At 43.4% G+C, this 121,896-nt stretch overlaps 3 protein-coding genes and 1 non-coding gene across 9 annotated transcripts; 3 read left to right on the top strand and 1 right to left on the bottom strand.

The window, feature by feature from the left end:
• The first annotated feature begins 6,204 nt into the window (after positions 1–6,204).
• On the top strand, positions 6,205–85,820 carry METAP1D (methionyl aminopeptidase type 1D, mitochondrial). 6 transcript variants are annotated; one of them, XM_032637700.1, is made up of 10 exons: positions 6,205–6,267; positions 29,340–29,546; positions 68,222–68,379; positions 70,166–70,315; positions 71,719–71,867; positions 72,423–72,465; positions 75,731–75,894; positions 82,832–82,929; positions 84,228–84,275; positions 85,170–85,820. In XM_032637700.1, the coding sequence occupies exons 2-10, from the start codon at positions 29,534–29,536 to the stop codon at positions 85,433–85,435; spliced, it is 1,089 nt and encodes a 362-aa protein (XP_032493591.1). In that variant the 5' UTR covers positions 6,205–6,267; positions 29,340–29,533; the 3' UTR covers positions 85,436–85,820. The 6 variants fall into 6 exon arrangements, with proteins under 6 accessions (XP_032493591.1, XP_032493588.1, XP_032493589.1 ...); XM_032637702.1 differs by lacking the exons at positions 6,205–6,267; positions 29,340–29,546 and adding an exon at positions 64,858–64,985 and having other exon boundaries at positions 85,170–85,248; positions 85,380–85,816; XM_032637701.1 differs by lacking the exons at positions 6,205–6,267; positions 29,340–29,546 and adding an exon at positions 67,792–67,910 and having other exon boundaries at positions 85,170–85,248; positions 85,380–85,816.
• TRNAV-UAC lies at positions 23,122–23,193 on the top strand. Its single transcript has one exon. It is a non-coding gene; the product is annotated as a tRNA-Val (tRNA).
• Positions 85,821–90,796: 4,976 nt separating the features above from the next.
• DLX1 (distal-less homeobox 1) lies at positions 90,797–93,397 on the top strand. The gene is given in 7 exon segments (XM_032638381.1): positions 90,797–90,850; positions 90,853–91,111; positions 91,781–91,840; positions 91,843–91,987; positions 93,142–93,269; positions 93,272–93,312; positions 93,314–93,397. Coding segments are annotated over 7 exon segments (771 nt in total).
• Positions 93,398–105,680: 12,283 nt separating this feature from the next.
• DLX2 (distal-less homeobox 2) lies at positions 105,681–107,877 on the bottom strand. The gene is given in 4 exon segments (XM_032638024.1): positions 105,681–105,909; positions 105,911–106,285; positions 106,797–106,981; positions 107,475–107,877. Coding segments are annotated over 4 exon segments (999 nt in total). The 3' UTR covers positions 105,681–105,873.
• Positions 107,878–121,896: the final 14,019 nt, after the last annotated feature.

Raw genomic sequence — 121,896 nt, 5'->3', positions numbered from 1 at the left:
ATTTCATGGGGCAAATACACCACTTCTGCTTTAACCCAGCTTCCCTTAGAGCCAGTGCCAAGCAATGAGGTCAGGGAAGCCCTGTCTCTCAAGATAAAACTCAACAGCCACTGTGGAAAATAGTGTGGAAGTTCCTCAAAAAACTAAAAATAGAACTACCATATGATCCAGCAATTCCACTCCTGGATATATATCCGAAGAAAACAAAAACACTAATTTGAAAAGATACATGCACTCCAATGTTCATAGCAGCATTATTTACAATGGCCAAGAAACAACCTAAGTATTCATCAACAGATGAATGGATAAGAAGATGTGGTATACGTACAACAGAATCCTATCAGTCATAAAAAAGAATGAAAGTTTGCCATTTACAACAATGTGGATGGATCGACCTGGAGGGTATATTATAGTTAGTGAAATAAGTCAAACAGAGAAAGACAAATACTGTATGTTATCACTTATATGTGGAATCTAAAAGATAAAAAAAACTAGTGAGTATAACACAAAAGAAACAGACTCACAGATACAGAGAACAAACGAGTGGTTACCAGTGGGGAGAGGGAAGGGGAGAAGGGCAAGAGATAGGCGTAGGGGATTAAGAGGTACAAGCTTCTATGCGTAAGGTAAATAAGCTACAAGGATACATTGTACAACACAGGGAATACAGCCAATATACTATAATAACTATAAATGGAGTATAATCCATAAAAATTTTGAATCATTATGTTGTACACCTGCAATTAATATAATATTGTAAATCAACTATACCTCAATTAAAAAAAAAGATAAAACTCAGATGCATCAGTGAGTGAGGTCTGGGACCACCCTCATCCTCTTCCTTATGGCCTTCCCATCTCTTCCCTCCCTTGGCCCCTGCCACCATTCCAGGTGGCCTGCTGCTCCAACAATGGACAGGCTGTTATGCTGAAGCACTATTTCTGCTTACAAATCTCCCATAATATCTTTCAAGCCAAGAGGTTGGAGCGGCTTTAAATGAGTGTGGGCCATACTGTGCCTGAGGGCAACAACAACTCCCTTGGGACAAAGTTTGGTCTAAGTTAAGTTAAGCTAAGTTCGCCCTATCTGATCCCATTCCACTCTGCTTAATCACAGTGACAGGCTGCTCGGGAGGGTGCAGCATGCTACTTGCTGAGCCCACTTGGATTAGGCCTATAAATGGCTGGAGAGCCACAGAATCTTCAGAATTTCCATGTAGGAGGGGCTCAGGTAGGGAAATCTTGTTAGAAGGGGGTGGAACTTAAAGTTGCATTTGCCTAGGAGTTACACGGCCTAGAAAACGTCATTATACAAATCAAAAATGGGGGGGCAGGAGGGTCACACATGATGCCAGCTTCCCTCCCCTGCCTCCTGGCTTCCTCTTGACACTGCTAGAGACGAAGGAAGCAAGGCACAAACAGCACGGACAGATCCTCTTGCACGTGACACTACTTTTCCTCAAGAAAACATTTTCTCTAAGGTCCCCCTAGATTACCCAGTAACATCTCCATCATTGTCTCAAGTGATTGGTATAGGAAACAACATTCTACCAGCAAGTTGGCTGAGAGCGCCCTAGAAACTTTCTGCCTGAACAGAGAATCATTTGAAGCTGGACCTGACAGCTCCTTGTTATATGTGCAGATTATGTTTATGCAGGACTCCAAGTTCATGGAAAGAATGTTCATTTGACTTAAAAAAAATGTAGAGTAGCCCCCGCTCACCGCAACTTGAGAAAGCCCGCATGCAGCAACAAAGACCCAATGCAGCCAAAAATAAATAAATAAATTTTTTAAAAAGCTTTAAAAAATGTAAATAAATAAAAGTATTTCCTCACACTAAAATTGGAGGGCAGGATGGGAAATATTCCTCTCAAGCCATAGAGTAAACTGCTAAGAAATGATCCTGATATTAAACCAAAAGGCTAATTTTTCTGATTCAGATGACAAAACTGAGAAGCAAGCTCAGAAAGGGAGAATGAAGGCACCTGAGGCTAAATGACAGCCCTACTGAAGCTGTGCAGGTCCCAGGGCACCAGTTTCCCCCAGCAGGCCACAGAACCTGCTTTGTGCCTAGTAGGAAACACCAGTTTTTTCAGTTAGTCTTATGTGTTCATATGTAACAAGCTTCTTCTATAGATATGTAAGCACCTTAGTCTTCATTTTATAGTCTATGTTTTTAAGTATCTTGCATTATAAGTAATCTTCATAAGTACTTAAAAATCTAAACTGTGTAACAAGTTACAGGATGATGTATTACAAAGTAAAATTTATTTTTAAAAGGATTTACTGGGACTTTCCTGGTGGCGCAGTGGTTAAGAATCCACCTGCCAATGCAGGGAACATGGGTTCGAGCCCTGGTCCGGGAAGATCCCACATGCTGCGGAGCAACTAAGGCCATGCGCCGCAACTGCTGAGCCTGCACTCTGGTGACATCGAGCCACAAGTGCTGAGCCCGCGTGCCACAACTGCTGGAGCCTGCATGCCTGGAGACCGTGCTCTGCAACAGGAGAGGCCGCCACAGTGAGAGGCCCGAGCACCGCAACGTGGAGTGGCCCCTGCTCTCTGCAACTAGAGAAAGCCTGTGAGCAGCAACGAAGACCCAACACAGCCAAAAATAAATAAATAAATTTATTAAGGAAAAAAAAGAGATTTACTTCATGTAGCATAATCCCTAGAGCATTTTAAATTGTTAACCTGAATTACAAATTCAGTATCTACATTATAGAAACCAATTTCAATTTTATCACAAACTTATATACAGCTTTTGAAAAACTTATGTAATATAAGTCTAAAATAAACTATCATTAAGTAGAAGAAGGAGGAAAGAAAAAAATGACTTTTTAAAAATGAGAATATCGGAATTTATTTCTGATTTATTTCTTTAATAAAAGAAGATTAGATTTTAAAAGATGCTAATAAGACAATCTTTTAAAAAGCCAAGGTAAATGACCTATAAAGCAATAATTAATCACAATTAATAAAAATATTTTAACATTTAAGAATGAATTTCTGGACACAGAAACTGAAGGTATTAGGAAGTTATACTTTATTTCTTGAACCCTGGTTTTGAAAAATTATTCAGCATTTTTTTTCAAGAAACACAAGTACAAACTATGAATAATGGTGGGAGTTCAAATCAATGAAGTGCCACAACATAATTAACCTTCATTTCACAGATGGGAAGATGGGCAGAAATGGAGTAGAGAAGTGAGTCAGTAGTAGTTACTCAACTAAATGAAAGCAATCTAATGCCCTAACACCCAGGATCACAGATGTTAGAATTGCCACGGATCTTAGATGTCAGGGGTCCAGCCCTTTTTTATACCGTTGATCAGTATGCATATATCTCATAAATTGATGATTTTGGAGGACACATGCTGGCAGTTCTTAATCTTTCTAAGGTCAGAAGGATGTGATGAAAGAACCTAAATCAAGAATCGGTGCACAAGCTATCACCTGTGCAAGTTCATGTCTGCTTCATTTCTAGCTCATCCTGCATATCCACATCCTTGCTGAACTTACTGGAAATTTCCTCACTGGATTCCACTATGGTGGTGCCACCTGAGTTCTCATAGTGTTTCCTTTTCCTTTTCCTTCTAGTTTCAGGGAAATAAATTGTGCATTGGTTTTCCAAGGATTGGCTGAGCTGAATCACATGAACATGTGTTCTATTTCAGATGTGTTTGAAATTGGGCTTAATGCCTTCTGACATTTCTCTAGGGACTTCTAGGTTTCTTTTTTTTTTGCACACTTCTTGAGACTCGGTGTTCTGCTAACTCTCAGGTTCCTTTCCTGCACTCAGATTGTTGGCTTCAGTTACACTGAGGACAGATTAGCACGTTCAAAAACTCTCTCCTTGGAATTGATCTGCGTTTGAAAAACGTGGGGCTTGAAGTCACCTGAAAGAGTACTTTTCATTCTCATCCTTGTATATTTTATCTACCTCAGTGGAAAACATTTTTTCTTTTTATCTTTCAAGGTGACCCAAAAGCATACAAAACTGGGTCTCCAAGAAGTATAGATGTGTCCTCTAATGAACTACCCAAACTCTCGTTTTTCTCTTTCTGACTTACTTCACTTTGTACAACAGACTCTAGGTCCATCCACCTCACTACAAATAACTCAATTTTGTTTCTTTTTATGGCTGAGTAATATTCCATTGTATATATGTGCCACATCTTCTTTATCCATTCATCTGTCGATGGACACTTAGGTTGCTTCCATGTCCTGGCTATTGTAAACAGAGCTGCAATGAACATTGTGGTACATGACTCTTATTGAATTATGGTTTTCTCAGGGTACATACCCAGTGGAGGGATAGTCTGTCATACAGAGTGAAGTAAGTCAGAAAGAGAAAAACAGATACCGTATGCTAACGCATATATATGGAATCTAAAAAACCGGTACTGATGGACCTAGTGGCAGGGCAGGAATAAAGATGCAGACGTAGAGAACAGACTTGAGGACACAGTGGGGAAGGGGAAGCTGGGATGAAGTGAGAGACTAGCATTGACATACATACACTACCAAATGTAAAATAGATGGCTAGTGGGAAGCTGCTGCATAGCACAGGGAGATCAGCTTGATGCTTTGTGATCACCTAGAGGGATGGGATAGAGAGAGTGGGAGGGAGACGCAAGAGGGGATATATGTATACATATAGCTGATGCACTTTGTTGTACAGCAGAAACTAACACAACATTGTAAAGCAATTATACTCCAATAAAGATGTGGGAAAAAAAGTAAAAACATCAGGACTATGTAGTCATTAAAAAGAATGAGCTCTAAGTGTTCTAAGATTTGATGTTCATGAGTGGAAAAGCAAGTTGCAACAGTAAGTGATTCCATTTAAAATCTTTACACATATTTGCCTGTAAAAGGCATGGAGTGACACACACAGTGGCTGACTAAATAGTGGGATTGTGGTGTGTAGAGAGGGTGAGGAAGGGGATTTACCCTTTCTTTAAAAAATCATTTCTGGGGGCTCCCCTGGTGGTGCAGTGGTTGAGAGTCCGCCTGCCGACGCAGGGGACACGGGTTCGTGCCCCGCTCCGGGAAGATCCCACATGCCGCGGGGCGGTTGGGCCTGCGCGTCCGGAGCCTGTGCTCTGCAACGGGAGAGGCCACGGCCGTGAGGGACCCGCGTAGCACCAAAAAAAAAAAAATCATTTCTGAATTGTCTGGGTTTTTCACGGAGTGTGTAGTTAAATTAAATTCTTAAATATTAATTAGCAGACATCATACATGTTCACCAAGAATCCTTATCAATCTTTACTGCATTTGGAGACTGTTACATTCTTGGTTTGACTGGGTCCATGCAGAGTTCAATTCCTTCACCAGACATTCCTTGAATATCAGGTTCTTTGCTGGGTACCAGGCTACCAAGATGATTAATACCTGGTCCATGACAGAATGGAAATATGCCCCAGAATGCAGATAAGAGGAACAGCGAATTTGGTAAAAATTGACACTGTCATCACTAGGAATACATCAGCTCCCTCGCTTGATTCGTAACTGGCCTTCTGTAGCCTTCATCTTTCGGCAGCGCAATTGGCAGACGTCATCCTCTCATTGTTAAAAGTCAAATTTAGGATTAAGACTCCACTTAATACCGCTGAGCTCGAGGTGTCCTTGGGGAAGGAGAAGTCCCCTGACTATACCCACTCTGGTACCCAGAATAGATTTTGCAGCTGCACACAGATCCTGTCTTGTCTGTTGTCTCTGCTGAGTAATGTAGATTCTGGGACAGCAAAGGGGCAGCTGGTGACTTTGAACCAAATTTTACCTTTCAACTGAATCCAGGGAAATAATTTGCAACAAAGAGCAGACGATGCAAAGTGCTATGTTGAACGCTAGATTGTGCTTTATTTTTTCCTCCCAACTTTACGTTTCCATGCACCAAAATGTTGATGCTACAAATATTGGATACCACGCTTACCTGACAGGCTTCTTCCATCCCACCTGGGCGCGGGGTCTCAGAGCGAGCGCGCGAACCGCGGTTGGAGCCCGTCTCTCGCGGCCGGAGCGGGCTCGGCCGGCCGCGAATTCCCCTACTGGCCCCGGTGCCTGAGCCTTTCCGCCGCCTGGGCTCCCGCAGTCAGCTCCCGCCGCGCACGCGCACTCTCCCTCTGGCGGCCTCGGCGCCTCCGGTCTTCGGCACGGCTGCGACTGGACTGCTCCAACGGGCGGGGCGGGGCGAGAGCTCGAGGCCACGTGACCGACGCCAACATGGCGGCGCCCAGCGGCGTCCACCTGTTCGTCCGGAGAGGTAAGCACCTGGAGGACAGTTCCGCGGGGCTTCTCACTGTCGCTCACTGGCTACGCAGTCGGGTTCAAAGGAATACACGTCCGCGATCAGACATCTCGGCGCACACGAATGTGCTTTCAGTTCTGCGGACAGACGCAGACACACGATGACACATTGCCACAGGAACATACCCACAAGTGTTCATTTGTCACTTGTCTAGATCACGTCACTGCGTGGCATCTATTTGCAGTCCCTCCTTGAGATTTATGGGACATTGTCTGAGGTTTTCTTCTCCCACGTCAGTTGTGTGTTTGCTGTAGCAAACTCTTTTATTCCTGAGGCGGAGCAATGAACCTACAGTAACTGAAATGCGCCTCGACCCCCAGTTGCCGCAGAGAAAGCAACTTGTATCCGTTGGCATGATTCAACACGTCTTTTGGGGAACTTGCAAAATGTGATTATTCTCTTCCATTGACTTAAAGTTAAGAAGAGGAGAAATTTTGTCTGGCTAGCTTTCAGTAGGTGTTACTCTTGTGTGAGTGGTGAGATTTTAGTAAATGTGCAAATACTTTTGCAGGTGAATCTTTGTTGGATTTGAACCGGTTTCTGAATCTTTGTTGGAAAGAACTAGGAAGTTGTTTCAAGGATGGGGGAAGAAGGAAATTAAAATATTTTCAAGGACTATTTAGGTTTCAGGCATGTAGGAACAACAGTCCTATGAGGCAAATATTATTTTCACAGTAAATGGCTACCGTTTATTAAGTGCTTTTGAAGTACATGATACTGTGTTAAGCACCTAACATATGCTAGCTACCTTTTAAAACCCAGTGAGTTAGGCATTATTCTCTGCTGATGAGAAAAGTGAGACAAAGAGGTTAAGTAATAAGACTAAGATTGCACAGATTGTAAGAGGCAAAATGGGCATTTGAACATGGCACCGATTTCTTTTCTTTTCTTTTTTTTTTAAGTGCTCATTCCTCTGCCCTGCATGGCATGGTCTCTTCACAGAAATCAGTGTGCAAAGTTCAGATGAGACAGGACAAGTATGATGAACATGTGTGAGAAGTAAAAAGGAAGATGTTTTTAGAGAGGAAGGAGGTTGGTAGGCAGATAGACCTCAGTCTTTCGGTGTAAAATAGTGTTAGTGGAGATGACTAAGGAGCCACAGGAAGATATGAGGTGAGAGATGTGTAAAGGGAAGGTGATGCAGGCAGTATTTTGGACTGGTTGGAAGGGAGAGTGAAGGCCAGTGTGAGAGTACAGCCTTGTGAAAAGAGCACCCATTTACATCTCTTAAGATCTGGGTTCCAATCCAAACTCTGTTTACTAATCAAGTTACTTTTTTTCTGTTTCCTCTTTTGACAAGAAATAATGGCGTTTAGACTTCTTTTTTGTGCACTGCAGGTAATGGTGAAGAGGATCTGGGCAGATAGTCAAGGTAGAGGAGGAGCCAAAACACACACACACACACACACACACGTGTTATATACACACACATATATGTATGCATATGTATATAATCTCTTTGCAGAGTATAGAAATAACATATTCATCTTTTTTTTTTTTTTGCGGTACGCGGGCCTCTCGCTGCTGCGGCCTCTCCCGTTGCGGAGCACAGGCTCCGGACGCGCAGGCTCAGCGGCTATGGCTCACGGGCCCAGCCACTCCGCGGCATGTGGGATCTTCCCGGAGCGGGGCACGAACCTGTGTCCCCTGCATCGGCAGGCGGACTCTCAACCACTGCGCCACCAGGGAAGCTCCATATTCATCTTTTTTGTGACTTATGATTTTGACAAATGGTGGTTCAGACAGTCTTGGAAAAAGCTATTACAGAAATAGCTATAGTAACCCATCCCACTATACCCCACAAGAGGGTTATCTTCTGACTAGAAGAGGGGGATCTTCTGATTAGAAGAGGGAGGGAAAATATGTCATCAGGAAGACATTTAGTGATAGGGAAAGGCCCCTTTATGGGTTATTCATAATTACTTTTATTATGCATTGCAGACAGGTTGTCCTGTACCACCTGCTCTCCACCCCCCAGGGTTGAAAATGAAGGGTAAATTTATGAAGGGTACTCTCTTTTCTCTCTTCCTCCTTTTCACCCTTTTAGATTGATGTAAATTAATCCACTATAAGTCTTTATGTGCCAGGATTTATCGTCAGCATCTATGTGCACCTTTCCCTCTTGGAAAATGGGAAGAAGAGATTTTTTTTTTTTTTTTGGCTGCGTTGGGTCTTCGTTGCTGTGTGTGAGCTTTCTCTAGTTGTGGTGAGCGGGGGCTACTCTTCGTTGTGGTGCGCAGGCTCCTCATTGCAGTGGCTTCTCTTGTTGTGGAGCACGGGCTCTAGGCGCGCGTGCTTCAGTAGTTGTGGCACGCAGGCTCAGTAGTTGTGGCTCGCAGGCTCTAGAGCACAGGGTCTGTAGTTGTGGCGCACAGGCTTAGTTGCTCTGTGGCATGTGGGATCTTTCCGGACCAGGGATCGAACCCATGTCCCCTGCATTGGCAGGCAGATTCTTAACCACTGTGCCACCAGGGAAGTGCCAGAGGAGATTATTTAACCTCTTAAGAAGGGCATAAGGTTTCTCTCATGACTCTCCAGCTTATTGTAGCTTTAATCACAGTACACCCTCTATATAGTAGTTACCTACTTCCTCTCTCCATCCCCACTCCTAACTAGATTGTTAATTCTTGTTGAGCAGGAACCATGTCTTATCTATATGTGTATCTTAATAAGCACAGTACCTGGCTGAAGAGCTTACTGAATTGAGAGGCTGTTAAGACTTGTTCTCTTCTGAGGAATTCCCTGGCGGTCCAGTGGTTAGGACTGGGTGCTTTCACTGCCGAGGGCATGGGTTCAGTCCCTGGTCAGGGAATTAAGATCCCGCTTAAGATCCCGCAAGCCCTGCAGCTTGGCCAAATTTGTTCTCTTCTATCATGGGATGAAGGTACTCCTGGTATTAGCACTGACACTAAATCCCTGATCACGGTGCAAAATCCCTACCCTGTGGCCCCAGGAGCTCTGTCCTTGCTTAATCTCTCACTCCCAGTTCCCACTTTATTAGAATCTTTGTTCCAGCTCTTGAAGCTGGCACGTAAGATCCTTTGCCCAGTGAGTATGGGAAGGAATGGTGAAGGCAAAGAAGGGAACATATTTTCTCTTTTACACTCTTGTTCCTTTTTTGAGCCAGTCTCTCCTGGCTTGCCTCCTGTTTCTCTGATTTTCCCAGACTTCCACTAGGCTCTTCTTCTACTTCTAGATTTTTAAATATTAGTGTTCCCCAGGATTCTGTTCTAAGCCCTCATCCCTGTTTCCTCTCTTGGTTGTCAGCAATCAAATTTACCTACCTCAATGACTGTCAAATCTATACAGTTTTTAAAAATCAACAGAGTATCCCCTGGAACGGAACACCAGGTCTGAATGCCAGCTCTCTGTTAGGTATCTTTTCCTAGATGTCTCACAGGCCCTTTAAGCTCAACAAGTCCAAAATGGAAATGAATATTTTCCTGCACATCTGCTTCTCCGCATATATACTCTGTCTCCAGTAATGGCATCGCCATCCAGGCAGTACCTAAGTGTAAGTATTTAAGGGCTTTTGGTCCCCACCACTGCCTTCAGTGTCTGTGTCCAGTGAGTCAGTAAATCCCATTTCTTGGATGCCTCCAGTTTTCTGCATGGTCTGGGTATAATTCTTTACCATGCCTTGTAACTGGTCTCCACCTCAGTCCACCTTCTTCCCCACAACCAGCTGTCTTTCTAAAATTCAGATCTGATTATGATGCTTCCCTACTAAAAAAACCTCTGGGGACTCTTCATTACTGGGATAGTCTGAATCCCTCAGCATCGAAGGATAGCACCATCTCAGTCTGGCCTCAGTTTACCTTTTCAGCCTTAGGTCCTGCCAGTTTCCTAACCTCATATCTCTGCTAAGGTTCGCCATTGTGTACCTCCTTAATTGCTTTGCCTGCAATGTCTTTTTTCACCCAGCAAACCATTCATCCTTCAAGGCCACACTTAAATGCCATCTCTCCTTTGAAGCTGTATTTGCCTCTGCCCAGGCTAAACTAACCCAGTCTGCTTACATAGCACTCAGGGCATGCCTTTATCACAACGCTTATTACCCTGTATCAGAGTATGCACACTTATCTGAAAAGTATTTGTTTACACCTCCATCTCCCTTGCTAGAATGGGAGCTTCTTAGAGACAAGAATCTTATCTTCTTCATCTCTGTCTTCCCAAAACCTGGCATACAATGTGTATACATAGTAAGTACTCAGTTTCATAACCAAATGAAAGACCTTTCAGACTGCAACCTCCTGTAGGAACATTTGTTCACAAAAGTTATATGGTAGGCCTAAAGAATAATTTATCTCAAAATGTCAGTTTTTGTCATATGACCAGCCTAGTTAGTGACTTTGTTCCCTGCCCCCACCCCCTTTTATAGTCCATCTCCCTCCAAGATTAATTTAAGGCAGTGTTACTTCTGTATACCTTTTTGGGCAACTGTGAGAATTCCAGGTAATGTGAATTGTGAGTCAGACTTACTGGAGATAATTAGAAAAAAGAGGTTGGGAGGGGGAAGGGAAGAAATCTAAAAGAGAAATGCTTAAGGCTTAAGCAGTGTAGTCATGGGAGAGATGAAGGAAGCTGATGGAAGTAAACCCTTGGACCTAATCACTATCCTGCTGTCCTTCCACAATCCATGTGGAGGGAACTGATGCCAGTGAGAGGAGAGGGGGCAGATTGTGGGCAAGTCCAGCAGAAAGTCTAAGAAAGGCACAGTTGGTGGGTGTGTGAAATAGTTTGGCTTTTCCAGAGGGCTGTGTGGCAATGTGTATCAAGGTGTAAGGTATACATACTTTTTACCTAACAATTCTGCTTTTAGGAATTTATCCTGCGAGAACAATAAGATGAGTGTACAAAGTTGGATAAATAAGAATGTTACTTTATAATGATGGTAACTGGGAAATATTCACCATAATCTGAAATGTCCATTGGTAAGAGAATGACTAAATAAATTATAGTTTATCCATGCAATGGCGTGCTGTGCAGCCATTAAAAAGATGATGTAGATATACTGTAGACTTAAAAAGTCATGGACATGCATAGAGGAGAAAAGGCTGGTATAGAACAGTAAATCCCACTTACATAAAGTTTGTATCTTTGTTTCCTTATATGTATACATGCCCAAAGAAATATCTAGCATGATACTCACCCAAGTGTTCATAGCTCTTATTTCCAGATGGTGAGATTGTACTGATTTTTACTTTCTTTATAATTGATGTGTTTGAATTTTATACATTGAGAAGATAGCATTTTTATTTTCCAAACCTTTTTTTTTTAAACTGTATAAAAGAAAAAACCAACCAAGCAAATACAAAAGATATCAAATGTTTGAATGGGACCAGACCCAAGGGAAAAATTTCTTTTACTGTGCATATTCTCTGCAACAAAGCAAAATGTCTATGTAATTTATAATATAGGAAAGGAACACCTTTAAGATTTCCATGATCAAGGAATGGTAACTGGAAATTACTTATATATACTCATTACTGTAATTTGAGATGCATATAATGCTACTAATATTTTATTATTCTTGTCTTTTTTTAACAAATGTACAAATTTTTACAAGTGCTTTTGTTCATTTGTGACTCTAAGGCCATAGATTCTTCCACTAAGAATTTTCTTATGATAGTGGTTTTTCAAAAATTTAACCTCCAGGTAGGGGAGGGGCTATATTACATAATAAATTAGGTACTTTAAACTTTTGTCAACTGACCTGAGATCCTTACTGTTTTGTATAGCTTCAGTAGGAAAATGTATCCTCAGTTTCATCAAACCAACTTAGAAATCATCTTTTGGGATGCAGGCCATGGATGATTTGGAAAATATCAATACTATTAATAAGGAGCTTCCTGTGACTTAAATTCTATTCATGTTGATAGCTGAGAATGGAGGTGGATTTTTGCTTTATGATTTTTTTTAACAAGTACCTTAATACAAATACAAATAAACTCTGTTATGATATGGCTTGTTACTACATAAATTAAAGCATACTTAACAATCAAATCATGACCCTGAATTCCCTAAAGTCAGACTTGTCCCTCAAGCCATGTGTGCTCTTATGTTTTCCCTCTGCTTGAAATAGCTTTCTGTAACGCATAGTTCCTGTCTCCCATTGAAATTACGAACTTTAATACACACATTGAGGCACGTAGACCCTCAATGATAAATGCTGTGCAGTCATTAACCAAAAAAAAAAAAAAAAAAAGGTGTTGACCTCTATTTGTTGATGTGGAATGATATTCACAACATATATTATTTGGAAAATGCAAGTTATAGAGCAATTTAATATAATCTTATTTTGTGAAATCAAATATTGATATATCCATGTGTGTCAAAGCGTAGAACATACAGAGAGAGAGAGAAAGATAGAGAGAATGGCATTCACCTACATAAATATTCACAGTTTTTATGAAATGTTCACTTTCCCCAAGCATTGGGAATCTTTGAAAATGCAGAGTGGATGCTATGTATCTTTGGGAATTTGGCAAGATGGGAGGAGAATAAGATATATGCAAAGCTTCATTTGAACATTATCTTGTTTTTCAGTTAAAACGGTTTTTTCTTGTAGAGATTGGATTTTCTTTTTTAGCTTTTGAATGTGCAGAATTTCAAGCATACAGAAAAGTGGAGAGAGCAGTACATACCCATCACCTAGTTACAATAGTCATCAATTTATGGCAGCTCTTGTTTCATCTTTACCCCCAGCCACTTCCCCTCCCCAAGCTGGATTATTTTGAAGCACATCTCAGATGCATAATTTCATCTGTAGATTTTTCATTATGTATCTCCAAAAGCCAGGAGCCTTTAAAATTTTCTTCATATATTGCACTTATCAGTTCTAGAATTTACATTTGGTTCTTTTCTTACAGTTTCCATTTCTGTGTTGAGGTTTCCCAGCTGTTTACTCACGTCCATCTTTTCCTTTAAGTACTTGTACGTACATATTTATAACAGCTGTTTTAAAGTGCTTATCTGTTAATCTGTCATCTGGGTGATCTCAGGGTCTTTTTCTGTTTTATTGACTTTTTTTTCTTGACTGTGGATCACATTTTTCTGTGCTTCATATATGTAATTGTATCTTCTTCCCAAGTGGATAATACCTTGTGGAGATTATGCTGTTTCGCCAGGCGTGGTTTTCTTCCTTGGTGGATCTGTTTGTTTTGCTCTTAGTACTAGAGTGTGGCTCTTACTCTAGTGCAGAGTTCAGCAAACTTTTTCTATAAAGGGCCAGATAGTAAATATCTTAAACTTCTGTGGGCCCTATCGTCTCTACTGCAGCCACTCAAGTCTGCTAATATAGTGCAAAGGCAGCATAGACAGTATATAAACAAATGAGCATAGCTATATTCCAATAAAATTTTATTTATAAGAAAGACAGTGAGGCGGGTTTGGCTCACAGGTCTTAATTTGCCCACCTTTGCTCTGCATGTGCGTGGTTCTTATTCCACTGAGAGCCCACTTATTCAGTTCTTATTCCACTGAATGCCTGTGGGGCTCAGTGAGGTCCGTCTACTCGGGTTGGGCTAAGACTTCAACTTCTCCAAGCCCTGCAACCTCTGGAATCTCTATTCAGCTCTCAGCCTTGCACCAGCCGCTGTCTGTTAGGCCTTGTGCCTCTCTGTTTCCCAGAACCCTCAGTACTGCACAAATTCCAGCTGCTTCAGCAGCCAGCCCTCTGCTCTCTGCCTCCCTAAGTAAACAGTGAGGGGCTGTGCTTGGCTTGGGCTCCATCTCCCAAGGCCACATTTGGGGCGGTTTCCCCAGGCAGAACACTGGAGCCAATCTGGGCTCACCTTGTGTACTTATTTACCCTCAAGTTTCACTGTCCTACATTGTTCAGCAGCCAATGCCAAAAAATAGCTCCTTCACGTTTTGTCGAGTTGTCTAGTCATTTAAGGCAGGAAGGAATTCTAGCACCAGTTATGCCAACATGGCTAGAAGAGGATGTCAGGTTTTTTTTTTTATTCAGTAAGTTTATTTTCCCAGGTTTTTTTTCTTGAAATTTATTTGTTGAAGCAACTGACTCGGCATGGAGCTTTCGACATTCTGGATTTTGCTGACTGTATTTCCAGTGGAGTCATTTAAAATGTTCCTCTATTAACTGGCAGTTAGACCCAAGGCCTGACTTGATTTACGTTACACTTTTTATTGTTGTTGTTGTTTTGGGCAAGAATACTTCCTAGAGTATTGCTTTATGTGATGTTATTGATCATTACTTGGCTCCATTAGCTCATTAAGACTTTGCAAAATGGTAATATTTTAATTCAGTCATTCCTTCTGCGTTTATTAGCTAGAAGATATCTACAGAAAAAAACTTTCTCGTCAAGTATTTGATTACCCTGATAGACCTCATCCTGAAAAGTTAAATGTTTGATTTTTTTCTCTGTATTTACCAGATTTTAAAATAACAAGTTTATCCTCCAAAAGTGACCAATGAGTTGTGTTTAGAACTGTGTGGATTTATGTTTAATTGGGTATCTACTTCCTTAATTTTCTGAAAGTATATGAAAGGATCACTCAATGTGGAAATGTAATCCTAAAGCAAGATTGAAAGATTATAGAAAGAAGAGCAAAAGCAATCGACAGAAATAGCATTTAAAAAAATGAATTTAGGGAATTCTTACTATAACAATGTTAAAGCAGGAGGTTATAGAGTAAGAAAGGATTGAACATCCTGCAGTGTTTGTTGCAAGTTGAGTGCCATGGTGTTAGTCCTTCACATTGCAGCAAGAGGTTCAGTTTTGTATCTAGTGAAACATCAGATCTTGTGCTTAGAATAATATGCTTCTTAATATCTAGAGAGTGATTATATATCAGAAAAAGCAACTGGTAAAGATCTGATTTTGGATCCTGTCTCTACAACTTATTATCACATGAATTTAAAAAGTAACGTAATTTTCCACTCAACTTTTCTGTGAACCTAAAGCTGCTCTAAAAACTATGTCTATTAAAAAAAACAACTTAACCTTTCTGAATTTCACTTTCTTCACCTGTTTTCAAAAAAAGAAAGGGTCTAAAATTATCTAAGTTAAATGAAAATTAAGAAATTAAGTGGGAGAACCTGTGAAAGTATCTAGCACAAGAAATGTCCCTTCCCTTTTAACAGATGTTCTCCATTGGTTGAAGCAATTACAAGGAAGCCCAGATTCGGGGAAGGGGATATAGAGTCCCTCTTGATGGGATACGTGTCAATGAATCGAGAATATCTAAGGCTGTTTCTTGAATACAATGGGAAGGAAGAAGATGGACTCCTCAAATACATGCAAAATTTTGTCTATATGGACACTTTCCTGAAGGAAAATATGCGTGACTTTCATTAATTTCTCGAAGTAAGATGATTTGAAAAAACAATAGCATCTCCCTTAGAATATCAATATTCTTTGATACCCCTCCCACTGAGAAGTGGGGTCTCACTTAGTTGCTCCACGGCACATGGGATCTTCCGGACCAGAGCTTGAACCTGTGTCCCCTCCCCTTGAGTCTAGACTGTCTTGTGACTACTTCAACCAAAAGAGAATTGGGGAGGTGATGCTGTGTGACTTTCAAGGCTGTCATAAAAGGAGATGCAGCTTCTGCTTTGTTCACTAGAACAGTCGTGCTGGCAGCTTCAGCTGCCTTGTAAGAAACCCAACTACCCTGGGGCTGCTGTGTTGTGAGGAAGCCAAGCCACTTGAAGAGGTTCTTTGAAAGTTATCCAGTCAGGAGACCTAATCTTTGAGTCATCCCATTGCAGGCACCAGACATGTGAATGAGCCTTCAGATGGTTCCAGCCCACAGCCCTAGAGTCATCCCCAGCCAAGTCTTCTTCTTTACTCAGGGCCTCAGATATCATGCAGCCTCAGACATTCATTTCCAAATTCCCGACCCAAAGAATCCATGAGCATAATAAAATTATTAGTTCTGTTAAAACACTGTTAACTTTTGGGTAACTCGTTACAAAGCAGTATTAACTAGAACACTATGTAATATCTAAGAGCCAGCAGCAATTAATTTTCAGTGGAAAACCTAAAGGACAACTTATAGGTAGTACATGCAGGCAGGCAGTCACAAAATATCTCCCACAAAACTTGGAGTCACCACACACAACAAGTGTGGCTTATCACCAGATATTTATTTATTTATTTAAAAAATTTTGTTCAGACTTCCCTGGTGGTGCAGTGGTTAAGAATCCGCCTGCCAATGCAGGGGACACAGGTTCGAGCCCTGGTCCGGGAAGATCCCACATGCCGCGGAGCAACTAAGCCCATGAGTCACAGCTGTTGATCCTGTGGTTTAGAGCCCGCAAGTCACAACTACTGAGCCTGCATGCCACAACTACTGAACCCGTGTGCCTAGAGCCCGTGCTCCTCAACAAGAGAAGCCACTGCAATGAGAAGCCTGCGCACCACAACAAAGAGTAGCCCTCACTGACCGCAACTAGAGAAAGCCCGTGTGCAGCAACGAAGACCCAACACAGCCAAAAATAAATAAATTAATTAATTAATTTAAAAAATATATATTTTTTTGGCTGCCCACGCTGCTTTTGGGATCTTAGTTCCCTGACCAGGGATTGAACCTGCACCTCAGCAGTGAAAGCATGGAGTCCTACCCACTGGACCGCCAGGGAATTCCCTATCACCAGATATTTATAGTCTAGATGAAGTTTATTAATCGGGAGTCATTTTTACCATAAGTGATATTACTCAGTATCATGGCTGACTTTCCACATTTGCCAGGTTTCCAAAGAGAACAGAGCTAGAAAGTTAACCCAAGGTCAAATGTGTCAATAGAGAACTATCCACTGAGAAAAGCAAAGTAAGAATATTAATATTAGACAGAATAGAATTTAAGGCAAAAAGCATCAAAGAGGACAAAGAGGTTCATGGACCTTTTCTCTTTCTACCCTCACTATCCCCTTAATGATCTCATTAGTCATATGACTCTAATAACCCATTAAGCTGTTGCCTCCCATGTTTATGCCCTCAACCAAGACCTTTCTCCTAAATTCCAGACTCATACATCCATCTGCTTACTTGACATTTCCAAATGTCGAAATCGACATGTGCAAAACTCCAAAACTGGACTTCTAATCTCTTCCCTAAAATTTGCTCCACTCCAAAGACTTCCCTACCTTAGTTGTTGGTAATTTTATCCTGTCAGTTTCTCAGACCATAAACCTTCAGATCAACCCCAATTCCTTTCTTTCTCTCACGTATCCAGTCTGTCAAGAAATCCCATTGAATCTACCTTTTTTAAAAAATAAATTTATTTATTTATTTATTTTTGGCTGTGTTGGGTCTTTGTTGCTGCACACGGGCTTTCTCTAGTTGTGGTGAGCGGGGGCTACTCTTCGTTGCGGTGCGCGGGCTTCTCATTGTCGTAGCTTCTCGTTGCAGAGCAGGGGCTCTAGGCACGCAGGCTTCAGTAGTTGTGGCACGTGGGCTCAGTAGTTGTAGCTCGCGGACTCTAGAGTGCAGGCTCAGTAGTTGTGGTGCACGGGCTTAGTTGCTCTGCGACATGTGGGATCTTCCCGGGCCAGGGCTCCAACCCGTGTCCCTTGCATTGGCAGGCAGATTCTTAACCACTGTGCCACCAGGGAAGCCCCAAAGCTACCTTTAAGATATACCCAGAATGCATTTTTGACACCCCACTGTCACCACCCTGAGTTGAGTCACTATCATATCTTACCTGGATTACTGCAGTAACCACTTACTGGTCTCCCTGCTTCTACCCTTGCCCTCCTATACTGGATTCTCAACACAGCAGCCAGACTGAACTTTTAAAAGTGTTAAGTCAGATCATGTCATTCTTTTGCTGAAAACCTACTTCACTCAGAGTAAAAGCCAAACTCCTCATAATGTCCTGTAAGGCCCTACTCATAGCACTTAACACTTTCTAACACACTGTATGACTTATTTATTTGTCATGTTGTCTGTTGCCTACCTCCCCACATATATAGACTATAAGTTTGGCAAAGAGAAGGATTTTTGTTTGTTTTTTTCCCTGATGTATCCCAAGTACCTAGAACAATGCCTGGCACATAATAAGCACTCAATAAAGATTTTTTGAATGAATGAATGAAAAGTGGCTAGTTAATAGTGATACAATAAAGTTATTAATAATGAATCTTTGAGTCAAATAACATGTTAAAATACATAAAGCAAGAGCTGTTAAAAATAAAAGGAAAAATGGATAAAACCGCAATCGTAATGGGAAACTAGCATGCCTCTAATTTGTCAATTTAAGTAGACATAATAAGGTTATTGGATTTCAGAATGTTATAATTAGTAAATTTGATTTAATATTAAATTTGATACCTTGGATTAGGTTTTTTTTTACAAATATACACAAAATAGGATAAAAGATGGTAAGTTATGCCACTGAAAACCTCAGTAAGTTCTAGAAAGAAAAATTGTATAAACTGCATCCTCTGATCACAAAGCAATAATGCACAAATTAATGGGGAAAGAGGAGATTTGACCCAAGTATTGTGGAAACACAAAAGGAAACTAAATAGTGAGGTATGTACCATTTACACTGTACTGGCCTTGGAATACATAGTTCTTGTCCTGTGAGTTCACAGTCCTTGGTGGAATCAAACATGTAAATCAATTTTGCCACAGAATAAGAAGGATGCACAGATAGAGGTAAGCATATGATGCAATGGGATCATCCCGTAGAGACCGACACGCCTTCACCTTTACAGAGGAGGAGAAGACTAGGCTGAGTCCTCCAGTGCAAGGAGGGCCTGGTCAGATGAAGGAGTCTAGAAACAGAGAGGCCTCTTGTCCAAAGGCAGAGAGAGGGGTGAGAGCCTGTGCAGCCTTCTGGGATCTCGGCTGGTTTAATATGGCAAGCAAGCAGGGTGAGAGCTAGGGAGTAGCCAGTTGGAGATGCTTCTTTTGGCAGTAAAATGTATAGCATTTGGGGACTACCTGAATGGGACAACTGAAGCATGTGTGTGAAAAGGGGTAAAGATACCAGACTCCTGCTCCCTTAGGGATGGAGGAAATGATAGATGTGCATGTAGATAGTTTTTCAGCTGGGAGAGGAGACAGAAAATTGAAGAAGATCCTCGTCCCCCAATTACTTCTGTTTCTTTCTGTACATTTTTGCAGAGATTAGAGATGAAATGAGGTAGGGGGTTGGGAAATAGGAAGAAAAAATGATAAGGGATAATAGAAGGATTGCCCAGCAGTGTTGAGATCCAAGTGAAATTAGAGGCCGTGTATCTGTAGTGACCCCATTCATTGCCACTGTGTGATTTTCTCCAAATGGGCATCATCCTGTGTGTATAAAAGAGTGAAGGTAGATAGTTGGATTGATTGGAATTTTCCAGATGGATGCACTGGAAGGACCAGGGAGGAAGAGAAAAGGGGAGTGGGGGGTTAGCAAGAGGGGGGTTGAATTAATGCATTCTAGAGTCTAGCCTAGGCTGGAAGTTTCCCAAGGTCATGGACCTTGTCTATTTTGTTTGTTTCTGGGCTCATTATTATTACAATGAATAATCTAGAACATAGAAGTAAAAAGGGAAGAGACTGATAGTTTGGTTGGGGGGGGAAAGGAGTTGTCCTAAGACGAGAATTTCCAGCAAGAGCAAAGAACAGGTATAATGGGAATTAGAAGTGAAGAACTGGAAGATTTGGGGGTAGTAGTCTGGAGTTTCACCACGGAGGTGACTTCTGAACTGGGTTAGATGGTTTTTAGTTTAATTGGAGAAAGAAGCCTAATACCTATAACAATGCAAAACAGTATGATAGTGCTCTGGGAAAAAGAGGAAGGAAAGATAATTTGGGGCTGATCACTTCACAGAATTGGGCCTTGAAGGATGAGTAAGGTGGTCAGCAGAGAGGCGGAGGGATGATGGAGGGGCATTCCTAAGGGGGTAAAGCAGGGCAGCGGTGGGGAAACCATGTGAATACAGGAAAAGTCAAGACCTGTTCAGAGGGTTCTGGAATGGAGGATTTGGCTGGAGCTGAGAGTTTGCGTAGAAGAGTTATGAAGAGGAAGATTAATAATACAGGTTAAGGCCAGGTGATGAGAATGTTGAAGGTCGGCTTAGGGTTTATCTTATAGGCAGCAGAGACTGATGAAGGTTTTTGATAAATAAGTGAAATAACCTGCAGCTGGTGGTGCCCTGGATGTATTGAAGAGGGAAAGCTATCGTATCATTTGGGAAATATTGGTGGAAACAAAGTGATGGGGGCCTGAATTAGTGCCTTGTCTGCAGGATGGAAAGGGAGAGATGGATGCAAGAGAAATGATACAGAGAAGGAGGAATCAGGACCTGGTGGTTAGAAAGGGGACCTGAGGAAGGAGAGGAGCTGTCAGAGCAGAAAAGAGGGAGTTGGCAGAAACAGAGAACCTAGTCAGGAAAAGAGGCTCAGGAGGAAATTTGGGGATGACTCAGTAAGGGTCAGTGAAATTGGCCACTTGGAGGTCATAGAGACTTAGACCAAAATTTTAGCAGTGGAAGGAGAGATGAAAAGTGATGGTGGTGGCTGCAGAGAAGTGTGGAGGTTCTTGGTTCTCTTTTTTTTTTTTGCGGTACGCGGGGCTCTCACTACTGTGGTCCCTCCCGCTGTGGAGCACAGGCTCCGGACGCCAGCGGCCATGGCTCACGGGCCCAGCCGCTCCTGCGGCATGTGGGATCTTCCCGCACCGGGGCACGAACCCGGGTCCCCTGCATCGGCAGGCGGACTCCCAACCACTGCGCCACCAGGGAAGCCCGGTTCTCTTTTTAAACAACAACTTCATCAAGATATAATTCACAGACCATGCAATTCACCTATTTAAAGTTTACAATTCAGTGGTAGGTAGTGTATTCAGAGTTGTGCAACCATCACCACCATCAATTTTATATTTTCATCACCCCTGAAAGAAACCTCTTACCCATTAGTAGTCACTCTCCAATCCCCCTATCCTCACCAGCCCTAGGTAACCACTAATCAGCTTTCTGGCTTTATAGATTTCCTATTCTGGACATTTCAAATACGTGTAATCACATAATGTGTGGTCTTCTATGACTGGCTTCTTTCATTTAGGACTGTGTTTTCAAGATTTATTCATGTTGAAGCATGTATCAGTACTTCATCCCTTTTTTAATTGCCAAATAATATTCTACTGAATGGGATATCACATTTTGTTTATCCATTCACCAATTGTTGGACATTTGGGTTATATCCACTTTTTGACTCTTACAAATAATGCTGCTGTGGACATTTGTGTACAAGTTTTGTGTGGACGTACATTTTGGTTTTGACATAGAGGTCCTGGCTATGTTTAGACGCAGAGGGAAGGAAGGCAACTGGTAAGGAACAAGGACCACGGGAAATTCTGGAGAGCAGGGGGCTTCCTGGAGAGAGAGCAGCCCTGAAAGAGGTGAAAAGGAAGAGAAGGAGGAGAAGGGGGAAAATTCCCCTTGGAAGTGGTGAGAGTATCTCTACTTCTACAACAGGAGTGAAGGACGAGTGGGAATTTCTTTTTCTGTGAATGAAAATATATTTTCTGATTATAAAAGTAATACAAGGAAGGCTGTATAAAGAGAGGCTAAGAGTGTGGGTTGTCAAATCAGGCTCCTTAGGTTCGAATCCTGATGCTGCTGCTTACTAGTTGTGGAACCTTGGGCATGTTAACCTATCCAGGCTTCAGTTTCTTCATTTTTAAAATGGAGTTGAGACAAGTACTTACCTTACTAGGCTATTATGAAGATTAAAGAAATGATACCTGTGCAGCTGTATTAGTTACCTCCTGCTGTGTAACAAATTACCCCAAATGACAAACTCTATGTCACAGTTTCTGAGGGGCAGGAATCTGGGTGTAGCTTAGCTGGGGGGCCTATGGCTTAGGAGGTCTCATGAGGTTGTAGTTGAGCTATTGGTGGGAGCTGTAGTCATCCCAGCACTTGACTGGGGCTGGAGGACCCACTGCCAAGCTCACTCACATGGTTCTTGGCCGGCCTCAGTTCCTTGTGAAGGCCACTTTCTTGCCACCTGTGTCTCTCCATTGCACTGCTCACAACATGGCAGCCTGCTTCTTCCAGACTCGTGATCCAAGGACGGTACCAGAGTGCCCACTGTGGCAGAAGCCGCAGTCTTTTATAACCTAATTTCAGAAGTAACATCCCATCCCCCTGCTCCCACAGACCAGTACAGTGTAGCGGACCAGGGTGTGGATGCCAAGAGGCTGGGTCATTGGCGACCACCTTGGCTACCACACAGTTCTTAATAATAAGCCCTTAATAACTACAGTTGGCCCTTGAACCATACGGATTTGACCTGCATGGGTCCACTTATACATGGATTTTTTTTTTGATAGTAAATACTACAATGCTACATGGTCCACAGATACTGAAGGCTGACTATTTATTTGCAGATGTTCTCCTGCGAGGAGGGTCAGCACCCTTAACCCCCGGGTTGTTCAGTGGTCAACTGTATTCATAGTGGAAATATTAAGATATTATAAAAGTGGGGCTTCCCTGGTGGCTCAGTGGTTAAGAACCCCCCTGCCAATGCAGGGGACACAGGTTCGAGCCCTGGTCCAGGAAGATCCCACAGGCCACGAAGCAACTAAGCTTGTAAGCCACAACTACTGAAGCCCACATGCCACAACTACTGAAGCCCACGTGCCTAGAGCCCATGCTCCACAACAAGAGAAGCCACTGCAATGAGAAGCCCACAGACTGTAACGAAGAGCAGCCCTCACTTGCCGCAACTAGAGAAAGCCCGCATGCAGCAACGAAGACCCAACGCAGCCAAAAATAAAAACAAATAAATAAATTTATGTTTTTTAAAAAGATATTATAAAAATGTATATAGAAGAGGGAATTCCCTGGTGGTCCAGTGGTTAGGACGTGGCGTTTACACTGCCGTGGCCTGGGTTCAATCCCTGGTCAGGGAACTAAGATCCCCCAAGCTGAGTGGTGCCACCAAAACAAAAACAAACAAAAAAAAAGTATAAAGAAGAAAGTAAAAGTCACTCACAGTCCACCATTTAGGTAGAATTGGCATTTCTAAAATGACTTTTTCCCTAAGGAGGGCTACTAGTAATAGGACCATGATTTCTAAAAATTCCTTCCACATCTCCGAGAGAAAGCTTATTAATTACTGAAATATTAACTTAGGAAAATGAACATTTGGGATCCTTTTATCTCTCACATTTGGAGTCTGCACATCACACTTGTTTATCCTTCTATTCAGCATTGTGATAATTCTGAATTTGGGGCATCACATACCCTGTCTCTGTCATCAGTAAGATTGTGATTTTCCTATAAGATCAAATAGAAATAGGTCACAGATGAAAAGAACACCCTCACCGGACTCCCTGCCAACTGGCTGGTCCAGCTGAAAACCAGCCCCTCTAAGAATTGATGTTACAAAAACAGCTCCTCTGTTGTCTTCTGTCATTTCTCCCCTACTTTATGCTCCATGAATAGCAGCTGTTCAGGGTATTGCCGAGTGAGCACAGGGGTGCTGCAATCAGAAATGTGAGTGAGCGACACAGCAGGAGAAGGCTGGGGCCGAGGGAGGTGTGTTCTGGTGATACAGTGAGTAAGTGGGAGACATGACAAACAGCCAGACAGCAGTACGATGGCCCACTGGGAAGCATATGAAAGATTATCAATTACCTCGATTAAAAAAAAGAAAGCCCCCAGAAGTCTCTTTCACCAGTAGAGAAAAATCACAGCTGCTGAGGAGAGTCTTGTCAAGTCTCTTAGGTGGATTGGTGCTTTGTGCTAGCTTCTTTTATAAAAGTCAGATTAATTTTCTAATACTGTTTTCTACTTTAATGTTATTGCTTTAATCATTAGACTATCACCAATTCCTTCAGGCAATAGGAAGCGATTGAAGATTTAATGAGATTCATATTGCTTGTCCTTAAATGTTGATGACTTCCTTCATGCATATTAATCATTCCTGACCTTGATCTTAAATTCCTTCCCAGCACAGATTCTCATCAAGCATACCTACTAGATCCCTCAGTGTTCACCAGGCACCTGGTTTGTTTCCAACAGTACATTAACTCTAATGTTCAGTGTACATCAGATTTTTCAGTACCCTTGTCTGATTTGTCTTCTAGTTCTTACTATGATTATAAATCTGGAAAATTTAGGGGGAGAAAAATCAGCAACCCTGAAGAGGGGATTTAGCCTAGTTTAAAAGACTGTTCTGTTCAGCAGACCTTGAACATGCCTTAATTGGTTGTCTAGGTCAGTATGTCCAACTGGCAACTCTCAGACCCCATCCAGGCCACAGAGTGTTTCTGGGTGGCTGAAGTGTGTGTGCTCCGGCTGGCGATCAGCAGGACTCGGCCTTTGTCCCCTGCTTTGGCGGCCCCAGCCTTTAGTTCAGGCCTACCCCCTCCTGCCACAGGGGCCTGGGAAACCCTGGCTGACCACCTGGTCTCCTCATGCCCAGCATCCGTGCATCTGCATCCCCACCCTTGCCCCAATTATCTCCTCAGCCACCTTGGCAGATTTTCTAACCAACAGTCCTTGCCCGAACCAGGACGCAGGAAAGGAGTCGTTGGAGTGTGTGAGAGGAGAGAGGAGAGGGCTGAGGAGTCGGGGGCGGGGGGGGGGGAGATGAAAGTGAGAGCGAAGGGGTGTGGGGGAAAGAGGGAGAAAGGATCACATCAGTTGAAGAGAAAATAAATATGTAAGACCTTGAGGGTGAGGGAGTCTGTATACAAGGAGACAGAACGAGTAGGAAGAACTAGGTAAAGAGGTGAAAGAGCTTGCGTACGGTGATGCTGAGATGAGGACCAAAAGAGGTAAATTTGCGTGTGAAAGAGGCCACCTGTGAGAGAATGGGAAGAGAAAATGGAGAGAGCAAAACAGCTCTGCTCCATAGAACCTGACCAGGCGCATCACTGGGAAACACGGTCTAACAAAGCATTTTTTCAGATTTGTGAATATGTTTTTGTTTTTTGTTTGTTTGTTTGTTTTGCGGTACGCGGGCCTCTCACTATTGTGGCCTCTCCCGTTGCGGAGCACAGGCTCCGGACGCGCAGGCTCAGTGGCCATGGCTCACGGGCCCAGCCGCTCCGCGGCATGTGGGATCTTCCCGGACTGGGGCACGAACCCGTGTCCCCTGCATTGGCAGGCGGACTCTCAACCACTGTGCCACCAGGGAAGCCCGTGAATATGTTTATAACAAAAAAGTATTGTTATAGAAAAGTTAAACCGCAAACAGACCCTTAGAAGATTACATTACATTAAGGTTATTTTAGGATGTCCCAAATGCTTGCTGGCGTGTTGATTGTCTTAAATGTGGCTCATCCCAACCAAGAAGTTGGACAGTATCAATTTTGATGATGTTAAGTGCGTACCATTTTTAAAAAACAAATAAATGGAGTGCTTTTTACATACAAATGGAAGTTTTTCATCTTCTTAAGTAATCATCTGTTGATATCATTTAACTGAATAAGTAGGAAGATATCCATTTTGTGAAGTAGGTTTCTCATATGTAATGATCAAAATCTTTCTCTTTTAAAGATAACTTTTAAAATATAGTCATAAATTTTCATACCTTTTAACTCAATTATTTAATTCCACTTCAACAAGTCTATATTCAGAAAATAACTAGAGATGCTGGCAAAGATTTCATTTTAAGGATGTCTATTATAGTATTAATCATATTAGCGAAGAACTGGAAACTCCCTAAATGTCTAATAAAATAGAGGAATGATTAAATTATGATACATCTGTAAGATGAGAGAGTCTATTATATAGTCACTAAACTACTTCTAATTCATCTCCACACTACACTCAGGTGGCCTTTTAAGTAGCACATTGGATCATTTCACTTCCTCTTAAACCTTTCCTTGGCTTCCCATTGCACTCACCATGAAAATCCTGACCTCCAAGGCTTTGTCTTATCACCCCAACTCTCCAGTCCCTCCATTTCTGTCTACTGGCCTGCTTTTCAGGTACTCTCATTCCCTAAGCCCTTTCCTCCCCAGGACCTTTGCACATGAACTTCTCTTCCCCAGCTGTTGTCTGGTTAAGTCCTGCTTGTTCTTGAGGTCTTAGCTTCATCAAAGGGATTTCCTGACCCTCTTTACCACCCCTGTACTCCACCCCCCAGTATACTCACTCATTGTGACCTAGGCTTCTCTTTCATAATACATACCACATTTTAAAATCATATGTTCATTTGTGTGGTTGTTCTTTTAATGCCCAGGTCCCCTCTGAACTTTGTCATTTTGTTCTCCTTTCTGAGAGAGATCCTCAAGTTTATTCTCTGCCCCTTCTTTTGAAGTTTTCCTTTCTGTTGTCATATTTTTAATCTCCCAGAGTCTGTTTTGTTCCCTTAAAGTTTTGTTTAAAAATAGTATTCTGTTCTTGTTTCATGGTTGCAACATGGTTTCTTGAGTATATTATTAATATACTCACCATGGTTTCTTGAGTACATTATTAATAATTTTCTAGAAATTTTCTTCTCTATATATTGTTTCCTCAGAGGTTTTTGTTTTTGTTTTTTGGTATTTATATTTTATATAAGAGACTTTCTCAGACATCTGGAAATCCATGGTTGCTTGCTTCTGTATAAGAATGGGGGATTTAGGGGCTTCCCTGGTGGCGCAATGGTTGAGAGTCTGCCTGCCGATGCAGGGGACATGGGTTCGTGCCCCAGTCTGGGAAGATCCCACATGCCGCGGAGTGGCTGGGCCTGTGAGCCATGGCCGCTGAGCCTGCGCATCCGGAGCCTGTTCTCTGCAACGGGAGAGGCCACAACAGTGAGAGGCCCACGTACCGCAAAAAAAAAAAAAAAAAAAAGAATGGGGGATTTAAAAATCTGAGTGGGCTTGTGAAAGACTGAGAAACTGTCAGAGACTGTAGAAGACTAAAAAGACTTAACAACTAATTACATTGTGGAATCCTGGATTTGGAGGCTGGCCCAGAAAAAAGGACATTAGTAGAAAAAATGGTGAAATTCGAATAAGATCCATACTTCAGTTCATATTAATCTACTAATACTACTTTCCCGTTTTGGATAGTAAAACTCTGGTTATGTACAATGTTAACGTTAGGGTAAGCTGATTGAAGGATGTGTAGGAACTTTTTGTACCGCTGTTTCCCTTTGTACTATTTTCAAAATAAAAACAAGATAAACTGAGTGGAAGCTCTGAGCAAGGAATGGGGACAAGCTGCTGTGGGTCAGCTCAGCCATGGGGTGACCTGATGGGGCCATTGAATGAGAAAGTGAGAGAGATGATAAGCAAGGAGGAACAGGTTCAAAGCAGCATGGCATAAAGATCGCCCAGGCTTCAGGGAGGAGAATGATTTGGAGGAGGACTTTAGAAACTGAGAGAACAGTAGGGTAGCATTTGTAACCATTTGGGGCAAAAAATGACAGTGGCTTGGACCAGGGTCGTGGGCGTGGAGAGAAGTGGATGGTTTTAGGAGCTGTTGGTGGGGTAGACTCACAGAATGGTTGTTGCTTGGATTTGGGGATGGGGATGATGGAAAAGGATGAGTGGTCAGGGACCCCCTGATTCCCAGGTTCTGGTTTAGGCAGTTGAGTGGATTATGGTACCATTCATAGCGAACACTGGAGGGAGGACAAGGTTTGGAAGAGAATATGATCAATTTAACATGGAGAGTGTTAAGTGTGAAGTGCCCAGAGAGAGCCAAATGGAGATTTCCGGTAAGCGGAGGAGATGAACAGGTCGGGAGAGTTTGGGGAAGGGATCTGGGCTAGAGATGCAGATTTGGAAGTCATGAACATGTGGTGGCTATGTGACGGAACATATGTAAGCTCCCTAGGGGAAGGTAGTAGCTTGAGAAGAAGAGGAGTAAGGACAGAACCCTAAGAAAAACTGATATATAAGGAGTAATCAGGGAAGGGAAGCCTACAAAAGAGGCTGAGGAGTAGCTAGAAAAGTAGGAAGCCTTTATGGGTAATTACCTTTTAGTTAATACTTTAAAGTATCATCAGATTCTGAGGTAAGTTTCCAGATTCAGTATGGTTGACTTCTCTCCTCAGCACCAACCCTGCCTTTCCAAATACCTTCCAGATACCCTCACATAGAGTCCTGCTGCTACTTGACATTCAGTAAATCCAAACTAAGTCGTCCCCAGACCAGAACCAATTTATCCTCTATTCTTTCCCCTTTCTGTTAATGACACCACTGTCATCAGAGTCATCTTTGACTCCTTTCTGCTAATCTGTATGTGTTTAACCAATTATCAGGTTATGTAAATTATACCTCTGCAGTCTCTGGTGTCCATCCCCTTTCTTACATTCCCTAAATTACCAGAGGTTTAATCCCTCGTTACTTTTCATCTGTCCTCTTGTAATAGCCGCTTAACTGTGCAGTATCCTGATTCTCCATTGCAATCCATTCTACCCTTTTAACTTCCCTAAAAAGTAATTTTTTAAAAATTTTATTGAAGTATACTTGACTTACAATGTTGTGTTAATTTCTGCTGTATAGCAAAGTGGCTCAGTTTTATATATATATTCCTTTTCATATATATATTCTTTTTCATATAAGAGTAATTTCTGATATTGGCATTAACCTACTTAAAAACTTTAATAATTTGCTTAATTAAATCTAAACTGAGCTCTTTAAACCTTTCAGAATATAGTCTTATTTTACTCTTCCAAATAAGCGTACTCAATACTTTAGCAAAAACAAAACCACTCGACACTTCATATACTCCGGCCTTTCATAACTCTACACTTCTGTTCATGCTTTACCCTCAGCCTATTATGCTGTTCCTTTGCCCTTCATTTTTGTCAAAAGCCTCTCTGTATATCAAGGGCTACGTCAAGCACCACCTTCTCTATAGAGCCTCTCTTGGTCTTCCCTAATAATTGCCATCTTGCCTGTCTGCCTCCCTTCCTTCCTTTCTTCCACCAATATTGGAACCCTACCAGTTAGGGAAGTTGCAGGAAACTGAAGTCATTCTGGCTATTTCAAGCAGAAGTGCCTTTAACATGGAAACTGGGTGTCCATAATTGTTGGGAGGTTAAAGAAACAGCCTGTTGGCGGAGCGTGCGGGAACAACTTCCAGAACAGCTCCTCCTTTCCTCCAGAACCAGCCCACCAGGTGAGTTAAGCTGCCACCACCTCTAACTGCTTCTGAATACTCACGAAGCTGATGTGGGATGCTAGGATGCTGCTCAGAAAACCCTTACATTTCCCCATCGTGCTCACCAGCAGAAGAAAGAATAGCAGAAGCAGCAAGAATGAGGCCGCCATCACACTCCCCACTTCAGATCTCCCATGAATGTTTCTAACTGGTAAGGTGAAATTCAGATGTAGAACCTTGATGTTGGGGAGTCTGGGACACATAGTTCTCAGCTATTGAGTCTCCACAGTACAGAAGACAACTGAGGAGGAGGTTGGAATGCATGCTGAGACGATCATTTTTTCCACAGACACTTAGTGTGAGCCATGGGCTGTTATATTTGTAATAGTTTTCACACTAACCTTGTCACACCAGTGGATTATCAAGTCTGCTAGGATAGGAGTATGAATAATTCCTCTACCCCCTCCCAGTAAATACACAAGTTTCTATAGAGGGTAAGAACTAAATAACTATTTGCTATATGAGTGAAACTGAGTCATCTTGCCAAGACTAGCATCATTACTTGGATATAAGGGAAAACCTTTTAATATTAACCCAAGACAAGACAAGGGAGTAATTAAAAGGAAGTCTAAAAAACTCCAGAGGAAATTTCAGTTTGTTTATGTACAAAACAGAAGTTTAATTGAGATTCTAGCTACAAATTGCTTCTTTTTTCTAACACTGAAGAGAAGAGAGCCTGTAGATGGTTCTAATGTCATTGAATAAGAAATGTCCTGTGGGGGAGGTGCAATTGCCATTGATGTTTGAAATGAGAAAACTCAGGGTAGTAGATGGAATTGAGTCCTGTAAACTTGTGTCTGCTTATTAAGAACAGAAATAGATGACTTACTGTGATGATTAAAAGAAAAAGAAAAGAAGTAAAACAAAGTTACTAGAAAATAGATGCCTCTGGAAAATAAGGAGGACTTTCATGTCACGGATAACCAAGGTGATCAACTTGACTTCGTGGCTATGGACAGATTTATGAGGATGTAAGGACTCTAATAATAAATTGCAGTCAGGGTTTGAAGGATAACTTATTAAGATACAACAAATAAGATAAATTGTATTAGAAATCTTTTCTTTATCTGAGATAAGAGGCTCACTTAAGAGATACTTCCATAAGTAGTGCAGAGGTAGGACCGTAAAACTAAATAAGGAGTGGTAACTTCAGCTCTGGGTATAACACCATGTGACCTTAGGCAGGTCCCTTAGTTGGCAGCCTGTGGCTTCAGCTGCCATTCCTTTGCTGATTGATCTCTCTGTCTATTCATTCCCCAAAGCTCACTGTCCTCTAGGCTATCCCAGTGGTTCTAACTGTATTGTGCATTTAGAATCACAAGAGTCTTTAATGTCTTCCCACAGTTCTTTAAACTCCTTATTTTAGAACACAAATCTCTTCATATTTTGACCCTGTGTGCATCTCTAATCTTGTGATGGGCACTCTTCCCTCAAGCCATAACACCTATAGATTTTACAAAGGCTACTCTTTGTGTGAAATGCATATACCACGACTATCCTCATCTGGCACTACATTTATGCTCATTCTTTAAAATTCATCTCAAGTACACTTTGATTGATATGCACCATCTCTTTGTTCCAGCAGCATCCTTAGTGTACCTCTAGTGCTGTATTGTAACCATGGGTTAATCGGTCTATCTTTTTTTCCCTTCTAGGCAATAAATTACTTGAGCATAGGGATTCTGAGTAGTAGGTATGGAGAGGGGCCTGGGGATCTGCATGTTCAACAAGCTCCTTGGGGAATTCTGAAGGCTCAGATCTCAGTTGTCTTTTTTTTAACGATATCCTCAGTATCTTTATTTTATTTTATTTTTAAAACATCTTTATTGGAGTATAATTGCTTTACAAGGTTGTTAGTTTCTGCTGTATAACAAAATGAATCAGCTATGCATATACATATATCCCCATATCCCCTCCCTCTTGCGTCTCTCTCCCCCACTCCCTATCCCGCCCCTCTAGGTGGAAACAAAGCACCGAGCTGATCTCCCTGTGCTATGCAGCTGCTTCCCACTAGCCATCTATTTTACATTTGGTAGTGTATATATGTCCATGCCACTCTCCCACTTCGTCCCAGCTTACCCTTCCCCCTCCCCATGTCAGACCTCAGTTTTAATTGGTTTCTAAGATCTATTTCAACTCTGAAATGTCAAGGCTTTTCTTCCTTGCATTTTTAAAAATAAATTTATTTATTTTTAGCTGCACTGGATCTTCGTTGCTGCTCACGGGCTTTCTCTAGCTGCGTTGAGCGGGGGCTACTGTTCGTTGAGGTGCGCAGCCTTCTCATTGCGGTGGCTTCTCTTGTTGTGGAGCACGGGCTCTAGGCACGCGGGCTTCAGTAGTTGCAGCACGCAGACTCGGTAGTTGTGGCGCACAGGCTTAGTTTCTCCGCAGCATGTGGGATCTTCCCAGACCAGGGCTGGAACCCGTGTCCCCTGCACTGGCAGGAGGATTCTTAACCACCGCCACCAGGGAAGCCCTTTTCCTTTCAGTTTAACGAGTGTTGAGGAGGGGAGAAAAAGCTTTTGGGTAGTTGATTAAAGCCAAAAAAAGACTGCCGATGCAGTCCTCTTCCATGCCCACTGTAAGATTGCTTATTATACTGAATGTAGGATAAGGTAGATAAGTAGAAATAAGATAAATTCCCTGATTTCATTTAAGAGTGTTGGCTTAATCTGTTCAACTTTTTATTCATTAATTCTGAGACTGTTGAGGGCTTGCCATGTGTCACTGTTCTAGTCGTTTGTTGCACATCAATGAACAAAACAGACAAAAATCCCTACCCTCAAGGAGCTTGCATTGATAGGCAATAAATAAATATGTTAAGTAAAGCACAGAGTATTTTAGAAGGTGATAAGCAATGTGGAGAAAATGGAACAGGGAGGGAGGACTTTCTTTTACTTTGTCAGTGCTTAGTAATAAGTTACTAGAGAAAATAATTTATTTAATTTGGGCTGTTTAAATAAGCCATACTTTAAAAGGCAGAATTTAACCTGCACCCAGTCAGAACAGAGCTTGGGATTTGCAAAATTCAAGTCTAGTTTCTGTTTATAAAATTGACAATAACTGTCTTTCCCATTATGTTATTATATGTCAGTAGGAGAGAAATAATTTAAGGAATTGCTCCCAAGGAATCCTAGTAAATTATGTGATTTTTTTACCACTACAAAGAAAAAGGAAATAAGGAATTAAGCCACAAAGCAGTAAAAAGAAGTTTGTGTTTTATACTAATCTGCAAGGCTGATTTAATTTTATTATTTAAAAAAAAAAGAAATCCACTTCATTCCAAAGCCTCTTTTCTTATCTCTCCACTTCCCCTTTTTAATTTTTGGTTTGGATTTTCATGTTTAGATAAGAAGTATGGGTCCTTTTAGAATTGATAGGGAAGCCTCATCATATGCATGAGAAGCACAGGACTTTAGCTTTACCTGCCTGGGGCGCTCAGGAGTAGGCTAGTTTTGTGGGGAGAATCATGTATCCATCTTTACTTTCAAATAACTTAATCAAAAGATCAAACATTTCACTGTAAACAGTCTTAAAAGTCAAACTAATGTCACCTGCAGAGGCAGCTAAAAGAATGATGAGTATTGTTTTGCACAGCAGTTGAAACTGTTTTCAAAGTCCTTCCACAGTGAGGTAGAAAATGACTTTTCTCGCACTCCTTAAAAACTAGAACTGTGTGGTAATTCTGATGACTGTCAGTTCCTGTGGGGTGTTTACACAAAGGTACTTTTAAATGAAGAGACATTTTTAGAGCAATTAGAGATGAGGCTAGACAGGGAATAGCCGGCTCAGGGGCCTGGCAGGTCGGGGTTAAGGTTTATTGACAGGACAGGGTCAGGCGTCTGCTCAGCCACCACTGCCCCTCCTACCTGCCCTCCGGATACATCCAAGACCTCAGCCAGCCTGGGCTCCCTGCTGTAAGCCACCCCCCCCCCCCCCCCCCCCCCCCCCCGCACAATGTGGGAAGAGAAAGAAGAAAGGAGGAAGAACAGGCGAAGTTCTGCAGAAACATTACAGTTCAGTCTTGAAATACAAGTTTGAAAATATTTATGTCTATTTTTCTGGCCCAGATGTTGTGTCACTTTAGGAAGAAGAAAATTTAAAACATACAAAGAATTGTCTGTTCTTTCAACTTTGTAGTTTGCAGTTATTGCATCCTGCAGAAAGAAATTGCCTGGCCAAAGTAGTCTTTTAATTTCATTTTTCAGTTTTGAGTTACAGGTTTCTGGCAAGCTCCCTGACCACTACTGTTACCTGGTGGCGCCTATATTTCATCAAATTTAGACGTGCAGACTACCTGGATCCAGGCCCAGATGAACTGTTGGGACTGATAAACATGATCCCACCCTGCCCCCATGCATGCTCCTGCTTTTCCCTTTAAGGGAATCTAAAACTTAGAGTCCTTGGGTCCCCAAGGGAGTTAAAAAAAAATGTGTTCTGGTATTCGGGTAGTCGAGTTTGCGCTGTGGTTTTCTGTGCTGCATCTCTGCTTGCCCAGAGGCTGGTGCACATCCCAGCCGTGCCCCACTTCTCCAGTGTTGGTGATTAATGCAGGGAAAATTTTTTGTTTTTAATAAAAACAAGCAGAGACATCTGTCAGTCAAGGCAGAATTTGTTTGACATCTTGTGATTGCTGCTTACAGAAAGAATGACAGCAGTTGTTAAACAAATAAGAAAAAAACTGCTGTTTATGGGTAGTTTGCAGATATCCTAAGGATATCCTTGTAACATTACTGCCTTCGCTTGTATAAGTAGAAAATAGTAGAATGAACAGAATCATTAATTTTTGAAATCTGGGTTGTATTAGATTTAAAGTAATAATAAAAATGGAAATATTAAGCAAATGTATTATTTTTAGCTGTGTAATATACTAGGGGCTTTTCCTTTCGTTAGAATATATTTCAAACATTTGTTTCTATGATTGCAGGGGGAGTATTAGCATTCAATGTAATTAAACTTAATTGCATTTCCTATATGAATTATTTTTAGTCTCTTTTTAAAATGCATTTATGATTCTTTTCCTCTATACTAGCTATTCCCATACGATTGCCCTGAGAAAAGGTTATAGAAAATTTGTCTATTTGCTTGGAAACGGTCAGAAATCACGAATTAGATTTTAATTTAATTTAGAATTTTTGAAATGAAATTTGGGGATATAATCAAGTGGGAAAAGCATGAAACTCTTCAGGGTCTGAGGTTTTTGTTCTCATGCCATGTTCATGTGATCTAAGAAAAATACTTAATCTCTGTCTGGCCCAAGTTATTCTACTTGGGAAGTGTTACAATAATTTCAGTCCCTGATGATGTGGAAGTATCAGATCACATATTTCCTTAGGTACTGGGTGAGATTGGGGTTTGCTGGGAAGAGCGGAAAAGGAACTTCTGGAATGTTGGAAATAGTCTATATCTTGATAGGTATTTGGTTACACAGGTGTATGCATTTGTCAGAACTCATCAAATGATGTACTTTAAGATTTAAAGATTTGTTCATATCACAGTATGTGTATTTTACCTCAAAATACAAAAAAAAAGGAATTCTAAACACATATTTGGTTAATGTTATACGTGTTGAAATATGGGGGAGAGGGTTTACTGTCTTTGAAACTTACTTTGAAATGCCTCCAAAAGAAAAAAAAAAAGGATGGATATAGAATGTTTAGAAATGTGATAAAGAGCAAATATAGTAAGGAGTTAATTGTAGGATCTAGGTAGTGTGAATATTTACCATAAAATTCTTTGAACATTTTTTTTTTTTTTTTTTTTTTTTGCGGTATGCGGGCCTCTCACTCTTGTGGCCTCTCCCGCTGTGGAGCACAGGCTCCAGACACACAGGCTCAGCGGCCATGGCTCACGAGCCCAGACGCTCCGCGGCATGTGGGATCTTCCCGGACTGGGGCATGAACCCGTGTCCCCTGCCTCGGCAGGCGGACTCTCAGCCACTGCGCCACCAGGGAAGCCCTGAACATTTTTATATGTTTGAAAATGTTCATAAAATGTTGGGGAAAAAGTGAAGGTACTGGTTATTGCTCGTTAAAGGATTTGTATACCTCCCGTTCTACCCCCCGTTCATTCAAAATTAAGCCACTTGGATTAATATCAAAAGGGGGGAGGAGTGTGAATGTGAGCCATTTAGATAAATAGAAAAATGTACCCACCTCATACTCTAGTTACTTTTGAAAGGCCGTTATCAAGCATGGAAGCCAAGAGTGTCTTTACAAACAAGAAGAGCTCTGAGAAACCCACATCATGCCCCCAACCAATGACCTCTCTGGGCAGATAAAAATTGGCCTCCAGACCCCTAACCATGGAAAAGGACATGGCCTCCTGACACATAATCTTCACCACTGGTAAGCAGGTAAACCCCCTGCTGTATACCTTATACTAAGGCCCTATCAAATGAAAATGGGCTTTCGGTTTTCAGCCAAATCTCAGGGATTTGGCCATGAACACCTCTACTTTTATCAGAATGCCAAGCTATCTCTTACATCCTGATAGAGGCCTCTTTTTAAAGATATCTTATATGGGACCTCTGTGATACTTATGTTGTGTGTGTGTTAATCTTGAAGGGCCAAAAGGGTAAATTGGCTCTGGTGAATTTGAACCAAACTTTTAAAAGCTAATGATAATACATTTTTAAATGAGGCCATGTTGCTCAGTTGGTGCTTGAACAGTAAACTGGAAAGTCAAGATTTGAGAGGCTCAAAGATCTCAATTCTTTCAGGGTCTCAAAATGAACTCTGGCCAGTTAATTTATCTCCATTCATTGATCTTCTCACTTGGAAAATGAGAAATGAAACCTGGCACAAAATGCCCGGTCAGGGGTTCTGAAACTTTAGTGTGTGTAAAAATCATTTAGTTTGTTAGAGATTCCAGCTTCCAACACCTGGGTTTTCTGAATCAGTAGGTCTGGGGCAGAGCTCAGAAATCTGCATTTTAATAAATGCCTGGTGTGATACTGATGTAAATATTGGACCACGTGAAAACCAGCATAGGTGTGTTTTGATGGGTACTATGTTAACTGATAGAATCTTGTATTATTTTAGCTTTTTCTTAGGGAGAATTTTACACATACACTAAAGTAGAGAGAATGGTAAAACGAACTTCCATGGACCCATCACCCAGCTTCAACATTCTTAGTTCACTTCTACCCCTATCTACTCCCTATACATTTCATCCACGGATTATTTGCAGAAGCAAATCTTAGACATATCATTACATCCATAAATATTTTAGTAGGGGGATTCTCTGGTGGCGCAGTGGTTGGGAGTGCGCCTGCCGATGCAGGGGACGCGGGTTCGTGCCCCGGTCCAGGAGGATCCCGCATGCCGCGGAGCGGCTGGGCCCATGAGCCATGGCCGCTCAGCCTGCGCGTCCGGAGCCTGTGCTCCGCAGCGGGAGGGGCCACAACAGTGAGAGGCCCGCGTACCGCAAAAAAAAAAAAAAAAAAAAAAAATTTTAGTAGGCAACTCTAAAATGTTAAAATATAAGTACTCTAAAAAATATACCATATTGGGCTTCCCTGGTGGCGCAGTGGTTGAGAGTCCGCCTGCCGATGCAGGGGACACGGGTTCGTGCCCCGGCCTGGGAAGATCCCACATGCCGCGGAGCGACTGGGCCCGTGAGCCATGGCCGCTGAGCCTGCGCGTCCGGAGCCTGTGCTCCGCAACGGGAGAGGCCACAACAGTGAGAGGCCTGCGTACCAAAAAAAAAAAAAAAAAAATATATATATATATATATATATATATATATATATACACCATATTAAACCTTACAAAATTAGAGAATAATTCCCTAGTACCAAATATGTCTGTGTCTAGATTTCCTTGATTCTCTCTTCCCCCCCCCCCCAACAGTTGATTTGTTGGCATCAGGAACCAAACACAGTCTACACATTGCATTTGATTGATGTGTCTCTTTATAATCTTTTAATCTAGAGGTCCCCCTTCCCTGCTTTCTTTCTTTCCCTTGTGGTTTATTTGCTAAAGAAACTAGGCCATTTGTTCTGTAGATTTTCTCAGTCTAGATTTTCTGACTGGATCCCCATGATGTCATTTATCATTTTTCTTTCCCCTGTATTTCCTGTAAATTCCATCACTTCCATCCTGAAGTTTGATCAGATTAAAGTTCAATCTGGGGGCTAAAATGCATCATTGGTCATGTCATATACTTCCATCAGGAGGCACAGGTCTGGTTATCTCTCTTTATGTCATGTTAGCAGCTATTGATGATCATTGCTGAGATCTGTTCTTACGTAGGGAGAGCCCCATATTTTGACTCTCTAAGTATTTCATGGAAGAACCTTCTCCCTCTCATCATGGATATTTCCTTTTCTAAGTTAGGCTTTTAAAGCTTTCACAGCTTTCACAGTGAACCCATAGCTGCCTACTTAGACATTGTGTTTGCTACAAAAAGCAGAAAGGCTTTCTTGCTTTCACATCTTAGTCTCATTTTCACAATATAGTAATCTTTAAAATTTGTCCTAGTGCCTTCAACATTTATTTCAGTTTCTGAGACATATTAAGATGAATGGATGACCACACAATTGAGCAGAAATTTGAGGGCCCTGTAATGAAACCACAGTTGCAGGCAAGGTGACCTGGTATAAGTACAAGTGAGTAAGAGCCTCCAGTTCTGTACCATCATCCCATCCTGAGGGGAAGGCGATGAGATTTTAATACCTATATTTATTTACTTTGTCCTGAAAGCAAACATGAGGTTTCTGGACCAGGGGCAGACAATTATTACTTATAACAGTAACCATATTGGTTCCCTATACCCCAGTTTCCTCCTTGAGAGCAATGTGAAGGGGTCTAAAAGAATGAATTGGATATGCCAAGATCTCTCCAGGAACTGGGAATGAATGGGTTCATTCCTTCATTCAACAAACACATACTGATGGTCGAGTGTATGCAGACACTGAGCCAGCTCTGGAGAGGATGGTAAATACTAGAGTACTCCCAACCTAATGCATAAAACCATATACCTCTGTGCCTAGAATTAGCCATCAAGTCTCATCCTATACTTATAGGTAATCAAATATATATATTTGTACATATGTGTGTGTATTTGATGTTATATATGTATGTGTATACAATTTTATATCTATATAAGCACATGTATGTGTGTATTTGATTTTATATATGTGTGTATATAATTTTATACATATATAGGCACATATATGTGTGTGTTACTTGATTTTCCCCTCTGACTTACATTATAATTTCAAAAATCATTTCCTTAAATCATAGAGTTGCTCATCTTATCTTTAGTTCTTCTCAGCCATTTCTACCTTAGCGATGAGATCCGTATAAACCTAGCCCAGAATCCTGCCAAAGTGTGTTCTTAAGTCTTTGTTCTATCCTGAATTCTGTACCATTTGGAATTAAACCAACTCATTTGAAATGGAAAAAAAAAAATCGTTTTCGGGCTTCCCTGGTGGCGCAGTGGTTGAGAGTCCGCCTGCCAGTGCAGGGGACGTGGGTTTGTGCCCTGGTCCAGGAAGATCCCACATGCCGCGGAGCGGCTGGGCCCGTGGGCCATGGCCGCTGAGCCTGTGCGTCCAGAGCCTGTGCTCCACAATGGGAGAGGCCACAACAGTGAGAGGCCCGAGTACCGCAAAAAAAAAAAAAAAAGAAAAAAGAAATCGTTTTCTTCATTTGTAATTTATCTACAGATGTCATTTGCACTGACGTTTGCGTGAAGTTTTCTCATCTCCAGCTTCTCAGGTAGCAAGTGAATTAGCTATACTTTATACCCACTTTGGAATTTGCTCATGTGACTAGCTTTTTTGAAGAGAAAGTGAAATCCAAATTGGGAAAATCAGACTCTGAGAAGAAAATCCCAGTGCAAAGTACTAAATATTTCCTCAGGCTGAAGAGACCTACAGCAGGACGAGGGACAGACCCAACAGCTGTGGTAGGTGCTGTGGATTAGGTCTGGTGGAGCAGGCACCCTAATAGGGGAGATGCAAAGACACAATTATACAAATGCGGTAACTCCGCAATGGGAAAGTGCTTGGAAGGAAATAAAGTTAAGAGGTAGTGAGTAACGGGGGAGACCACTTTAGAGAGAGCGGTCCCAGAAGGCCTCTCCGATGAAGTGACATTTGAGCTGAGGCCTGAAGGATGTGAATGAGCCAGTGACGTGAGGAGCTAGTGAAAGAGCAGTTGCAGAGATGAGAAAGGACTTAGTATGTCTGAGAACAGAAAGGGGGCCTGGTGGCTGGCTGGCCGTGAGTGACAGGGGGAGTGGAGTGTGAGAGGTAGGCAGAGGCCAGACCACGCCAGGACCATGTCAACTCTGAGAAGCTGGAATTAATGTTCTAAAAGCAGTTAACAAACATTGAAGAATTTTAAGCAGGAAAACTTAGTAATTATCTTCACTTAGGCTTTTTTTCTACACATGTGCAAACCTCTATGTGTGTGTGTGTGTGTGTGTGTGTGTGTGTTTGTGTGTGTTTTGTTTTTTTTTTATTTTTTGGCCACTCCTCGCAGCTTGCAGGATGCGGGGCCTTAGTTCCCCAACCAGGGATCGAACCCATGCCCTCCACTGTGAAAGCGCAGATTCCTAAGCACTGGACTGCCAGTGAATTCCCTATGTGTGTTTCTAATGGTAGCTTGCTGTAGGTGATCTGCAATTTGCTCTTTCATTTACCAATAACATCATGGGCATCTATGAAAGGAAGATTTATAAGGAAAAATAAGTTTGATTTGCTGTGAACGACATGACAAATAGATGTAGATATGTAAGAACTTGAAGCTGTGGCTAAAAATCAGTTTCCTAGGGGTAAAAAGTGGACAGTGCTTGCTTTTAATGTCCATTATAGATACAAATTCACTTCAGTAACTTAAGAACATTAAAGACATATTCTAACTTGATTCTTGATCTTTTCATAAGCTTATCATGATTAGTATATTACTTTAATCATGTATTTATTGTTAAAACAACTTTATAGGCCATTTTTAGTCTTCTAGATACAGCACAGCTTGAACAAAGAAGGAAGATAGAAGAATAAGAATTCAGCAGGAAGTGTATGGTCAAACCATAACAAACTAAGAGAGATGATCAATAAACTCCACAGAGAATGTGTCACCTTGAGAAGTGTGGTTTACTATTGTCAACAATAAATGTACATATTTATTCACTTTTAAAACATATTTAATTTTTGTAAAAATAGACCTAAAAATCCTTAAACTGTAAAAACTCCGGCATCTTTTAGTTCTTGCCCATTTGTAAAATCTAAGCAAAAGCTTAAACAGGAGAAACTGTCTATATTACAGTAAAGCAAAGACAAGGATTATGTTTTGTGGTCTTAGAGTCCCCTGTAGTATGGGCTTTATGCCAAACATTTTCTAAAATAGCAGGTGAATGAAAAAACTATAGGCTACAAAAATAACTGCCTCGAACTCATGAAACCTGACGTAGCTAATTTTTAAGCCTACGTTAAAAAACAAAAAAAACATATTGCAGAGCTGGAAATGAACTAAAGCAGGCAAGAAGTAAGGGGCCTGAGGATGTGTGACACAGCACTGCTATCACATTACAGGAGGGATATCTCGGACAAAACCCCTGTCTGCACTCTTAAACCATGAACCCTGGCCCCAGCCTTCAGCATTTGGAAGTATCTTTCAAATTCAAATCGTTGATATGCTTCTGGTTTTGTAATAAAGTCACAAGCAATAGTTATGCACTCATCAGTTCCCTTTCTGCCTTTTATGGCAAATTGGAGACCCTGGAGCAACATCGATTAGTGAGAAATATTCTGTTTCTTAATAAACTCTTTCATGTAACTTTCTTCTGTACTTAAAAATGGAAATATAGGGACTTCCCTGGTGGTGCAGTGGTTAAGAGTCCACCTGCCAATGCAGGGGACACGGGTTCGATCCCTGGTCCGAGAAGATCCTACGTGCCGCAGAGCAACACTGCCTGTGAGAAGAGTAGCCCCTGCTCGCCGCAACTAGAGAAAGCCCGCGTGCAGCAACGAAGCCCCAACACAGCCAAAAAAAAAAGTAAATATATTTAGCTTCTCCAAACATTTAATTGTATGGGACGCTTTTGCTAAAAGGTATCTTAATTCCACAATTAAACACTCACCGACATGTATGTATGTATGATACCTCAAGAAATCTTCCTGTTGCTTACTTTTAAGAAATTGTTTTATGGAATAAGTACTCAAGATAATTTAGAGATATTTTATTGTAAGTGCTCATCATTTTCAAAAACTGATAATTCAGAAATATTTCACTGGAAAGGGAGACTAAAGACATTTATAGGTTTTTTTCCCCCCAGAGCTTCATGTTTATGAAACAGATTGTTAACAGTGGTGTAACTGAAAACACTGGAAGGGTCCCCTGGCCCCCAAATATCTCCACTCTACAGCCTGTTTGAATCTAAAATTTCCTACAATTAGAATCATTCCTTCGGATTAAGGGAATATCCACACAAAGCCTTTGTTTAATAGGCGTTATCATTCCTGTGTTTTGCTAAGACTGGATTTGAAGGAATGAGTTGGTATGTTTTTAATAGTCTTAGTGAAGAGGTGGAGGGGAGGGTGGGCATTCTTGGTGGGAGAGAAGGGAGACACGCCAGTACCAAAGGCTCCAAAAGAGGGCTTTAGGGTGTGGGAAAGGCAGAGCCCCTACTTCCTAAATATGAAATGACTGCTTATGTGGGCGCTGTATTTAAAACTAATTGTACTGTACTCATCTAAGTTGTAGACTGGGTATAATCAGATGGACCGTGTCATTCATGAACACTTCTGTCTCTTTTGGAGCAGGATGCCACAGGGTGTGCAGAATAACTTGGCACCTTCACTGCCTCCACCGTCTGGGGGGAAAGTCCAGAAAACAGTCTAGTTGAATTCTTAGATGGGTTTTTGGCAAGAACACAAGGTCATTTATACAGCTTGTCTCCCATGTTTTTCACTGAGTGTCTGAAAGAAAAGGGAGAATTTGTGGACCTGATTAAAACAAGGAAGTAACCCAGTGACTTAAAGAGGCACGCTGTGGAATTTGAATCCTAAAATACAGCCCTCCCTGGCTGACTTTTCAGCCATGGGAATAACCAGTTGCTTCATTGTGTGTTTTGTCAAAGTGCCTCAGCCATTTGGCCGGCCTGATGGTTACCTGCTGCCTCTTTTTATAGCCTCTGTGTCCTTTGTTGTTGCCCCCCTGGTCAAACATGTGTAACGGTGCCCTAGGGCACCAAGTGTGCCCTCAGGGAGCTAAGTGCTGCCAGATGTGGGAAGCAAGGGTTGATTCACATGGCCATAATTTCCAATAGCTAATTTTACCTGTTTTCTTTCGGTTTTGGGTTTCTTTCTTAAAGAAAAATCCATTTGGAGTTGGGTCCCCCCCGCTTTAAATTGCAGTCTTGTTACCTCTAATCTTCCAGCTCCACCCCACCCCCCAAATGAAAGTGTGAGAAGAAAAGGATGGAGGAGATATGTGATTTATTAAGCCTGGGTGACTAATGTTTTTACTTTATGATAAAAATTAATAGAATGTTTCTGTTTCACTGGACTCTGACCAGTATTTTTACTTCAAAGTGCAATTAAGTTTCACTGACTCAATCTTTCATATAGAAATTATTTACACAGAAATAGATAATATTTTAGATCAGAATCTTTTAGATAGAAATTTTATCCAATCTCTGATTAAGAACACTGAATTTATTGTTGAGAGCTCTGAGCTTTTAACTAGCTATTCTGAAAACTGGTTAAGTAGAGAGGAAGAATCAAGCCATTAGCTTGATTTCCTGTATGAACTGAACATCAGGATGGCCAAATACGTAGTCTAAAAAAAGAAAGGATTTCTTTATAGAAATATTCCTGCCAACGAATTAAAAAGTACTGATGAAATATTACCACTTGGCAAACCCCTAATGAATTAATGGATCTAGGCACTGACCATCAGTGGCTGCTAACATCACAAAAAGAGAGACATCTGTCAGAGACCTCCCCTTAAATATTCTTGCTAAAAAAATTGAATTTGAATCAAAACAAGTCCCTGGGTTTAATATCAGTCTATAGGAAATATAAGGGACAGAGACACCACTAGATATAACTAGTGAATTCCAGTGTGAGGAAGATGCTAAGGACAAAGAAATGCATTTCTTTAACAAATAAATTACATGGAAGAAAAAATAGAGAGGAATTGATTAAACAGGCATAAGAGATGTCAATCAAATGCAATGTGTAGATCTTCTTTGGATCCTATTTTAACAAATCATTTGTTTAATAAAAAATTGAATTATATATAATTATATATATATATATAATTTTCATATATATGACAAAAGGAGAGTATCTGAAGACTACAAATATTTGATATATTAAGGAATTAATATTAATTTTTTAATATGATAAGGTTATATTGTTAAATCATTAAAGAGTTCTCATCTTTTAGATATACATACTGAAATATTTACAGATATGATATCTGGGATTGGCTTCCAAATAATTCAGTGGGAAGGGAGAATGGTTGTAGATTAAACAAGATCAGCATGAGTGGATAATTGTTAAAGCTAGATGATGGGTACATGGTTCGTAATAGTAATCTGTCTACTTTTGCATATGTTTCTAATTTTCTATTTTTAAAAAAAATTAAAAAAAAATAGGTTTAGGGCCTTCCCTGGTGGTGCAATGGTTAAGAATACACCTGCCAAGGCAGGGGACACAGGTTTGATCCCTGGTCTGGGAAGATCCCACATGCTGTGGAGCAAATAAGCCCGTGTGCCACAACTATTGAGCCTGCGCTCTAGAGCCCGCGAGCCACAACTACTGAAGCTCACACTCCCTAGAGCCCACGTGTCACAACTAATGAGCCCACGTGCCGCAACTACTGAAGCCCTCGCACCTAGAGAGCCTGTGCTCTGCAACAAGAGAAGCTACCGCAGTGAGAAGCCCTCGCACCGCAACAAAGAATAGCCCCCGCTCGCCACAACTGGAGAAAGCCCACGCGCAGCAACGAAGACCCAATGCAGGCAAGAATAAATTTTTTAAAAAAAACTCAAAAAAAAGAAATAGGCTCACGTTTGAAACTCAGATCTGCCACTTGTAACTTTTGTGATCTTGTGCAAATCCCTTAACCCCCTTGAGGCTCAAGGGTTTTTTGCCTGTAAAATACATACAAGAATATCTTCCCAGTTTACCTTACACAAGTTGTTGGACCAAATTAAATAATCTGTATGAAGTTATTTTGTAAATTGCTATAAACATGTCAGCTATTTTATTATTGTTATTATAAAGCTTCTGAAAGGATACAGTTTTCCTGCTAAGAAAGTTTGGTAGGTTTTTCTGCTTCAGCAAGCAGTATAGTTGTCCCATGTACGTTATATCAATTAAAAAGCCCTGGAAAAAAAAAAAAAAAAAAGCCCTGGAATAAGAATATAGTTATATGGCCATCGAAGATATTTATTAACTAGTTTGTAGTAATAGAATAATTATAAGAATTCATTTTAATTTTTTTCAAATACAAATTTCTAATAGCCTGGTCAATTAAATATAATATAGATAACTATGCTATTAATTTTCACTGTGTAATAAGAATTGTGAATTATTTCTGATTTTCTATTTTACTTGATTTTTTAAAATTGCTTGAATTTAACATATTAATATTTTGAATTACTTGCATCATAATATACAGAAACCCGATTGTTAGAATGCTTTCTCATCCTTTTTTTGGTTTATTTTGTTTTCTAGTTCTGGCTTTATCCCTCCCTCCCTCCCCCTCTTCCCTCCTTCCCTCCTTCTTTCCTTTCTTCTTTTCCTGCCTTCTTTCCTCTCTCCCTTCTAGCACTTTATTGTGAAGTATAATATATAGAGAGAAACATGTGTAAAAGGATTGGGCAATTTAACGAGTGATTGTAAAGCAAACACCTGTATTACTACTGTGCCAGTTAACACACACACAAAAAATCAGAATGTTGCCTGTACCTCAGAAGAAGTCTCATTGCCTTTCCCAGTCCAAATCTCTTTCATCTCCCAGGTAATCACAATCTTGACTTTAATAGTATTCACTTTCTTACTTTTGTTTATAGTTTTACCCCCATGTATAGATTCTTTTTTTTTTTTAGTTTAAATATTATTAATTAATTTATTTTGGCTGCATTGGGTCTTCACTGCTGCGCGTGGGCTTTCTCTAGTTGCAGCGAGCAGGGGCTACTCTTCGTTGTGGTGCGCGGGCTTCTCATTGCAGGGGCTTCTTTTGTTGTGGAGCACGGGTTCTAGGCACATGGGCTTCAGTAGTTGTGGCACTCGGGCTCAGTAGTTGTGGCTCTTGGGCTCTAGAGCGCAGGCTCAGTAGTTGTGGCGCACAGGCTTAGTTGCTCTGTGGCATGTGTGATCTTCCTGGACGAGGGCTCGAACCTGTGTCCCCTGCATTGGCAGGCGGATTCTTAACCACACCCCCGCCCATGTATAGATTCTTATAGAGTATGATTCAATTTTGCCTGTTTTTGTACCTTTATATAAATAGAATCACAGATTCTCTTTTTTTCTGGCTTCTTTGACTCGACTTTATGTTTTAAATATTCGTCCATATTATTGTCTGTAGGTGCAGTTCATTTATTTTGGTTGCTGTATAGCCTTCCATTTTATGAATTTATCATAATTTATCCATTCTGTTGTAGATGGGCATTTGGATTAGTTACACTTTTTTTCTATTACAGACGTTCTTGTACATGTCTTTGGGTGCATCTCTGTACCTCTGTATGCATTTTTGTGCGTGTATACCTGGGATTGAACTAGTGACTTCATTCTGTTTTTCATTGTGGTTGTACCAATCGACACATTCTCCAGTAATATTTGAGTGTTTTTGTTGCCCTACATCCTCACCTGTACTTGCATTAAGTTTTTAAATGCTTTCTTTAAAACATTATTAGTAGGACTCCCCTGGTGGTGCAGTGGTTGGGAATCCACCTGCCAATGCAGGGGACATGGTTTCGATCCCTGGTCCGGGAAGATCCCACATGCTGCGGAGCAACTAAACCCATGTGCCACAACTACTGAGCCTGCGCTTTAGAACCCACGAGCCACAACTACTGAGCCTGTGTGCCACAACTACTGAAGCCCATGTGCCCTGAGCCCACGCGCCGCGACTACTGAGCCCACGTGCCACGACTACTGATCCCATGTGCTGCATCTACTGAAGCCTGTGCACTTAGAGTCCATGCTCCCCAACAAGAAAACCCACCGCAATGAGAAGCCCATGCACCGCAATGAAGAGTAGCCCCCGCTCACCGCAACTAGAGAAAGCCCATGCACGGCAATGAAGACCCAATGCAGCCAAAAAAAAAAAAAATTTATTAGTAAAAACAACATGGATAAATAAGTTTACTGTTGTCTGTTACTCATTTGCACTTATAATTTAAAAGTCTGGGTTTTATTTGAGGAGTGTGTGTATGTATGTGTGTAGAGGAGTATTTTACTTTTATTTCTTTTGCCTTGGAAGACTGATCTAAGAAAGTATTGCTACAGTTTATGTGAGAGAATATTTTGCCTATGTTCTTTTCTAGGAGGGTTTTTTTTTTAATTTAATTAATTAATTTATTTATTTTTGGCTGCATTCAGTCTTTGCTGTGCGCAGGCTTTCTCTAGGTGCGGCGAGCGGGGGCTACTCTTCATTGCTGTGCGCGCGCTTCTCATTGCAATGGCTTCTCTTGTTAGGGAGCACAGGCTCTAGGCATGCAGGCTCTGGTAGTTGTGGCACACGGGCTCAGTAGTTGTGGCTCGTGGACTCTAGAGCACAGGCTCTGTAGTTGTGGCACATGGACTTAGTTGCTCCACAGCATGTGGGATTTTCCTGGACCAGGGATCGAAACCGTGTCCCCTGCATTGGCAGGCAGATTCTTAACCACTGCGCCACCAGGGAAGTCCCCATTTATCAGTTCTAATAGTTTTTGTGTGGAGTCTTTAGGGTTTTCTATTTAGAATATCATGTCATCTGCATATAATGACAATTTTACCTCTTCCCTTTCAATTTGGATACCTTTTATTTCTTTTTCTTGTGTGATTGCTGTGGCTAGGACTTCCAGTACAAAGTTAAATAGAAGTGATGAGAGTGGGCATCCTTGTCTTCCTCCAGATTTTAGTGGGAAGGCTTTCAGCTTTTCACCATTAAGCATTATGATGGCTGTGGGTTTGTCATAAATAGCTTTTATTATGTTGAGATATGTTCCCTTTATACTCACTTTGGTCAAAGTTTTTATCATGAATGTGTTGAATTTTATCAAATGCTTCTGCATCTATTGAGATGATCACATAACTTTTCTCTTTTCTTTTGTTGATATGGTATATCACATTGATTGATTTGTATATGTTGAAGCATCCTTGTGAGTGTAGGAGTATTTTAGAGGTACATAAACTGTTTCTGGGCATTAATGTCCACTTGCTAAATTTCTTTTTTTTTTTTTTTTTTTGCGGTTCGCGGGCCTCTCACTGTTATGGCCTCTCCCGTTGCGGAGCACAGCAGGCTCCGGACACGCAGGCCCAGAGGCCATGGCTCACAGGCCCAGCCGCTCCACAGCATGTGGGATCCTCCCGGACCGGGGTACGAACCCATGTCCCCTGCATCGGCAGGCGGACTCTCAACCACTGTGCCACCAGAGAAGCCCCACTTGCTAAATTTCATCTTCCTACCTAACCACTACTGCTCTGGAGACCAGAGGGAAAAAATAATATAGCTTTAAAAAAGGAGAGAGCATTTATGTACCTTTTTCATTCAAAGTGATACTACACCTATAATGAATGATAGCTCAACTTCTTGATTGCTATGTGCCAGGTGCCATAATGATAAATACTTAATACATATGAACTTATTTAATCCTCACAATTTTTAAATTTTTCCCTTTTTATTAACAGAGAAACTGAGGCACAGAATGATTAAGTAACTTGCTGAAGGTTGGCAGCTAGTAAATCTTAGAGCCAGAACTGAAGTTAGACAATCTAGCTCCCCTGGCTCCATCTAAGTTATTATTAACCAGACGTCCTGCCCATATTGGTGAACTCCAGTTAGAGTGACAGTAGTCCCACCGAGCCACCATGTTTCCCCTCAAGGTGGCTGTACTGGGGCTTGAGGTGTTCATTCTGGTGCTAAGGGTCAGGGAAGTGGGGTTGCTTGAACTTCAAAACAGACTTGCTTCCTTTCACTTGCTCTAGATGTTGGAAGAAGCTGAAGCAGCATGAGGATCCTAGCTCTGGGGCTGGTACAGATTTTATGAGAAGGAATGAGATGTGGCCTACTCTCCTCTCTAGTGTTTTCAGGGCCATTCAACCTCCATCCCCTTTCCAGTGGGAGATGGAGAGGAAGAGGCTGAGAATGGGAGGTAGAAGCCCGTAGAGAGGACACTTCACTTTCCCTCCTTGTCCATGTAGAATATGTTTTCCTCTAGAAACCACACTGTAAATGGCAGCAACATTCCCGGAAAATCCATAATGTAGCTAAAATATCAGGTGTTTGCAGCTGAATTGTTTCCTAGCTTTTTCTTTTCATTGCAAATGTGTAGTATTTCAGTTATATTATGGGCAAATGGGCTAGCCTAGAACTTAGACACATTGCTTATGTAGGAAAATGCTTTCCTAACAGCTAAGACCACATATTTATCTTGGTGTAGAACTAACTTTTTCCATAGTATGGATCACTGACTACCTGAATATCCTGTTCCAAGCAAACCGTACAACATGGATTTGTTTGATAGTAAAGTGAAAAACATCTCTAATAGGATAGGGAATCAATTTATAGGGACACACTGTGATGGGGACCAAGCTTTAATAAGCTAAGATATTTTAAAATTCCAGCAATACAAATATCCATGTGCTTTTCATTTGTCGTATACGGGCTATTATTTACCAACCTACATAGAACATTGAAACATTGATGTTGCCACCTGAACCACTTTTAGATCTTCAGATTTGTATGGCAAAAGGAATGATAATTATGATCTGCTTCAGGCTACAAGCTAGAATAATTCAAAAGGAAATGTGCATTACTAATATGGCAGAGCTCATAAATTCTCAATGTCAGTTTGCCACTTGTGGCTGAAAATTGCAGTCAGGCTGGTTGGCTAGAGGCAAAAAGACTAGAGTTACATAATATTTATGAGGTCTGAAGTTAGCGTCACCAAACCCAAATATTGCCAGCCTTTCAGATAACTCAGTGAGGTCAGCATCATCTAGTCATGGCAATGGAGTTGAGAGCAGAGTGGATTTGGTAATGATGACACATTAATTCTAGGTGTAAATTCTGTCCATGTCAGTCCACTGCTACCCCCTTTACAGGATTTATGGCCTTCCTGTTTTATGTATTATCCCTGAAATACTTACCTGAGGGGCCCCATACCATTGTGCAAAAATCTACTTGCTGCCTAAGGTTTTATGACACAGAGGTGGAAATGGAACTTCCCTCACTGCAGTGTTTCTCCAGCACTTCCAGTGTTGAACTTCCATGAAGACTTCCTGCCTCTCTGTACATCACCGTGAGGGCCAAGCCCCAGACACTTTTCAGATCCCAGCCAGCACCTTATATCACACTGTGCTCAGAAAGAGTTTGGTGTCCAAACCTGTGCCCTCTTGTGCTATAATGTACTTTAGGAGTTTTACTTGCGTAACATATGAGCAGTTAAAACTCAACCCCAGGTTTACTCCAAAGAAGGATGCGTGGCTGCAAACTGCAAATTAGAAATGTGTGAATAACTCTGCAGTTTCTACCATCAAGAAGCATCAGTCCTGGGGCTGTTCCTAACAGGAGCAATTGCAGATCAATGCTCATTTTAAATACTTTGCTTTTTCATTGTAAACAGCATGCTAGATTTAGAATAACTCTTCTATTTCCTACACTTTTTGAATTCTTTTATTTTATTTTATTTTTGGCTGCGTTGGGTCTTCGTTGCTGCGCACGGGCTTTTCTCTAGTTGCGGCGAGCAGGGACTGCTCTTTGTTGAGGTGCGCCGGCTTCTCATTGCGGTGGCTTCTCTCGTTGTGGAGCACGGACTCTAGGTGCGCAGGCTTCAGTAGTTGTGGCTTGTGGGCCCTAGAGCACAGGCTCAGTAGTTGTGGCTCACAGGCTTAGTTGCTCCGTGGCATGTGGGATCTTCCCGGACCAGGGCCTGAACCTGTGTCCCCTGCATTGGCAGGCAGATTCTTAACCACTGCACTACCAGGGAAGCCCTCTTTGAATTCTTTAGGAAAGCTATTTTTCTTTTTTAGTGCTAGACCAAATGCTCTTTAAATTTTTTTGTTATTGAAAATTTCAAATATAGGTAAAAGTCGAGAAAAGGGTATAATCCTCCATGCTATTACCTGTGGATCAGATATTTATAATGCAAAAAAGTAGTCATTTTTTTCTGCCAAATATATGTCATAGGGATTTTCCAAACTTGCAGGTGGAGTTGGAAGTAGTATTCTGAAACTCATGGAAGAGAACACATCAGGAAAGCATTTGCTCTAAGAGAACAGTAAGGAGAGGATTTTTCCCACACACACCCTGGCCCCCCTTCTACAACTTTAAGGAATATTTGTCTTCCCAGGGGGAAGTCAAACTGAATATGAGAGGATCCTGGCAACTAGAGGTATACAGAGACCTTGGTCGGAAAGCTGGCAGATTAGTTTTTAATTTAGTTTTATTTAAAGTTCTTGATTTCTTTCACTGTTATAAGATGAGGGGAATTTTCGTAATTGTGCTGTTTGCTCAATGCAGTCAGACCTTCTTGTGCCTACAGGCACAGTTACAGCTGCATAAAGGCTGAATTAAGATGGAACCCTACCACTGAAAATATTACGGTTGCCCCATCCCAACCCAGACACACAACTCAACACAAAAACAAGACTAAGCTGTAAATTTAGGTAAGTGTAGAATAATAAGTCTTAAAAAGTTCTCACTCTTTCCCCCAACCCCTCATGATTAGGTCATTGCTTTTGAGGGGGAATATTTTAAATATCAAACCTTTGCCAAAAATCTGTCCTTTTTTGGTGCCTTTAATTTACTGGCACTTCCAGCACCTGTTAGCCTACCTCGTTTAACACTTCATATTTGAGAAGAGGGAGGGTAACGTTGGGGCGAGACAAGGTAGGAGGGGGTGAGTTGGCAGTGATGGAAAGGAAAGTCTAGTTAAACCCAGTCAGTCCCAACTCACTTCTTTCCAGTGGAAAAAGCGTGTGAGTCCGTATGTCTGTTTGATTTTTTTTATATATTAAGGAGCATGAAAGTATGACACTGGAATATTATATTTCAACTTTTTAAAACTTTTTTTTTTAAAAGAAAAACAATTATTGTCCTATGTTTAGGCAGGTAATATAATGGAAAAAAATCCATTTATGATAACAACCAAGAATATAAAATATCCCAGAGTAAACAAATAATAAGGAATATACAGGGCCTATGTGAAGACATTAGATGTCTACTGAGATATAGTAAAGAAGACTGCAGTAAATGTAAGGACATCTCTTAAATAAGACAACTAAATATTTTAGAGAGTCATAGTCTCCCTAGATTAATCTATAAATTCAATATAAGCCCACACTTTTTTATTTTTTTAATAATATTTAATTTTATTTATTTTTGGCTGTGTTGGGTCTTTGTTGCTGCGCACTGGCTTTCTCTAGTTGTGGTGAGCGGGGGCTACTCTTCGTTGCGGTGCGCGGGCTTCTTATTGCGGTGGCTTCTCTTGTTGGGAGCACCGGCTCTAGGCGTGCAGGCTTCAGTGGTTGTGGCTCACCGGCTTAGTTGCTCCGCGGCATGTGGGATCTTCCTAGACCAGAGCTCGAACCCGTGTCCCCTGTATTGGCAGGTGGATTCTTAACCACTGAGCCACCAGGGAAGTCCCTAAGCCCACACTTTAAACAAAGTTGAAATGCAAATGGCAAACTGAAAAAAAATTTGAAACAATGTAGTACACAAATGTTTAATGTTTCTAATTCACGGAGCACACTTAAAGTAAATCCAGTAAGAAACAGCCCACAAGGCCTGAATGGAGATTTCACAAAAGAATATAAATACATAACTAAAGAGATCTTCAACCTCAGTAGTATCTGAAGAAAAACAAGTAAAAGCGAGATACCATTTTTCATTTATCAGACTGACAAAGGTTTCAACATTAATAATAGTGGTGAGGGTGTAGGGGAATAGGTACCATTGGGAATATAAATTGCTCTTTTGTGGAGAGCAGTTTTGCAGATATGTCAGAATTTTGTATATTTTTTAACCCAAGAATTCTACTTCTGGGAATTTAAGCTAAAAAAAAAATTACAAATACATGTATTTGTAAAAGGTATATTGTGCAGGGCACAAAACAGAAGAACTCACCTAAATGCTCATCATCAGTTAAATAAAGTGCTATGTTACCCATCCATATAAAGGAGTACTATGAAACCAGTAACCCAGGAGGATGAAAAGTATCATGTAGATCTATAGTTTTTGTTAAAGACAGGTATCTTGGTATTCCCTGGTGGTGCAGTAGTTGGGAATCTGCCTGCCAATGCAGGGGACATGGGTTCCAGCCCCAGTCCGGGAGGATCCCACATGCCGCGTAGCAACTAAGCCTGTGTGCCACAACTACTGAGCCCGCGGGCCACAACTACTGAAGCCCACGCACCCAGAGCCCCTGCTCCGCAACAAGAGAAGCCACCGCAATGAGAAGCCCGTGCACCGCAACGAAGAGAAGTCCCCACTCACCGCAACTAGAGAAAGCCCACATGCAGCAACGAAGACCCAACACAGTCAAAAATAAAATTAATTAATTAATTTTTAAAAAAAGACAGGAAACTTCTGTATACTGTGGAGAGAAATTACTAGCTTTCAGAATAGCAGTTTATAAAACTACATGTACAAACAGAATATTTATAAAATATAAATTAATATACTATTAAAAATATAATAAAAATATATTAATGGGTACATAGAGAAATGGTCTAAAGTGTGTTTGCTGAATGTTAACAGTGATCATTTGAGGAAGCTCTTTACCATTTTTTACTTTATACTATTTATGCTTTCTCAGTATTGTTATAAAAATGTTTAATACCATGCATATACCATTTTCATAATCAGAAAAAATAAAAAGTAGGCTTCCCATGAACTCTGGCTCATTCTGTGTGGTTTCATGCAAAGACAGAGCACATCCACTTAGGATGATGACCCTTGTGAAGTGAGTTCAGAAAGAGAAAGCTAATGCCGGGCACTGTCTTCTTCACAGCTGCCAAAGACCCACTGAAGAGCTTCTGGTGGGAGGGAAGCGATTGCATGTGGCTTCCATACTTTTGTTTGAAAGCACCTAATTCATATGGAACAAAGTGGTAGGATGGTTGTCCAGGATGGTCTTCCAGCATATTGCCTAGCCATGTAGACCAGAGCGTCCCTCGGTCAGACTCAGTGGAGAGGTCAGTCATGACAACGAAGGGAAGAGGAAACTGGAGTTGCTGTTCATGGGTTCACATCTGTCTCTCTCCATGTTCCTTATCAGATTCCTTCTTTTGATGCAGCTGGAACAAGATGATTTGCAGCTATTTCTAAAGGCCAGTTCTGCTTTTTCTTTTTCTCCTTCTCTTCTTCACTTCCTAGGAGCCATCAGCGGGTGAAGACACGATGGTTGTCCAAAGTGATTGCTGTGTCCTCATCCATGCTGCGGTATATTTGTATAGATACCATTTGCCTGATCATACCCTTGGGGCCCTGTCTCATTTACAGCTGGGCTCCCCAAATTTTATTCTTTCTTCTCAAATGAAAACGTTTTCATAGATTTCCATCTAATGCTTTTTTTTAAACTACAGTTTGGTATCTCACAAATCTGTCCCTGTGGGTGTTCACTTAGATTCTGAAAACAGAGCTAGGGTCTTGAAGTGGTTTCCGAGTAAATAATGAAACATGTGTTCAAAGTCTGTAACTCTTCCTTCTCCTTAACCACATCCTAGATAACCCGCCAATGGTGAGTATCATTTGTGTGAATAGATTCTCCAGTTTTAGTTTTCAAGGCCATATTTTAAATTCTAGCTGTCTGAATGATTAATGTGACTAGGAAAATACTGTTGACCCATTTAAATCATGTCAAGCAACATCCATTGCTCATCTACATAATGAAATACACACTAAACATTACATCTTAAGTGTGGGAGCCAGTGAACTACAAAATAATGTTTTACTCCTGTAGCTGAAGAAATAAAATAGAAGACATTAGGACTAACTGTAGCATTAAATATTAAACTATTCAAATGGTAATTGTCAGTGAAAATCACCTATAAACTGAAACAGCTGATAGCATTACTGCTTCAGTAGCTAATTAGAAGGGGGTGGTTACACACAACAGTGTGAGTTTAAGAAAAGTCTTTATGTCAAAGCATGTTTTAATATTATTTGACTATTATGAGATTTATTGTATACAGCTGAGTTGTTTCTATTGTTAATCAGTGGTTGTGAAAATAGTTTGCTGAAAAATTAGAAAAAATTGTTTGATATTTTTATCATGGTTTCATTAAATTGGGCCATGAATAATTTTAAAGACAGCTGATTTATAGTTGAAACTATTTTGATCAATGATCAGATAACAAAGATAAGCTTTGACTACTTTTGAAATATTTAAATTTTGTAAGGACATCAGTTTGCATAGTGTTTAAATAAGTGGAAATTTTAAAGGCACTCAATTTAGGCTATCACATTACCATGGTTACACCTTTGCACGTTATTTTGTGTATCTCATGTAAATAGATCTGTGAGTCACTGATAATTATTTGGTTTTTTTTTTGTTCTTTTGGTAGTTCTGTGCTTAGCTGAATTTAATACAGTTCACACGGCTTGCTTTGGTTTTTATATTTTAGTGTTTGTGATTGACAGTGATTGAGCATTTCTTATGGAGTGCTTGCCTTTTTTGTCATAAATGATGTATGTTGGTAGTGCTTGAAATATAAATACGTTCTTGTATTACTGTTTAATAAACAGGATTTTTTATGCAAAGGAGACTTCTTGGTACATTTAAACAATAAGATTCAGTGAGCTCTAGAATATTTCTATTAAATAGTCAAACAAATGTGTTTAAACTCTTACAAACTAAGTTACTGAGGTTACCAAGGACAACGTAACAGTTTATGGCTAAGCATAACATTGACTGAACACTATTTAATAACAGAATAAAAATAACATTCTGCTGTCTCAAAATTTGCGGTAAGGAGCTTTACAGGGGATGTATTCACTGCCAAGTAGAATCTTTCTAAAACATACTTCTCTCATCCCACCCTTTGCACAAATATAAAATCTATTCCATATACTAATGTGTTTGGAAGGATATGATTCTTGAATAAAGCTGGGATCGTTTATGCTTCTAAATGGAAGAAGAGATTTTCCTTAGACTTTACCATCAGCTTTCTAGCAAGGCCCCACCAAGAACTCTCAGAAAAATGTCAAAATTAGGCTGTACATGATTCATCCTACTGAATTTAAGCCTTCTCTCAATACACTACAATCATGAGATGCCATCTGGTTTATAAAGTGTTTATACATCTGCAGTCTCATTTGATGGTCAGGGTGGTCCTGTGATAAAGGCAGGAGAGGACCAGTGCTTTGGATAGCATGGTTTTTAAGTAGCAGTTCTGGGACCCAACCTAGGATCTCATGAATATTTTGTGAAGTACTTACTTTGTGAATTGTCCAAAACACATTTTGATGTTCAGACTGGTTTCTACCTACTGATCAGTCCATTTTAGAGTGACCTTCTCCCATACATAGTCAGGCAACCAGTGATCATAATTACCATTTATCGAGTGCTTACCTTGTGCCACTCTCCATACCTCATGTCATACAGTTATCATAGCAAGCCTGTGAAGAAGGTATTGTTATTCCTGTTAACGGATGAGCAAACTAAGACTTAGAGAATTTAACTAACTTGTCCAAGTAAACCAACTAATGCTCAGAGAAGGGAAAACAATTTAAACAAGAACTCAAGTAAGTATAATTAGAAAGGCACACCTTTCAGAGGACAATCCCATGGCACATTCACAAGCAAAATATTAAGTGTTTGAAATTCTACTATTTATTTTTACCTCCAAATGGGCTATGTTTTATCTTGGCATTTTTGTTTTTGTTTTATAACACTCTGGTAGAACTATAGTTCAAAAAATGTTCACATTAGACAATAGCATGCTTCAGATATTGTACACATTAAATATTTCAGGACTGTGGCTCTACTGAAGACTTTAATCTAAAAATGAGATGATGAATTTTTCATTCCACCAAGTGTGAATGACCTTGGTCAGCTACGGATTTCAAGTAATATTGTGTTTTCAGCTATGAGAGGCAGCCTGCTTTATACAGGTAAAGAGTACACATTTGGGTAGTGGTGGCAGTGGTTTTCATTTTTAATCTTTAGTACAGAAAATAATGATTTTATAGCTGAGCATCCATATCTGAAAAAAAAAAATACAAGAGCCAATTTGTAAGCAGGCTTCTCTGGGACTCCCCTTTTAAGCCTGTACCATTTTAATACATTGTACTTTTTGCATTAATTCTTAAAGCAATGGAGCTGTTATTTCTTCATGTGGTTAACTAAGGCTACATAGTTGAATTAAATATAAAGTTATTTGTGGCAACATAACTACATCACTTCAAAAAGCTACCTTCAGATAATTTGGAACTTTTTTCTTTTGCTAAAGAGGCTACTGTGTATTTTCTCTTTATTTTTTGTGAAAATGACTGCTTGATGAGTGATCCTGGCTTCTATTGTCTTGAATCTGTGTAATCTCAACTACAGAAGCTGAAAATATATTGTTTTCCTGGAGCTTAGCTTTCTTATTTTCGGTTGTGATTATTGACCTACCTAACTACCTACCACTTCTATTGCCTGGTTACAGGGCAGAACTCCCACAATTGTCAAAATACCATCGTAGGATCTATATTCAAATGGTTTCTTTTTGTTTCATGCCTTTCACTTGGAGCTGTACAGTGAAAGCATTCTCAGGAAAATATTAAGATTTTTTTGGGTTTTGTAGGGGTTTTTTGGTAATGATACTGTAGTTTGGGTCAAAGCTCTGAGCTATTTTATACCAATTATTTGCATAAATAACTTTAAAGGGCTCATAAAAAAAAGAGAAAAGAAATGCCTCCAACAATATAACTAGAGCATGTTGCATATAGAATTCAGTTGACCCTGTTGTGAGGGGAAGATTAAAATTACAGTCTTTTCAAAGGCTTTAGTACAATTGAAAAATACTCATACTAAAGCTGTGCCTTTGATCATAAATTATAAGTCCCAACATCTTCTATTACTGGATATTTTTATCCAAATAACTAATATTTTGAGTAGTATTTTACATGACAGTAGTATTTAAGAATAGTCTTTTTTAAAGAATTAAAGAAAGACTTTCTCATTATGTCAGTCTTTTGTAAACTCATGATACTTGTATACAGACTTTCTCTAAAATTGAATTCCATGTGTTATTTCTGTGAAACTGCTCTTTCTGATGCTTACTTGTGTGCTTTAATATAAATTTTTTTCTATGTTTTCCTCTTCTTTAACCCAAGTATGTGAGGTAATAGGAATGTTTTTTTGAGAGACTTTGGAAAGTTGAAGTTTGCCAGATGTTCTGTGCTAACCTAGAAGTGTGCATTCTCTGGGTATCAGGACTGTGTGAAATTCTTTCCTGTTACTTTGACAGAATGAATGTTTGCTTTTGGGTCATTTTGGTGTCGTACTTCTACTCTGATCAGAGCTTGACTTTTATTCTGTATTTAAATGATACTACGGCATCCAGAAAATCTGGCAAAGAAAATGATATTTTGATGACATTTTTCACAGGGCTCAACTGGAATGAATTATTACATTTTAACCACAGCCCTAATAAACAGCTTCTTTATTTCCTGTGAAAGGGTACAATATTTCTTTGTCCAAGAAGTTGCCTGAGTATATGTATTGTTGAAGTGCTAAAAAGCTGCTTTTCTCTAAACTTTAGCTGAGACACAATGGGATTTTCTAAGCATATACTATTTCAGTGTGACTCAATATTTTATGATTATAAAGAGGAATTTAAATTCAAATTTTGAACAAAACATTTTTCATCTTAAATGGAGAAATTTCATACAGTAGTCCTAGTTCCTTTTACAGGTTAATCATTTCTGTGTAACTTCCACTTATCCACCAAATGATCTGCTTTTAGATTTAGATTTTGTGTTCTTACTATAATCTTTGACACTCCTCCCCCGGCTATGATTGGGCCGGCCTAAAGGAATTGTTTTCTAGGTTCACAAACATGAGTCTACTTTATTAAATAGGTATGTTTATTGATCTGTGTTTCTAGAATAGGTTGGGTTGTTTTTGTCACCCAAGAAGAGGGGAATGCTTTTTGTTTAAATCACAGATCCCTAGGTGCTAGTGATGTAAATTAATGAATAATAACATATTATCCAATTAGCTTTTGCTAAGAAGCAAAATGAAGTATTTTTCCTAAACCCATTTCTGAACTTGTCATTGACATTATACTCTATCGGTTGCTATTGATACATTTTGTTAAATAGGAAGAGGGATGTAGCACTGAGCCAACTTCCTGATGGAGCCTTGGGGAAGGTCATGTTTTGCCATGACCTGGGCATCATTCTTGAATGTTGTTATTATTGGTAGGGGGTGCCCTCAGGCCGCCACCCTTCCTCTTCCCAGAAGTGCTCTATGGCTGGCTTTCCAGCTCATCTTCTTTAGAACCAGGACTTCCAGGCTCTGGTTTATAGGCTTGATGATGAGTTACATCCACAGCCTCATATGTGTGGTGGAGACTACTATCTCACCTTCCTCTGACTACTTAGTGTTATTAGTTGTAGTGGCCCAATTCTAATATGAGTATGATAAAGTCTCATAGAAATTGCAAACTTAGAGCTTTAAGCAGCTAGGATTTTGTGTCACGTAAAATGCTTTACACATTTCTTTTTTTTTTATTTCTGTGGAATCTTTGTTACTGTTTTAGCCATCTTAGCTATAAATAACTTCAAGGACAACCTTGTTGGATGTCGAGTAGAATCTTTATTTCAGATAAGTGTTTATGCCAGCATACTTCAGGCTTGACTCTGTGCTTTATTTTGAGCATTAAAGAAAATGATCTGTTTTCCAACACCTGCATAACAATTGGCCTGTATCCTCTTGAGAAATGTTGTTTAATAAACACTGTAGCTTTATCATCCAGAGGCTGTTGCCGGATGCTGTTGCCAAATGCTGTTAATTAAGAAAAAAAAAAGTTTTTTTTTACAGGTTTGTGAAACAGATCCACTCCTCTCCTTGTAATGGCATCTTAGCTTGAAATCCAGGAAGTAATGGTGTATGGTGTCCATATCCATGATTTTCTGAATTGGAGAAAAAGTGTGGAAAGCAAAAAAAAAAAAAAAAAAAAAAAGTGTGGAAAGCATCTGGGGAAAAGGAGGCTCTTTACCAGCTTGTTTCCTGTAAGCTCAATTGGAAGACCTTGTCCGTGCAAATAGATTTCAAAATAGAGCCTGCCCTTTGACTGTCTCCATAATTACATGGCTTGCTCTGTATTTTATTTGGCAGTCAGAGCAGTTAACCCCTGGAAGGAAGGGGCTGATGGCATGGGCAGCTTAGCTCCCCAGACATGTCCGTGGGAATGAGTAAAGCACTGTTTGGAGAAGCTCATAGCTAAAAGCACACCAGAACTCAACCAAAACTTTTAAAAAGCAAGTTTAATAATGTCTGTTATGATTGGTTTAAAAACTTACTTTGTCCTTATTGTGTAGATTGTAGAGAGGTATTAATTGTTTTTTTAAAAAGGGGAGTTGGGGGAGTTCCTTGTTGCTTTGATGTAATCAACATCTGTCAACAGAATGAATTTGCTTTTGTGTAGTTCCAAGGGCCCTTGTCCTTAAGCTTTGCCCAATCAGTATCTGCTTCAGCCTGGGGCATTCCCCTAGCTGTTTTGGGTTTTTTTCCCTTCTTTTTCTTTTTCTTCTTCTTCTTCAACAGATGCACAGGTTATTTCTTGTGAAATGTGAGCTTCTCCTCTGCGTTATAGTCTCCTTGATATGGGAAGGAACTTTCTTTCTCATTTACTCTTAAAACATGTACCTCTTACTACTAGATTATAAAAATCAATGGGAGTTACAGAGAGTGAGGCAGACTATTTAATTTTCCTTTCACGACATTTGTGCAAGTTATCAAACCTATCAAGCGGACAGTCAATATTTTAGGTCAGGAAATATGAGACATGGCTGCATTCGCCGTGCTGTAAGACCCTGTGCTCCTACCCTGGGTAATTGGTTGGAGTTCATGAACTGTGATCTTTCTGTGGTTCTAAATCAGCACCGTGAAAATGTATTTCTGTGGTACAGTCCCTCCTGAGCCTACTGTAGGAAGCAATATTTCTAAACAGTTAAAAATATCTTGAACTGCTGTCACAAGTTGCTTTTTTTTAGAGTTAATGTATTATTTTAGCAAATCCTTTGATTTAAAATTAAAATCATCAATGAGTGTAAGAGCCATATTTGAAAATGAATTAGCAAAACGTTGTTTTCTCTTAGTAATCATAAATCATTTAAATCTGGCAGGCATTCCTCCCTTCATCCAAAATAATTGCCTCCATTTGTAAAATCAATTAGATGTTGATATGCTATAAATAATAGTTTTGTTACTAGACTTTGACATTTGCTGATCATTACGAAAAAATACATTCAGCAAGACATTTTACAGGGTGTCTTTTAAATTACATATTATCTCTGGTTGACATTGTTGCCTAATGTAAAGTGATACAGGCTACTTTATTGTGTTGTTTTCTACCCAGATACTTGAAGCCTCTGAAACATACCATAACTGAGGATTGATGGCACTCTGGAGGGTGAAAGTGCTTCCCTGGAAACGTACAGTGAAACATAGAGGTGTTGGTAGCCCACACTTGAGTACAAATGTACTCTGTTCAGTTTTACAACTGCTTAAGATAATAAGCATTAATAGGCATTTTAAATGTCTCTTTGGAAGTTCATTCAGAACTCTCTCTTAAAAATACTTGTTGACCAAAAGAAAACTTGCATTTCCGAGGGTAAAATCAGCTTAATTAAGGGTCATTAGTAGAGGTACACATAAAAACCCAGGGCTCAGTGGGTGAAATGGAAGCTTTTCATTATGTGGTATAGAATGCACGCGCAGATAACAATTAAAATGAACCCTGAGTAAGAGGCCAGTGAATATAGGGCATGTCATGTGCAGCAATATTAGTTATTTTAAATGCATTCTTCCCCCATCATACTTGAATTCTGTAGTCCCACCTTTCAGACTTAATCTGTAAAGGGAAATAAAATGCAGCTTTTAGAAATTGATGTTATTACCGAATATGAAAATATTTAAAACTGTAACCTAGATTTTCATTTCAAATACAAATTTAGAATATGAAAAATGTGCTGCAGGATCCAAGGGCCATGTAGCAATTTCAATAGACATTCAGGCCGCACAGCGCGCTCCTCCGTGGAAGGAAAGAAGCAGTTGCTTATAATTTTTGACATTCAGCTCAAACTAGGAGCTAATAGAATTTTTATGACACTGAAAATAAATTCTTGTTATTACCTGTGATAACAGTAAGTATTCTAGTATTCATAACTGATAACGTATAGATTTACTGCCTAAGGAAACCTTATAGAGAGTTTCTGTTACATAATTGACAGTAACAACACTCGCTATGATCATGTCTTTTAAGATCAAATTAGTCCAAAGCAGCTCCTTGCTGATCTGGGGCTCTCCTCTTCTGAGGTTTCTGATGATTTCCTACTGGCATCTCCTAAACTTCAGATTAGTCAACTTAACCCTTGTTTCCTAAAAATAGCTTTAACAAAAGAGGGTTTGCTGTGAGTCCTGGGTGAATGATGGTGCCCAGAAGACCGAGGGGCCAGTCCCGAGGCTGATGGAAACCTGCCTGGTGTCCCTGCCTCTGATGATGGACATCATCAAATTAGCTGTGTAACATCGACGGTAGCAAGTTGGAAGTTACATGTAGTTATTAGAAGGTATCAGCAGTTCTTCTATTTAGTTATTTTTTAAATTGAAATATAACAGATGTATAACATATGTGTTCATTTTGGATGTACAAAGCAGTGCTTTTACAAAGAAAGGAAATATATAGGAAATTCAACAAACCTTTTCTAGAGTGATCTATAGCAGATAATGTAGTTTGTGACCCTGAGTATAATTGGGATGGGGGATTTTAATTTTACTCCCTCTGCATTTAGAAAATTTGTTAATTGCTATTTATGAATTATACTATGATAAGCAAAGTTGAGGATCTCCCCCCCCCGCATTTTTTGTCATGTTAATTGGAGAGCCATTATCTTCTAAAGGCACATATTGATGTAAGACCATTTCTTCATTTCACCTGTGAAAACACTAAATTGTTTTTTTTTTTCTGGTTTGTAATGAATAGTTAGTAGAATAAACACGGCATGGTACCTTATTATCCTGTTACTTTGTGACAACATTTATAGGGTATCTTTTATCAGATTGAAAGAAAAGATTTTGCTTCCAATAAAAATGTATCTTATGGGGCTTCCCTGGTGGTGCAGTGGTTGAGAGTCCGCCTGCCGATGCAGGGGACATGGGTTCATGCCCCGGTCCGGGAAGATCCCACATGCCGCGGAGCGACTAGGCCCGTGAGCCATGGCTGCTGAGCCTGTGCGTCTGGAGCCTGTCCTCCGCAATGAGAGAGGCCACAACAGTGAGAGGCCCGCGTACCGCAAAAAAAAAATAATAATTAAAAAAAAAATGTATCTTATGGAAGTGGAGTTGCTGAGAACACTGCAAAACCATAATTGTCAACAGATTGGATATGTTCAGGCTGTGTTCCCAATGTTTAAGTCATGTGTAGAGGTGCTTGCCTCTTTCTGGCAGTGAGCCCATTATTTAGCAGAACAGGTATGTTGGCGACACTGTTCATTCTAGAAGTGAATGTCTGAGAAGCCTCATTCAGATCTCCTAGTAGAGACCTGATGACTTCATGCGTTGAGTTTAAGAACATTGGAAAGATTCCCCCTGTAATGACTGTGTACTTGAACTTGATAATACTGATAAAGATGACCTCTCTTTCATGTTATCAACTGCATTGAAAAAAATCTACATGAGTCCTAAAATTGATCAGACTCTACATCGTCCCATTGCCTGGGACATAGCATGACAGTCAGAAGCTGCTGAACGAAGGCACACATGTCAGAGCTAAAAGAGACCTCAGGGACTTCCCTGGTGGCGCAGTGGTTAAGAATCCGCCTGCCAATGCAGGGGATGGGTTCGAGCCCTGGTCCGGGAAGATCCTACATGCCGCGGAGCAACTAAGCCCGTGCACCACAACTACTGAGCCTGCACTCTAGAGCCCACGAGGCACAACTACTGAAGCCCGTGCGCCTAGAGCCCGTGCTCTGCAACAAGAGAAGCCACCGCAATGAGAAGCCCGCACACCGCAACCAAGAGTAGCCCCAGCTCACTGCAACTAGAGAAAGCCCGCGCACAGCAACAAAGACCCAACGCAGCCAAAAATAAATAAATAAATTTATATTAAAAAAAAATAGACCTCAAAGATTATGAAGTTCACTCCCTCATTTTACTAAACCTTCTGTAGCAGTTGATAGTGTCTGTGAAGTGCTCAGCACAGAGCTTGGCACCAGTAGGCTCTCAGCCAGTGTTCACTGCTGTTGTTACTGCCCGAGGTCACACAGTTAGCTCCTGGCAGGACCAGGAGCAGAACCTCTAGCTCCAATGCGGTGTCATTCGGGCCCATTTTTAATCAGGAATATCACCATCTGTTATAATCGAATGTATTTGTTTGCTTCTTGTCTGTGTCGCACCACGGAATATGAGCTCCCTGAGGCAGGGACTTTGTCACCTGGTTCACCTCGTGTCCAAAGCATGGCATGTAGGAGGAGCTCAGTAAGTAATTGTCAAATAAAAGAATAAGTAAATTTCAAGGCCCACAGGTAAACATGTTGAGTGTTGAGAAGGGAAAGGAAAAGACATTAACATTTATGGGGTGTCTACTTTTTTATTTTTTTGGCCACACCACGTGTCTTGCGGGATCTCAGTTCCCCGACCAGGGATTGAACCCAGGCCATGGCAGTGAAAGCCTGGAATCCTAACCACTAGGCCACCAGGGAACTCCCCCATGGAGCGCCTACTTTTAAAAGATGGTTTAGGGATATGTGTTATCTCAACTAACGTTCACAACCTGGTGGTGAGGAAAGCACTACTATTCCCATGTAATGGTGAAGAAAGTGGGGCTCAGAAGTTTTGGTAATTCAGATCTGACTTCAAAGCTCGTGTTATTTTCACTACCACAATGCCTCCCAGTTAAATCAGTTCTAAGACTTTTCATGAAAAATACCTTCATTCTGAATGTTGGCTGGTTCCATGATGTTTATTTTTTTTCATGATTAAAAAAAAATTTCTTTGAAATTGAATCCCTGAAAAAACACATGCTATAGCAAAGCATACCAGCTACTAGAGCCCGTGCACACTGTTGAAAGGCAGCTTGGAGCGGCAGACACAGCCCTGGATTTGGACTTCGAGGACTCTAGCTGGGGCCACCAGAGGTGTGAGCCTTTGTTCCTCATCCATAAACTAGTGACATCAACAGCTGCCTGCCTCCCTAACAGCACTGGTAAGACTTAATGTGTGTGGAGCACCTAGCACTGTGCTTAATTAAAGAAACTGGCCATTAAGTGTTAACCACTATTATTGTTTTCTATTTCTATTAGTGTTATCGTTATTAATAGTCATCATAATACATGCTTTTCTCAGAAGGGAAACACTTGGGAGCTTGTCTTTGGTCCTACCTAGGGATGCAGTTAGGGAGCCCAGAATCATGGATTGATTCCACCTGAGCCTTTCCTTGGCTTTAACTGGGACCCAGATTTTTCCATTCTGTGTCCACAGACTGCCCAGCCAAACCTCTACAGCATGTGTTTGGTCAGCAAAGGGAGTTTGGCTTGAGAAAGAGGATGGATTAGGTCAACCCATCACCACTTTTGCAAAAAAAAAAATAATAATAGTGGTAACTTTTACTAGTTTTGTGAGGCCTTTTACATTTTCAGGTGTGTCCTTGTGTGTTGTTAGCTCATCTTTTTCTCACGCATGAGAGAGCAACATACTTCATGAAGGCAACTGGACCTGCTTTCCCGCAGCTTTGGCACTCTGGCAGAGTTACTTACCTTTGTGTGCTTCCGTATCTTCAACTGTGGAATGAGTAACAACAGTTCACAGTTTACAGGGTTCTCAGGAAGATTAATGAGCTACCATATGTAAAGGGCCTAGCATAGTAATTGATGCACAATAAGTTCTCAGTATTAGAAGCTATAGTGAAGCCCAGGGTTTCTTTCTCATTTTACTTTTCAAGTATTCTTGAAGGAACTACCATTTTTTGGGGCATCTACTAAAGGCAGGGCACTTTCACAGACTTTATTCCAATTAATTCTCACTTGAGACTCAAGACACTTGCTCAGGGCCACACAGCTACCAAGTAGTAGAGCTGAGACAGAAGTCCAGGCTTCTGCTTTCCAACCATCTGCTTTTACTAGGAAACTACCCTGCCCCTCATAGACAGTTAACATCCTGGGGCTGGTGGTGTTGTCTTTAGGGAAATGTTGTACTTCACAAGCTTTAGGGAATATGTACCTGCCTCTATTAAGCAACTTTTTTTCTTTTTAAAGAAGTGATATTACTGGCAGCATTTTGTCTGGTATTTGGAATTATTTAAAATAATACCTGAAACACCTCTGTAAGTTTGATTCAACAATGTTACTTTCAGCTTTCTGGAAGAGCATGATTGAGTGAAACTTAGGACACTGAATCAATGACTATCGGGGTTTGTTTGCTTCTGTGCCTTTTCCCCATTTTTCCTTTCTCCCACTTAGAGATCTTGAGTTTTGGGGCTAATACTCACCTGCAATTTGTGTTTCCATTATGTTTCACAGCTGGAAGATTACTCTAGGCCAGTAATTCTCAAACTTCAGTGTGCATGAGAATCACTCTGGTGAGGGATTGTTAAAACACAGATTGCTGACCACATCCCAGAGTCTGAGTCAGTAAATTGAGGAGGGGCCCAAGAATTTGCATCTTTTCCCCATGTGATACTAATATGCTGGTCTGGGTACCACATTTCGAGAACCAGTGCTCTAGACCGGGAGTCGACAAAATTCTTCTCTAAGGGGCAGGTAGTAAATATCTTAGGCTTTGTGAGCCATATGTTCTCTGTCACAACTATTCAATTCTGCCACTGTCGCTCAAAAGCAGCCATGGCTAATTGTAAGTGAATGAGCGTAGCTATGTTCCAATAAACCTTTATTTATGGGCACTGAACTTTGAATATTGTATAATTTCATGTTACAAAATATGATTTTTTTCAACCATTTATAAATATAAAAATCATTTTTAGGTTGGGGCTATATAAAAATAGGCAGCAGGGCAGATTTGCCCTTTGGGCTGTAGTTTGCCAACCCCTGACATGCAATTATGGCATGTTGGGGATTTTTAAAACTATTGTTTTTTTTTTTTTTTTTGCGGTACACGGGCCTCTCACTGCCGTGGCCTCTCCCGCTGCGGAGCACAGGCTCTGGATGTGCAGGCTCAGCGGCCATGGCTCACGGGCCCAGCTGCTCCGTGGCATGTGGGATCTCCCCGGACCGGGGCACGAACCCGCGTCCCCTGCATCGGCAGGCGGACTCTCAACCACTGTGCCACCAGGGAAGCCCCAAAACTATTGTTTTAATTATAAAAGTAATGCAAGTGAATGTTTTTAAAAGTCGGTCAGTATAGAAGAAAACAGAAGGAATCAGGAAGTCTTCCTCCCCACCCCAGCCCCAATCAGATATCCCAGAAATAACCACAATTGCTGAATATCAATTTTCAGAAAGTTTATAGGCATATACAAGCCTGTATAAATGTATAAGTTCTTTTTACATGAGCTTTTTACATAAGCTCCTTTTAATGAACTTTTAATATGTACTGCTCAGCATTTGCTATTTTCCTAACAATATATTGTGACCTCTTTCAATGTCAATACATAGAGATGATTTAGCTTATTCTCTTTAATACCTCTATAGTTTTCTGTTGTATAGATTTACCATAATATATTTAACCAGTCCCCTACGGATGGACATTTGGATTATTTCCCATTTTTTTCTACCACAAACAGCGCTACAGTTCATCTTCAGACATCCATCATTGCATACAGTAGAGTCCTAGGAGATGAATTGCTGAGTCAAAGGATGTGTGCATTTAAAATTTTGATAGATATTTCTAAATTCCTGTTGTGGGTACTTTAGGACCCTACATTCGTTTCCTGTCAGGGTTACACCCTCCAGTTTTGCTATTTAGTCTTTATCTGACTCGAGCATTCATTACAATGACTTTCAGTATAATGCCTCGCTGCACATGAACTTAACACAGAGTAGTAATCCTATCGAGGGCAAAAAGTGCAGCTGGTAATTTGTCCAGGATTCGTGAAAGGAAAATGGCTTTAAAGAACATAAAGCCACCCAAACAGTGCCCTGAATCTAGGGTCATCCTGGACATGGCTGCTTTTAAGGTACCACAGCAGAAATTGCTCTTTTTATAGACCTGGTGTTTAGCAGATGTTTCTGTATGTTTTTTACCCACTAGAATAGAGTTTTCCATTGTCAAACATTTATGTAAACATACTATTAGCTAATAAATATGCTTTGCTACTATTGTACTAGAACTCAGAATACCACTGCTTTCCTTTCTATTCGGGGCTTTTTCTCTTTTGTGCCAATAAAGGATTATAATAATGATCTAATAGACAACAATGCAACATCTTAAAATGTAGCACTAAGTAGTTTTTTTTTTTACTTAAGATATGTCTATTTCTGCTTCTAGGTTGTCACAGGATTTTCTCTTCATCACTCAATCATATCTACTTACAAAAGCAGTCAAGCAGTCAACAAAGAAGAAATTTCTTTTTCCGAAGACAAAGAGAGATTTCACACAGTATAGTTTTGCCGGCTGCAGTTTCTTCAGCTCATCCAGTCCCTAAGGTACTGTACTGCCTATTATTTTTTTGCTGCTTTTTCCGGCCAAGATAAAGGTTAACTGCAGAAGCAATCAAGTGTTTTTGCACCTTTGACTTCTGAGGTGTTTGAATTATAATTTTTAAACTTGGTCTGTGATTTAAACCTGTGGTTTGGGAAGTTTTAACATCCTGCAGTTCTATAATATTCATTTTTTAAAATAAAGCACTGAGCTTATAACTGCTTAATTCACTTAGAATTTAAGTTTCTATCATTAAAATTTCCATATTAAATTTCTACCATGAAGATAAGATTATAGACAATCTGTCCATTTTTCTAAAATGCAATGTAAAGGAGGTGTGGGGATCGTTTAGGAAGAACGAGAATAGGTGAAAGAAATATAGATTTGTCGCCAAAGTCACCTGCTTTCCCTCTTTTTCTGTTTTTTTGTTGGTTTTTTTTTTGCAGTAAACCCACATTAAGTATATCATACTCCCTGAAGGTGAGTGGCCCATTTCTGTGCCAAGGGCTGACAAGACAGGCCACCAGAGCCCAGAGTATGTTTCTGGTATTTCCTTAGTAGAAAAGAAAAAAGAAGTCTCCAGAGAGGTGAATGTATTGTTTTAGAATTTCAGTGACAAGCCAACAGCCCTTCTGCCTGTGGTTGTAACCTGGCCAGATTGCAAAGAGAGAGGAGGCGGGGCTGTGGGAGACCGGGTGTGCTTTGTGGGTGCTGGTGGTAAAGCTGTAGCAGAGAAGATGCTCACCCCGAGCTCGGCTGCTGCAGCCCAAGCGATGGCGTTACTTGTGTCAGAAAGGCCCATCTGAACACAAGAACAAGTGAAGGTCCTTAAATCCTGCATGATGCAGTTCCCAAAGTGCAGAGCCCTAACCTCAGCCCTTCCAGAGATGCTGTGATGTCCATTGAATAGCGTTATCTCTCTCAGCTTCCTGTCCCCAACTGCTGTGTAGCCTTACTGGGTACTGCTCAACAAAACTTATGTAGCAGTTGCCATAAATAGTTTGTAAAGAGCTGTGCAAAACCTTGGGACTGAAAGGAGCTCTGTGTGTAAGGTAGTATTTATTTTCTGAATACTGCCCATGGATTTAAGTTAGTGGTGGAGAATGTTCTCCAAGGGTGATCAGAGTTGAACATTTTGAGTTTTAGAGGAGGGGGGAGTTTGTTTGTTTTTGACAAATGATGGAAGTGTTCAAAGTATTTTTTATGTACTTGAAAAAAAAAGAAAGGAAAAGGAAAGAGAGCTGTTTCGTTTTGTCCTCTAGTTCCTTCTTAGTTTGGGTACAGTTGCAAAGTGTAAGAGAAGTGCATATGTAATAGGCATCCGTGAACTTGACAGTCAGCCTTTTACATATATTCATTGGGAGAGGGTGTTGTGAGCTATCCTTTGCATAAATTTATCTTTGTGTCGAGCAGATGAAAGTGCTCTTAATTAACCATTTGGCAATTGGGAAGCTTGGTGCTATTTGTTATCAATGGCAATAGGCTTCTAACGGGGTTGGAGAAGGAAGAAAACTCCTGTTTGTTTTGACCAGAAGTCTCCTTCAGTCCAGTGTGACTCAAAGCACAGAAAGGTTAACAGACCATCCAGAGGCAGCACTAACAGGCCATGTTAAGTTCAAAAGGGCAGGGGAAGGAACTGGGGGCAGCCTGGAGGGTCTGTGTGCTGGCTTCAGAGGTCGGTGCTCCGGCAGGAAGGGCAGAGCTCCATGAAGCAGGGGGCTGTGTCCGAAAAAATGATCCCATTGTCATGCACTGGGTTCTGATCTTCGTTTTCAATCCTTTTTCCTCAAGCACATAAAGAAGCCAGACTATGTGACGACAGGCATTGTACCCGACTGGGGAGAGAGCATAGAAGTTAAGAATGAAGATCAGATTCAAGGGCTTCGTCAGGCTTGTCAGCTGGCCCGCCATGTCCTCCTCCTGGCCGGGAAGAGTTTAAAGGTGGCGTCTCACCAAGCCTCGGAAGACTTACATAAGGGGCAACAAACCCTGCTCCCCTTTTTTCCTTTTCCCTTTAACTCTTCTTTTGTACACATCTAATTTGTTAAAATTAAGTAAAGCCTTGGGATAGGGGAAAGGGATCGTATTATTTCTGTGTTTATTCAAGAGATAATTGAAAATACAAATTTGATGTTAAGTAGCAGAATTCTGGAGATACTTGGGGCACAATCGGCCTATCCAAGTTGATCCATGGCAGATGGCTTTGACTTTTCCCCTCTTACTCCTGCCTGTGGTTTCTTCTTTTATTCCCCACATTATTTCCGTGTGCCTGAAGAGTTGCTTTGCCTCATCCTTTGTCTCTTATTTTCTTACATTGGCTCTGCAAAGAAAGACAGACCACATACACTAAGCTATAGGTAATTCAGCAATGTCATTGTGTACAACTGTCTTACTACAAGATTTAGGTCTTTTGGAATAATCTGAAACTGAATCTGAATCCTGCTATGTAAGGATCATAAAAGAAAATACTGTAGTTTCCAAAAGGTGGGCAGAATTTAGGAAGTGAGACTCAAAGATGAAACACTTAGTGTATCATTTGTGTAATAGACTTGTTATAGCAACACTACTAACCATAATGTGAATATAAAATAACATAAAAAAACTCTTGAAGAAATACTTTTTAATAAAAGATTTTGTTTTAGAATTTTGCTCATGATTTATGAACTTGTGGAGATAGTCCTCATGTGCCCACAAAACTTGATTTCAGTTTTCTTCTAGTTTGGGAGCAATTGGATACATTCTAGTAAGGGAAAAATATTTTTTGAAAAGACATTGATTTATTTAGGCATGAAAGAAATCAAGATTAGTGAACCTGGATCTCTACAAAATGTATCAGACTTAGTTTTTTAAATCATGATCCATAACCTCCATGCCATTATGGCGAAACCCATGTAATGTTTCACTGAGATAAAAAGGTGTGGTTTGACCTACTTTTCAAGCTTTGTCATCTAAATTGAAGATCCTTTTGAGAATTTATATGCTTTGGTTAGCCCAGGGCACTAACCATTGAAGAAGAGGAAGGAATTGCCTCAGAACATATTTTTTAAACCTTCAGGCTAAAACGGAGTCATGTCATTTAATGACTCACAAGTGATTGAGAGGATCTTAGATTTTAAAATGTCCATTTCCAAATAGTCCATAACACCATCATGTACCCAAACAGTTGTCAGAAAGGCACAATAGGATTTTAAGGTTAATCATAATTAATTAAAATGTTGTACCACAAGTTTATCACAGTAAATTTATACAGCCTCCTCTGGAAGTGCTGTAGCTATAGGCATAGTCAATAAATACAGGAAGTGTCTTCAACTGTCGCTCCACAATTTCTTTATTTAATATTTCAGGTTGACATGACAACTGAAGAGATAGATGCTCTTGTTCATCAGGAAATCATCAGTCATGATGCCTATCCCTCACCTCTAGGCTATGGAGGTTTTCCAAAATCTGTTTGTACCTCTGTAAACAACGTGCTTTGTCATGGTATTCCTGACAGGTATTCATTGCTTAATAACATATTGTTCCTTTGGAAACTAAAACATGAAACTAAGATCTATAACATATGTTGAAAGACACTATAGTTTAATTGAAACCTACCTGCAAACTTTTGAAGCTGATTATGGTAGAGCAACAATTTTGAAGTATTTTGCTTCTAAATGGACATAATACCACCATTTAATGTTTGTTAAAGCAATATGTAATACAAAAAAAGTGGCTGTGCATTAAGTATTTCTTTTACCATCTTAGATTTTTAACCATCTGCTATTGCTTTGGCTCTTTGTAAAATTAAGATAACTATTAAGTATATTTTGTTGAGAATAAGTAGATTTTTTACCGGTGGCAATACATGTTCATTTAGGTATTTCTAGTAAAAATTGATGTGACTAACATAAATTAAAGATTAAATATAGTTATTCCATTCATTCCTTCTCCACTCAGAATTATCACTGCAACTCATTAGGCTTGTGATAGTGGTCATTAGATATTTATTTTTATATTCCTTTTATTGGGATCTGTCTGTCACCGTTTTTTTTTTCTGTTTATGTTTCAGTCGACCTCTTCAGGATGGAGATATTATCAACATTGATGTCACGGTGAGTAAATCATATAAAAAATAGTCTTTGATCAACTTCAGAATTGCCAGTAGCAACAAGAAGAAGAGTGGATTGAAAATGTGAACTGCACCGATGGAAGTGCTGTTTACTTCTAGACCCAGACACAAGCAGCTGGTTTCCTTTTTTGTCTTTAACTCTGTGTTTATTCCAAGTAAACCCAGGCCTGACTTGAATTTAGGGCTGGAATCAGATGCACTGAGATCAATGTTGGCCTAAGTGAAATGTCAACCCAATCCTGCTATGTGTCATGTTTTTGAGAAGGTGTAATTGTTATTGATCCACTGTGTAGTTAATGCAGAGCCCACAGCACTGGGCAGCTGCTGAAGCTAGATATGTATGAGATGAGCTAACGTGAAGAAAGCCAGCATTTTTCCTTCACTCTGCCAAGATTGATCTTCCTCTTCCTGCTGATTTTGAGTGGGGCCTGTCATTATCTTACTCTGTCATTAGGCGCTACATTGGCCTGTGTGTGTCAGTCTATTTGGACAGCAACTCTTTTGCTAGCAGTGTTCCTTAGATTTATTAAAATCCCTGAAGGTAACGTTGTATTCCATTTCTGGTATAGAGAGCCTTGAACTCAAAGCGTACAAGCAGAGTGCTTTTCTCTCTGAACTTCAGTTTTCACCAAATGGTTAACAGCCTTTCTTTTAAATAACAGCCCCAAGTAATTTAACACAGGAACTTCAAACTGTACAAGCTCTAACCTTTTCTAATTTCCTTAGCCTTTCACTATTCTCAGACTTGGGTTATTTGTGCTTTGGCAGTTCGTTTTACTAAAAAAATTTGTAATGGTACCTTTGGATTATGGAGATGGTAAATAAATTCTATACATCTGATGATTAATAAATACATTTTAAATAAATAAATATAAATTAAACATCTGATGAGAACTAGTTGAGATAGCATTCAAGGAGTACAGTTTCTATTAATGAGGAAATATTCTTAATAATAGTGATTTCATATGCAGACCGTGAACCTTAGGTGGGAGTGGGAATGCAGTGGAGATTGGCATCCAGTAGTTTAGTTCAGTCCAATTTTTAGTTGTTTAAATTAATTCAGCCTTTTTTCTTCATATCAGTGTGTCTTAGGATATAGCCAAATATTCTTTTATTGCTGATGCTCTTTCCTATATCATTTTGTCCTACTTAGAATACTTGAACATTTGTTCTACATATATTGTTGCTATCTTTCCAACTCAGAATATGTAGAAGGAAGTATTTTATGAAGTGTACCTGAAATGAAGTATTTTTCATGATCCACTTTTCTTTTGGATTGTGCCTGATTTGGGGGCTCTTCGTTTATTATCTCATCTAATCACCCCCTAATAAAATATTGCTTCTTTGAATGAAATCAGCATACTCTTCCTTCCTCTTTCTAATGTGTCCAAAGAGAATAGTCCATGCCTTTTCTAAGTTTCCTGAAGACTTTCAATAAACAATTCCATTTTTAACATAAAATGGTCAAAGTGAAATATTTTCAAATGTCTAGAAATGTGAAGGGACCAAGAAAACATACAGGTCAGTATCTTAAATTATATATCTTATGAAATATTTTATTAAGTGAAAGACTCCATTATTAGATCCTATACTTTTATCAGAAAATACTCGTTGCATTTTGTAATTGTTTACATTAGTATATATCACAAGAAAATAACTTCTTTCCCCCTTGAAAGTTGAATGTTTAAAAAAAGATAATGTGATACCCATATTAGTTGCTCAATAAATATTTGTTAAATAAATGAAGTATAAAACAAGAATAGTTTGTGGGTAAAAACAGTAATTATAGATAACTGCCACAGACTTTCAAAAGTATTATTTCATATATATTGAATCTTTCAAGTAGTCATTTTACAGGCTAGCAAAAAGTAATATGAAAAGGCAAGTAAACATTTTTTAAAATACATTTTTACTTAAATAGCAACTATACAAACATTCAGAGTTACAATTTTGTTTTAATAATTACTCTTTATCAGTAAATGTTATATACTTGTGTATCAAATCAAAACTTGTACTCTCTTGGATTACAAATGGGAATAAATATATAAAACATTGTTTTATTGCAAGGTAATTAAGATAATTTGATGTAGTAGCAAAAACACTTGATTAGAAGCCAATAATCCATCATATTAACCTGGTTCTACCTCTGTATTCTGCCACTAACCTTAGAAAAGTTACTTGTCTGTGCCTCAGTTTCCTGACTTTTAAAGTGAGGATAAAATGAAGACTCCTCCTGCCTCCCTCACAGAGGATACAAGAGTATATTTTTTAAGCAGAAGAGTATACATATTAATTTGGTATTAAAGCAGAAAGCTCAGATAAATCTCTTTTTTATTACAGTTTTGCATTCTATTTCATGAGAAAGAGAAATGTGAAAAATAATTACATAGGACAAGTTTATGCAAAATAGCAAATTCCATGCTATATCAAAGGATCAATATTCAACCAGTCTCCTCTGACTTCTATAGTTATTACGGTGTTTGGTAATTATTGATTTTTATAATGAATCTGGTGTCTTTCAAGATCCTACAGGGCCTTCTGAGTCATTGAAGACAGATAAAATGCTATTTTCTGTAATTTTATTCTTAAGCCTGTTTTGTTACATTCTGATTCTTTAAAAATCCATGTATAGTGTTTTCTGTTAACATTCTGCTATCTGGAACATTTGATTAAGATTCCACTTCCAGACAGGATTCTTCTATAACATTTTTCATTCCGATATTGAGCCACTTCAGTTCTTGGAACTGAATTCTCCTTCTGTCTGTTATAACACCAACATGTCTATCTTATTTCTTTTTGCCATTATCTATCACTTCCAAGTGTGGGACTGGTAAATAAAAGATAAGTATCTTTATGACACTGAAGAAACTTTTCACTGTGTTAAATACTTCTGGATTCTCTAAACCTATTGTAGTAATTGTGGGTCAGTGTCTTTGGTCACTATTTCTGCATATATAATTTTGTCTCAGAAATAAAATGAGGACTCAAAATGTTAAAGAACATTGCTAATCCTAATGCTGAAATAGCCATACTAGTCACAAATTTATTTTAAAATCTTGCAATATCATTGCGTGTCTTCCTCTTCGTAATTTCTGTAAGGCTATTTGTTTTTTTGTAGGTAAACTTGACAGTAATTCTGGAAGGGTGAAACACATGAATCTACTAAATACATAAATGAATGCAATGTAGACTTTAGGAGAGTAGATTTTTAAACAAGGACATATTTTTAAATTTCTGCCTGTCTTTAGGTTTACTACAATGGCTACCATGGAGACACCTCTGAAACATTTTTGGTGGGCAATGTGGATGAATGTGGTAAAAAGTTAGTGGAGGTTGCCAGGAGGTGTAGAGATGAAGCAATTGCTGCTTGCAGAGCGGGGGCTCCCTTCTCTGTAATTGGAAACACAATCAGGTAAGCCTTCCACTGACAAGTAAAGGGAGGGTTGGCAAATGGTACAAAGGTTATTGGTGGCTTGGTATAAAGTTGATGACGTGTTTTACTATTCAGAACCATCATTTCAGTCTGATATCAGTATGTGAACTGCCAGGCTGCTGTGTTGTTCCCTGAGTTTAAAAAAAAATTTTTTTTTTAAAGTGAATTATATCAGGTCAGCAAAGAAACTTATAGAACCGGCAAGCAATGTTTATGTGACCGCTTTACTTTTAGCTTGACATGTTGGTCTGTAGTGTTCCTATATTCAAAATCACACCAGACGTGGAAGGAGTAACTAAGAAGGGGTAAGTATCCCAACTCTTGGACAGTGAGACAGGAGAAAAGCTAGATTTTATAAAGGCATGAAGTGAAACATATTCCTGTGATAGAAAGATAAAAAGCATTATTAGCTCAAGCAAGCCTTACCTTTCAAATTGGTGGATTAACAAACAGCCTGAAAAGGTGATCTTTTTTTTTTTTTTGGTCTGGTTCATTTTTCCTATAAACCATTGTTTACTTTCCACACAGGCTTCTATGCTTGCTTTTTGAGAGTATGTGTATTTTCCGAATTCAAGACTTTTCTTTGTAATCCGTTACCTACTTTAGATCTCTTTTTCTTCCCCATAACTGTTTTGAAGTAGACATACAGAATATGTGTTTTCATTTAACAGTAACATATTTTGTTAAAGATGATCACATCAGTACCTTTTAAAGTACTGTTCTCATTAATATGAACCATTGAATACTTCCCATTTGTCTGAAGGATGGAAGGCTTAGTCACCTTGAAAAGATGCTGCCTTTTTTCTTTGTAAGCCTTCAAACACTTTAAGAAAAAAGGCAGTAAAATATAAGTTAAATGCATTTATGGCTTTAAAAATATTGTAACAGTGATTCAGTGTCTGAATCAAACTTTAGTAAAATCTCTTTGGGTTATATGCGAGAAGCTTTTATTGAAGACTTTGAACAAAATTGTGTTTTTGACAGTTTTAAATTATAGGCTAACTAGCCTGGGAAAAAAGGATAGTGTCTCTCTGTTCTTTCATAGGAAATGTTGAATCAGACCCCTACTGAGAAAAGAAATTTAATGCATATCTCACTATCTTACTGTCCATGAATATAATAGAAATGAATTCAAAATGCAGTTTTATTTTTGCAAATGGGATGAGTCGATAGATGTACCTCATATTTTTGAACACCTAGGGTTCAACAAATTTACTGGTGGTGTTCTTGCATTTTAACAAAATTTATTCTTCAGTAGAAGGGGGCAGAGAACACTAGATTCTTATTCAAGCATTCTATCGAGCTCTGCATTCATGGCTGTGTCTAAAGGGCATGTCAGCCTTTGATTCTCTCTGAGAGGTAATTATCCTTTTCCTGTCACGGAACAACAAATGATAGCTAACTACAGAGGCACATTTGCAGTAGTCACATTCATCAACTGCAGAAAAAAAAATTCAATTTAATTGTGCAACACAGCTGCACATGGGCTTTTGAGCATTTCTGTTGTTCTCCCTGTCTCGCTATTCCTCCCTCCAGATCTATTTTTTAAACTTTTTTTCTGGTTATTTTTTCCCCTTTTTTGTCTCTTCTTCCATTTTTACTCTCTGTACTTTCTTGTTAAAGTAATTTTCCTTTGTGGCTCTCATTCTTTTTTCCCCATTGAAGGCTATGAATGTAGAAAATTATCACAATTACTCATATAATTGAGCCTCTTTGTAGCAAGTGCAACTCCAGTAGCCTTTCTCCATCATGAAAATGGTTTCATTATAGGGTTTTTCATATTCTCTGACACCATCTACACAGAGGAACAGGCGTGCAGATGAGATGTACTAGGAACAGGCTAGATCAGTAAGGTCACAGTAGGAATAATTAGCTCTGCTATGGAAAGAGCATCTAGGCCTTTTACTGCTACATAAATGTACTGTCCGTGGCTTTTAGTCACAAAAAAAACTTACTAACAAATGGAGCTCCCGCCTACTACTTTGAAAAAAAGATTTGTATCAACACTACAATTTTCCATCATTAAGACTAATAACACAGAGCCTAGTATACATCATGGGGAATAAAAAGAAAAATCTCACATTCAAGTGGCGGCTGGGTGCTGACCTTTGTTCCCTTTTTTTGTGTACGACTTAACTCTTTACAAAAAAGAGCCACACGCCACACCAACATGCAGGTGAACTCCAGCTAGTACTAGCAAAGCATAGCATTCAGTCGGAAAATCTGATAAATCTCCATGCAGGATAATGCATTTCATTACATATTCACTACATTAATTCTGGCTACATAAAAAAAAAGAAGAAGAAGAAGAGTAAAATTGAAAGTGACATTGGATTTTAGCTATCTGGATACAGAGGTCAGTTTTCGCAGAGGATGAATTTGCATGTACAAGCTCCTTTGAAAACCAGATCAGTCCCGACGACTGCACTTACGAAACTATGTGAAAAATAACAGACAATGAACTTTTTCCTTTACCCTAATGCATTTCATTATTTAGATGGTCTACGTCTGCCACTGAGGAGGAAACTGGCCCCAATTCTAACAAATGTTTGTTCTGATGTGTTAAGGCAGTGTTTCTGGACATCTATTATTTCGCCTTTTCTCATTCAGGCAAAATCTCAAGGGAGTAAATAAACAAACAGTCTCCACCTTTAAGCCAAAAATACTCGGAATCATTACAGACCGAAAGTTGACAAACATCTTTCAACTCAGCCTCGTTTATTTTAAGATACTCACCATCTTTTGCATAGCCTCCCTCTACTGATACACCATGAAAAGAACATTCAAGCATCTTTCAGTAGTATTATGTCACCAAAAACCTGGTGACCTTTATAGGAAATTTTGAAATTTTCTGAAACCTAAAGGATAGGATGGTGTCTCTGAAGAAGTATTGGCTAAAAGACTTCAATGAAAAGAGTTCTCTGTGTGCCCTTCTGCTTCGTGAGGGATAGCTAGTGATCTTTAGGTTACAGTGTTATTATACTCACTGTACTTGCATTTGCTTTAAAATATTTCTAAATTTGTGTTTTTGTAATTACCTCTAGATGATATGAGCTGTACATATGGAGATACTGTGAATGTGTAGATTCACGCATGACAAACATGTGACAGTTCAATCAAAAATAATTTAAACTTATACTTGTAAATGTCATGATGAAAGTATCAATGAATGGTTTTTAATGTTTAATTCATAAGTATATGTTTTGATATTAATTTAGAAGAATATAAAGCAGATTTTTAAAAATCTCTTTCTATTAGATTATGCACATTTAAACAATAAGTGGCTCAGGCAAAATAAGTCATTTTAATGTCATCTGTGATGGATTTTTCTTGACAGCTACTGTAAATTACAATTACACTGCTTCTCTCTGCACATGAAAGTAAGCATTGCAATAAATTATCTTTTATTTCCATCCATCATGTCTGCTTTTCAGAAACAGAAAACCTCAAATAAAAGTTCAGCACTATTGTAAGAAAAATACAGTAATTTGTGATCCAGTTTGAAACAAAAAAATGTACCACTCTTTTAGAAAACAGTTGTTGGCTTTCAAAAATATTACTAATTGTACTTAAACATTCCTTGTCATTAAAGGGAATCCTTGAATTTGTGCATTCCTGCATTGAAAACTACTGCTTAAAATAAAAATCTGGAAAGATTAAAGTAAAATTCCATAACTTAGAAAATCAGGTGCCATTTGAGATCCTTTAATTAGAGATGTGACCATTTGGGAATCAGCGCTGTTTATAGAGTTCATGAGAAAATGGTAATAAAACAATTTTCATGTGTATTTTTGTTTCTTTAGAAGAGTATGTACTTAAATATAATACTCCTCTGCCCTCTTGGGGAATGTATTCTTAGTCATAAAATGTAGTTTAAGTGTATCAAGGATTTTAATTTATCTAGACAAAACTTCAGTTGAGGAAAACTATCTCATGCAAGGGAATTAAATTAAGAAAATGATCACAAGATGAAATTCCTTTAGAGAGATTTTTCTTTCAAACTCTAAACCGTACCTGAAACATGAACTGTAATAATACAGTGTGATTTTTAGGTAAGTTCATAAACTACTTTTATACATCTCCTTCCTCCTCTCCCCTCCTCTCCTCCCCACATATTCCATCCGAAGGGCTTCACATCATAGATGGACTCAGGCTCAGGTGAGTGGCTGTCTTAGAAAATTTTTAATTAGAGAAACTCAAAACAGAAGAGCTAATACCGGGAGCGTTCTTCTGGTAGATTTTAACAAAAAGAAGGCAGATTTCATCTGTGAAATGTCCAAGGCAGGAAGACCCTCATTCTCAGAAATGGGTCATGACCCTCGATGGCTGGTGTTGGGGAGCAGTTGTGTACTTCTTGGGCACCCCTGCCCACCCAACAGCTTCCATTTCCCCCAACACACCAGCCAAGAGAAGCACGTGTACTCCACTTTCCCATGCCACAGCTAGGGATCCTAGCCACTTGATTCCATGTTAGAGTGGAATTTGCTACTACAAATTGCTTGGATTACCTCCACAAAGTTAGATTTAAACCCTAGAATCAGGTAAATAATCTTGTGCTTCCCTTATATTCCAAAACAGAAGAACAGTATATAGTAGAATAGTAGAAGGGGGTACGCTTTTCAACAGTGATTAGAAATATTAATGAGATTTTATTCCATTCAGTCCCAGGAAGTATGTGTTAAAAAGCGAACTACCAATCCAAAAGGAAGATACCCTAAAAAGCAGACAGGCGTGTTTACTTAGTTCGTGAGAATCAAGCACTGAGATGGGTGCTCAACCAAGGAACTGAGGGAAATTTGTCCTGTTCTTTTCCTCTTCCCACACAGCTGTGAAATCCTCTGACCTTCGCATCCATGGCACATACATTCTATGATCCTCCTAATACCAGAAGTTCCAGCAGGATCCAGGCAGTAAATTGTTGTAGAATGCACTCAGATATCTTTAGCCACCTAGTAATTGCACAGCTTCTTTTATGAAGAGGAATGAGAGGCATGGGGGGGGTGGGGAGGGACCCCAGGTGTTTTTTCAGAGTGGGCTCCCTTCCTCTCCTCTCATCGGAAATTAAAATGAAGATTGCCATCGTAACACACATTTACGACATAGCTGTGATGCCTGCCAATCAGTTAGAGCCTTAAAAAAACAACAACAACAGCAACAAAAAAACTAGTTTGGTTTTTTTAAGAAAAGAAAATAGAACAGTTTATAATGAATCTTCTTAGAATTATTGAGGTTTGTTGGGACATAGATAACCTAATTTACAGGTTTAGATAGAACCCATTCTTGTAAAAAAAATACTAGATCAGTTTATCTTACTAAATAATCTCTCTTCCACCCTTCTATCTACTCTCCATCCTGAGTTTCTATTCAGAAATTGTGTGGTACAAATAGGAACATCTTGGAAAAGTTGTAATACCTCCTGTCCAAAGTGCAAAGACACACAGAAATAAGTATAACCATAAAGAACAACTTAAGAGATAAAAGCATTCAGTTACCATTCCTCTCTACACATGCATAGCTCACCTATTTCTGCACTGTTACATGGAAATTAAATCTGAATGAGAGGCTGCCCACCTGCTATTTATAGTGACATCCTGGCCTAAGTGAAGACATTTTACAGGTCTGGAGATGAAGGTTAAAAATGTATACAGAAAAGTATATTGACAGGAATGCTCATATAGATGCTGGCTAAACGCCTTTGAGTTCATGTTAAACTAAACCGAAGGGCTGTTGGAACCTCTAGTTTGGGATCTAAGAACTTTGGTTTTGTTAAGAATTTAAACAGTGGGCCTGTAAATCCCAATCCATTATTATGGTTAGGGTTAAGGCACTTTGCCCTTCATTCACATGAAAATATAGATTGTTCGTGATATGTATGTTCTTGTCTTTCTGGTGCTCCCAGAAATGAACATGTTCACCTGATGGCAAAAACGACTTCTTCACCTTGTAGGTGAAGACTTTAGGGTTGGATTGTAAGCTTTCACTTATATGGGATAGATGGAACCCAAAAGATTTGCATGTAGAAGTAACTAATGAAGCATTAAGAATTAAGAATCACAATACTAGCTTCACTTAAGCATCGTAGCGATTAAAAAGCATTTTTTATGAATTTTGTTAATGGTGTAAGTCTTTAGTAGAAATCCCAAATAATCACAAAGTGTTGGAGTGTTTCAAGAATACTGACAAAGTAGATGTGACCTTTGTGTGAGTGTGTCTGTTGTAAAATGTTTAATGTTCTGAATTATAGAAGTAGGAAGTTACATTTCAGATTGTAATTTTTTTGTCTGGTTCCCAAATCAGTGGTAATTTGCACAGCCTTTTTGTGAAACTCCATACAAATCAGGCAGATTTTTATGACCTGCATTACCTGTACATGTATCTTGGTTATATTGAGCTATATATGTGTGCATGCACACTCATCATCTAAAAGTGGCCTTGTTTGAATGCTGTACTAAAGTAAAGGAAGCAGGGCTCCCCCCTGGTGGCGCAGTGGTTGAGAGTCCGCCTGCCGATGCAGGGGACGCGGGTTCGTGCCCCGGTCCGGGAGGATCCCACATGCCGCGGAGCGGCTGGGCCCGTGAGCCATGGCCGCTGAGCCTGCGCGTCCGGAGCCTGTGCTCCGCAGCAGGAGAGGCCACAGCAGTGAGAGGCCCGTGTACCGCAAAAATAATAAAGTAAATGAAGCAAATTACTGTGTTAGAAACATACCTTTTTTTCTTCATTTATCCAGAGGGAGTTGTTACAAGCTGTGACAAAAATTTAAAAATTTTCCAGAATAATGAAAACAAGTTGTTACTATCCTAAATATAACTTATTTTTTTCTTTTTCAGAGAATATTTTGAAGTGACTTTGTCTTATCTGTGTATGCGCTTAAAATGATCCAATTTAATTAAGTATTTTGTTTGGTTACTTTTTAAAGCCAGATAACTCATCAGAATGGTTTGCAAGTCTGTCCACATTTTGTGGGACATGGGATAGGATCTTACTTTCATGGACATCCAGAAATTTGGCATCATGGTAAGAGAGTTAGTCTGGGAGCTGCTTATTGAATGTAATCAGGAGAAAGCAGTTTTGCTCCTGAACCCCTTGCTGCAATTTTGAATCCACAATGTCATCCTTTCCTATGAGTGTGTGGGTGGGAATGGGGGGGGAGGTCCTACCTAATCGTAAGCAGCACATTACTATGTTATTGAATTAGAGCCCAGCCGTTTCAGTCCCAAAATAAGGTTTGTTTTGCTTTTGTCTCCTGAAGGGTGATGGCTGGAAGTCACAAGGGATATTTGTCTAGAAAAGTTGCTGAAAACAAAACACCACAGCATCAATGTCCCAGCAGCATGCACATATGACTGTTTTCTGTTTTTCTTTTTCTGCCCCCTTCTCAAACCGCTGACTGTTGTGGTTAAACTTCATTACATCCTACACAGCGTTGACAGCTGATGTATTAGCAGCGTGTACTCTTAGTGATTTCTAGATTATACCCACCCTGTGTTCTTTCCCCAGAATCTCCTGTTTTCACTGCCTGGATGTTGTACCCTACAGTGAGAAAGCAAGGGTGGGCCAGAAAGGGTGGAGTATTGGGTTAGGGTAGGAAGCAGTTCTATGGAGTGCCCCCAAGGGGGGTGCATACGTGGACAGGGACCAAAGGAAAGTTGGCCCTAGAGCCTTGACCTGTGTGCTTGCGGTGGGAGCAGCCCCTGGAGGAACTACTGGCTGGAATCCATCCCCTGGAAGATCCCTAGAGACTCAGCAGGTCAGAACTCCCTTTGGGCCAAAGAGCTCCACCAGAGGCAGCCTCATAAGAGGCCCAGGCTGGAGTGCAGAAAGGGCCTCTCAGGCATGTGCCTACCCAGCGCCAACACCTGGAAATACTTCAGATCACCCCTGTTCTTGCCTTCTACCAACTTGCCTTCCCTTTGACTCAGTTCCCAAGATGTCTTACTCTTTGGGTTGGAGGTGTGGAGGGCAAGGTCCAGGACCCAGTGAAGCCAGGAGACCTCAGAGCAAGTGGCCAGGGGACAGTGGAGAGGGGGTGCCCAACAGGTGTCTCAAGCACCCAGGCTGATTTTACTTAGCCTTGGTGCACCCTTCCTAGGGGCCCTGACCCCAAGCTCAGAAAATGCAAAGGCTGAGGCCTAGGAGCCCTGTGCTACCACCCAGGATTCTAGAAACTTCCACCCTTTCTTCCTAAAAGAAAAATAAATAAGATAACCATGTTTTTTGAGTAGCCTAACCCCTCTAATTCCGTTTCTCTCTGTCCTCTCCATTTCCCATTCCTGCTCCCCCACACCCGTTGTTTTCTGTTTTTGTTTTTACAGCGAATGACAGCGATCTACGCATGGAGGAGGGCATGGCGTTCACTGTAGGTCAGTGCTGAGCTCCTCTTCAGAGAGCAGTGGATCCCTCGCGGAAGCAGCGGCGCTGGCCTAGGCCAGGCAGTCCAGTTGAAGGGCTAATAAAGCCAATCAGCATAATTAAATAATTCAGATGCATAGTAAATCTGATTAAATAATATCCTCGAGCCCATCTTCCTAAATCAGATACTTACCAACACATTTAGGAGACGGCAGCCGTCCAACCTTTTAATTCTGTTACCAGTGTAATGTGGTGTTTGGGTTTTTTGTGTTGTTTTGTGGGGTGTTTTTGTTTTTGTTTTTCATTAACACCCAGTAACTAGAGGCATTTATGTCCCTTGCTCCCTGTCAGCTAGTGACATACTCTCTGGTAACCCCATTCCTGGCTGATCATGTGATTGGTGTCACCACCAAATTCCAATCACCTAAGACCCTGAAGCATCATATTTCTGACTGTGGGGCTTAATGGAGAAGCAAATTAGAGTGAAATAAGAAAATTGTTATTTGCTGATTAATGAACTTTTGAGCATGTTTTAAAATTCAAATATTTTTAAAAACTGACTGGTATTCATGAGAGGGACTGGTGTTTGGGTGGTTATTATCCACAGGGTCCTAATTAAGGCTTGATTAAAATGCCCTTTTTTCCTCTAAAAAGAATTACGAACTAGGCAACTTCATAACATTTTTGAATGCCATAGCGTTTCCTCTTCCTACTGTTTGGTTTGTAGCATACTATGTAAGCAACATCAATTATCAGCGCTTGTGAGATGACAACATGAGCCCGTGGGGGGAAGCACTTGGAGGGAGGGGGGAGAACCTTTTTATTCTCTTTTTTGATAATCAGATGAAACAATGTTTAACAAGAATCTGATTAGATCACTGCAGTAAATATTTTCCCTCTTACAGAGCCAATTATAACCGAGGGATCCCCTGAATTTAAAGTGCTGGAGGATGCATGGACTGTGGTCTCCTTGGACAATCAAAGGTGTTTGCTTTCTGCCCGGTTTCTTTTAAATTGTATAGAAAGGGAAGGTTCGTCCGACGACGAGGGCGAGCTGCTACTCCCCGCCCCGCAGGCGCTTGAGCGCTTGCTGGTCGCTGCCTTGTGTGTTTCAGGTCGGCCCAGTTCGAGCACACAGTTCTCATCACGTCGGGGGGCGCGCAGATCCTGACCAAACTGCCCCACGAGGCCTGAGGAGCCACCCAAAGGTCGCAGAGACCCGGCGCCTTTTTTTCTGAAATTGCTGAAATCCAGCTGGAGAACTTTGAGAAGAAACAGGCTAACGGCAGGTCTCACAGTAACCTACCTAGCACCTAGTAGCGCCTTGGGAAAACGCGGTGGGCATTGGTGGCCGTTGAGAGCTCAGATCCGAGGCCCCGAGGTGGCCGTGCGGCTTCGGAAAGACGGGTCCTGGTGCCTGGCTCTGCTTCCCAACGCGGGAAACGCATCTGGAAGGGAGCGGGGACGCCCTCATTTGGAAGACGAGGGATTCCTAGAAATGCATAGCTTTCTCTTTCCCTTGTCTTGACTGCCCGAATAAAAAGCTTTCACCTCCTAAAACCGCTGTGTCTTGTGCTCTTTCGTCTCTGAAGGTTACTAGGGTAAGAGGGTAGGTGGTTAATTTTTGAGTCTCTGAACTTTTAACACGCGCGCGCAAAAGAAAAGCCCGAGCCTAGCTGTTAGGAATTTTTTTTTGAAGTTCTCTTTCTTCCCCCCTTTTGGGACCCCCCCCCCCCCCACTGGCCAGCCCTGAGGGAGCTCGCGGGGCCAGCTGCCCCCAGCCCTTCCAGTTCTTTCCCCTTCTTAGCTGCTTCGCGATTGAAAAGATTAGCCCGCCAGTGGAGGAGTTAGCTACAAATATTTCCTTGCCACTGGACCCTGGGCCTGGCCCTTCCGCAGGGGTTATCACTCCCCCAAACTTGACTTTCCTGGTCCCGTGCGGCTCCTCTTCCCTGGCCTTCAACCCGCACCGCGCGCCCCATCCCAAAGGTTAAATTTGAGAGACCCTCCCTCCGACACACGAAGGCAAGCTAGACCGTTTGTCGCCCTAGGAATTGGAGCATCGGTCCCACTCGCCCAGATGTGGGCAGTTGTCTGGCGTGGTCCCCTACCTAAATTGATCTCTTCCAATACTGGCCCTCTTCAGACCCGCGCTAATGCGCTGGAGACCCAGAGCATCCCTGCAAGAGGAAGTCACGGGAACCCTTTTGACGGCAAGGGCCTAGTTAGTCGGGATTGGAGCTGGTCAGTTTAACCCCGATTCAGCCTGCCAGCAGCTCCACCTGCTTCAGAAGCAGGAAATCCAAGAGTCCACATTCTGTGGACTCATTACCGCCCTCAGTACCCTGCCTTTCTTAGCGCTCACTCCTCAGGACCTCTTCACACCTGGGCTCAGAGGTGGAAAGGGCTGGGCTTCTAACAAGCCATGTAGAAAGTAGTTTCACCCCGTCATGGTTTTTAGGGTGTCCCACCCATCAGTGCTTGTGCTAACTCTTGTTTCTACTGAAGCGGGTTTTACAAAGCTGCCATCCACTAAACACAGATTGGGCTCAGCTCCAGACCACCAAGGAGATGTGGACAACTGTCATTGCCATGACAGGTGGCCTACGTGATAGGACTGGAGAGCCAGCTCGTCTATGTGACATTCAGAGTGTGGGAAAAGTTATAGGAAACTGAGGCCCACGAGCGTGCTTGGAAAAGTGGCTAGTTCAAGCTTTTCCTGAACTCGGTTCTCATGGGCATCCTCCAACCCTTCCAGCTCCCTTTCTCTGCGTCCAGGGATGTAGAATTTGGACAGAGGGGATTCCGATTTCTAGTGGATCTGAGAGCTGGAAAAGATGAGGAGGGTTGAAGATTTACAAGACCCACAGGAAAACTTTAGGGTGCCGGGGAGTTGCCAAGAAAAGGCCTAGAGACTGAGGCTGCTGCCCCAGAACAACCCGAATTTTCTAGAGAGGAACAAGGCCCAGATAACCTTGGGAGAGTTTTGCCAGAGAATGACTTCACTTCTCTCCTAGATTAGTCGGATTGCAGCGATTAGCCAGTATCTTATCTACGGATCAGTTTACCCGGAGATTCCCCAAGAATAATTTCATTAGGACCACAGAATTTTACCAGCCACTGGGATAGCACGCTGCTTATGCAGTAATTTTTCCGAGGTGGAGGTATTTATGGGACAGGTTTATAATCCCACTTATTAAAGTGACTAACCTCAAGTTTAAATATGATACGTATACTATATATATATATATATATATATACTAGCACCAGCCAGTCGTCAGCAGCTCCGTAGGAAACAAACTTGAATTAGAATGAACTCCGTTTAACATGCTTTGAAGTTGAAATTTGGAAGCAGATTTTAAAATACCTTGTCCACGTCCTCCACCCCCAATCCCGCCAACTCAATTGGCCCCAAACCTCACCCTGGGTTGCAGGGATTCCAGCCACGCGTGACTACTGCTAACCCCACAAGGCGCCCGGTCCTGTGGTGTCTCCTACAGGTCCTACTCGGAATCCGGGGCTCTCAGGATAATTGAGAGAGTTTTGTTGCCTCTCTGAGTTGGGACAGGCGAAGATCTAAGCAAGCCGGTGTTTCAGAACAGGTGTCGCCGTGGCAGTGAGAGTTGGGAGGGATCCACCCTGGGCTCTTAGAATAGAGATAAGATCACACATGGAGAAGCTAGTCAAGGCCGGGCGTCTCAGCACCTGAGGGCCCCGGCTCAGCCACCCCTCCCCGAACCTGCTTCTCTGGGGCTAAGAAATAATTCCGGAGTGTAGGCACTCCCTCGCCCAGATACAATTCACTTTTAAAATAACCCAGGCTCTGAAACCTTTTCCTGTGAGGGGCTTTTGTTCCCTGGAGCCAGCCCTGTCCCCTGCGCTGCGGAAGACTTGGATTCCCCCCCTCCAGAAGTGAACGGCAAAGAGCCCTGTAGACCGTCGCGACCTGTGGCCGCCTCTCTCCCTTTCCTCCACCCTGCAGTTCTCTGGAATAAACTGGCCCAGGGCAGCCCAGCCATCGGGTTTCCTCACGCCTTGCCCTGAGCAGCCGGAATCGCCAGCCTTGCTTCCCTCCGTCCCAATCCCTGCCCCGCGCCAGCCGCGGCGATCACTTACGTGGGCAGGGCCCATGAGGCGCGCGAGGGAGACCAGGGGCCCGGGCGGCATCAGCTGCGGTGCAGGGCGCACCGGACTCCGCACCCCAAAACAGGCGCTAGGAAAGAGCAGTTAAAACCACAAGTGCAACACGGAAATCAGGAGGAGTGGAACGGCTCCGGGAGTTGTCTGGTGGCGGAGTCATTAGCTGGTTGTTCCTACAAAGCCTCACCGTGTGCTTCGGCGATTAAGTGGGAGGGGGGGGAAGATAAAAGAAAAAAGAAAAAGAAAGAAAGAAGGAAAAATCTTTTAAAACGTTGGCAAACCCGTTATTGGTTTGGAGGATTGGTCGTTTCGTTTTGCTTGGCTTTTATTTTTTGCTCCAACCACACTGCCTGAAATATCTCTGCCCCCCAATATCTTACCCTTAAACCAAAGGAGAGGAATTCCCCCGGGCAGCAGCTGCTGCTACAGAAGTTAAAAGAGAGAAGCCCCTTCCACTAATATCTGTAACGACAGCACCGATGTAATTTGTTTTGAATGTTCATTTTTATTTGTGTTCCCTCTGCCAAAATGTGCTTGATTACAGAGGTTTGTCCTGTGATCACTACGCACTCTAGAAAGGGGAAGGTGCCTCGGCGAAGGTTCAGCTCAGGCCAGATCAAACCCTGGGCTGTTTAAGGCTGAAAGGCTGCATGTTGCTATTAGTGTTAAATATATGGCTAATTATGCGTATGAAAATTAAACATCAGTGTTATGCTAATGGGGCGCCTTCAGCTGCGGATCCGAGCACTTGAGACTACCATTTAATCAAATGAATCAGTAACTAATACATCTGCACGTGTGAACTTTCACAAGATCATTTCCCTGTTCCCGTCACACCGCTAAATTATGAAAGAAATAATTATCAACACTTTCTAATTACCTAACAAAGTAATTTGGGATTCACCGTGGGGCTGGCGGGATAGGGAACCAACAGCCCCTTGGCAGCCTGCGTGGTGTGCGCCACGCCTCATGGGGGTGGCTGTGTGGCGGTGGCGGCGGGGGCTTTTGTGCACTTTTCTGTACCTAGCGTCCCAGCAGATAGAAGGCGCCGCGGCAGCTTTTGCCTCCACCAGCTCTACACCAGGCCCAGTGGCGCCCGCTTTGACCCCTGGAGATGAGGAGGATCCTGGGTGACAATGAGAGACGTGTTCACACACAGACAAGCGAGCCTACCACTGGCCTGGTTTTGCTGCGGGTTTTGGTATCCTCCAGGACTCCTACACCCCGGGTACTCTCGCCAGACCCCAAGAGGCCGGAAAATGACCAGCTGGCGTCCGCGGCTCAAGCAGAACTGAGACCGCCAGCTCCTAGGCTCCACTCTGTGCCGCGCCCTAGGGGCGAGTGAGCCGGGGCGCTCGGCGCAGAGGGAATGGAGGCGGGGGGAGGAGGAGGAAGGTTGGGAGGGAAAGAGGAGGTGGGTGTTGGGGGGAGGGGGGCGGTGCGGTCGCCTTTCCTGGGAGGAGAAGCGCGGGTTCCTGGCTCTCCGCGCGCACTGTTTTAATCAGACCGGTGCAGCCTCGAGCTGGAGTGGCCAGCTTGGCCTGGAGCAATGCGAGCGGGCCCTAGGGAGCGGCGGCGGCGCGGCGGCCGAGTGAGTGAGTGCGGCCGGAGGGCCCCAAACCCGCCCCCCAGGGATGTGGCACAGCGGACCCAGGACAGGGAGGCGCCGCCGGGAGAGTGCTGCGCTAGGCACGAGACTCTCGGGAGGACAGCGCTCTGTTGACCGCCTCCGGCGCCCCCATTGCGCGACTCCGCGTACGGGAGGCCGCGGCCGGGCTCCAGAGCCGCCCTAGCTCTGCACCGGACCGGTTGGCGATTGCTAGGAGAAACTGCCCTGGTCCCGGTGTTGGGGGTGGGCGGAGGGTGGGGACAGTAGGAGGGGGTGGGCGGCGGCGCCGAACCACTGGTTGATTTCTGGGAAGTAAGGCGCGCCGGGGAGGCGGGAGGCTGATGAGCCGCGGGCCGCGGAGGTCCCGGCGCGGACGCCGCAGCCCATTGTGCGCCCCACGCTGCTTGCTCTGTTGCAGAGGAGCCCCGGCCGAGAGGTGTGGATGCGTCTCTCCCGAGGCCGGGACGCCTCGCCCGCTCTAGTCCAGCGGAGCCGGAGCGCCTCGGACCAATCCCCGGTGATTATGCAAGACAGCGGACCAATCAGCTCCGCCAGCTCATGAATATTTATGACCTTGGCTGAGTCAAAGCTTTGAAGCGAGTTTGGGGAGCTCGGCAGCATCATGCTTAGACTTTTCAAAGAGACAAACTCCATTTTCTTATGAATGGAAAGTGAAACCCCTGTTACGCTTAAATTGGGTTCCTTCCTGTCCTGAGAAACACAGAGACCCCCAAAAGGGAAGCAGAGGAGAGAGAGACCCACACCCAGACCCCGCGAGAAGAGATGACCATGACCACCATGCCAGAGAGTCTCAACAGCCCCGTGTCGGGCAAGGCGGTGTGTTTATGGAGTTTGGGCCACCCAACCAGCAAATGTCTCCTTCTCCCATGTCCCACGGGCACTACTCCATGCACTGTTTACACTCGGCGGGCCATTCGCAGCCCGACGGCGCCTACAGCTCGGCCTCGTCCTTCTCCCGACCGCTGGGCTACCCTTATGTCAACTCGGTCAGCAGCCACGCGTCCAGCCCCTACATCAGTTCGGTGCAGTCCTACCCGGGCAGCGCCAGCCTCGCCCAGAGCCGCCTGGAGGACCCAGGTACGTGCGCCTGCCAGGGAGAGGAAGAGGTGCGAAGGGAGGGAGGGGGGGAAGAGAGAGGAGGAGGAGGAGAGAGAGAGAAAGGAGGGAGAAGAGTGGAGGGAGAGAGACATGGGATGGGGGTGGGGAGGGCGCCGGGAGCAGTGAAAGGTTTTGGGTATCAGTAAATGAATCCATGTCATAGCAAAGAAATTTAAAAATATATATCCAACGCAACTTGCAACTATCGAGGCAAGGATAAATCCGAGAGCGTCCCCTGGCACTGGCTGGGCCTCTGGGTGGCTCCGTGAGCCGAGCACACAATGCCTTGGTGGAAAACAGAAACCCACATGTGCACTTATTAGTCTCGGTAATTATTTGTTGTGTAGCGCCGTAAACACATGTATGCAATTAAGGGTAATTAAACCTCAACTACCGCCTGTAAAAATAGCAAACTCTTCCCTGCAAAGGCAGGAGCTGCGCGCCTGGGAACTGCCCCAGTCCGCTTGCAGCGGCGGGGTCGGGCCCTTTGGACTGGCGGGACCCTTCCCTGGCTTTCGGAGTTTCTTGAGCGTTCTCATTCCTGGTCCTGCCTCTGCCACCCCTCTGCGGTCACTTGCTCTGGGCTCCCCGCACTAAAGGGCAGTCACTCGCCCTTAACTACGGCCCCCACTTCTGCTGTCCCTCCAGGGGCTGACTCCGAGAAGAGCACGGTGGTGGAAGGCGGTGAAGTGCGCTTCAATGGCAAGGGGAAAAGATCCGCAAACCCAGGACGATTTATTCCAGTTTGCAGTTGCAGGCTTTGAACCGCAGGTTCCAGCAAACTCAGTACCTAGCTCTGCCCGAGAGGGCGGAGCTCGCGGCCTCCCTGGGACTCACGCAGACGCAGGTACCTCGGCGCTGCCCCACTGTGGCGGCCACGCAGGCTTCCCGCGGCCAACCTGCACCCGCAGCTTCATTTCTTGCCTCTCTGGGCGTCAGGGGTCGGGGTGTGTGTGTGTGTGTAGTGTGAGTGTGTGTGTGTGTGTAGTGTGTGTGTGTAGTGTGTGTGTGTCCCACCCCGGCCTCTCGCAACGTCTCTCCTTCCTCCGCAGTTCTCTCTCTGCCCCTGGCTCTGTCGCTGCCCTCCGTTCCTGGACAATCTGAGTTAGGGCACAAGAAGGATTTCCCCTAGGCATTTGTTTGGGGGACTCTGGGGTCACACGTGCGCCGAACAACTGGAACAATAGGACGCGGGGGTTAATCCCTTCTTTGCCTTTAAAGTGTGTGGCTAATCACTCCTGGCCTGGGCCCGAGCCTCTGTCTCCCTCCTCCTCCGCCTTCTCACCGGTTTGGGCTGGCAGGGGGAATCCTTTCCTCCGCCCTCTCACCTCCCAAAGTCCCAGACCCTGGAGGAGAAAACGGAACCTTCCTTCCCTGGTTTCTCTAAGATTCCGGGGGCCCCTTGGGCGTTCTGATCACGGACTGGTGCGGGTTTCCAACGTCCGGGCCGGGATTTGGAGCAGAGTTAGGAGACGCTAAGGAAAGGTGGATTTGTAGTCCAAATGAAAAGTTTAACAAACCCTGTGGCCTCCTCAATCAGCCCGCAACTTGCTCAAGGGCTGAAATGATGGCGCAAAGAGAAGGCGGGTCACACTGGAAATAAATTTCCTCCACTTCTTTTCTCCACTCGGTTCTTTTATTGATGTTCATACTGGAATTGAAGCCTCGATGTTATGCAGGCTCCGCGTCTTCCCCAAAGATTGCCGGGCTCGGGCTGAGTCCCAAGGCAGGCGAAGGCCTGGATCCCTGCACCGCTCACCACCACGCTCCCTGGCTCTCAGAGAGCTGCCCCTGCCGGCCACCGGCGGCCCGCGGTGGAGCCTCCCAGCCTTCGGTTCTTATGGGGGAAGGGGGGTGTGTATGCTTCTCCAGCAGGGAGCTGCCAGGTCGCGCAGGGCAGGGGCCCGCGGGGTATCCTCTCTCGCTGTCCCACGGCCCCCTTATCTCCCCAGGACCACAGGTAGGCACAATGGACCTAGACCGAGTCACGTTGTTGTCCGCTCTTGCAGGTTCAAGATCTGGTTCCAGAACAAGCGCTCCAAGTTCAAGAAGCTGATGAAGCAGGGCGGGGCAGCTCTGGAGGGTAGCGCGCTGGCCAACGGCCGGGCGCTGTCTGCAGGCTCTCCTCCAGTGCCACCGGCTGGAACCCCAACTCCTCTTCCGGGAAGGGCTCGGGCGGCAAGCGCGGGCTCCTACATCCCCAGCTACACGTCGTGGTACCCCTCGGCGCACCAAGAAGCTATGCAGCAACCCCAGCTCATGTGAGGTTGCGCGTCCGCATCCGCCCGCCTCCTTCCCGTCTCCCTCTGCCCGGGCCCCTCTCGCCTCCCGGTCCATCCGCCCCGTCCGCGTGCCGTGGGTCCGGAGGAGAAGGGCCCAGAGGGAAAGAAGAAGGAACAGTAAAGGCAGGACGCCCGCCGCCTCCTCCGAGTGCCGCGCGGTCTGGCTCGGCGACTTCCCTGGCGCCCACGCCCTTGCCCGAACCCGGCCTCGGCCGCGCGGTGACAGCAGAGTGGCCTCGAAGCGCAGGCACAGCGGCCTGAGACAGCGGGAGCCGCAGCAAGATCCCGCCGGACCCGACCGCCGACGCTCAGCTGTATGGGACTATCAGGAAAACAAAACAAAAACAATGTAGAAAAAGCAAAAGCTCTTCTGTCCTGTCCGTTTCTTGTCTCCTTTCGCTCTGTATCTGTGCGCTGACGAAGTCGAGGTTCTCGTCCGTCCGCTGTCCTCGTTCTTCGGCCGCTGAAAAAAGTCACCAGGTCGGAGGAGGCTTGGTCCACCGGGCCACCCTGCTCCGGATCCTGGAACGTTTTGTCTTTTCGGACCTTTCCTGGGCCTGCCTAACCATCTGTGTGGCTCGTTCGGGGATTAGGGGAAATTGGAGGGAGGGGGTTTTATTTATTGAGAAATGGACTTCGCTTGAGGCTGAATGTTCGGTCAGTTCACGGTTCTGTGGGGCGCGAGGGAGCGCAGGGTCCAAACGTACCCATTACTTTAAACGCACCCGAAAAATGAATAAGGAGGACCTGGTGATTTTAATTTATATAGTAACTTTTGTACTTCGCTGGTATGGAGAGGTTGGAACCGAATGATTTGCATTTTTTACATGTCCCGTATTATTTTAAAAAGAAAAGAGAGAGAGAAAGAAATGAAGCCAACACGATTTCCTCATACTCGGGAAGAACGCTTGATCGCTTTGCTGGTTAAGCAGGAAAATCCTAATTCTTCCCTTGTGGAGAGAGAGGACTGATGGGCGGGGAGAGAAAACGTGCAGGGGTGCACCAGTACCCTAATGCCGGTGGGCTTTAAAGTAAGACGAAAGCAGCTTTACAACAATCCCCAGAGGCTCGACCGCAGAATAATGCCAGTCACCACCCTGAATGCACAGTCTCCAGTGCAGGATCTAATTGCTGTACATATTATTGTTATTAATTATTATTGTTATTATTATTCTGTAAACATGTTGCACAAGCTTAGCTTTTTTTCTTTTGTGTGTGGCTGAAAAACCCGATGCTTTGTGAAAAGAGAATCTTGACATTTTTCTTGTGAAATTTGGAAAATGTGATCAAATGAAATCAACCGTGTTTTGTGTTCTCTATGTCAAAGTTTAGTTTTATATTGAGAATGTTAACTTATTGCTTTGTATCTTGGGTGGGGGGGAAGAACTTTGTAAATAAGTTATAAAGTTTCTCCGAGACAGTAAAATTATGGTTTCGAGAAAGAGTTGCTGTCTGGTGTGCTGTGTGAGGGGTGCTGGGGCCAGGCAGCAGACTGCCACCTCTGGGGACAGATGAGGCAGGGGCAGCGACTCCTGTCTCCAGACATAGCAGGGATAACGGCGGAGGTATACGAAGCCCCTGCTGGGGACCATTCTTCAAGACTTAACTCCTACACCCCCCCCCCCCCGCAAAGGGTCTGATCCCTGCCTGGGTTAGAGGGAGGTGGCAAGGGTCCCTGGGAAGGGGAATCATGAACAGGTGCGGCCTGGCAGAGCCAGGGCTCAGGAACCAAGGGACTGTGAAGGTCGTCTGAAATGAGATGAAAGCAGAGCTCACAAGCAGCCGCCCTGTGAGATGTAAGTGCCCCCTGTGCCCAGTCACCTTGCAGGGGGCCTGGAAGACTGAAAGGTGGAGACACCCGACTATGCCCCTCGAATACGCCGGGATCTGGCCTCCCGGCTTTTGCTTACCCGCAGGGTGCTGGATCTCGACGCGGAAAAGACGAGGCCAGACGCGGGAAAGGGGCCGGAAGGACACGTCTGTCACGCTACCCCCCAATCAATCAGTGAGCTCCGGGGGACAGCCCCAAGGCGCCACCCGGGCCCTTCCACAGCCACTCCCACCCATCCGGGCCCATCCATAACAAGAGGCCCATTCCTGCCTAATGACCCGGGCTTTTCTCTGCGACTAGGAGAAGCTGAGGTGAGGAGGGAGGGGCAGGTGGGCTCGCTGACTCGACGGAATCTGAGAGCTTGTCAAGCCAAGCCCCCATCCCCTCCAGCGCAGAAGTCCCAAGGCCAGGCGGTTAAGGGGCACCTCCGGTGGACCGTTTTGATCAGTACACCTCCAGAAGAACGTGGGCTCTGAGCCGCTAGCATCAATCTGGCACCCTCCTCCTGCGCCCCAGACCAGCCTCAGCCCCAGGCCCCACAGCAAGCTGAGAGCGCTCAGGAAAGCTACGGGCCCCGACGGGCTGCTTTGAAAGATTCCCGCTTCCCTCGAACTCGCCTTCCGACACTGCTTCCCGAGGGGGCTGGTGCTCCGTCTTTGGGTGGCCCCTTTGCAGCGCGCCGGTGGGAAGCAGAGAGGGGAAGGGCAGTGATCTGTGTTATGACAATCACCCATTTTTCAATTGGTGCTGGTTGAAAGATCGGATGGGCCAGGCTTCTCCGACGCCCTTTAGGAAAGGGAGGGAAGGGGGGGGAATGGTGGAGGGAGCAGGGGAGGTGGTGGGGAATGGAGCGGGGAACCTCGAGGCTCCTTCTGGGCCTGAGAGTGGGGCTCTTCCTCTCCCACAAGACCCCAGAACCTGGAGGGCTAAGGGGCGGTGATCGGACCTTGGAGACCAGGATGCATGCGAGCGGGTGTCGAAGCTAAAAAGAGGGGAACTGTTTTCCCGGGCTGGGCTCCGGCGCGGGGACAGGGACCTTCCTGGATTTGGTTTCCCCTGCCTAAATGTGACTTTGCTAGCGGGAAGGTTTTGGCAGATTTCTTTCAAGCGTCCAACTCTGGTACCCCAGACGGCAGACAGGGCCCAACGCCTGAAGCCACAGGCAAAATCTGTTTGGTCAAGCGGATTTTAATACGTTGAGATACTAGCTTATACTAATTTAATAATCTCATGCTAACAGTTCAAATAGAGAAATTATTAGTTTTAGCTCAACGAAGGCGGTCTTTAGTTAGGATCTATTATAATTATAAACGGTTGTACTTTCAAAAAATGTTAATCTCAATATAGGTCTAATTAATGCTGCCTTGTTACTGACAAGTAGTTCATCAAATATCTGATTCAAAGATTTTCATAATGAGTATATTAATTAAACTATGAATAATCTAAAGGTGGTTATATTTAAACAATACCTCATTATAATGATTAAATACTGATTTTGAATATTATGTCTTAACAATTGTCACTTAGAAAACACAACCTTTCCTTATGTATGAGTCTGTAATGGCAAAATGCAATTTTGGGATTTTTTTCCCCTTGTTCAAAAAATGTGAACCTCATTTTAAAACACTTCTGAAATAGGTTACACACAGCTTAATGATTATCAAAATGACTCTTTTCTGCAAAAAAAGACCCCAAAGTGCGCGTACAGCTGCAAACCCAAGAGGGTCAGCATCATTTCACTGTATTCTCTTCTTGATTACAAGCCGGGCCCATCAAACACAACATAATTACAGTAATTTCAGGTTTATTTATTCTAATGCAGTTTCCCCATCTCTCTGGTAATTATGAGCAATTTTTTCGCCCAGGGAATCTTTTTGCATTAACAAAAGAGATAACGCACTGAAAGCCAAATTTGCTGTGCATTGAGAAAAGAAAAAAAAAAAATCAAATAGGTGCGAGCTGCCATCTCTGCAATTCTCCGGTACCGGAGCCGGCAAATTGCTTGCAGGTGTATGAAGCAAGCTTGTCAATGGCCGGGCCTCCAAATTAGCAAATGCACTGCGTCGAAGCTAATGAAGACAGACTTAGCAAAATTGCCAAACAACAGATACCTCTTTAATATCTTCTCTCACACACTCGCTCTAAAAGGGGTAAGGGTGGGGGTGGAGGGACCAGAAACAACAATCCCCAGCCCCCTCCTCACTGGTCTTGGTTTCATAAGCTGGGGACTGAGTGGCCCTGCTAGTAGTGGTCTAATTATGGAAAAATCAATCTCCTAAATCTAGGCAATATTTTTAAAATACAACATTGGAAAACATGTTTATAATTCACAACGTTCCTTCGTTGATTGTTATGTTTTATTTTTATTTCTTCTTTTTGAGATCTGCACTGGGCTAGGTCAGATGGCTCTCCAGACTTGCCTATTCTGCACTAGTTTAAAGAGCCACAAAAAGTTTTAGAATCCCCCGCATCTATATGCACAGAAGTATGAATTTACTCTTAGAGTCATTTGATGTAGAATCAACTAAATCTCTCCCCTTGAAGAAATTGTCAATTTTTGTCACCAGAAGAAAGGTAGGTCTGCGGTGCTGGGTACAAAACCTGCGAAAACTCGATCCCAAGAAAAAGTGGGAGGAAAGAAGCAATCCAGGCCCCTAGCTATATATTTTTATCCTGCTACTCATGTCTTTCATTCTGTATCTTTAAAAAACCGATTCAAAATCTCTAGCTTTTGTCATCCCACCGCCTGGGTTTAAACACCCCGAATCAAAGGCTAAAGCGGACTTTTCTGCTTCTCATCCCTCGTGGCCATAGAAACCTCTATCAAATGCAATAGAGAGGGTAAGGGTCTCTCTCTCCCATGACTCAAAGAAACCCTCCTTCCGTCCCAGCTCTACAACAAACCCCAATTCAGTGTAGACTGGCAAACGGCTCTAAAGGGTGCCTTCCCCAGGTTCAAGAACTGTCACCCCCCCACCCACTCCTTTCCTACCCCCTCCCTCATCCCCCAACCTTCAGGGATTAACACTTCCTGAAACATCAAGTGTTTTTATAAAAAGGAAAAAAAATAATCCTGACATCGCTGACAAGGAAGTTTGATGGAAGAATTAGCTGGTGCATACATAATCACTCCCCCCACCCTCCTATTCCCGGAGCGGGAGCCGCTGCGGCGGGGCGCAGCGCAGCCTTCCAACCCTCTGAAAAATGAAACCGGTTCCACCCTTACCTTCTTCAGTGTCAATTCAGATAATCTGGACACAATCTTTGCTACATCAAATCAAAAGGGTCGAAGGCGGCTTTTGGCTGGGAGAATGACAGGAAAGGAAAAGGCAAAAAAGAAAAAAAAAAAAAAAAAAGGAAAAATAGAAATACAAAAGCGACCAAACCAGAGCAAAACAAAACCAGAAAACCAAAAAGTATCCCCCAGCCCCATCCTCCTATCCTGAGGTAAAGAGTGGAAAGAGGTCTCCAGACCAGACGCCTCCGAGCGCCGCAGGCTTTTTGCAGCGCTGCGCTTGCAGAATAGGACTGAAAATTTCGGCTATATAGCCTCTGTCTTTATAGCTGATGAAAAAAATTGCAGATTATTAGCATAAATGTTTTACTCTTCATTACGCTGATGACATTGTGCACTCGAGATCTTGGTAATCTTTGGGAAAATTATGAGTAATTTTAAAATTTTAAAGCAGCAGCAGTTACCATGCAATTCAGGCTAATTCTGCGTAGGCTCCGAACGGATATAATTATCGAGGAGTCAAGATGTTATGCTAAAAACTATGCATTGATATTCCCATTTATTATGTACATACAACTTTGACAATGTTGATGCTTGAAATAGCAGGAAATTGTCTTGCGCAAAATTACAGTCCATATTAGTACATCTGAAATTGCGAAGAATTATATAGTAATTGCAGGCTTTCAGATGGGAGAGCCAGAATGCTCAAACTAGTGCAAATGTGGATAAAATTACAGATCAGAGCAAAAATTAGGGAAAAAGGGGTCTGGGATTTTTCAGGTTGGCTATAGGATTCCGGAAGTGTCTAATGCCACATGATTGCCGCAGCTTTAGGGGAGACATTCATGCCTCAAATAGCGCCTTGGCCAGGGGTGGCTTTAATTGAATTTCTTGGGCTTTTTCTTTTAATAGGGGCAAATGAGGAAAATTGGCCACCCAAGGCAAATTTTCACTGTTCTCCTGCGGGAAAAGAGAATCCTTTTCCCGCGTGCCGGCTGGCCCCAGCTGGGATGCCTGAGAGGCCCAGGACCCCGACCCTAAATGCGGCACACTAAGCAAGAAAGTGCCTGAGCAGGATTCCGACCCCCCCTTCCTCCTCCAACAACCTCTTCTATTTCTTTTCTTTCCAGTTCTCCCCCTCCTCCTTCCTTCGGCCCCTTTCCCGTATTCTCGCAAACCCCTCCAAAGTGTAAGCCAAGTAGGGCCTGGAATCTGCAGGCCTAGTCCAGGGGGGCGGGAGGTGGGGTGTGGGGGTAGCTGGCTGAGGAGTTGGTGTGAGGTGGTCATCACCCCTAGACAGAGTGCCGCCCAGTGCCGGCGGACACCAACCTGCTTTTTGGGAAGCTTTGGGGAGAGGAGGGAAGGATCTGAGGATCCTCGGGGCCCGCCCCCGCGAACTCCTAGGCGTTCTTTGATCTCCACCGCAGAGAGAGAGCGCCCCCGAGAAAACCCATTCCCCACTTGGCGGTGCTTCTCTCGGGCACTGAGACAGCCTGCGACTTTAAGAAGCCAAGGCCAGGGGCCGCAGAGGGATGGGGCGGGGCGGGGGCTGCCCCGGGCGGGGGGGGGGGGGCTTGCTGCGGCTCCGGGCTGGAGAAGCCTACGGAAGTGCGGCCACCGCTCGGAAGCAAGCCCGGACTCGGTCGGGTTCCGGGGCCAGAAGTCGCCATTGTTCCGTGAGCGACGATTTCATCTCTAGGGTATTGAGCCTCCTGGGCCACAAAAAGGAGGGCAGGAGTGGGAGCGGGGTAAGCCCGCCATGTTTGCTCTGTGCGGGCCCGAGTCGGCCCCCTGGGACTACCCCGGCGCGCTCCAAGTCCAGTCCCTCCCTCTCCTTCGCCTTTTCTCTTTCTCCTGAGTTCTAATCTTCTGGCCCGCAGTCCCGACCCATCACAGGGAGCCTTTCTCCACCTTCCCGGGCTCCGCGCCCAAACCTCACCGCCGGTCTCCGCCCCTCCAGCTCCTAGCGCTGGCCGGACCGGACCCGGGACGCAGCCAGTGGCACCAGGACTCCTGAGGATTCCCAAAACGGGCCTCCGGAGAATCCTGGGAGCGCTGCGCAGCCCGCAAACTGCTAAGACACTGCAGTGTCTGCGGTCTGGCCCGACCGGGAGGGACCAGAGAGGAGCGGAGGCGGCCGGAGTAAGAAAGGTCTATCTAGAGACTCTGCCTGTGTTCTCACGTGGAGTGGGAATGGCTGCTCCTCCAAGACTTGCCTGCTCTCTCTTTTTCGTTAAACACAGCCTCCCCGCGGCATCGCCTGGCCCCAGGCCCCAGGGCGGAATGTCAAGTCTTGTAATGGGGCAATCACTGCCAAACCCGTCCCCTGCGAGGGGAACTCCGGCAGGGGGGCCTCAGAGGGTACGAGGGGCCTCCGAACTCCGCCGCGCCGTTGAGTTTGGGGGGTGGGAGACCTGGGCAGCGGGTTAGGCTTGGGGGCAGATTCCAGATGCAGAGGTAGGCTTCCCTGGGGCGGTTTTGGGTATCACGACCCCTGCGAGCGCCAGCCCGTCTCCGGAGAGCCTCGTCAGACCGGCCAGGGGCCCGCGTAATCAGACTGCAGCATCGCGTCACCACCCACCGCTCTGCGGGACCCCATAGTTCAATGCAAAGGAACCAGTATTTTAGGAGGAAGAGAGAATATGTAGTTTCATTCTCAAAGAGGTCTCTAACCCCCAACAGGTTTAAGCGACTGGTGGTCGCTGTTCCTAGAGGGAAAAGACCGGCTTGTGACTTTTGAGCAAGTGCTTGGGACGGGACGGGGGAGGGGGGTGTTTTGGGGAGTGCGGGAGTTGCTCCTGGGTTTTACAGTCAGTGAGGACATCTTTGTTAGAAAGGTAAGGGGGTCTTTCTACTCCCCGACATCACTCTCCTTCACGGGACCTTTTACCCCTCTTTTCCGCTCCCCTTCTACCAAAGGACTGTTTGTAAACAAAGCTGCAGTCTTCCAGCCCTCTCTCCGCCCCCATCAAACCTGATACTTCCCCCAAACTCTCCCACTGGTCTCGGAATATCCTTACACAGGACGGATATTCACAATTTTCAACAAGTAATCCTGAAAGAAGGCGGAGGGGAAGCCTCCTAAATGGTCCCCACATTGCAGCCGCGCTGATTAGGCCCGGATGCATTCCCTTTCTTTCCTGCTTCCCGCCCCTCCCCCGCAGCCCGGGAGCGGCGGGGCGGGCGGCGGGAATTCCGGGGGCCGCGGGAGGGGTGTGTGTCTACACCCGGGAAGCACCCGGGGCGGGGTGGCCCGCGACGCAGCGCGCGCAGGGCGGGGGTACGGTGGGTGGGGAGGTGGAACTGCGAGGGGAAGGGGACTCGGGCTCGCCAGGAGTGCTGCAACTGGAGTGGACCTCAGTGCCAGTGCTCAGCCGGAGTTCCGAGCAACACTGCCAGGGGGTGGAGCGGAGAGAACCGGGCACCCTCACTCTTCGTCTTCCCTCCCTCTGCTTCCCAGCTCTTGTCATATCCTGTCTCTGGCCTGATATTTCACGCGAGCAAATGGAAGGAGATTACAATGAAGATTTATGTGTGTTCCGAGCGCGGCTGGTTTCCCAGTGTAGGGAGCCGAGATCGCTGCTTCCCATTTCCATTTTTCATTCGCGCTTTGGGGAGTGCAGTCGGGCGCGGGGGGAGCTGTCTGCGCGGCGGCGGCGGGCTGATCACAGGGCTCCGCGTCTCCCAGCGGGCGCGAGACTGAGAAGGACTTGCCAGCGCGTCGCCCCCGCGGGGCTGGAGCCTGCCCCCTCCTCCCCCAGCCAGGCTTTGTTTTCTCCCCCTCGCTCACCCCTCCTCCTCCCCGCCCCTTACTTCTGGGACCCAGGTGCATCCTTCTTTCCCTTCTCTTTGCCCTTCTCCTTGTCTGCGGAAACGCCCCCTTCCTCTAGGCCCCAGCACCCTTCTGCTCTCTGCTTCCAGGGCTTCCCGGGAAAAAGGCGCGCGTTGGCCCGGCCCGACCCCGCCGCCGCCGGGTGCCAGGTTTCGGTGACTCCGGCGAGTCTGTGGGGCCTCGGCCCACCCCAGAGCTGGGGCCGCCCGCCCTCCCGGCTCCCAGGCTCGTTCATGCCAAGGCCTGTTGCGTGATTCCAACTTGGGCTGACATTCCCTGCCCCGGGCGCTTCGGCGTAGGCCTCTTAATCATCTTGTCTGCTGCAGATCCTCGACACCAGCCAATTTACTGCCCCGTCTCTCCTCGCTGGTTTCAGGAGGGGGAGGGGAGTGCGCGCAAAGGAAGGGAGGGCACAGTCAACCGCAGAAAGAAGGCTGGCACCAGCTACTGGCACTCAAAGAAAACCACGAAATTTGGAGCTGGGGCGGGAGTGGTGGCAGGAATGGGGGTCTGCTAGGCAGCAACTGCTTAGGGAAGTCAGAATCATGGGGTCAATGAGCTTCATCCCAGGCTTCCCTAGCCTGGGAAAACACTGCAGGAATGCGAACGGACACTTGACTGAATGGCCTCCCTGCCTTCCCCAGAGCCCCAACTCTGTGGACCATACTCTGCTGTAAACTAGATTCAATGCAGGCCTCAAAACGATCTGGCCAGAAAAGTGAGAATTCCTCTCAGTGATGCTTAGAAAGTCACCATTGTCCCGCGTCTGTTTTTTTTTTAAATTTTTATTTATTTATTTTTGGCTGCTTTGGGTCTTCGTTGCTGCACGTGGGCTTTCTCTAGTTGTGGGGGCTACTCTTTGTTGCGGTGCGCGGCTTCTCATTGCGGTGGCTTCTCGTTGCGGAGCACGAGCTCCAGTAGTTGCAGCACTTGGGCTCAGTAGTTGTGGCACACGGGCTAAGCTGCTCCGCGGCATGTGGGATCTTCTCGGACCAGGGATCGAACCCATGTCCCCTGCATTGGCAGGCGGATTCTTAACCACTGCACCACCAGGGAAGTCCCCCACGTCTGTTTTTTGGCAGACATTAGTTGAGGACACACAAAAAGGATGGCCTGAATAGCCATCCTAGAGGACATATGGCAAACTGGGCTCTCTGGCTTGCCCCAACCTCCTCTCCAGTAGACGCTGGTCGCTTCAGAGGGGATGGCTAAGGTTCAGCCTCTCATATAGGAAGAGGCCAGAGCTCTCCCAGCCCTAGAATGCCCTAGAATGCTGCTCTTCCACACAAGGTGAACTTGGAAAGAAAGGCCTCTGGGTAACTCTGGGCCTCATAATTGCAGGGCATTTTATCCCAATGCCCTCACTATTTGGGGGCATTGGGATAAAACGCTATGCTACTAAGCAAAATTTATTGAGTGCTTACCAGGTGCCACACACTGTCATTCCCTTGTTAAAGGCTCACAGCTCTGAGATATCTGTTATTATTGATTCCATCTTACAGATCTGCAAACTACAGCACGGAAAGGTTAAGTGGGTCGCCTAAAGTCACACAGTTTGTGACTGAAGCCAAGACGTTTCCAATTGTAGGCCCCAGCGCTTTCAAGGAAAAAGACTTTTGGTTCAGGACTGCATTACCCACCTACCCCTGGCCTTTGAAGGGAATGCCAGAAATTAGGGTCACTTCCAAAGCTGGGCGCTAGTTATGTGGGACCCAATGTGGAAAGCAGAGCTGAATCGTGTATGGACGTTTCCCCTTCGAGATCGTGAGGTGTTAACAACGCCGAATCCACAGCACTGTGCGTTGGTCTCCGTGCGAATGTACATGAATTTTTGTCGGTGTTCTGTGTAGGAGTGTAAGTGTGATTCAATATGTGATAGTATGGATGTGACTGTGCGAGTCAGTGTGTGATTGCATGTGTGCTAGCGCAGCCCTGTGTGCCCAGGGTCGCCCTGCCTTCCAGAGTCTCGCGAGGGCCTGGGTGACTCACTGAGTTCTCAGCTCAGCCAGTCCCAGAAGGGCTGCAGGGCAAACAGTGGGGAGGGCCCAAAGTAGGGGTTAGACCCCGGCTTCGGCAGGTTCCCCGCGGCGGCTCGAAGGTACTGCCCTGCCAGCACCTCGGGCGCGGGGGCGGCTGAGACCTCCCAGGAGCGGGGCTGCGGCGCCGGCGCCGAAGGGGCCGGGCGGGCGGAGGCCGGAGCCACCGGGTGCTGAGTGACTCACCGCGCCGAGAGCTGGCGAACCTCGCGCAGGGACGCGGATGCGGGCAGAGCGTGAACTCTCGCAGCAGCCCTGCGCTGAGAGTGCGGGTCCTCGCCTCGCCGCACCTCTCCGCAAGTCGCAGCCTCCGATAGATGTAAATGTCACTCTTGGCTGACCTAGTTCCCCGCCTGGGTAGCGGCTCGAGCTTCCAGGTCGTGACACCAAGGAAAAAGCGCACACATCCAATGAAAACAATAATTTATTTAAATAATCTCTTCATATTGTAAAATCAACATTAAGAGCATGTTGTTTTCATAATAAATAACCCCAAAATACCTTTCATTTCAAGAACAAAGACTTTAGGATAAGATAAAACAAATCCAAATCAGTAGCTTAGTTAAACTGAGAACATTTTTCGAAGGGAAAAATAAAACGGAGGGGTTGCTGAGGTCACTGCTAAACCGCAGTTTTCACAAGTGGGGATTTACAAAAAAGTCTGAAAAGATGAGTATTTTTATACAAATAAATCAGTGGGAAAATCTGCACAGACACCTTTATTTACAAACGCTATATCGAAGTCCAGGCTAATAATCCTGAATAGGTTTTAAAAAAGATAATTTAAACACATTTTTGCAGTGTCCACATATTTAAAAAATCATTTTTTCCCCCAACATCAAAATGAGGTCATCCGCAAGGCACCTAAACTTTTAAAAAAATAAAAATAAAAAAACTCCACTGGTGAAGGATGAGGAGAGAGCTGAGGGAGCGTTCCTGCGAGGAGAGCTAAGGCGGGGAGGGACGAGGGCTCCAACGGCTGGAAACAGCAGGGCAGAAAAAAAGCGGCGGGCCGCCGGGGTCAAGGGGTCGGGGCTGGGGTGAGGGCAGGCCGGCAGGACCGGGAGGTCAATAACCCCAGAGGACAGGAGCTGAGCCTGGGGGCGGGCAAGGAGAAAGGAGTCTCAGAGGGCCCAGGCAGCCTCGCGGGCGGGGCAGGCGTCCCTCTCCGGGACTCAGCTCGCGGCCCGGGGCGAAAAAGGCGCCGGACTGCCTCGCCGGGCGGGGCGGGGAGGGAGGGGAGGGGAGGCAAGTGTGAGGCGGGGCTCAGGTCGGAAAAGGCGGCCTTGGCAGGGTTTCTCCCGCGGATGCCAGGTTTCTCCGAGAGGAGCCCGTGGCGCGAGAAGACGCCTTCCAGTCCCTGGCCGCGCGGTGGCCCCGGCCCTGGGGTAGGCCATCCTGGGCCGCCACCTCCGGGAGCGGCGGGTGGCATCATCGGGCCAGCCGGAGGGACCCTATGGCTCTGGGGATGAGCAGTAAGGATAACTGGTCCTGCTCTCTCAGTCTCTGGCGCAGTCTCCGGGAGTTAGAAAATCGTCCCGGCGCTCACCGGGGCGCCCCCCGCCGCCGTGGTGGTGCTGGTGGTGGTGGTGGTGGTGCGGCTGCGGGGTCTGCGCCGGGTGCAGCAGCGGCGCAGCGGCCTGCAGGTGCGAAGCGGAGCCCGAGGCCTGGTGGTACCACGGGTAGTTGCCCAGGAAAGCCGAGGCGGCGCTGCTCGGGCTGGAGCCTGAGCTGCCCGCGCCGCTGCCGCCGCTGCCCGGGGCCGCCGCCGCCCCCATCCGCTGCGGCGCGCCGAAGTCCCAGGAGGTCGGCGCCGAGGCCGGCGGCGAAGCACAAGGTGGCGAGGCGCTGGTCCCCGGGTGCTGCTCCGAAGGGATCTCACCGCTCTTCCACATTTTCTTGAACTTGGATCGGCGGTTCTGGAACCAGATTTTGACCTTTGTGGAAAAGGGACTTGAGCGTTAATGGAGGAAACTCGGCCTGGGGCAGGGTAGGGGAGGAAGTTTAGGAAGACAGCTGGTTAAGAGGTGGATACCCTGGTCAGGTAAGCCGATCACGTGCCGCGGCCTCAGAGGGTCTGTCGGTTCCTGCTCCAATGGGAGGTATTCTCAAAAAACCCGAGAGAGCTGATGTGTGTGCACTTAGGTGATGGTGACAGCGGAGGGAGTCAGGAGGGCCACTTGTTTTACCCGCTTAATCAGTAGTACGCGGAAGGACAACTTGCTACCGGATTTCTGCCCACCCCTGTCCTATCCTTTTCTCACACGAGGTGGCACCCTGGGGGATTTCAGCTTCGGGCGTGGAAGTTTAGGCCGCCCAAGGCGCGGGCCTCGAAATCCTTAAAAGTACTATAAAAAATACTTTAAAAAACATAGTCCTAAACCTGCCTGCTTCCTGGCCATCCCAGGCCAGCGCCCTCCTCGTGCCTCCCAGGCCGCGAGCCCTCACCTGAGTCTGGGTGAGGCCCAGAGACGCCGCCAGCTCAGCTCGCTCGGGCAGTGCCAGGTACTGAGTCTTTTGGAAACGCCGCTGAAGAGCCGCCAGCTGGAAACTAGAGTAGATGGTTCGGGGTTTCCGGACTTTCTTTGGCTTCCCGTTTACTATCCGGATTTCAGGCTCGAGGTCCTCTTTCTCTGCAATAAAATGGAATTGTGAGAATCGCGCAACCGCGGGAGCCCAGGAGTTCCCCGCCCGCCGGGAGAGCAGCGTGGAACTTGGCCTAAGCCGGGAGGCGGGTTCTTGGAGACGCTGCGCGGCGCTCAGGCACAACTTTGCAACGCGCGGACCCGCGCCGCCAGCGAACCCGGGAGTCGGCACCTCCAGGGAAGGGGAAGACAGGCGCAAGCCGGGGGAGAAAGGAGCAGCAGGTGGTAGGGAAATGAGGTTGTTGTGAGGCGGCCGCCGAGGCCACCTGGTCCCACCAGCCGAGTACCCGGGTACCCGAGGGACGTACCCGGTGACCCTCGGCCAATTGAAAGCTGATGAGGGTAAAGGGCGCGAGGAGAGCGGGAAGCAATCAGTGTGAAAGGCCAGGGCTCCAGATGGATCCCCGTCCTAAACATTTTTATCCCACCCATGCCAGGAACTAGACGGACTTGGCACCCTTCACGCGAAAGTTATGCTTACCAGGTTCGTTGTTGGCCGGGGACGAACTGGTCCCGTAGGGCGCGTAGGAGGTGTAGGCGGCGGTGTAGCCCAGGTCGTAGCCGCTCTTGGCTGAATAAGGGACGTTGTTGAGGCCGCTGGCGTGGTACTGGTAGGAACCCATGTGCGCGTAGGGCGAGCCCCCAGCGCCGCCGCCGCCGCCGCCGCCCGCCGGGTGTTGCTGGTTGGTGTAGTAGCTGCTGTCGGTAGCTGTGGACACCGGGAGTGTGGGCGACTCCTGAGGCTTGTGGAGGCTGCTGCCGTTGCTGCCGCCGGGGCCAGCGCCGCCGCCGCTCTGGGGCTGCTGTTGCTGGTGGTACGTGCTAGAGGCCGTGATCTGGGTCGAGTGCATATCAGCCACCAGACTGTCAAAGACTCCAGTCATCCTGGCCCGGGACGGGAAAGAGCAGGGGTGGCGGGCGCGAGGGGGGTTGCGAGGCGCCTCCTCCGTCTCTCCCTGTCCCCTCCAGCAGCCAATGTAATTACAGTGGGGGAGGGGAGAGGAAAACAAGAAATGCGGCAATGGTCTAGGCAACTCCTCCTCCGGGGGAGGCGATCACCGTGCACTGCTCGGGACAGCTGCCTCCGGCCTCATCCTCTCTCCGCCTCTCGGGCCGCTCGGCGCCTTGCCCAGCGCGGGCTCGGGCGAGGGGCGGGCAATGGAGGGGGCAGGGGTGGCGGGGCCTGGCCAGGGCTCCGGGAGGAGGTGGGAGCAGGTGAGCAGCCCCGAGCAGCTTTACGATTGTCTGTGGGCCGGGCTCCCGCAGGGTGGGCATTTAACACTCGTCACGTGAGCTCAGGCGACGTCACCTAGCAACGGCCAATCAGAAGCGCCGAGCCACAAGGCTTCTGGAGCTCCGGAACGCCGGGCGCGGGGCGGGGGTGTGGGGGGAAATCACAGGGCTGGCGCTGCGGCTGCTGTGGTCGTGGGTGCAGACAGGCTGCTGCTGAGTGTGAGCTGCGAGGCGATGGGCTGGAGGCGGGGGGGCGGGGAATCAGGGTGACCGATGGCAGGAGGACAGAAGGCGTGAAGACGGAGACTGTCATTTCGCCTCCGAGAAGAAATGGGGTCTCCCAACCCATTCTGTGTACAAGTGTCGACCAATTCCAGTGATTCATACTTTCACGTCCGAGGTCAGCTTTCAAACATTAATCAAAATAAAATGGTGCGGAGAGCCCGGCCAGTTCTAGCTCCGCTTTTCCTCGAAGGGTCTGGCATTTACTGTTGTCAGCCACTCGGCAGTTGACATAGTCCATTGATATAATGGTATAATAATAATACCTGCTTCCTAACCCACAGGGATATTAGGACAATTAATTCGATAATATTTAAACTATTTTCCTTGCTCCTTGAGAGAAAAGCTATATAAATTCAAAGGTAGTATTGCTAATGATATATTTGAAAGCATTTTCCCTTGTACTTTTCTGATACATCGAGACTGAGTAATTACGTGTATTTGATGGCTAATTGACAACCGAAGAACGATCCCGGGGATTTCCTCTCTAGGTTGGACTGACCAGATGGCCTTCAAAGTTCGTTCTAACTTTAAATTCCATGTTTTACGAAAGAGGAAATGGGATGATACTTCGGTGAGAGTGTTGTCTCGATACTACAAATCTTGCTAAATTTACAGAAACAGAAAAGTTTTATCTCATGCACTTAACCCTATTTTACAGTTTTTTCATTTTAGGACGGTGTTTGGCCCTATCACTGCAATTTCTTCTTTTAAATCTGAAGTGGCGACTTCCTCTATATCTCTGTTTCCTGGTGGTTGGAAACCGTGGCCCGGAGTTGAGGGACACTCGCCTTTACCCGAGTCCTCAGTTCCTGCCTTGTGGCGCCACCTGGTGGAGGTGTTCGTGATTGCGGTGGGCCCAGTAGACGGTCTAATCATGCCGAGGCGCCAGCCTCTGAAACCCCCCAAAAGAACAAAATAGTAATTAAAAGCCACAAAATTGTGCTAGTGCACGCCATCTGAAGCACCCCGTTCTAAAGACATAACACGTCGCTGAAAGAACTTGTTACAACAACTGCCTAATGGAAAACAAGTTAATACTTTGAAAAATATCTTTGGTTTTCTTCCTCAGAAAAAGCAAGTGTGTAATTAAAACTGCAGCATCCACATAGCTCACTCTCTGTGGAATACTGAGGAACGTAATCCTCCTGGATTTAGTTTGCAGCCTTTCTCTTGGTTACAGAAGGCCCCTAGATGGAGAAGCGGGAGCTGGTTTAGAAAGCTTTGGGAGGTGGGTCTCGCCTCAGGCCGCATTGCCTCATCAGTGCATGGCGCTCAGCCTGCTGCTTTGTGGGCCCCAGTCTCAAACTTAACCTCTTGATATGTAATCAAGATTGCTTTTTGGTGTCCTGACTGACACCAAGTTACAAATCTTTCTGTCACTACGGTGGTAGCTGTTTTGACCTAAGGTAAAAACTTGTTTTCCTATTGAAAATGAAATATAAAAGATCTAATTTCCATAGCCTTGCCTTCTCTCTGCTCCTTTGTTTCCACCCCAAGCATGTACTCCAGACTTTCTCATGGTGGCAAATGTGTTTAATTTTATTAACTGTGAGAACCTGCATTAATGGCCTGAAGTCCAGATCAGCTAGATCTGGAAAATAGCATCTTCCTGGAAGGAAATATGACCCCAGTTCCCCTTTAACTGCAAAACAAGGGACTTGTTTGTATGTGGGAGAAAAGACCGGAGGCAATGAGCAAAGAGAGAGAGGGAGAGAGAGGCAGAATTTACAATTGCATTTGGAGAATCAAGTAAAGACCTGAGATGTTAATTCTGATAATCTGGGCACAAATCTGGGTTTGCCTAAATTATCAGATCACAATATCCAAACGATTTCCCCACTTTGGTCTAAAGTCAGGGAGACAGTACTGTAGAGAAATGACACTCTTGTCCACAGTTCAGAGTAGGGGGATGCCTCTCCATAGTGATTTGAGAGGAGTTTAGGGGGGGCTCAGACCGAGTTTGGGGTAATGCCTCCTTGCAGCCAAAATTCCTCTTCCACCTCCGGGCACCCTCCTTCCCCTTTTCTGCTTTCAGTTTTCTAGAGAAGGATGGCGGAAGGAAGGGGGCTCAGTGTCTCTGCTCTGGTCTTCTATGTTCCAACACCGTCGCTGAGACCTTCCTGTTTTGGATCCCATGCCCACCAGGTTGTCGCGACAGCCCTTTATCTGTCTCCTCCCTTGGGAGCCTCGTGACAAGCCTTGCAGGCAAGGACGGAATCATAGTTCCCATTGTACACGTGAACAGTGAGGCTCCAGGGCAGAAACGACTTCCTTTGAGTTAGGTACCCCTCCTTTCTCTGTTGCCATAGTGTAAACCACAGGGTACTTACCGTAAGCCTTGGTCGAACAGCTGCCGACCTCTGGCAGACAGCGAGCGGCTCTGGAGAACAGGTCTGCTGCGCCTTACTTTCAGGCCTCTGCCCCACCGCTGGCCTGGGTCAGGCGTTTAGGGCTTCCCCTGGCTCTGCGCACAGCCTCTGCCCGACCACTGGGCGTCCTCCATTACACAGAAAGCGGACGCCGAGGGGTGCCGGGTTGGGGGGTGGGGGAAGAGGTTGACCCCTGTCGGCTGGGGGCGCGGGGTAGGCGCCGAAGTGCAGTTTGTGCGCAGCCGGGACAGGCTTATTCTCACTCACCTACGTCACTCGGGGTCACACGCGCTGCTGCTGGACTGCCCCCTGTACCCACTCTGCACTCTGCCGTTGAGGGTCCCAGGCAGCTAGTCTCGCTTACCATGCCACGTACTGTGCCAGGTGCTGGGACCTCCTGTTCTCCAGTACCTTACAGTCTCGTGGAAAAAGCAGATATATTGCGATAACTAATACAGTAGTAACGGCCAGCTTTTATTTCTTGAGCGTTTCCTGAAGTCCAGGAGTTCTGACAAGCACTGACCCCTGGGAACCATCCTAATGTGGTGGGTTCACAATTATCCACATCGAGGAAACCAAAGCTTACAGAGACTGATTTTTTTTTTTTTTTTTTTGCTTCAGGATACGCAGCAGCATCAGGACTCGAACGCAGGTCCGGGCCACAGAGGCAAGGCCGCTGCTGCTGGGGTCCGGTTTCAGGCCTGGGGGTCACGGGAGATCGCCGCGGCACACCCACCTCTCCCGGGCCAGGGGCTCCGAGGCAGAGGGACCGATTAGGAAGGGGCACTGCGGCCCCAGGAGCGGACTGGAAGGAGAGGCTTCTCCGGGAGACTAGCCTGCGCGGACACGGCTCGCGACCCGGATGATCCCGGAACAGACTCGAGGGTCACTGTTTGGCGCGGGGAAGGCGGGCGCCCCCTCCCGCTCCGCCCTCGAACCGCAGCTCCGCGCAGGTGTTTTGTCCCCGCTGAGTTGCCGCACCTTCGCTCCCTGCTCGAGTGAGTAAACCCAGAAGGGCTTGGCGAGAGTGAGCTGACGCTCAGCGTTCACAGCCCCGAACCTTCCGCGGCTGAGTCATGGCGCTGGGTGTCAGTTCAACATGCTTCTAGAACTTTCAGACCAATTTCCCCGACTACCTTCTAGGTCTTCCTGACCCAGATCCAGGCCCATTTCGCTTTACTGCCTCTTCAGTGGTTGAAGCAAAGAGAGCGAAAGCGGGGTTTCCTGACCCGCCAGGGCGCCCACACTGGGGCGAAGGGCCCCCCGGGTTCTGAGGCACTGCGCAGGGCCTCAGTGTTCAGCTGGGGCTCCCAAGGCCGGAGACTTGGCAAGGTGGACAAGCTTCAGTGAGCGAGAGGGACGCGTTCTCTCTCCGCGGCTAAAAGCTTCAGAGCTCAGTGTTGGATCAGGCGGGCCAGGAACGCAGATGGAGTAAGTTACGCCCTCGCCCCCAGCTCCGAACACTGGGACCTTCACTTTGCACTTTCAGCTGCACCCACGTGGAGTGATAAGAGGTGTGCAAACAAATGGCTCTCAACAAGGTTTATTCTTGAACCTGAAAGAAAACAATCTCCGCCCCTTTGCCCTAGGCACCGCATGGGCGGACGCCGCAGGGAACGTTTGCGTCGGGCGAGCTCAGGTGCCTGCGGGGCGGGCGGGGAGAGCTGCGTTCATTCTGGAACCTCCTGCCCTCTGCGTGCCCAGCCACGGTTGACTGCTGCCTGTCAGGTTGAAGGGTAACTCCTCCCATAAGAGGGGCGGAGGTGAACCCTTGTGCGGACGCCCAGACTCGATGGTCACCCCCTGAGGCTCATGGTGCTGGGTTGTCAGTTATAGCATACTTCTGGAACTTTCAGAGCCAATTTCGCCTTGTGCCTTACAGGTCTTAGACTCTAGTCAGGTCCATTTCACTTTATTGTCTATTCAGTGGTTGAAGCAACCCGCCCCCCAGTACCAAACGGGAAAAGAACTTGGAAGGAACCGTTTGAAACTCAGAGTACCGTTTTGGGTACACGGATTCCCTTCTCTCCACCCCGCCCCTTCCTCATCACACTAAAGAGCTGTGCCGCCTCCTATGGAGGTGCTGACTCCTGGGCTCGGGAGCCAGACTTTTCTGAGTTGAACTGCTGCTCTTACTGTGTGACATTGGGAAAAGGACTTAATTTTTCTGTGCTTTCTGTGCTTCGTTGTTTTTGCATCTGTAGAATGCGGATAATAATAATACCTTCCTGGAGGGAGTGGCAAAGTAGGTGAAGAGGATTAAGAGGTACAAACTACTACTATGTATAAAATGTTAACAATGATGTAATGTACGGCGCTGCGAATATAGTCAATATTTTAATGATAACTTTATATGGAGTATAAAAATACTGAATCATTATGTTGTACACCTGAAATTAATATTGTAAGTCAACTATACTTAAATCAAAAACAAAAACAAGCAAACAAACAAAAAACCCAATACCTTCCTCCTGGGATTATTGCGTGGGAACATATCACCATGTGTTTTCTTGTCTGCTGCCCTACTTATCTGGAGAACTGGGCATTCTCTGGCCTAGGCTCTGCAGGTTCTAAAAGGCCAAGGCGAGTGTGTTGCCCCATTTTCTTCTCCAGTGCGTTAAGGATGCTTTCTTCAGGCGGCAGGCTGAGAGCAGAGAAGGCCTGCTAACTCCAGCGGACCAGAACAGGCTGGGGATATGGGTGTTGGCCTCCCAGTCGCAGTGCAGGGTCCATGTGCCTTAAGAAGAGGTCAGGAGCTGGGATGTGGGGAGTGCAGGGCTGCCTGCAGTACTGAATTTAGGAAAGGCTCTCAGGCTACTTACTACCTAATTCATGTAGCATTGCACTATCCTCATTTAGTCCCCTGGGCAGAGTCCGTCTGTGCTGAGCCTTAGGTAGTTTCCCTGTGTGGCATGCCCCAGCTGCTTCTACACCTCTTTGAAACCGTAGAGGGGGATGAAGAGGAGCCCTGCAAGTTATTCATAGGGAACTGACTATAGCTATGTCCAGCTTCTTGCATCCTTTTTTAGATAAAGGGAAACGTTGTTATTGTTAAAAAATTACAAAGTAATTTGTCAGAGAATCAAATAGTATTAGAAATATATTGGAGTGGTTAAAAGTATAGGCTCTGGGCTCAATTCCTAGCTTGGCCATTTGCAAGCTGTGTGACCTTGGGAAAATTACTTAACTTCTCTGTGCCTCAATTTAGTGTTTAATCAGAATAAGACTTCATCACTTGGACTAGTAATGGAAAATTGTGGAATAGAACAAGTGCTGTCTCCCAAAATCTGATCTTTTGGGGAACACAGCTAGACCACATTTCCAACCAACCCTTGCACTTAGGTTAATGATGTGATTCAGTTCTAGGCTATGAGTGGAACAGAGTGGGAGTCATGAGTACCACTCCTAGGATGGGCCATTTAAGACAGAGCTGAGACTCTTCCCTGCCCTTCTTCCACTGGCTGGAACCAGAGTCAACTTAGACTTTGCACACTGTCACTTCCATGGCATTCTGTTGGCCAAAGCAAGTCATAAAGCCAGTCCAGAGTCAAAAGGGGACGTAGACTTAAGATGACCAACTCATCTGGGTTTGCCCATGACTTTCCTGGCTTTAGCACTTTAAGTTCTGTGTCCCAGGAGCCCCCTCAGTCCTGGGTAAATTGGGATGGCTGGTCACTCTAAGTAGACTCCACCCCTTTGTGGGAAGAGCCACAAAGTCATATTGTAAAGGGCATAGTTATAGGGAGGGATGAAGAAATGGGACATTTTTTACAGTCAGTGTACTCCAATGCCTATGAGGTTTCCAAGTAGAGTATCAGGTATCATTTGACTCATTTATTTATTTGGCTGTGTCAGGTCTTAGTTGCAGCACGCGGGATCTTTGTTGCGGCACGTGGGATCTTCCTTGTGGCACACAGTCTTCTCTCTAGTTGTGGCGTGCAGGCTTTAGAGCACACAGGCTTAGTTACCCTGTGGCGTGTGGGATCTTAGTTCCCCAACCAGGGATCAAACCCACATCTCCTGCATTGGAAGGTGGATTCTTAACCACTGGACTACCAGGGAAGTCCTTCATTTGACTCATAAGAGAGGTCTGGTCTGGATATAAATTTGGGGTGTGTGTGTGTGTGTGTGTGTGTGTGTGTGTGTGTGTGTGAGTGAGATTATCTAATATTGAGCAATTGAATGACAGATACTAATATAGTAAACTTTTTAAAATAATAATAATAATATCTTTAAACTATTTAGTTTTAATCCTTACAAATTAAATAGTAAAATACATACTGTTTATCTCCATTTTACAAATGGAAATAGGAGTTTAAAGTGTTGTTTCTTGAGATAAAAGGAGAGCAAGATAAAAGGAAACTGATGGTGAGGGATGGAGATAGCAAATCTACCAAAAGCTGATATATGGTTCCCAAATACAGCAATTTGAGGCTAATTAGCATAGGGGGAACGTCTTGACACACCTTGCTTAGGTTCTGATGGACCTGGTAAATTATTGTTATTATTATTTTTTATACATCTATTGGAGTATAATTGCTTTACAATGTTGTGTTAGTTTCTGCTGTACAACAAAGTGCATCAGCTATACATACACATATATCCCCATATCCCCTCCCTCTTGCGTCTCCCTCCCACCCTCCCTATCCCATCCCTCTAGGTGGTCACAAAGCACCAAGCTGATCTCCCTGTGCTTTGCAGCAGCTTCCCACTAGCTATCTATTTTGCATTTGGTAGTGTATATATGTCAGTGCTACTGTCTCACTACATCCTAGCCTCCCCTAACCCCCCTGTCCTCAAGTCCGTTCTCTACATCTGTGTCTTTATTCCTGCCCTGACACTAGGTCCATCAGTACCATTTTTCTAGACTCCACATGTATGCGTTAGGATACGGTATTTGTTTTTCTCTTTCTGACTTACTTCACTCTGTATGACAGACTCTAGGCCCATCCACCTCACTACAAATAACTCAGTTTTGTTCCTTTTTATGGCTGAGTAATATTCCATTGTATATAGGTGCCACATCTTTATCCATTCATCTGTCGATGGACAGTTAGGTTGCTTCCATGTCCTGGCTGTTGTAAATAGTGCTGCAATGAACATTGTGTTACATGACTTTTTTTTTTTTTGTAAAAATAACAAATTATTTACTGCTTTATTATGTTAAAGTATTTCACCAAGACAAGTTGCAGTCAAATTACTGTGAGTCATGGAAAATGAAATACATAAAGATGTATTTATACAAGTGCAGACTAAATATTTTCCATACAGACTGTTTTTGAATTATGGTTTTCTCAAGGTGTATGCCCGCTAGTGGCATTGCTGTGTCATATGGTAGTTTTATTATTAGTGTTTTAAGTAATCTCCATACTGTTCTCCATAGTGGCTGTATGAATTTTCATTGCCACCAACAGTGTAGGAGGGTTCCCTTTTCTCCACACCCTCTCCAGCATTTATTGTTTGTAGATTTTTGATGATGGCCATTCTGACTGGTGTAAGGTGATAATCTCATTGTGGTTTTGATTTGCATTTCTCTAATGATTAGTGATATTGAGCATCTTTTCATGTTTGTTGGCAATCTGTGTGTCTTTGGAGAAATGTCTGTTTAGGTCTTCTGCCCATTTTTGGATTGGGTTGTTTGTTTTTTGTTATTGAGCTGCATGAGCTGCTTGTATATTTTGGAGATTAATCCTTTGTCAGTTGCTTTGTTTGCAAATATTTTCTCCCATTCTTTTTTTTTTTTTTTTTTTTTTGCAGTACGCAGGCCTCTCACTGTTGTGGCCTCTCCCGTTGCGGAGCACAGGCTCCAGACGCGCAGGCTCAGTGGCCATGGCTCACAGGCCCAGCCGCTCCGTGGCATGTGGGATCTTCCCGGACCGGGGCACAAACCCGCGTCCCCTGTATTGGCAGGTGGACTCTCAACCACTGCACCACCAGGGAAGCCCTTCTCCCATTCTTGGGTTGTCTTTTCATCTTATTTATGGTTTCCTTTGCTGTGCAAAAGCTTTTACGTTTCATTAGGTCCCATTTGTTTATTTTTGTTTTTATTTCCATTTCTCTAGGAGGTGGGTCAAAGAGGATCTTGCTGTGATTTATGTCATAGAGTGTTCTGCCTATGTTTTCCTCTAAGCGTTTTACAGTGTCTGGCCTTACATTTAGAACCTGGTAAATTATTAATATTTAGAATAGTAAGCCTTGAGCAATTCAGAAAAAGTTAAAATCTATTCACATGTATTTCTACTTTAATTTCGTTTTGGTCAGAGAACATACTCTGAAGGATTCTAATCTTTTGAAATGTAATGAGACTTGTTTTATGGCCCATATACAGTCTGATTCAGTGACTGTAATAAGTGTGTTTGAAAAGAACCTATATTCTGTAGTTGTTGGATATAATGTTCTAAAATGTCAATTAAGTAAAGGTGGTTGATAGTATAGTTGAGAATTTCTGTTTTTACTGTTTTTGTTTGTTGCCTTCCATCAATTGCTGAGAGAAAGGTATTAAGGTATTCAATAATGGTTGTGTTAGTTTTTCCCTTTAATTCTGCCAACTTTTTCTTTATGTATCTTGAACTTTGTTATTAGGCACATACATATTTATGTCTTCCTAATTAATTAGATCTCTTATAATTGTGAAATGCCTCACTATTTCTCTGGTAATACTCCATCTTGAAGACTACTTTATATAATAATTATATAGCTAATCTGGATTTTTTATGCTTACTGTTTGCAGGTTTTTTTTTTAACATCTTTTTTTTAACCTATATATCTCTGTATTTAAAGTGTCATATTAGTGAGAGTCCAACTGGGGGACAGAAACTACAGTAATTTGAACCAGAAAAGTTTAATATAAAGAATTATTAAGTAAAAGAGGGGATTGGAATAATGAGGGATTGATTAGTAAAAAGCAAAAAAAAAAAATCTCAAGAATATAAGAAGAGCAGATATAAGTAGCACCCCTATTTCTAAGGCTGAGATAAGGTGCCCAAGGAAGAGTCTCTCCCTCCACCTCCCTCTTGCCAAAGCTGATGCAAAGCTCCACCTTGTTGGAGAGGGTTGGGCCATAGCTCACGGTATGGCAGAGAAGTCAATGTGGTGCCACATCAACAAATCTTGCTGGAAATCCACCCTCTGGAACTTGCCAGAAACTTGCCCTCTAGGATGCTGAGGAAAGTTGTTCACACAGAGGTGGTTTCTGCTATGAGACTGCCCAAGGGGTTCTGGAGAACCTGCTGGATGCTGGGTGCTGCTGACCATTGTGCACTTAGGAGTTGGGCACTAGAGAAGCTGACAGTGTTGTAGGTGTCTGGTGAGAGAGCACTCTGAAGCCAGCAAAGAAAATCTTTTCTTCCTGCAGTGTATCTCCAGTGATCACCACTGACAAAGCTTAACATTGTGGCAGGTGGCAAAGGGAAAATATTTAGATTCCTAACTCCATTTTTACAGAGCCTGAAAAGAAAGATGAATTTGGGGCTGAGAGGCAAAATATTGATAATTGGCACAAGTGTGTCTCTTGAAAGCATGTAGTTGGGTCTTGCTTTTCTACTGAGTCTGATAATCTCTGCTTTTTAATTGGAATGTTTGGTCCATTTACATTTACTGTAAATCATTGGTAGATTTGGATTTGGGTCTACCATTTTACTATTTGTTTTCTATTGGTTCTACTGAGTTGTTTTTGTTTTTGTTGTTTCTTTGTTCCTTCCTCACTGTTTTCTCTTAAGTCAATTAGGTTTTTTTAGAATTCCATTTTATTTTCTATATTTTTTAGTTATTCTTCTTTGCATTTTTGTTTTGAATGGTTGCTCTAGTGATTACAGTATACATCCTTAAAGTTTTCTTAGAGTCTACTTAGAGTTTTGGTTCCATTTAATGCAAAATATAAAAATTTTGCAACCATACAGTTTCACTTACCCCCAATTCTTTATCCCAGAGGTTGACAAACCGTGACATTTGGGCCAAATCTTGCCCTGTACCTGCTTTTGTTTTATTGCAACACAACTATACCCATTTATTTTTGTATTGTCTGTGGATGCTTTTATGTTATGATGGCAGAGTTGAGTAGTTGCAACAGAGACCATATATCAATAGCTTACAGAGTCTAAAGTATTTCCCATATGGCCCCTTACAGAAAAAGTTTGTTGACTCCAGTTTATGCTACAGTTGTCATATGTATTAATATAAGTATGCTAAAAATACCACAATGTTATAATTTGCTTAAATGGTCATATGTATTTAAATATATTAAGAGAAGAAAGATTGTCTTTTATATTTATCTTCTACATTTTTACTACTTCTGGTCATCTTTATTTCTCCCTGAAGATCTGAATTTCCATCTGGTATCATTACTTTTCAGCCTGAATTTCTTCCTTTAGCATTTCTTATAGTGTACTTATGTTGGTGATGAATTCTTTTAGTTGTCATTTATCTGAAAACATCTTTATTTTGCTTTCATTGTTTTTTTAAAATTAATTTTTGGCTGCATTGGGTGTTTGTTGCTGCATGCAGGCCTTTTCCAGTTGTGATGAGCGGGGGGCTACTCTTCATTAAAGTGCGCAGGTTTCTTATTGCAGTGGCTACTCTTGTTGTGGAGCATGGGCTCTAGGCGCGTGGGCTTCAGTAGTTGTGGCATGCTGGCTCAGTAGTTGTGGCTCGCGGGCTCTAGAGTGCAGGCTCAGTAGTTGTGGTGCACGGGCTTAGTTGCTCTGCAGCTTGTGGGATCTTCCTGAACGAGGGCTCAAACCCATGTCCCCTGCATTGGCAGGCAGATTCTTAACCACTGTGCCACCAGGGAAGTCCCTGCTTGCATTGTTGAAGAATATTTTCACTGGAGGTAGAATTTTGAGTTGAAAGTTTTTTATTCTGAAAATGCTTTAAAGATGTTGCGTCACTGTCTTATGGCCTTCATTGTTTCAGATGAGAAGTTGGATAGTAAAGGTATCATTGTAGTAATGAGCTGTTTTTCTCTGGCTGCTTTAAATATTCTTCTCTTTATCTTTGATTTTCAGCAGTTTAACTGTGATATACATAGGTGTGTTTTTCATTTCTTCTGCTTGGGTTTTGCTGGGCTTCTTGAATTTGTAAATTTATATCTTTCACCAAGTTAGGGGACTGTTTGGCCACTATTTCTTGACATTTTGGAGGGCTTCTTCTCTCTTCTTGATAATTTTGGGGTTCAAGTTATATGTATGTTAGATTGCTTGATATTGTCCTATAGGTCTCTGGGACTCTTCCATTTTCTTTTCCTTTGTGTTTTTCAAACTGAATAATTTCTAGTTCTGACTTTCTTCTGCCATCTCAATCTGTCCAGTAAGTGCAGTTTCAATTTCATATACATATTTTTTCAATTCTAGGATTTCCATTTGGTTCTTTTTGATAGTTTTTATTTTTTGCTTAGGTTCTCTATTCATTCATTATGTGCACATTTTCTTTTATATCTTTGAACATATTTATAATATTTCCTTTAAATTCCTTGCATGCTAATTCCAACATCTGGGTCATTTTAGTGTTGGTCTTTATTGATTGCAACTCATTATTGGTTGTGAAATAAAATTAGAAAGTTGTGCCTATCATTAATGATAAAAAAAGAATGAAAATAGCAATGTGCATAGTGAGCACCTTATTTTGTGAAAAAATTATTTATATATATATATATAAACACATGTATTCTTAGTTGCTATGTAAAATGTATTTGTTATTGTGGTTACGGTAAAAAATGTTTGAAAGCCACCAGCTAGAAGACAGATATGTAATGGGATCTGTTTCAGAAGAAAGACCTCAAGTTCTTAGAACCAGAGCTTTCCTGAGGGAAACAAATGTATGTATAGATCTGGTGAGCTCTTTCATTTCAAAGGAGTAAAAAGAGAAAGTAGAAGTACTTGATTGGTATTTGCTAAAATTTGGCTCTCTGTATTAGAATCTCTAGGACTCTTGTTAAAGAATTAAAATGGTGCTTCCTAGATCTGACTCAGAGGTTCCCAGGGAAGAGCAGGAGAAATCTGCTTTTAACAAGTTCCCTCAGGTGACCCTGAGTGAAAGGAAAGTCTGAGAACAGAGGCATGTGTGAAAGAAATGATAATAATGGCCACCATTCATTGAGCTTTGACTTGGATAACTGAAGCCAGAGAGGCTAAGTAATCCATCTGAGATCACACACCTTGGAAGTGATGGACCTGGGATGCCAATGAGGATTATCTGACCTTAAGCCCTAACTCTGAACCACTGAGTGGAGTGGGGTCTAAGATACCAAGTCTGCAGAGAGGCAGGGAAGTCAGTTGCCTTAAGCAGTGGTTTGGTGGGGCTCTGCTCTGTTAGCTGTGTGACCTCAGATTCCACAAGTTCTTTGGGCCTTTGATTTTCTTCTCTGTAAAATGAGGGTCTAATGACACTTTCCCCTCAGGTTTTGGAGGGGTTTGGGCTGCATTACATGGTGGATGAGTGCTATAGATCTCTGTGTTCTGTCTTTTTATCACACTCTTCCCTTTCCTCAAAAAAGCAGAGTAATAAAGGGAGTGTGAAGGAGATCATGGGTCCTTTTGCAGCCAAACTTGGGGAGAGAGGACCTCACAGGCTCGGAGGAAAGGATGCCAGCTCTAGGAATGCAGGTCAGCCTCCTGCAGTTGGCAGGCAAGGACAGGAGAATGCAAAGGGCCTGTTTGGGCCTGGAAAGGGCCTGTTTGGGCCTGGAAAGGGCTTCTGGGATGAGTTACAGATGACCTTTCTAAGGTTCCCCTGTTCCAGTGGTCTTCATGACATCAGGGCAGTCTGCTCTTGACTTGGTTAAAGTGTATTTCCAAAGCTCGGGACTCCATTTCCTCACGGGGGTATTTTGAAGATTTGTGTTTTAAAGTACATCAGTTGTTTCAAGTGAAAAGTGTAGAAGGAGGGCACAGAATCATTTGATTATCTAATTTTCATGTTTACATAGCGTTTGTTTTAAAGTAGTAAGAATCTAAATTCCAAATGTGGTTACAAAATCAGCCTCCACTTAAACCGGTAAGTGTATTTTAATGAAGCTTAATT

The sequence above is a fragment of the Phocoena sinus genome, chromosome 7 (assembly GCF_008692025.1).
Source record: "Phocoena sinus isolate mPhoSin1 chromosome 7, mPhoSin1.pri, whole genome shotgun sequence".
NCBI classification, from domain to species: Eukaryota; Metazoa; Chordata; class Mammalia; order Artiodactyla; family Phocoenidae; genus Phocoena; species Phocoena sinus.
Note: the sequence above shows the minus strand (reverse complement) of the source record. Positions and strands in the feature narration are given on the sequence as shown.

Bases quoted from the DNA above. Each gene is read 5' to 3' on its own strand.
- METAP1D (XM_032637697.1), top strand. From the start codon at position 6,228: ATGGCGGCGCCCAGCGGCGTCCACCTGTTCGTCCGGAGAG. The intron at 68,380-70,165 runs GTACTGTACTGC...TTTTTCCTCAAG, and splicing joins CAGCTCATCCAGTCCCTAAG to CACATAAAGAAGCCAGACTA. The intron at 70,316-71,718 runs GTGGCGTCTCAC...TTAATATTTCAG, and splicing joins TGGCCGGGAAGAGTTTAAAG to GTTGACATGACAACTGAAGA.